Source organism: Dama dama, chromosome 11 (genome assembly GCF_033118175.1).
Source record: "Dama dama isolate Ldn47 chromosome 11, ASM3311817v1, whole genome shotgun sequence".
NCBI classification, from domain to species: domain Eukaryota; kingdom Metazoa; phylum Chordata; class Mammalia; order Artiodactyla; family Cervidae; genus Dama; species Dama dama.
This window is the reverse complement of record NC_083691.1, coordinates 91,591,063-91,733,337: the sequence shown is the minus strand read 5'-3', so window position 1 is coordinate 91,733,337 and position 142,275 is coordinate 91,591,063. Positions and strand designations below refer to the sequence as shown.

General features: G+C 46.1%; 6 protein-coding genes across 7 annotated transcripts; 3 read left to right on the top strand and 3 right to left on the bottom strand.

Annotated features, from left to right (window-relative positions):
• The first annotated feature begins 49,556 nt into the window (after positions 1–49,556).
• On the top strand, positions 49,557–51,408 carry EGR4 (early growth response 4). The gene is made up of 2 exons (XM_061156321.1): positions 49,557–49,692; positions 50,093–51,408. The coding sequence occupies exons 1-2, from the start codon at positions 49,557–49,559 to the stop codon at positions 51,406–51,408; spliced, it is 1,452 nt and encodes a 483-aa protein (XP_061012304.1).
• Positions 51,409–71,782: 20,374 nt separating this feature from the next.
• FBXO41 (F-box protein 41) lies at positions 71,783–81,756 on the top strand. The gene is made up of 12 exons (XM_061156320.1): positions 71,783–72,654; positions 74,064–74,289; positions 74,772–74,845; positions 75,106–75,464; positions 76,163–76,404; positions 76,639–76,754; positions 76,877–77,029; positions 77,209–77,304; positions 78,825–78,943; positions 79,100–79,258; positions 80,514–80,629; positions 80,755–81,756. The coding sequence occupies exons 1-12, from the start codon at positions 71,783–71,785 to the stop codon at positions 80,812–80,814; spliced, it is 2,592 nt and encodes an 863-aa protein (XP_061012303.1). The 3' UTR covers positions 80,815–81,756.
• Positions 81,757–86,221: 4,465 nt separating this feature from the next.
• On the bottom strand, positions 86,222–102,704 carry CCT7 (chaperonin containing TCP1 subunit 7). The gene is made up of 12 exons (XM_061155713.1): positions 102,547–102,704; positions 96,794–96,947; positions 96,064–96,170; positions 94,680–94,805; positions 93,804–93,856; positions 93,280–93,451; positions 90,580–90,744; positions 89,655–89,843; positions 88,829–88,926; positions 88,147–88,279; positions 87,461–87,667; positions 86,222–86,580 (listed from the first exon to the last, which is right to left on the bottom strand). The coding sequence occupies exons 1-12, from the start codon at positions 102,550–102,552 to the stop codon at positions 86,359–86,361; spliced, it is 1,632 nt and encodes a 543-aa protein (XP_061011696.1). The 5' UTR covers positions 102,553–102,704; the 3' UTR covers positions 86,222–86,358.
• A 937-nt stretch (positions 102,705–103,641) lies between these two features.
• Positions 103,642–107,698, top strand: PRADC1 (protease associated domain containing 1). The gene is made up of 5 exons (XM_061155715.1): positions 103,642–103,810; positions 105,673–105,773; positions 106,340–106,449; positions 106,753–106,920; positions 107,146–107,698. The coding sequence occupies exons 1-5, from the start codon at positions 103,744–103,746 to the stop codon at positions 107,264–107,266; spliced, it is 567 nt and encodes a 188-aa protein (XP_061011698.1). The 5' UTR covers positions 103,642–103,743; the 3' UTR covers positions 107,267–107,698.
• Positions 107,699–108,142: 444 nt separating this feature from the next.
• On the bottom strand, positions 108,143–119,887 carry SMYD5 (SMYD family member 5). Of its 2 annotated transcripts, XR_009694821.1 has the most exons (14): positions 119,771–119,887; positions 115,729–115,837; positions 114,849–114,988; positions 114,305–114,426; positions 113,855–113,924; positions 113,143–113,247; positions 112,333–112,395; positions 112,044–112,114; positions 111,613–111,719; positions 111,176–111,232; positions 110,327–110,421; positions 109,618–109,688; positions 109,110–109,521; positions 108,143–108,507 (listed from the first exon to the last, which is right to left on the bottom strand). XR_009694821.1 is itself a non-coding variant. In XM_061155714.1 (13 exons), the coding sequence occupies exons 1-13, from the start codon at positions 119,864–119,866 to the stop codon at positions 109,374–109,376; spliced, it is 1,254 nt and encodes a 417-aa protein (XP_061011697.1). In that variant the 5' UTR covers positions 119,867–119,887; the 3' UTR covers positions 108,143–109,373. The 2 variants fall into 2 exon arrangements, 1 of the variants encoding a protein (XP_061011697.1); XM_061155714.1 differs by having other exon boundaries at positions 108,143–109,521.
• A 2,043-nt stretch (positions 119,888–121,930) lies between these two features.
• Positions 121,931–127,962, bottom strand: NOTO (notochord homeobox). The gene is made up of 3 exons (XM_061156125.1): positions 127,545–127,962; positions 124,054–124,268; positions 121,931–122,089 (listed from the first exon to the last, which is right to left on the bottom strand). Exons 1-3 carry the CDS (start codon positions 127,960–127,962, stop codon positions 121,931–121,933), a joined length of 792 nt encoding a protein of 263 aa, XP_061012108.1.
• Between the last annotated feature and the right edge of the window lie 14,313 nt (positions 127,963–142,275).

The window sequence follows — 142,275 nt, the reverse complement described above, 5'->3', positions numbered from 1 at the left end:
CTTCCTTCTTCCCACCAGTATCCACTAGTTTGTTCTCTGTATCTATGAATCTGTTTCTTTTTGCTATTATATTCCTCATTTGTTTTATTTTTTAGATTACACATATAAATTATATACAATTTTTGTCTTTCTCTGTCTGACTTATTTCTCTTAGCATAATATCCTCCAAAAAAAAATGGTTTCACTTCAAATTATTGGTTGTAAATTTAGTGTGGGATCACAAATCTGTATTGCCTGGCAGTCCTACATTTCTCTACCGAGATGAGTGTACAAGAGAAGTCTGTTTTAAAGCTTCTTCCTATTTCTCCTCAAACCTCCAACACCCTTTCTACCCACTTTCTCAGTTGAAGCCTTTATGTCCAATGTCACTAGTCACAGTGACAGCCAGATAGGAAGAGTCGCTCTTTCCACCACAGGATCCACTGCCTTGTATCTATATCCATTCAGTCTTTTTCTCCTCTCACAGTGGATGGATTCCCAATCCTAAGTTCAATTCTTCCATTAAGCTTTGAATCCCATTGCCTTCTGCCTTAAGATCTTGTACCTGCAACCATGTCTATGTTCTCTTCTATCATTTATTTCTCCCTCAGTGAAGTCGCTCAGTCATGTCTGACTCTTTAGTATATTATTCCCATTGATTATAAGCATGTCATAGGATCATTCGTCACTAAAAAAACCCACCTTTGTCCATACATCTTCCTCCAACTGTTGTCCCATTTCTCTGTCTCTCTTCACAACAAAACTTCTCAATTTGCCTATACTCAACCATCCTGGCCCTTCATCCTCTATTCCCTTCTCATCTGTCTTATTTCATTCCCTCATTCTATTGAAACTGATTTTGTCAAGGTCACCAGTGTCATCCATACAGCCAAATGCAATGGTCACTTCTCTATACTCATTTTATTTACTCTCTTGGCAACACTGAACACACATAATTATTCCTTCTTTCTTGGTATCAGGATCCTACAGTCTCTTCATTTCTCTTTAACTTCTCTACTTTTTCTCTCTGCTTTGACTTCTCCTCCTCCTCCTCTGTCCAACAACCAAGTGCTGGTATATTCTAGTGATCAATCTGGATCCTCTTCTCCTTTTTCTCTCCACTTTCTCTGTAGAGAGCTCATTCAGTTTCATAACTTTAATGTTATCTTCTGATGGCTCCCCAAGTTATATTATGATTCTGGCTCTTCTTTAAGTTTCAAGTTTATATAGCTAATTGACTGTTTGACATCTCACTCTGATATCTAATAAGAAGCTAAAATTTAACATGGCTGAAACATAACCTTTAAGACATGACTATGTCTCCAGTCTTTCTTCCCAGTGCTTTCTGTTTCCCAAAATGTGCCACCATTCCCAGGGTATTAGCTTTCTATTGCTACATAACATATTACCACAAACTTGATGCCTTAAAAGAATACACATTTACAAAACAAAAACAAAAACTCTCCAGGAAGCAGGCATAGAGGGAACACACCTCAACATAATAAAGGCCATATATGACAAACCATATATGCCAAAGAATGCTAAAACTACCACACAATTGCACTCATATCATATGCTAGCAAAGTAATGCTCAAAATTCTCCAAGCCAGGCTTCAACAATACATGAACTGTGAACTGCCAGATGTTCAAGCTGGTTTTAGAAAAGGAAGAGGAACCAGAGATCAAATTGCCAACATTCCCTGGATCATCACAAAAGCAAGAGAGTTCCAGAAAAACATCTATTTCTGCTTTATTAACTATGCCAAAGCCTTTGACTGTGTGGATCACAATAAACTGTGGAAAATTCTGAAAGAGATGGGCATACCAGACCACCTGGTCTGCCTCTTGAGAAATCTATATGCAGGTCAGGAAGCAACAGGTAGAACTGGACATGGAATAACAGACTGGTTCCAAATAGGAAAAGGAGTATGTCAAGGCTGTATATTGTCACCCTGCTTATTTAACTTATATGCAGAGTACATCATGAGAAATGCTGGTCTGGATGAAGCACAAGCTGGAATCAAGATTGCTGGGAGAACTATCAATAACTTCAGATATGCAGATGATACCACCCTTATGGCAGAAGGTGAAGAAGAACTAAAGAACCTCTTGATGAAAGTGAAAGAGGAGAGTGAAAAGGTTGGACTAAAGCTCAACATTCAGAAAACAAAGATCATGGCATCTGGTCCCATCACTTCATGGCAAGTAGATGGGGAAACAGTGGCAGACTTTATTTATCTAGGCTCCAAAATCACTGCAGATGGTGACTGCAGCCATGAAATAAAAAGAAGCTTACTCCTTGGAAGAAAAGTTATGACCAACCTAGACAGCATATTAAAAAGCAGAGACATTACTTTGTCAACAAAGGTCCATCTAGTCAAGGCTATGGTTTTTCCAGTAGTCATGTATGGATGTGAGAGTTGGACTATAAAGTAAGCTAAGCACCGAAGATTTGATGCTTTTGAACTGTGGTGTTGGAGAAGACTCTTGAGAGTCCCTTAGACTGCAAAGAGGTCCAACCAGTCCATCCTAAAGGAAATCAGTCCTGAATGTTCACTGGAAGGACTGATGTTGAAGCTGAAACTCCAATATTTTGGCCACCTGATGTGAACAACTGACTCATTTGAAAAGACCCTGATGCTGGGAAAGATTGAAGGCAGGAGGAGAAGGGGTTGGCAGAGGATGAGATAGTTGGAGGGCATCACCAACTCAATGGACATGAGTTTGAGAAAACTCCAGGAGTTGGTGATGGACAGAGAGGCCTGGTGTGCTGCAGTTCATGGGGTCGCAAAGCGTTGGACACGACCTAGCGAGTGAACTGAACTGCTGACAAACCCACAGCTAACATCATATTCAACAGTGAAAACTGAAAGCATTTTGCCTAAGATCAGGAACAAGACAAAATGCCCACTCTCACCACTTTTATTTAATATAACTTTGGAAGTCCCAATCACAGCAACCAGAGAAAAAAAAGAAATAAAAGGAATCAAAACTGGAAAGGAAGAAGTAAAACTGTCACTGTTTGCAAATGATGTGATTCTACATGTAGAATATCCTAAAGGTGCTACCAGGAAATTATTAGAGCTTATCAATGAATTTGGTAAAGTTGCAGGATACAAAATGAACACTTAGAAATTTGTAGCCTTTCTATACATTAACAACAAAAAATCAGAAAGAAAAATCAAAAGAACAATCCTATTTGTCATCACATGAAAAACAAATACCTAGGAATAAACCTACATAAGGAGGCAAAAGACCTACACTCCAAAGACTATTGAACACTGATGAAAGAAACTGAAGACAACAAACAGATGGAAATATATACCATGTTCTTGTTTGGAAAATCTATATTGTTCAAATGACCATACTACACAAGACAATCTGCAGATTCAATGCAATCCCTATAGAAAACTAATGGCAATTTTTGCAAAACTAGAACAAATATTTTTAAAATATGCATGGAAGTACAAAACACCCCAAATGGCCAATCTTGAGAAAGAACAGATCTGGAGGAATTGTGTTCCCTGACTTCAGACTATACTACAAAACTACAGTAATCAAAATAGTGTGGTACTCGTGCAAAAGCAGACGCGTAGATCAGTGGAACAGAATAGAAAGCCCAGAAATAAATTTACCAAACGATGGTCAAATAACTTATGACAAAGGAGGTAACAATATAAAATGGAGAAAAGACAGTCTTTAATAAGTGACGCTGGGAAACTGGACAACTACTTGTAAAAGAATGAAAAAAGAACATTCTCTAACATTCATCATGTACAAAATAAACTCTGCATTCACCAGAGATCTAAATGTAAGAGTGGATACTATAAAACTTCTATAGGAAAACATAGGCAGAATGCTCTCTGACATAACTCACAGCAATGCTTTTAGGATCTGTGTCCCTAAATGTGTATTCACTTATTATTATTTGGCTGTGCTGGGTCTTAGTTGCAGCACAAAAGATTTTTGATCTCTGTTAAGGCATGTGGGATCTTTTAGTTGCAGCATGCAAGCCCTTTAGTTTCAGCATGTGGGATCTTGTTCCCTGACCAGGGACTGAACCTAGGCTGCTTTCATTGGGAGTGCAGTCTTTGCCACTGGACCACCAGGGAAGTTTCTGGATCTGTCTCCTAAAGCAAAGGAAACAAAAGCAAAAATGAACAAATGGGAACTAATTAAACTTAAATGCTTCTGTACATCAAAGGAAACCATCAACAAAGGAAAAGACAACGTACTGAGAAAATATTTGCAACTGATAAGACCAGTAAGAGATTAATATCCAACAAATATAAACATCTCGTATAACTCAACACCCAAAAAACAAACAACCCAATAAAAAAAAATGGGTAGAAGACCTAAACAGACATTTCTATAAAGAAGACATACAGATGTCCAACAAACACATGAAAAGATGTGTAACATAGCTCATTATTAGAGAAATGAAAATCAAAGCTACAATGAGGGAGGCTTCCCTGGTGGTTCAGTGGTGAAGAATCTGCCTGCCAATGCAGGAGACATGGGTTCAATCCCTGATCCAGGAAGATCCCACATGCAGTGGAGCAATTAAGCCCATGCGCCACAGCCACTGAGCTTGTGCTCTGGAGTCCTGGAGCCTCAGCTACTGAGTCCATGTGCTGCAGCTACTGAAACTCGTGCACCTTAGAGCCCATGATCTGCAACAAGAGAAGTCACCACAATGGAAGCCTGCACATCACAATTAGAGAGTAGCCCCACTCACCACAATTAGAGAAAAGCTCATGCAGCAATGAAGCCCCAGCACCGCCATAAATGAATCAAATTATATTTAAAAAAACTACAATGAGGTGTCATCTCACACCAATCAGAATGGCCATCATCAAAAAATCGACAAGCAATAAATGCTGAAGAGGATATGGAGAAAAGAGAACACTCTTGCACTGTTGATGGGAATGTAAACCTGGTACAGCCACTGTGGAGAACAGTATAGAGATTCCTTAAAAATCCAGGAGATAGTGAAAGACAGGGAAGCCTGTCATGCTGCAGTCCATGGGGTCGCAAAGAGTCAGACATGACTTAGTGACTGAACAACAACAACAAATGTAATTGCAAGTGTGATATTCCCATCATCTTTACCATATTATATTGGTTAGAAGTAAGTCACAGATCCTGCCTGCACTAAAGGGAGGTGATTACCGAAAGTGTGGACACCAGGAGGCAGAAATTATAGGAGCCACCTTGGCATCCGTTCACCGTATGGAGTGGGCTATAGCTATTCCTTTTTGTCTTCCTGATAGTCAACAGGTGTTAACTATTGATCAAATACACACACACAGAATCACACTTAGTTCCCCAAAACAAATACTGGTTTCTTGAAGATAGCACAGTCTAAATTTATATTGCAGAAGAAAAAGTTTTTCCTTGGAATCACATAAATTTAATGACAACCCCTACCTGAGAGTACTTGAAATTAGACAAAACACTGTGAATTCCTCTTATTCATCTTACTCCCTCAACCTTTCTTCATTCCCTTCAAATCACTAGTGTTCTGGGCCCAAGATCAGGGTTCATTATTAAACTATGTATCTTTTAATAACTACTGGTTAGCTACACAAAGAACTGTCTTTGGAATTGCCCTTTCTCTTAACCATCAGTCAAATTAAATTATTAGCCAAGGCCTATCTTTCCTCGACTCTCCAACAGTGAGAGAGAAAGGGTGTTTCCTCTTCTAATTACATAACCAATTCTCTCTTGATTGACAGTTTAAATAATTTTATTTATCTTTCTGAATCTGTATTCTGTTCTAAGTGTTTTTCCTATTTCAATCTATCTCAAACTGTTTCAGGAAGTAGGTAAACTGTAAAGAATTCAACTAAAAGTAAATACACATGTAGGTTCATAATTTCCCTGAGTCTTACATGCCCAGGCTGGGTAAGAACTGAATGAGGTTGTGAAGGGATTGATGGATAGTGAAAAATCAGTGGATTATGATCTCAGTACGGCTGAGAATTGCTGGGGGACTTCCCGGTGGTCCAGTGGTTCAGAATCTGCCTTCCAGTGTAGGGCATGTGAGTTCAGACTAAGACCCCGTATGCAGCGAGGCAACTAAACCGATGTGCCACAACTACAGAACCCGCGTGCTCTGGAGCTCTCGGGTCACAACAAAGACCCCACATTCCACAGCCAAGACCTGAAGCAGTCATAAATAAACAAATAAATATTTTTTAAAGAGAATTCCTGGGATGGATTCATGAAAGCAAGTACACTGGAAAGATAAGAGATAGTAGTCAAAGAAAGGGATGCCTGAAATCAAGATATTGGAGATGGACGGAAACCAATGGTGACAGATGTCTAAAATACTTGTTTTTGACCTGCCGTTGATTACTTTTATTGTACTTTCAGCAGAAGTTTCCCAAACTTTTGGTTTTACAGATTATCTTCATTTTGTTCTGGATTCTCTGGTGACTAAGGCAATCTTTATCTACGGTGAGCGCCTCTAAGGAAAGCATCTTCAGAGAAAATGTTTACAGGGGATCAGTTATAACCTTTCAGAGAGGGAGGAATTTGGATGCAAGCCTACTGGTCATATAGTCGCTTTTCTCCCATAGCACCATGCAACTTCCCACTTCCCACACACAAGCTCTGTAGTAGTGCTGGCACTGAAAATGCTTAGAACCATTATCCTGGTTTTATAGATACCCTTCGTTGGGTCCCTTTGACAAATGAGAAGAAAGCCAGGAGGAAAATTAGAGCTCTAATTATGGATTAACCTGCTGAGATAATGTTTGCCAGCACACTTTCCATGATTAAATCAATGGCACACCATGGAAAAGAGATATTTCTGTTCTTGCTCTTTGAAAACGACTTTTCAGTCAGCAAATTTCTGTCTCAACAGACCCTCTTTGAGTTTGGTAAAACTGCATCATGAGGAGTTCTTTTTATTTGAAAATTACTCAGTATAAGAGAGCATAAAAATAAACTTATGTTACTAATTGTAATCATGCTAATGAAATTTGCATCTCTTCAGCAGGTATAGGCACAGCAGATAACAGCCACTGGAACACAAGATTCTTCTTTCCAAAATCTACCCCTCTTACCACTGAACAATCACTCCCCTTCCTTCAGTTTCTGAGACCTCTATAGTCTGGGTTCACTTGCCCCATTACTTCTTGGGAATCAGTGGCTTATTTTCATAAAAATGCATTGATGTCCCTCATTTTTAAATATAAGTGATATATAAAAGCAACAAATCACCTAAAATTGCACACATTTGGTGCCTATCATTCTAGATACATTTCTATGAATATGTGTTTTATGGAGATATAATTCACAGGCCATAAAATTTATTTTTGTACACTTTGTACAAATCCAGCCAATTTTAGTATTTTCACAGAATTTTGCAATCAACACCACTAATTTTAGAGCATTTTCATCATCCCAAAACCCAATACTCATTAGCAGTCACTTCTCATTTTCCCCTATCCCCAGCCTCTGACAAACATTAATCTACTTTCTCTCTATAGATTTGCCTATTGTTGACGAAAATTCCATTAACTACCAAGTAAAGAAGAAAAAAGGAGGGCATTGCTGGTGATCCAGTGGTTAAGAATCTGCCTTTCAAAAGAAAAAAAAAAAAAAAAAGAATCTGCCTTTCAAAAAAAAAAAAGAAGAAGAAGAAGAATCTGCCTTGCAATGCAGAGTACACAGATTCAGTCCCTGGTCAGGGAACTAAGATCCCACATGCTTCGGAATAACTAAGCCTGCATGCCATAGCTACAGAAGCCCACACTCTGGAGCCTTTGCACCCCAACAAGAGAGTCCATGTGCTGCAATGAAAGGTCTCATGTGCTGCAACTAAGGCCCAACACAGCCAAATAAATAAATGCATTTTTTTAAAGAAGAGAAAAGAGAATTTTATTCAAGCCAAATTTAGAAATATAACCCAGAAAGCAGACTCTCAGAAAGCTTTGAGCACTGTTATGCCTGTTAGAAGTTGAAGGCATAGTCATGTGAGACAGGATCAAATTATATATCAAAATGACATACTGATACTTCACATAAAATTCACCAAGGATGCGTAGTCAAGCTAAGCACCTACAAAGTGAGCAGCAAGTCACAGCAACCCCCTACAGAGCTGGGAAAGAATGCTGTTCTTTTAGGAAGTTATATTGCTAGCATCAGAAGAGAGAAAAAAAATTGATATTTACTGTTAAGCAGACACTTCCATCTTTGAGGTGCCCTGGTTGGTTAATGTGTAATGCAGGCATACTGCACATTAGGGAGGGAGAAGGCCCCAACAAACACACAGAGATAATTTTGTTTATTTTTTCTTGTCCTATCTTAAAATATAAATTTTATTTCATCATTTCTCCCCTTTTGATCATTAATCTTTCAATAGAAAGCAAATCAAATATTTGGTGTCCCTGATGCCAGGGTGGCTGTTTACCTGGATCTATCATGTCCCTCTATGCCAGGTCTTAACAGCCTACTTCTTTCTTTTCTTTTAGGAGGTTAGTCTAGTAGAATGCTTGGCAAGGACTGACAGTCAATTCTAGGTTGTCCAATAGGATACAAATTTTATCCTGTATGCGCATTGTGCATGCTCATTATTTTATACAGAACTATAGAAATGATCAATAATTTCAAGTCATTCAGACACCATTATTTTAGTTGAATATACACTGAAGCAGAAGAGATTATTTTTCTATAAATGATATAGAACACAATCAAAATCGCCAACAACAATAACAAAATCAGAAGCCATGAATCCCCAGAACTGAGTCAAGATTTTATTTAGATTAGAAAAGGGGATCCTTCAATGCATAAATTTGTTTGATACGTGCATCATTAGATGGTTATATTAGAGGAGTCATCTGATATGAAAGTGCAACATTGTCTGAATTATAGCATAAGTTTCCCTCTGCAAAGTAGTTTTAAAAATCAGGAACCATTTGGTTTTACAAGATCACTTTCTCATCATAGAAGCTTCAGAAATAATGAGTACATATATTGAATGTCGTAAATAAACATGGAGGTATATGCTGATAAGGAAGCGTTTTATAGATTGTAGGAACATCCAAAAAGTCAGTGACAAGAATTATGAAGGGCTTATATTGGCCTTGTATTGACCAAGGAATTTGATAACAAATCCAACAATCAGCTAAATTGCTCCCAGTAGTTATATTTTGTGATATTGTTAGAATGAGTTTTCACTGAGGCAAAAACATAGATATAAATAAAACAGTAACTTTCAATTTTGATAGACAGACATTTGGGAAACACTATGTTTGAACTTGTAGGATGGGTCTTACAGGTCTGTTCTGACTCTTGGGTCAGCTGTCTCCTACTATCGTCATATTATCCTTGCTTGGTAATGCTTGGCTTAGTTGAAGCTAGGTGCTAGAAACAGGGGTCAAAGTGCATTCAAGTGGAGGAGTCTTTTTAAAATGAGAGATGTGAACCCATGGATTAATGTCTTTTAGTTGGGCTGTGCATGGATTAGCTAATATTATTCTGGACATATCAGATAAATGGAATCTTACAATACACGATCTTTTGTGATTGGTTTACTTTTACTTAGCGTAATGTTTTCAAGGCTCACCCATGTTGTAGCATGTATCAGTACTTCATTCCTTTTTATTGTCAAACAATATTCTAATGTATAGATATACCATATTCTGTTTACCCATTTATTCATTGATGGACATGTGGGCTATTTCAGCTTTTTAGCTATCCTGCATAGTGCTGCTACATTCATTTACAGGTTTTATGTGGATATATGCTTTCATTTTCCTTATGTAGAATCTACAAGTGGAGTTGCTGGGTCATGTGATAAGTCAATGCTTAATCTTTAAATGTGGTAAAATATACATAAACTGTACCATTTCAATCATTTTAAGGGTTCAAAGTTAACCTTGTATCACTTCATATAGAATATAGGAAACTTGCAGCTATATAGGTCCATTCCGAACCCCCTCACCACTGACCTACATGATATTGTTATCATACGCATAATACCTACACCCATGGAAAACCCCACCATAGAGGAGAAAGAGTGGTCAGCTATTTTTACATAGCTATTTATCATTTCTGTGGTTCTTCATTTCTAAAGAACCAAATTTCTCTCTGGTAACATTTCTTTCAACGTTTCTTTCACTGTCTTTTCCTCTGTCATCTCTATTCTGCTACTGAGCCCTTCCAGTGAGTTTCTCATTTCAGGGGTTGAAATGTTCTTTCTCATTTCAACATTTCTTTTAACACTTATTGTAAATAGGGCAATGAATTATCTTAGTTTCCCTTTGCCTGAAAATGGCTTTATTTCACCTTCCCTCCTATAGAACATTTTTATGGCTCTGTGATTCTGTTTTTTTTTCTGATGAAAAACCTGTGAACATATCATTATTCCCTGTGTGTAATGTTTTGTTTTCTCTAGCTAGTTTCAAAGACATTCCTTAATTTTTGTCTTTAAGCGATTTTATTAGGAAGATTCTTGGGATTTTCGTGGTGGTCCAGTTTCTAAACCGTTGCACTCCCAATGAAGGAGGCCCAGGTTTGTTGGATCCCTGGTCAGGAAACTAGATCCCACATGCTGCAATTGAGTTCTCATGCTGCAACTAAAGACCCTGCATAATGCAATGAAGGTGGAAAATAAAAGACTCAGGAAAATGTTTAAGAAAATAAAATTTAAAAAAAAAGTTTAAGTGTGGTTTTCTTTAAATCTATCCTGATTAGGGCTTGCTAAACTTCTTGAATTTGTAAATTTAAAGCTGTCACCACATTTAGGATATTTGGGACTGTTATTTCTTCAGATGTTCTTTACTGTACCAATCTTTTTTTCTTCTCCTTTTGAAACTCCAGTTACACATATATTATATCTTTTGATATTTTTTCACAGATTCCCTGAAGCTCTATTCATTTTTTTCAGTCTATGTACCAAGAACAATCTCTACTCTGATTGAATCATTTCTATTGATTTAGCTTTAATTTCACTGTCTTTTCCTCTGTCATCTGCTACTGAGCCCTTCCATTGAGTTTCTCATTTCAGGGGTTGCATTTTTCAGCTGTGCATCTTTCATTAGGTTCTTTTTTATGCTTTCTATTTTCTTTTCTATTTATTTCTTTCACTTAGAGTGTATTTTTCTTTACTTCAAGTTATAATAGTTAGATAATTGTTTTTATATATGCACATATACAGATTATTATAATTTTATTTTATATACTTATATATTTGTTGTAATAGCTTTTTAAAAATTTCTGACCGTCCAGGTTATCTTAGGGTTGGCATCTTTTGACTGTATTTTATCTCAAGAATTATTTATATTTCCTAATTCTTAATTATGGTGACGAACTTTGTACTGTATTTTTAAAATTTATTTAATTGGAGGGTAATTACTTTACAATATTGTGATGGCTTTTGGCATACATCAATATGAATTGGCCATAGGTATACACGTGTCCCCTCCATCCTGAACCCCCCTGCCTGTATTGTACCTTGAAAATGTGACTGTCATGTTAGACAGATTCTGGATTCTATTAAAGTCCTCTGAAGAATGCTCGTTTCTGTTTTAGCAGGCAGTCAGCCTTTCTGCCTCGCCTCCCGTGATAGAGGCTTAGAGCCTCTCAGTTCGGTTCTCTAAGCCTTTGTAACACTGCTTCGGCTCAGCAGCAACACAGAGATTCCTCTGAAAGTGGGTCAGGCGGCCCGAGTCCTGCTTTTGTCCCCCACGCTTTCGTCACCTTTGTTCGCGTTTGCTCTGCACAAGTGCTCTTCAGTGGTTGGATTCTCTGATATTTGATCATGTGGTTAAAACCTTGGCATCTGTCCACACATTCATAGCTCAGGGCTTGTGCTGAGACTTATGTGGGTTCGTACACAGAATTACTCGATTTCTTTCTTTGGGTCTCTCTCATGTAGGATTCTACTCCCCAGTCTCAGGCAGGTAGGGGCCCCTTTTCCTGTTTTTGTTTTTTTTGGCCCTAAACACTGGGTTTCTGTTCACGTTTTAGCCACAGGTACCTTTATACTTCCTAACCGGGGCTCAGCCACAGGCAAGGCCAGAAAGAAAAAGAGGGAAAACAAAGGGCAGCTTATCTCCATGGTGGCTGCCTCTCTAATTTTTTACTCTCCTCCACAATCTGCCTGCCTTTTCAATTAAAAATTTTTTTTTTTAATTTTCAGATAATGGTTTCAGGTAATGGTTTTTTGTGTTTTGTCTAGCAGGAGAGATGGGTTGTATATACCACCATGGTAAAATTCAAACCTGTCATGATGTTTTAAACTTTGAATACTGATGTAAAAGTTGTGTTTATTCAATTTAGATTCTAACATCACCACCTACCAGCTATAAGACCTTGGGAAAATTACTTGATTTATCTGAACCTGGTTTTTTTCCATTTGTAAAATGGGATTATATTGCCTGCTTTAGAGACTTGCTGTGAGGATTAATTGAAATGACATGTTTCGTGCTTGGCTTATGGTAGTTGCTCTGTAAATGTGAGATCCCTTCCCCTAGACTGGGATAGGAAATAGGTTCAACTCTCAAGCCAAATTTGTTTTTAAAAGAATTCTCAGGAACAATTGCTATGGATGGTAATATTTATTTCAAGGTCTTTAATAGTAGCTTATATATTTTAGTCATTGAATACAACAAAAACAAATACATACAATAATGTTAAAAGTACAATTTAAGATTGACGGTAAGATTTTTATCAAGTTTTTTTCAACTTTATTGAGGTATAATTGACAAATAAAAGTGTAAGGTATTTAAAGTGTATATCCAAGTTTTAATTGAACATTTCTGTTTCACATTGTTCATGGGGCTGTTCATATTTGGGGCAATATTTCCTGGATTGCAATGTAACAGAGCAATTGATTATGTGGTTCTAACCAGATACAAGTCATAAACAAGTAATGCTTTTGCAAAGCTAGCTATTTGCAAAACATTATCAAAAGATAAATTACATTATAACATTGTTCCAATTGTAATTATCAAACTATAATTGCTAAATGGGCAGACAGTGAAACAGCCATGCATTCAAAGACAAATGAGTGTAAGTAGCTGAAAACACTCTACCTTTACAACTGATCTGTAACATTCTGAACCTCAGATGCAGAATTAATAATTCCCATCAGTTCATGGCCATTATAATGCCTGTTCTAGGCAAAGTATTTTCTAATTTGTTCTTTTTTTAATGTTTATTCACCAAAGCCTATCTATCCCCAACCCCCATCCATATACACACATAGGCAAGTATTATAATAAGATTATAATATATCCTTCATACACAGAGAGAAATAAGTTACATATAACATATAAGGAAGTTGTGGTACATATACACAATGGAATACTACTCAGCTAGGAAAAAAAGAATGCATTTGAGTCAGTTCTAATGAAGAGGATGAAACTGGAGCCTTATTATACAGAGTGAAGTAAACTAGAAAGAGAAACACCAATACAGTATATTAACACATATATATGGAATTTAGAAAGACGGTAACAACGACCTTATATGCAAGACAGCAAAAGAGACACAGATGTAAAGAACAAATTTTGGACTGTGGGAGAAGGCAAGAGTGGAACAACATGAGAGAATAGCATTGAAACATGTATATTAACATATGTAAAATAGATGACCAGTGCAAATTCAATGCATCAAGCAGGGCATCCAGAGCTGGTGCTCTGGGACAACCCAGAGGGATGGGGTGAGGAGGAAGGTGGGAGGTGGGGTTCAGGATGGTGGGACACATGTACACTCATTGCTGATTCATGTCAATGTATGGCAAAAACCACCACAATATTGTAAAGTAATTAGCCTCCAATTAAAATAAATAAATAAATTTTTAAAATGTACATTGGATATAACATGCCTGTATAAAGTATGTATAACACAAATAAGTGTTTAACCTATACACATGTATAACATACATTTTGTATACATGTCTCACAAAACATACATTTTTGTTTTGTGTATTTTTTTATTGAAGAATAGTTGATTTACAATATCATGCTAGTTTTAGGTGATTCAGTTACATATATTTTTTCGGATTATTTTCCATTATCGATTATTATAAGCTATTGAATGTAGTTCTCTATGCAATACAGAAAATCTTTGTTGCTTATCTATTTTGTATAGTTTGTATCTGTTAATCCCATATTCCTAATTTTTTGAAATTTTAAAAATTATATGCTTTAGGTTTCATTCTATTTCTCATTTTTTAAAGAAACTATTTATTTATTTATTGGTCACACTGCATGGCATGTGGTATCTTAGTTCCCCAACCAGGGACTCAACCTCTGTCTCCTGCATCCCTGCATGGGAAGCACGGCATTGTAACCACTGGACCACCAAGTGGTTATTTCTCATGTCTTTGACTAACCCTAACCCTAACCCTAAACCCTAACCCTAACCCTAACCCTATCTCTCTATTTCTCATGTCTTTGACTTAGCACTCTAATATTAGTATATATTCGCATTGCTTGAGCACATTCAGTCTCTTTCTTCTACATGCTACATAGTCTTCCCTGGGGTATGTCCAGTACATTTTACTTATCCAACTCCCCAGAAATCAACCTTAGATTACCCCCAGATCCCTGCAAAGAGGATTGAAATTTCCAGATATGCTCCCTTCTTATGAGTCCATGTGAGAATTTTTTGTGATACACAGTTGACTCAACTGTAAAGAATCTGCCTGCCAATTCAGGAGACACAGGAGACGTGGGTTCGATCCCTGGTTTGGGAAGATCTCCTGGAGGAGGAAATGACAACCCACTCCAGTATTCTTGCTTGGAAAATTCCATGGACAGAGGTGCCTGGTGGGCTACAGTCCTTGGGGTCGCAAAGAGTTGGACACAGCTGAGCTCACACGCATGTACAGGATCACTAAACCCCAGATTATATTATTACTCTCTAGAATGTCCATATTAGCCTACACCAGGGGTCAGGAAACTAAAGTCCATGCTTCATATTCATCCAGTTCCTTAAAAAAAAAAGATACTGGAACACATCAATTCACTTATCTATCACTGTTTTTGTGCTACAGCTGCAGGATTGAGTAGCTAAGACATACACCATCTGGCCTGCAAAGACAAAAATATTTAGTACTATCTGTTCCTTTATAGAAAATAGTCTGTATGATATTGATTCTATGGAATTTTTTAAGGTTTACTTTGTGTCTAGTATATGGTAAATTTTTATAAATATTACACATATACTAAAAAAAAGTATATTCTGTTTAATGTAGAGTTTGATATACATTTAGCAGCTAGATATTAATGGTATTCAGATTTTCTACATCTCTGATAATTTTTTGCTTGATGATCTATCAACTTGTAGTTAAAATCACTGATGATAATTGATAATTTCTCTCAGTGTTTTGTTAGTTGTTATTTTAAATATTTCATATGTTTCTGCTATGTTCATGATGGCTATATGTCTTTGTCCTGTGGTTCTTTTTCCCAGTATATGATGATACTCTTTGTCTCTTATTATTATTTTTATCTAGGAATCTATTTCATCAGACACTAAGATTGCTACTAAGCTTTCTTTTTTTTTAATTATTTATTTAATTGAAGGATAATTGCTTTACAGTATTGTTCAACTTTTGTTTAGTTCTTTTAATGACATCTTTTTCTTTATTCATATTATTAAATAACCTCTTTTACTTTCTTTCAGCCCTCTTTTCTCCTCTATTTTCCCTCTCTCCTTGAAGATAATAACTTGATTTTCATTAATTATTTGCATTCACTGCAACTTTTTAAATGCTGTAAGACAAGAAAGAATCAAGAAAGCCTCAAGCAAAATAAACATGACATCTTATTCCAAGCCAGACTGCTGTTCAAATACGTAGGTAACAGATTCGAACACAAAGGAATTCTAAGAATTTCTATCAGTTCAAATGAAGGATTCTATGGGAGTGTAAACTTGGGTCTACCAAGAGATGATGAGCAACCTGCAACAAAAGATCTGGCAGAGAATATTGAATGTATATCACTGGGTGTGTGTGCCAATTCTGCAACCCTGCGAACTGCAGCCCACCAATCTCCTCTGTCCATGGGATTTTCCAAGCAAGAATATTGGAGTGGGTTTGTTGCTATTTCCTACCACAGGACATTTTCCCGATCCAGGGATCAAACCCGCATCTCCTGCATCTCCTGCATTGGCAGGCAGATTCTTTACCACTGAGCCACCGGGGAAGCCTGTGTGTCACCATAGACCAAGACAAAACACATGCAGTGAATATGGCTGAAGAAGAGATCAGAAATGACCTGGAAATGATCTAACTGACAAAAGTTCTATTGAGAAGGGTGTACAAAGGCAGGATGAGGTATAAATACGTTGCAGCATAAATGTGTTTTTTCATCTTTAATAGCTTGGGCTACAAAGCTACCAAATCAAGTGAGAGAAGTATATTAACAATAGAAAATTTAACTCTACAAAAATAAAACTATCAATTCACATTTAGGAGGGAGGAGAGGGGAGTAGAGGAAATGGGAAGTAGAAATATTCTAATTTCACCATTGCTCATAGTGTGGAATTAATACTCTATTTAGAAAAATAGAAAATTAAGATAGTTATATAAATATAAAAAAGACAAGAAATGAGAAATGCAGCAAGAATGTGGAATAAACAGAATCCTTGGGCCCTGTTGATGGGAATGTAAATTGCTATAAGCACTATGGAAAACAGTATGGAGATGAAGGCGCCTCAACAAATTAAAAGTAGAACTACTGTAATGATCCAGCAACTCCACTTCTGGGTATATATTTGAAGGAAATGAAATCACTATCTTGAAGAGATATCTGCACCCCAGTGTTCTATTGCAGCATTATTCACAATAGCAAGACATGGAAATAACCTAAGTGTCACTGATGAATGAACAGATAAAGAAATGTTATATACATATATAAAAAGTGATAATTATATGAGGTGATAAATTTGTTAACTAACTTTATTGTGGTAATCATTTTACAGTATATATGTGTGTCAAATCATCATGGTGTACACCTGAAACCTACACAATGTTATATATCAATAATATTTCAATAAAGTTAGGGGAATAAAGAATAAAACCAACCAACCAAACCAACCAATGGCAAGCGTGCAATAGAGTAACATAACCTGAGCAGACCAGTCAGTTAACTGTGGCAGATTGATTTTGTCGGGTCCCTGCCAGGGCAGTGTCCATACTAGAAGAGACATTTATTTTAAGAGACATAGACTTGTCTTTCTTACTTATCAAGCCTCTGCTACAAACACCATCCTTGAAATCACTGGATGCCTTATTCCTGGTCACGGTATTCTGCACAACATTGTTTCTAGCTAGCAAAGAAGGCAATAGGCTTAATCATACAGAAATTGGTGGTCTTATCATGTACTCATCACTCAGAAACATCTGAGCTTATAGAACAGTTAACTGACCAATTAAGACTCAGTTATTGAACCAGTCAGGGGAAAGGGGTGGGTGCCATACTTGCTCTGAACTAGTAACTAATACACAGGGCTTTCTCCTATGGACAGAATACATGGATCTGAGAGTCAAAGGCTTGAAAGTTGTAGTGTTACTCTTCAGTATCATATCTAAATGTTTGCTTCCTGTTCCTTCCATTTTTGGCTTTATTGGTTTAGAGGTCTTAGTACCCAAAGAATGAGTGTTACCACCATAAGACAAAACAAGGGTTCCACTGAACTGAAAGTCCAAACTCACCTGACAATTTTGTGCTCTTTATACACCTGGATTAACAGGACAAAAAGGAGGTTACTGTTTGGCTGCAGATTGCCAAAGAGAAATGTCATTATCAAAGAGAAATAGGAACACTGCCACAACACTGGGTGAGGGAAGAATATGTCTGCAACACTTGCTAACAATGGCATATGCTCTAATAAAATTCAGTGGAAGATTATAGCAAACTTATAGCAAACTCTGAGGGAAATACTCCTCAGAAATGGTGATTTGGGTCACCCCAAGAGTAAAAAATCTAGCTGGCTGAGATGCCCACTGAATGGGAACATGAAGTAGACATTATCAAATCATTATAGTGCTGGGTAACTTGCGCCCAGCTACAGAAATGAAGACACTAAGAGTCATCTTATTTTCCTCACATTATGCATGCATGCATGCATGCTCAGTTACTTCATTCATTTCTGACTCTTTGTGACTCCCTGGACTGTAGCCCGCCAGGCTCCTCTATCCATGGGATTCTCCAGTCAAGAATACTGGAGTGGGGTGCCATGCCCCTATCCAGCAAATTATGTATATGCATATGTAATTATGGAGAAGGCAATGGCAACCCACTCCAGTACTCTCGCCTGGAAAATCCCATGGACGGAGGAGCCTGGCAGGCTGCAGTCCATAGGGTCGCTAAGAGTCGGACATGACTGAGCGACTTCACTTTCACTTTTCCTTTCATGCATTGGAGAAGGAAATGGCAACCCACTCCAGTGTTCTTGCCTGGAGAATCCCAGGGGCGGGGGAGCCTGGTGGGCTGCCGTCTATGGGGTCGCACAGAGCCGGACACGACTGAAGCGACTTAGCAGCAGCAGCAGCATATGTAATTATATATATGTGAATAAATATCTATTTAGAGTTATACATCTTAATTTTCCTTGTATTTTTCTTCTACTATTTTTTATAAGGTGAATGCTTGTTATCTGATGCTGGGTAACAAACCACCTCAAAATTTAGTAATTTAGGGACTTCTCTGGAGGTCCAGTGGTTAAGACTCCATGCTTCCAATGCAGCATGGAGCATGGTCCCCTGATCAGAAAAACTAAGATCCACATGTCATGTGGCATGGCCAAAAGATAAAAAATAAAAAATTTTTAAATGTCAATGGCTTAAAACAACAGATTATTGCCTTTCACAGTTCTGTGACTTGACTGGATAGTTTTGGTTCATGTATTATGTGAGCTAAACTATATATTTTCAATAAATTTCTCTTTTAATTAAGTTGACTAGTCATTTCATTGTTTATAATCAAAGAACACCAACTGGAACAGAAATTGTTACCTGACAGCATGTTCCAAGCAAAAGGCCTTTGATGACATGTGGGGTATTTGGAGTTGATGATCAGACCAATATAAGGCAAAAGGTAGTGAGATTCCAATTAATACTTTGGGAGAGGAAAGTAGTAGCTCATGGAACTAGTGGAGAAGCAGAAAATTTCTATGGTAGCAGGTGCCGAGAATGCAGTCCAGAGCATGGGCACCTGAACAAATTGGTCCTAGTGGTGGCAATGACTCAACAATGTGGACTTTCCTTCACTAAATTTCATCTGATTTGGAGTAAAATCATTATGTTGAAAAGCTATCTGCACCTCCATGCTCATTGCAACACTAATTATAATAACGGAGACATGGAAGTAACCTAAGTGTCCATCAATGGATAAATGAATAAAGATATGCAAAACGGAAGATTACTCAGCCATAAAAAAGAAGAAATCCTGCCACATGCTACAACTTGAATGGACCTTGCAGGCAAAATGAGTCAGAAAGTCAGACAGAGAGAAGGACAAATACTGTACGATCTCACATATGTGAAATCTTAAAAGACTGAATTAGGAGTTCCCTGGTGGCCTAGTGGTTAGGATTCCAGGCTTTCACTCCTGCGGCCCGTGTTCAATCCCTGGCTGAAGAACTGAGATCCAAAAGCTGTGTGGTGCAGCCAAAAAAATTAATTTAAAATATAAAGCAATTAAAGAAACTGAATTCACATTTACAGAGGACAGACTTGATGGTTGCCAGAGGTGGGTGTAGCAGTGTGGGGTGAGCAAAATGGGTGAAGGTAGTTAAAAGGTATCAACTTGAGTTACAAGTCATGCAGACGTGATGCACACCATGGTGACCACAGCTAGCAACGCCATACTGGGTAGTTAAAAGTTGCTAAGAGAATAGGTCTTAAAAAGTTCTCATCACAGGAAAAAAAATTTGTAACTACGTGGGGTGACGGATGTTAACTAAACTGATTTAGATAATCATTTTGCAATATATACATGTATCAAACCATCATGTGGTACAACTAAAACAACATTGCATGTTAATTACATATCAATTTTTAAAAGATAGTTATTTAAAATTCAAGCTAAAAACTAGGATAAAAATGTCTAATTTCCAAATTATCAGAAGGAACAGACATTCAGACAACTGAGGAAAGCTGATTAAGATTGGTGGTTGTACTAGTGACAATGTCCTGGCTGTGATATTTCACTAGACTTGAAAACATTACCATTGAGGGAGATGGGGTCAGGGGTACATGAGATTTCTCTGGATTATTTCAAGTGTATGTGAATCTACTGCTGCTGCTGCTGCTAAGTCACTTCAGTCGTGTCTGACTCTGTGCGACCCCGTCCCTGGGATTCTCCAGGCAAGAACACTGGAGTGGGTTGCCATTTCCTTCTCCAATACATAAAAGTGAGAAGTGAAAGTGAAGTCGCTCAGTCATGTCTGACTCTTCGCGACCCATGGACTGCAGCCTACCAGGCTCCTCCATCCATGAGATTTTCCAGGCAAGGGTACTGGAGTGGGGTGCCATTGCCTTCTCTGTGTGAATCTACAGTTATCTCAATTGCAATGAAAAAGTACATATACCCCTTCCAGGATTTACATTCTATCTTCAAGACTGTACAAGTATATATGTGTATCCTTGTTATACTAAGGATAATATACTTGTTAATATAATGTTATTATATTATATTAATATAATATATAATACATATTGTTAATGTAATATACTTGTTATACTAAGGATGATGACATCACTAGGACTTAGCAAACAAAAGACCCCATCATATTTAGAGGCAGTGGGAGATTTAAAAATAATAGGAAATTTTTGTTCTACCACATTTGAGAGTTCTACAGAATAAGTCTTGAAATTTTGACTTTGGGGACCCTCCATTTACTGACGAGTTAAAGAAGTTGAGGAGGTAGCTGTAGGCTGAGAGCAAAATGTGTTCTCACATGGGTAGGATGGAAGTGTAGCCAGAGGAAGAATCTCACCAAAGCTTTAAAGTACTCAAGGCCATGTGAGACACGCACAAGAAGCACTGCTTTATCTGAAGTTAGAATTCTGAAGGAAAAATGCTGAAAAAATAGTGTTTTAGAAGGCATCAGTTTTTGGATTCATACCCAAATTCTGGAGATTATATACTTCCCCAGTTGCGGTAGTGAAGAAAAGGGGAACAAATATGTGTAGATCACCATATTCTTAATTTACTGCATACTTCTGTATTACTTCTTGAGTATTTGAAGATTGAACAATTACTTTCTCCTTTTCCCTTTCTTTAAAATACTAGTTATGGCAATTTCTTCCTCTTACTCATTTCTACCTCTCACTATTCTAAGTGGGTGTGTAGGCGGTAGTTAAATTTATCATTCATTTCCTAGGTCAGAGGATCCTGGAATTATGGTAGACTAGATGAGGAATGGGCATCACTTGGAAACTGTAGTGTCGAAGATTAACTAGCAGCTCTGAAAATGAAAACAGGAGAACACGGTGGTTAAGAACAATGGACTTGGGAACCACACAATTGGGTCTAAATACTCACTCTGCCATGCAATCTATGTGCCCTGTGAGGACCACATGTATGAAGTACTTGAAAAAAAAAAATACCTGACTCACAGTATGGGCTCAAGAAAAGAATTTAATAGTCCCATGCTTTCATCTAAATGGCACCCCACTCCAGTATTCTTGCCTGGAGAATCCCATGGACGGAGGAGCCTGGTGGGCTACAGTCCACAGGGTCTCAAAGAGTCAGACACAACTGAGCAACTTCATTTCACTTTCACTTTTCACTTTCATCTCAAGGTGCTGAACATGATTTTGTATTGGTTCCCAGGGAGTATTCTGTGTTATCCAATTAGTGGTATGGAATAAAGAGCTAAATATATTATTATTCTGCCCCAAAAATTCAAGGGTGTATTTGAAACATCGGTCTTCTTCTTAGGGATGAAGTTCAAGATAGAGAAACTTGTCTTTCATTTTGGATGGAATATACCAAAATATTCCAGATTTCTGCATACTCCGTCCAAGAATTTCTCTAAAGTAGAAGACTTCTGTATTTTCACAGGATTTATCTCTTTGCTTTGCTCTGTTCACACAAATTTTACAGAAATATCCAGTGTACTTGTGGCTTCTAGCTCTCCAGAGCCTTTAGTATGACACCATTCTTGCAAAGCAGCATGCTGTTCTTTGGGCTGGAAATGGAGCCAGGAACACTGCAGAGTTCGAGTCCCACTTGGTTGTGGGTTCTCCCAGACTCTGTTCCTGACTCATCAGCCACCTAACTTATCAGCCTCTGGTTTAATTGGTCTATTTGTAAGATGGAACAAGAGTGGCATAGAGAAGGGGGCCAAGAAAAATGGATAGAGAAAGAACTGAAGTGAGCAGAGAATTATACACATGGGATATCCAGCGGTGGCAAAGAATGACAAAAGTCTTGGATGACAGCTGTAGCACAAATAGAGTCCATCCTGTACTTAAATACCAGCGTTCCCAGCAGATTGAATCTGTTTTCATTCTGTTTTAAAAAGTGGCAGTGGGGGTGGGAGTGGTAAGGAACAACCAGACAGACTAAAAAAGAAACCATCTTTATTCCCTTTTTTTATGCAGCTTCTGGAAGCCACTCAAATGGTAAGACATCCCATTCCAAGGAAGAGAAATGCTTTTCATTACTTGGCAATCAATAAGCTGGATTGGCAATTTATTAGCATCTATTTCAACATCTAAGGCATCTCGTATAATGACAGAAGAGGCTAATCAACATTTATAGAGAAACATTTCAGAACTTAAATAAATTTGTGTTTCCTGTACAGAGCACTGACAATTTGGAGATGCAATGATGATTTTGAAATCGAGATTTAGGAATTCCTTTGAAATCGGTCCAGGCTTGTCAGTGCCTTTGAAAAGCATATGGCTAAAGGCAGCAATGATAATAAAAAAAACCCAAAGAGGCAGAGCTCAATCACTCAGTTGCTTCTTTCTCTCTTGCTGCCTTTGCTATCCATCCATTATGTGCTCTCCAGGCCACTGGCAGGAAATCTGTAAATGTCAATGTGAGGAGTTTCCGGTGCATTATTATAGCAGGCAACATTATTGTTTTTTTCTCCTTTAAAAAATATTTTGGCAAGATACCTGAGACTCTGGAGTGGGCCGCCAAATCTCAGTAGGATTCCAGATGGTTGAGATTCCGGCTCCTGATGCCCTGATGCCTCCCCCTCCCTCCTCTCTTAGATATTTTCATTTGTGTTCTCCTCAGGGATAAATATTTTTCTGTCAGCCCGCCTCAGTAGCGGTCATTACTGAACATTTCTGGATTAACCTTGAGGTGAATGAGCTTAATGATACATACTTGTGAAGTTTAGCCTTCTTATCACCCCTTTCCACTCTGCTCTTGCCCCTTTCAGCATCGTCCTCCCCTCCCTCTCCCACTGAGGTGTCCTGTGTAGACTTGACCTACTAATGCTCCCTCTTTCTGCCCTCATTTACCTGGCTAGTCCCTGATAGGTGCTCAGGCACTCACAGAACGGTGTGTGAGCTCCTCTGTGACCCTCTCCTGACCTCAGCAGTCAGGGTGATGGCCTTTCCCTGGGTTCCAGGAGCTCCCGTGTTGTCCTCTCTTGTAAGAACATGATGAAGCGCTCTATACAGAGATGTTAGTCAGAACTCAGCGCGACTCCAGGCTCTGCCTCTTGTCATCTGCGTGGCCTTGGGCAAGCTCTCAACCTCTTTAAACCTCAGCTCCCTCATCTGAAATCTGGCACTACTGAAATTACCTTAGTTAAGATTGCCATGAAGACTAAACAAGATAAAACATGACTTACACAGAGTAATTATTCCATGGACACTTAGCTATTGTCCTTGCTATTATTACACTTATTTCAAAAGTTGGGTGGGTGTCTGTTTCCCCTTCTGGATTGTAAGCTCCTTGAGAGCAGGTGTCATCTCTGATTCCCAATCTCTAACACAGTAGGTATTAATATATTCTGCTCAAAGGGTGTTTGTACATTTAAGTAGAGGCTATTGTGCTCTAAATTAAGTAGAGGCTATTGTGCTCTAGAAGTGTCATTTTTCCCAAAAAGGAGAAATTTCAGTTATATGTAAAACAAGGATATTTCTATTACTTTACTCATACATTCATTTTTGCCCATAAGGGAGGAAATAGAACATTATGAGTACTTCCTGAGGGAGGAGGAGTTGTCCAAAGCCTAGGGCACTCTTGAGTCTTGTGACCACTGGTGGGTAGACTCTCACCTGTATTTTGTAACAGGTGAGAGTCTAGGCTCAACTCTTTCTTCTACTCCCTACCTCAGGCTTGACTGTCCTTCTGGTCAACCATCCTGTTTTGCCTGCCTGGAACTGTAGGAGGAAGGGAAATGTGTAGGCTCTGCAGTCTCAATTACCTTCAGTTTAGAAAAGAGGGAATAGGAAGCTCTTCCCCAATTTTCAGAACTGCTGCTGCTAAGTCGCTTCAGTCGTGTCCGACTCTGTGCGACCCCATAGACAGCAGCCCACCAGGCTCCCCCGTCCCTGGGATTCTCCAAGCAAGAACACTAGAGTGGGTTGCCATTTCCTTCTCCAATGTTTATTCCAGGTGTCATCTACTTGTGCACTATTACACATGTGATGCTAAGTATATATGGAAGTGGTTCCCACTTCTATTAATAGCTGAATGAAGCCCAGGATGGATAAGAGACACATGCTATGACCTAAAATCCCACCCCAAATTGAAGTATAGGATATGTGGGATGGACCTCAGTGTCTTCACAAACATTTCCAGAGAACATGACCCATGCCAGGGACCATGGAAAGGATGGCAACACTAAACCAGACACTCGTGAGACATTCTGAGAGGATTCTTGAGATGGGTTGGAGCAGAGGAGTTTGACATGTTACTAGCTACCCTTCTGTTCAGACTGAATTACTTACCATGAGCCCATATGACTTCTACAGTAATAAAGAGGTGATTGAAAGAAAACAGAGGCATTAGCCTGGCTTGGCAGCAGTGAAGAGGAGCCAGGCAGGGAACCTACCTCCTCTTTCCTTCTTTGAGCTACACTTCAAGTCTCCTTCCTTCTATGATCTGCTTCCCCTCATTGAGCCCCTCACTGTATCTTCTCCCTAGAACCCTCTACATTTGTGAGTAAACATCCTTTGGTTGTAAGTCAGGTGACCTGAATTCTTACCCAGCTCTACCCCTAACTCACAATCCTTGGGACCTTGAGTCTTTAACTCTTTCAAAAGTCAATTTCTTATCTGGAAAGTAGATATAAACACATAGTTCTTAGGAGACTGTCAGGTCTTAGCCAGACAATATATTTATAAGCTCTTTCCAAAGTACACAGTGCTATAAACAATGTCCTCACATGTTTGGGAAGGTCTTGAAATACTTAGTCCAACCCCAAATCCCACTTGACCCAAAACTTATATAACCCAACCCCTAAGAGTGAAGAGGAAGGCAGAGCTAAAGAGTCAAAGACAGTGAAATCCCAAGCAGTAAGACTGGAATCTCAGACTAGGGGCTGGGAAAAACAGGTTTAGCCCCCAGTTTCTTCATGCTGTGACCCTAAGTCTCAAATCTTTAATTACACAGTTTAGAGTGAGAAGAAGTCTTGAAGTTTATTTATTCCTGCCACCTCAGTTTTTTTTTTGTTATGTGTGGGTTAATATTTTATTTCTTCCTTGTTGCTGGTAATGTTGTTGTACCACCTCATTTTATAGAGCTAGAAATTAAGCCCCAGAAGGTCTAGCAACCTCTCCTGGTTCTCAGTCCAGTGTTCACACCACACACACCTTTTTATAAAATGAGGCTTCCATTCTCAGCATCTGGGATCTGCTAAAATTGTGGTTCAAAGAAACTAAGTGAATTTCCCAGGGTTACAGATTTTGGTAGCTGTAGACTAGAAAGAGAAGTCTGATCTCATACTGCTTGGTCCAGAGGCAGTGCTCTTGTTCCCACTGGGATACAAATGGGAAATTGAAATTCTAGTCCCCACATCCCAGTAGAACCCCTCCCTACAGGGTGTTTACACTTTACAGAGACTCTTTTGCTAAAAGCCATGACTTTTGAGTAAGTCGTTTCTGTTGGGAGAATCCACTTGCATATAATGCCTTAATTTCCATTTCCCTTTCAGCCCTTCCTTAGCCCCACTGCCTAGCAAACAATGCAGAGGCAAAGCTTATGTGGTAGTGCTTCATTGAGAGGGACAAGCTCAGGGCAGCAATTTAGGAGACGCAAGAGACGTGTTTGATCCCGGGATTGGGAAGATCCCCTGGAGTTAAAAAATGGCAACCCACTCCAGTATACTGGTCTGGAAAATTCCATGGTCAAAGGAACCTGGCAGGCTACAGGCCATGAGGTTGCAAAGGGTAGGACACTTTGCAAGGGACTGAGCACAAACACACACAGAGATGTATATACCAATATATACACACAAATACGTACTTAGTTGTATAACAAATCACCCCCAAACTTAGCAGCTTGAAACAACAACAAAAATTTGTTATCTCACACAGTTTCCATGGGTCAGGAATTCAGTGGCATTTTACGTGGGTGGTTCTGGCTCAGGCGAAAGTCTCAGGGGGTTAAAGTCAAGATGCTGGCCTGAAAGCCTGACTGAGGCTGGAGGATCCATTTCCCTCTAGATTATCACCACTGATGTGACATGGCTTTAGGGACTCCCAGTCCATGTATGTCTCTGTTTCACATTCCAAATTCTACCAGGAGGTAGAATACAACCTGGACCAGGTCTCCTACTCTGGGCTAATCACCTACCTTGGGGAAGACTTAGAGAACACAGATCTGGTTGCTGGGTCACAGGGTTACGATTAGGGGGCTAGTTCTCAGACAAGGAGCAATTGTGGGCTGGGTACCACCTACAGCGCTCTTTACCATGCATAGCACCCATCATAAGCCATATGCACTAGCACACCAACTCAGCAGAGCTCTGGCTTGCAGAAAGCCAACCCAAACCCTTGCTCATGCTTATGATCTTCCTTATGTCACCCTGTTCTTATGTCCTGCAATGTCTTGACCAGAAAGAAAACAATCTTTTCTGTAGCCAGATATGATGACATCAAAAACCCAGAGAAGGGTGATAAACAAGTCCTTACTTTTTACTTAATACAGCCCTTGGGAATTCCCTGGAGGTCCAGTGGCTAGGACTCTGCACTCTCACTGCCAAGGGCCCAGGTTTGATCCCTGGTTGGGGAACTAAGATCCCATAAGCCAAAAAGGAAAACAAACAAACAAAAAATACAGCCCTTCAGTGCAGACTGAATAAGCCTTAGGTTGAAGTCCCAAGTCCCTCCTTTCCCTGACTCCCTCCCTCTTCTTTTTCTACTTCTCTGCTCCCACCTACCCCACCCCACCCCCATCCTCACCCATGGGCTTCAGGCTTAGATTCTACTCTGACAGAGTCCCTTGTGGTCAATGCCTTAGAAACTGCATTTTCTTGGTGGCAGATGGAACCTCCTTATAATACTTCAAGTCTAGATAACTTTAGGTCTTGCAGATTCTCCAGTGTAAAATGTCTACAAGACAAACAGGGCTTTATCCTGCTAATTCAAATCAACTCCCAGAATGCATTTTTTATTGAGGTATAGTTGACTGACAATAATATATTAGTTTCAGGTGACAGCATAAGGATTCACAATTTTCAGAGGTTATACTCCACTTACAGTTACAAAATATTGGCTGAATTCCCTGTGCTATGCAATATATCCTTGTATCTTGTTCATTTTAAATATAGTAGTCTGTACCTCTGAAGCCTCTGCACTCATCTTGCCCTTCTTCCCTTTCCTCTCCCCATTGCTAACCACTACTTTGTTTTCTGTATCCAAGAATTCACTTTTATTCCAAGAGACCCTCTCCCCAAGAAAGGATCTACAACATGTATCGTTCTTTTTATCCCCTCTTCAAGCCTGGCTGTGAAACATGATACAGACTCAGTGCTGGGAAGAGTGACTAATGGCCATATTTGTCACTCCACGCAGCAGCCTCTAAATTCTAAGTATGAGCCTAGATGGATACTGTCACTCATGTGCCCTGGCGGAGGCTGAGGGAAAAACACTAACCAGTACTGGAGAGGAGGCGGGCAGGGAGTGTGGGGTGGGGATCTCTTAGTCAGCGACCCTGGTCCTATCCTAGAAGGAAGAATTTCTAGAATATGACAAAAGAAGTTATATCCAAATTAGTGGGTGATAACTTCAAGATGAATAATATTTCAGCTATATTTGAACTCCTGTTAAACATAGAAAATTATGCTACAAGAAGTAGCATTTATTCTGAGCTTTTTTCTCTGCCAAGTGAGGCCATTTAAGGATATTTTAAAATGTTAAGACTGCCAAAGTAGAATTGCCCTATTGGTGGCAAGGAGAACAGATGAGAAAGTGACATAACAAGGCAGGTCCCTGACTCCAGCCTGATTTGAGTGTAGCACAGAAAGTCACCTTGAGTGAGGGAAGGTGAAGGCATGGGCCGGGGGACCACACAGTCAGATGTGGGTACTGTCCTGGGCCAAGTTTTGAGTGGTGAGTTTATGGGTGCTTGTTACATTATGAAAATTAACTAAATAAAAACAACTTTTAAAGGAGGATGAGGAATACACGTAACTCCATGGCTGATTCATGTCAATGTATGACAAAACCCACTGCAATGTTGTGAAGTAATTAGCCTCCAACTAATAAAAATAAATGAAAAAAAAAAAATAAAGGAGGATGAGGGATGGGGTGGAAGAGTCGCTAAGCCTTTAGCAACTCCATGTTCCTATCTTTTAAATGTTTTTTTTTTAAGTTTAGAAAATATTAGATTGATAAAAGAGTAAACATCTCTATAATCCTATTATGTGGTTGGTGTGAAAATTATAAACATTTCTCCCATCACGCCTCCAAATTCTGAAGGGGACCTCAGAGGGGTTGGGGCATATACATTTTCTGACTTAGAAAATGGCAATATAATAGATCTTCCACTTCATCACCTCCCTCAATCCACTTGATAAAAATATCCCTTTAAATATCTTCAAAAGTGTTTCCTCACAAATAACTGCCATGATGTGAGTCTCAGTGATGAGCAAAGGGAGGTGAATGGACCCAGATCCTGGAACTCTCACCACCTTGCTATTTAGGAATGACTAGGGAAGACTGGAACACCAGTTATTAAATGAATACCTGAATGTAAAGCAGGGTGCTTTCACTCCATTCAAGCAAAAAGTGATGGGCATTTGATGAGTGATGAGGAAACTGTGGGGCCAAGCATCACCTGCAGCCCTCTGGCAAGTCACCTGGTCAAACATGCATTGCGTCTCAGGTGTGCCAGGCCCAGGCTGGGTGCTGAAAGGGCTGCAAATGTGCATAAGGGGCAGTGCCTGCCCTCAAGGAGTTTGGAGTTTCATCTGGGAGGTAGGTGTCTACACAGATAGCTGTTTTATACAAAACCACAGAATTTGACCAGCAATTAAAAAAACAGCAGAGGGGGGTGGGGGGAGAATGATAAATGCACAGTGAGAAGGGGAAGGTCTAGTTTGGAAATTCGAGTCACCTTGTGTTGAAGCTTAGAGGAAAGGCAGGAGAGCCTCACTGAAGAAGTCCATGAGTGAAGGGCTTGGAGAAAGGAGACAGGGATGCCACATACATGAGGGCTTAGGAAGGGTGGGTGAGAAGCAGCCAGGACAAGAAGCATGAGGAAAGGCATTCTCTGAATCTGAATCACACTCCTGGGCTTTCCAGAAGGCCCAAGGGTCCCTAAGAAGGAGACTCTCTCTCTCTCTTTAGTTGCTAAGTCGTGTCCGACTCTTGCGACCCCATCAGCTGTAACCTGCCAGGCTCCTCTGTCCATGGGATTCTCCAGGCAAAAATACTGTACTGGGTTGCCATTTCCGTCTCCAGGTGATCTTCCCGACTAAGGAGTCGAACCCAGGGCTCCTGCATTGCAGGAAGATTCTTTACCGACTGAGGTATGAGGGAAGCCCAAAGAGTGAGACTCAGTTCAATACAGTTCAGTCACTCAGTTGTGTCAGACTCTTTGTGAACCCATGGACTGCAGCATGCCAGGACTCCCTGTCCATTGCCAATTCCCGAGTTTATGCAAACTCATGTCCATTGAGTCAGTGATGCCATCCAACCATCTCATCCCCTGTCATCCCCTTCTCCTCCTTCCTTCGATCTTTCCCAACATCGGGGTCTTTTCAAATGAGTCAGTTCTTCACATCAGGTGGCCAAGTATTGGAGTTTCAGCTTCAGCATCTGTCCTTCCAATAAATATTCAGGATTGATTTCCTTTAGGATGGACTGGTTGGATCTCCTTGCAGTCCAAGGGACTCTCTAGAGTCTTCTTCAACGCCACAGTTCAAAAGCATCAATTCTTCAGCACTCAGCCTTCTTTATAGTCCAACTCTCACATCCATATATGACTACTGGAAAAACCATAGCTTAGATCAGAGAGACCTTTGTTGGCAAAGTAATGTCTCTGCTTTTTAATATGCTGTCTAGGTTGGTCATAACTTTTCTTCCAAGGAGTAAGCGTCTTTTAATTTCATGGCTGCAGTCACCATCTGCAGTGATTTTGGAGCCCAAGAAAATAAAGTGTCTCACTGTTTCCCCATCTATTTGCTATGAAGTGATGAGACCAGATGCCATGATCTTAGTTTTCTGAATGTTGAGTTTTAAGCCAACTTGTTCACTCTCCTATTTCACTTTCATCAAGAGGCTCTTTAGCTCTTCTTCGTTTTCTGCCATAAGGGTGGTATCATCTGCATATCTGAAGTTATTGATATTCTCCCAGCAATCTTGATTCTAGCTTGTGCTTCATCCAGCCCAGCATTTCACATGATGTACTCTGCATATAAGTTAAATAAGCACGGTGACAGTATACAGCCTTGACATACTCCTTTCCCTATTTGGAACTAGTCTGTTGTTCCATGTCCAGTTCTACCTGTTGCTTCCTGACCTGCATACAGATTTCTCAAGAGGCAGGTCAAGTGGTCTGGTATTCCCATCTCTTGAAGAATTTTCCAGAGTTTGTTGTGGTCCACACAATCAAACACTTTGGCATAGTCAATAAAGCAGAAGTAGATATTTTTCTGGACTAGAGTGACTAACAAGGCCAAACTGAACGACAGGCCGGGCATAGATCCTGGGAAAGATGAAGGGCTGTATCTGCCCTGGGGCCCCCCACCTTGGAGGGGGCAGCTGTATCGACTCTGAGAAATGAGTTGACAAGTACTAGCATATAGTTGGGCCTCCCAGGTGGTGCTAGTGGTAAAGAACCCTCCTGCCAATGGAGGGGACTTAAGAGATGAGTGTTTGATCTCTGGGTTGAGAAGATTCTCTGGAGGAGGGCATGGCAACCCACTGCAGTATTCTTGGAGAATACCATAGACAGAGGAGGTCACACGGAATTGGACATGACTGAAGCGACTTAGCACGCACGCACACACAGCATATAGTTAGCCCTCACCAGTGTTGGCTAGGATGAGTCTCTAGGCATTCAGCCTCAGTGCCCCCCTCCCGCCCACCATCTCTTATCCTCACTGATTTTTTAAAAAATCCATTCCATTTAATCCAGGGCCAATTCATTCAATTAGTCAAAACCTGTAGTGAGCCCCACAGGTTGGGGCCCTGTCTCTCTACCTGTCTACTACCGCTTCTTGGTTCTTCGCCCGAGATGAGGCATGAAAGCACACCTCCAGCACAGACCCCACCCTGGTGGGGGGCGGGCAGCCGTTGGGAAGCCGGTGCCCTTGGCCACGGGGGGCCCTGTAGGAAAGCAGATGCAGGCAGGGGCCTCGTCTCCCCGTTTAACCCCACCACCACACCCAGCGTTCTTTAATTTTCTAAAATAAGGAGACAAAGTATTTTCAATCACATTGTCAATATTTCCTTCTTCTTCCCACCCGCCTTCCTACCTCCCCCAGCCCCTTCTACCAAGCCAACACCCAAATGAAGAGAGATGATACTCCTGCTGCTCGGAAGAAAGGTGAGCTTCTGATAACACAGGAGACAGGAGGCTCTGGAAGGCAGCGGGACTACAGGCAGCTGGCGAGTTTGGAGGCAGAGGTGCTGGCAGCAGGCATCCAGGGAGCTGCCAGGGAAGTGTGTCCAGGGTAGGCTGACGCAGCCTCTCGGGAAAGGAGCACCTCAAAACTCAGCAGTGTACCTGAAGCCTGCCATGCTCCTCTCACACCTCCACCTCACCCGGCTGCTGCGCTGCTTGGCCCTGCTTTGGAGGGCTCGCTGCTGGCACCCAGCAGCTGGGCGAATGCTGCTCACATGTGTTGGCTAAACAGCCCTGGAGGAAACATGGGTCCTACACAGGGACGGGGGCTTGGGGTTCAACAACAGGAATCCATTGTGGTGGAAATGATAGCAACCCAGTGGAGAGAAGGACGAAAGAGTCGAAGGAGATGGCACAGAAGCGCTGCCCAGGAATCGAATCAACTCAGACTCTCCCATTCGGAAATGACAGTGTGTTCCTTCTGACAATGACTGAATCTTCTTTTAATCACCACCATTAAAACCAAACAACTGTAAGGGCAATAGCAGATTAAATACAAGAAAGTAAGGAATCCACGTACTGGCAGCATGCTTCTATGAGGCCATACTGGCCTCCTGGGTTCTCACGACAACTACAGCCTAAGTCCAGGCTCTCTTTCTACCTTCACACGCACGGGGGAAACGGCCTCCACGAGAAGTGACTCAGGGGGACCCTGTTGCCTCCTTACCAGGAGGATGGCCCAGTGGTGATGGCCACAAAGACAGGGAAAGGCCTGGACAAGGCAGCAAAGTCCAAGGAAATTTGCCTTGGCAGAAGTCTGAAATTAGCACGGAGAAGAAATGAGAGAGACAGCAAGAGATTAGCCAAAAAGATGAGACCCCCAAAGCCATGTGGCAGCATTACTAGCAGCAGCCCTGAAGCTCACAGGGCCTTTGAAGAGGGATTCCTTCCATTTAGGGCCAGAACCCACCCTAAACTGGCCTTTAGTTACTTTTTTTCTTATTTTAACAGATATATTTGGTTTAATGCTTTTAGTTGCAGTGCTTTTGAACATGTTTTGTTGTCTTAATGTGGACCATTTTAATTTTTCTCTTTCTATTCTTATTCTTATTTTATCGCTTCTTTTTGAGTCTTCTAGTTCTACCTTCTCTCTGTTATTTTCCTCTACCTTCACACCTTAGGTATTAAACTTTATTCTCTAGAAAAATATTTGCTTCTATATTTAGCCTTTCTATTTAAAAAGTAATCTTGTAAAAATCTCCCCTTTTCTTTCCTTGTATATTTCTTTAAATGTTACTTGTTTAGTTATTTACAGACAATACTTTCTATAGAATTTAATTTTAGCCCAACTTTTTATTCTTAAGGTTTAAATAGAAAAGCAACCTTGTTATTAACTATATCAATTATGTTTCAGAACAGGAATGTGGCAGATTGTACTTCCTAAAAATGGCCACAATATTTCCATCCCACACGCTCTTCTAGAACTTTGCCACTCTTCCATCAAGAGGTGGTGTCTAAGTTCCCTCCCCTTGACCCTGAGTAGGTTGAACCTGAGTGGGTCTTTGTGACTGTCTCAACTACTAGAGTATGGCAGAAGTGATGCTCCAGGACTTCTGAAGGTAAGTGATAAAGATGATCACACACACACACACACACACACACAAACACACACTCATTCTTGAAGCCCAACCACTATGCTGTGAGGAGAGGCCCATGGGGATCAGAAGAAGCAACTTAGCTGCCAGCAGCACCAATTTGTTCTCTATAGAAGTGAGCCCTCCTCTGGAGAAGGGCTTGGCAACCCAATCTAGTATTCTTGCCTGGAGAATCCCATCCATGGACAGAGTAGCTTGGCGGGCTACAGTCCATGGGGTCCCACAGAGTCAGACACAACTGAAGTGACTTAGTGCTTAAAAAATGGATAGTCAGCCTTCAGTAGAGCCACTCTAAAGAGCTTTCCTTGCCAAATCCTGCCCAAAGCACATTTTGAGTAAAATAAACAACTGTTGCTGTTTTAAAAAACTAAGTTTTGAGTGGTTTGTCAGGTAGCACCAAGATAACTGAAACAAGGAAATAGAAATTACTTCATGTATTTTATTTATTTATTTTTACTTCAGGTATTTTAAAGAGGAAGAGGTTTATTAGAGGATACTGGGGACTTAAAAATCTTTGAAAGGACTGAAACGACTCTCAGAATGTAACATTATTGAGCTCAAAAACACACTACAGTAGATGTAATCCAAAGAATAGAAGTCCCTACTGGCCAACACAGTCACCTTTCCATATCGAAGAAGCCAGGGAGTGGAGCACTCTGGTTTGGCAGCAGAAAAAAAAAAAAAAAAATCAGAAGAGGCAGAAAGATGACTTCTGTCCCACACCTGTCTTCCAGATCTCACACAACGCAGCTACCTGGTATTACTTAATTTTCTTTCAAAATTCTAGCTGAAAAGAAGTCTGAGGACTGCGATGTTCAACTTCCCTGCCTCCACAATACAAGGAGGTCCTTAGAAGCTAGGTGACATAGTGAAGTGAAGTCGCTCAGTCGTGTCCGACTCTTTGTGACCCCGTGGACTGTAGCCTACCAGGCTCCTCCGTCCATGGGATTCTCCAGGCAAGAATACTGGAGTGGGTTACCATTTCCTTCTCCAGGGGCTCTTCCCAACCCAGGGATTGAACCCAGGTCTCCCACATTGGAGGCAGACGCTTTAACCTCTGAGCCACCAGGGAAGCCCTAAGGTGACATAGGGATGCAGCAAATCAACCGGAAGCAGTCACATCTGCCTTCTGCCCAGTTGATAACATCAACTTTTATCTTTTCAAACTGCTTTAATTTCATTTTCTTTTCCTTCTCTTCTCCATCTATTCTACCTTGTTTTTCATGCTCTGTTTTTATACTGTCTATGGAATAAATGGGTGTAATAACGATCGCACTGAGGAGATAGCACATTACAAGCAGGGGAGATCAAAACTTTCTGCACCCAGCTGCACCCACAGCACCCACCTGGCCTCTCCTAATAGACATCCAGCTGTGCCTGTCTTATGCCCTCCCCTCAGTTCCACTCTCCAAAGGTTAGTGCTGTTAACAATCTGAAGTATATCCACCCATTTTAAAAACTCACAAAAATGTAATGAACTCAAAATATATACCGTTTTGCAATTAGTTACAAGGCACCAGGTTGTGACGATGTACCGAAACACCTTTCTCACAGCGCATATCTCATCTTTAATAGTTTCCAGGTTTTTAATGGTGTGAACCACTGTCATCGTTTAGTCAGTCTTCTCTGAATGGATGTGCAGCTTGTTTCCAATGTTTTTCTATCACAGTCAATGCTGGAAGGAATCTTCATGCATTTATATGTTATGGGAAGTTTTGTCTGGAATAGATTTCTGTAAGTGTAGCTGTTGAGTCAAAGGGAATTCTTTTGTTTTTATGTTTAAAGTCATTTTACATGTTTAAAAATTCACACAAAGGGTTATATAAAGTGAAATGCAGAAATCCCTCCACAACACTTGCCCAGAGTTACACACTCTTAATAGGTTGACGTGTGCCCTTTAAGGTCTTCTTGTAGGAATATGCAAAGACACACACCAGAAACACATACACATAAACTGTTCTTCAAATATGAGATCATTTTATGTATATATTGATCTATGTTGCTTATAAATGTAACAATATTGTAAAAACTTAAATGTATAATAATGGGGCTTCCCTGGTGGCTCAGCAGTAAAAGAATGTATAAGAATAAGCATTATCATAAATAACTTTGTTTAGATACACCTCATTCTTTTTTTAATGCCAAAGCTGAACATTATTAACTTTTTAATCTTTTGCCTATCTGAAGGGTAAAAGCCTTCCTTTCTTACATCTCGTTGTTTTATTTGCGGTTATCTTATTAACGATGAGGTTGAAGATCTTTTTTCTCTTTATCATTTATACTGTTCCTTCTTTAAGTTGCCTGTCATATCCTCTGGCTAGTTTTCTACTGGATTGTCTTTTTAAATTTATTTGTAAGTATTAAGCCATGGCTATTAAATAGATAGATTTTTTTTTTTTCTTCAAGACTGTCATTTGTTTTAAATTTTATAAGGCTATTGTCAAGCAACATTTAAAATTTTCACATAGACGAACTTGCCAATTTTTTCTAATACGGCTTCCGAGTTTTATTTCATGCTTGCAAAGACCTTCCTCATGCCAAGATTATAAAAATATTCTTTCACACAGTTTTCTTTTGTTAATGTATAGTTTTAGGTTTGTTACATTTTTTAATACATCTGTAGTTTACTTTTTAAAATCTTATAAAGTATGTGTTCTATTGTTTCCTCTATAGGTCTACCCTGTTCTCTCAATGCCATTTATTCAATAATCTAATTTTTGCCTTTACACTGACATTTTTATAGTTTTATTTATTTATTCATTTTTGCTTGTGCTGCATCTTCATTGCTGCGTGTGGGCTTTCTCCAGTTGCCTTAAACAGTGGCTGCTCTTTGTTGTGGTGCTCTGGCTTCTCACTGGTGTGGCTTCTCCTAGGGAGCACAGACGCTGGGCACTCAGGCTTCAGGAGTTGCAGCACCCAAGCTCAGTAGTTGCTCCCCCTTCCCCGCATGTGGAATCTTCCGGGACCAGGGATTCAACCTGTGTCCCCTGCATTGGCAGGCGGATTCTTATCCACTGTGCCACAAGGGAAGTCCAGTTTCTTGATTATTCCACTGATTTATCTGGGTATCCCTTGCTCAAACACTACATTATTTTAATATGTTTTGATACTTAATAGAGTCTTAGTCATAATTTAATCAAAAAATCTCTTGCTTATTCTCTCATATTCTTCCATACTTCAGAATTAATTTGTTAAATTGCACCCCAATTCCTAAAATAATCCACACCTTATTGACATTATTTTTTTAATTCAGGGATACATTTCTCTACTACAACAATAATTCAATAATTCTATACTATTTACTCTAGATTTAGAATTTGTTCTGATATTTAGCAGCATTATCTACCCATCCTTATTCTTTTCAAAATGCATCTTAAGTTCTCTTAGTTCTTTGCATTTTCATAAATGCCTCATAATCATAATCATTTGCCAATAGTATTTTAATAATGTTAATATTTAGTTTGCTTTCACTATCAATGAATTTGGGGAAGTCTGTTACCTTAAAATTGCTTCATTTTCAATAAATGAGAGGTTGCCCTACTTAATTTAAACTTTGTAATATCTTTCAGTAAAATGTTATCAATTTCTTTATATTTTACTTTTTTGTCATATTTATACTTTGGTACTTCATATTTTTGTCTTTGGAAAATGACAGAATTTTTAAAATTCTGTTTTGTTTTCTTATCCTGTTGTATTTCATTTCTTAACTCATTTCTGATGTATAGAAAAATAGATTTTTATATGTTGACTTTGTATCAAGAAACTTTTGTAAAGTCTCATTTCTCATAATTCATCTGTTTATTGCCTTGGATTTTTCTGTACACAATCATGTCATCTTTGCATTTTTTATTGGAATTGCATTAAACTTACAGATTAATTTGGGGAGAAGTGACTATGGCAGCTATAAAGGTGTCCCCCTCAAGTTTTGCTTCAAGATCGGACTTGCTGACTAATGTTTTGACATGTTCCCAGGTTAAGTGAATTTCCCCACTCATTATTTACAGGGGCAAGGCACAATCACATACTTAAATGTATTTGCCTATGCTCAAATAAGAAAAGTCAAATTTTCATATTCTGAATAGAGTATAATAGATAATTCTAAGTTCTTGATTATAATTTTCATCTTTTAGCACCACATTTATGATGAGATCAGAATAGTCTTACTGAAAGAACTCGTTTTAAGTCTCAAAAGATCTTATTTTAAAAATTTGAGGGATGCTTACATGGTATAAAATGTGAGATTCTGCTTATTGAGTTCACTAAAAATAAAAGGAAATAATTAATTGGTTAAAAAATAAAAGAATGAACTTGCTGTTCAGTACAGATATTATGGAGCCCCCAGACGTTAAGATTCACCTCAGCTTCCAAGCCAAGGCCATGCTTTTTCAAGGAAGGCTCCCACCAATGACTGAGCACAGAGCGGGTATCAGGGAGCTGGCCACAACTTCCCAGAGCAAGATTCTCACAATGGGTGTTCTTCGCTCTGGAACTCATCACCAAGTTGACTGAAACCCTGTCAGGTATGCATTGCAAACTGATGCTCTCTGGCTTCTCTTTTCTCTCTCACTTATGTTGCTCCCCAGTGAACTCCATGGATTCCTGACCATCTCCACGTCTGCTTCATAGAGAACCCACTGACACTGACAGTTTGACACGTTTATAATATTGAGTCTTTCCATCTGAGAAAACATATGCCCCCACTTATTCTATTTTTTAATGTCCTTCAGGGAAATTTTATAGTTTTCCTCATAGTCATCTTACACATGCTTGAGTTTGTTACTAGGTTTTTACAAAGTTTCTTTTTTTGCTGAAGTAAATGAGATCTTTTATTCATAGCTTTTATTTGTGTATTTTAATGCTATATAGTAGAGCATAAGAGTTTATAACTGTTATATCTTTTCACTGTCATTCATTTCTAAATCATTTAACTTTTGGATTCCTCAAAACAAACAAACATAAAAGAAAACAACAACCAAAAAAAACTTCTTCTATCAGTAGGGGAATGGATAAACAAACTGTGGTATGTGGTATGTTCAAACAAAGGCATACTAGTCAGTAATTAACAAAAAAATGAATACACTATTGATACATGCAAAACATGTAGTAGATAACTCTGACATTGTGTTGAGCAAAAGAAGTCAGTATGCCCTGAATTATTCCATATATATGAAGTTCAAGAACGGGCAAAAACTGATCTATAGGGATAGAATTGAAAGAAGTAGTTACCCCGACTGGAGAGGGGCACAGGGAATTTTCTGGGGGATATAAATGTTCTGTATCTTGATTTGGGCATCAAGTCATCAAATTATACACTTAAGAGTTGCTCTTTTACGGTACATCTATGGCCCTGAGGATAGAATCCAGATGCTAAACATGCTTTAAAAGGTCCTCTATGATCCTGAGGCTGCCCACCCCTCCAGACTAACCCCTCTTCCCCATTTCCCAGCCTCTGTTACACCCTACCATCCAGCCATCGTGACCTTCCTTCAGTTCCCTGACACTTTCTCTCTCCTCCACTCCTCTTTCTTAACTCAGGCCTTTTCACATGCTATCCTTTTGCCTAGAATGTTCTCCCCACTCAACCTTTCCTTTTCTCTTTGATAACTTTTTACTGAAATTTCTGGTTTCAATTAGAATGTCCCTCCCTTGAGGAGGCCTCCCCCAAAATTTCTTGGCTAGATAACTATCTCCTGTCTCATTCTATGATACCAAACCACCCTGTTCTTCCCCCAGTTTCACATGCTTCACACATTTCTAATAATTTGTTGAAGTGTTGATAAGCTAAGTCCTCAATAAATATTTGGATGAATGAATAAATGAGTGAAGGAGAGCAAGGATTGGAAGAAAATAGATAGTCATAAAATTCAGGTTATGGTCTTCAGAGTGTACTACAAAGCTACAGTCATCAAAACAGTTATGATAATGACACAAAAACAGACACATTGATCAATAAAATAGGATAGCAAGTCCAGAAATAAACTCATGCACTTATATGAGACAAGTGCTTGGGCCTGGTGCACTGGGAAGACCCAGAGGGATCAGGTGGAGAGGGAGGTGGGAGGGGGGATCGGGATGGGGAATACATGTAAATCCATGGCTGATTCATGTCAATGTATGACAAAAACCACTACAATATTGTAAAGTAATTAGCCTCCAGCTAATAAAAATAAATGGAAAAAAAATAAACTCATGCACTTATAGTCAATTAATCTATGACAAAGGAGGAAAGACTATACAACAGAGAAAAGACAGTCTCTTCAATAAGTGGTGTGCCAGGAAAACTGGACAGCTACATGTAAAGTAATAAAGTTAGAGCAATCTCTAACAACATATACAAAAGTAAACTCAAGATGGATCACAGACCTAAATATAAAATCAGATACTATAAAACTTCTATAGAAATCCATAGGCAGAACACTTTTTGATGTAATTTACAGCAATTTGGGGAGGGGCGGAATCTGTCTCCTATAGTAATGGAAATAAAAATAAATAAACAAATAGGACCTAATTAAACTTAAAAGCTTTTACACAGCAAAGGAAATCATAAACAAAACAAAAAGATAACTTATGGATTGGGAGAAAATATTAAGATATTTGCAAACAATGCGACAGGTAAGGGATAAAGTTCCAAAATACACAAACAGCTCATATAGTTTAATATCAAAAAAACAAACAAAACAATCAAAAAACGCACAGAAAAGGGACTTCTGTGGCTGTCCAGTGGTTAAGACTCTGTACTTCCACTGTAGGGGGCACAGGTTCAATCCCATGTGTCACACAGCATGGCCAAAAAACAAAAAGAAATGGGCAGAAGACCTAAACAGACATTTCTCCAAAGAAGACATACAGATGGCCAATAGGCATCTGTATGAAAAGATTCTCAATATCACCAATTATTAGAGAAATACAAATTAAAACTACAATGAAGCATCACCTCACATCGATCAGAATAGCCATCATTAAAAAGTCCACAAACAATAAATGCTGGAAAGAGTGTGGAGGAAAGGGAGCCTTCCTACACTGTTGATGGGAATGTAAATTGATGCAGCTACCTATGGAGAACAGTATGGAGGTTCTTTAAACACTAAAAATAGTTACCATCTGATCCACCAATCCCACTCCTGGGCATGTATGGAGAAAAATCTAATTTGAAAAGATATACACACCCCAATGTTTATAGCAGCACTATTTACAACAGCCAAGACTGGAAGCAACCTACATGTGCACTGACAGATGAATTGATAAAGAATATGTGGTACACACATACCATGGAATATTATTCAGCCATAAAAATGAATGAAGTAATGCTATTTGTAGCAACATGGATGAAACTACAGATTTTCATACTCTAGTGAAATAAGTCAGACAGAAAAAGATAAATGTCATATGATATCACCTACATGTGGAATCTAAAAGTGACGCAAATGAACTTATTTACAAAACAGAAACAGACTCACAGACATAAAAAACAAACTAATAGTAACCAAGGGGATTGTAGGGGAGATAAATTCAGAGTTTGGGATTAACATATATACACTATAATATATAAAACACATAAGAAACAAGGACCCACTTACAGCAAAGGGAATTATATTCAGTATCTTATAATAACCTCTAGTGTAAAAGAATCTGAAAAAGAATATATGTGTGTATGTGAATCACTTTGCTGTATGCCTAAAACTATTCATAATACAATATTGTAAGTTAACTATACTTCAACTTTTTAAATTTTTTCAAAGTAAAAAGCCATGTGGAGCAGAAAAATAGGTTAGCTATGCAAGCCCTATTCAAATTCCTTACCCACAAAAATAATGTGATATAATAAAATAGATGATGTTTTATACTGAAAATAAAATTTAGGTCATGGTGACCAGTCTCACCCCCATATAAAGAGGTGCGCAGAAAACAGGGAACACATTTGGGGGTGGCAGGGGTTATCCACTGTTTCTTAAGCGGATATACTTCTCACATCATCTCTCATTGCTACAGTACTTGTGTTTCAGCTGCCTAATTTGTTCATTCTAGCTCTTAGTCCTCAGACTGTAGGTAGAGCAAATAACATACTACCATTTCACAGGTGAGGAGATGCAAGCACAGGAAGATTGGGAATTTGTTCAGGGTCACAGAACAAGCTAACAGCAGAGCTGGGTTGGAATCAGTTCCCCTGATTCCAGGCTGGAGGTCACTACTCCATTATGGGATTCCCTATGAGCCTGCAGTCCGTGTGGGCCTAGTCTGGCCTTTATGGGGAGTGGTATTTAGAAGTCCTGTTGATGTTCCATTCCCTAACTCCCTGTTTGAGGAGCCCACAACACACGATTGATAAAGCCGGTTCTGTTCTCGGCCCCTGCTTGCTGCTACCTGGGCAGGGGCCCCCAGGGGCTCCCCGTCATGCCCTGACTGAGGAAGGGTCCCTGCTGGAGTCTTCACACAGTACACTACATGCATCTGTGGGACTCACTGGTTGCCAAGCCAAGTATGGCTCCAGATTATTCTAGGAAACAAATACAGTGGTTTTCTGGATTTCAAGAATTACTAATTGGGGATTTTTATTTTGGGCAGCACTCCTTGGAGCTGGCAGACAGATGGAATCGGTGACTTGCTCCAGGAGCACTGGAGAACCTGCAGAGCCCAGTGCTTCCCAGCTTCTGCCCTCAGTGCCTGAGGTGGAGGCCTCTTGGGAGGTTCTCAGCTCCCACTGGCTTCCTTCTCCAGGAATGGCTCTTAAGACCCAAGTGCAAGCCTCGAGTGGCCTCATCAGCTGTACTACCCTGATCCTTAGCCGGATCATCATCTTAAGTAGGACAGCAGAAGTCTTTCCTAGGGTTTCCTACCTGGAATTGAGAATGAGAACCCATTCATCACAGAAGGTGGGCATGGAGAATACAGAATCTGCTAGTTGCCAAGTTTTCAGTCATAAGTGAGAGAAAATAGAAGGAGCTGAAACTATCTGAAAAACTCTTTGCCCCTGGTTCTACCAGCTCGTAACATCAGCTGTGTCTCTACTCCCTTGTAGGGTCATTGTTGGACACTCCCTTGGATTCTATGAACTGACAAATTCCTTTTTTGGTCTAAACTAATTCAGGTTGCACTTCTATCACTTGCAAGCAGAAACCCAGCTTAGTGGTGGACAGGGTTCAGGGACACAGAGGACTCCGGCCAGGTTGTAGATAAACTGCCTGAGTATTTTGGATCTCAGTGCATTGACCAGTCTAGTTCAAACCAGTTTAAGGAACAATATTACAGGATGGAGGAGGAGAGGTGATCCAAAAAAAAAAAAAAAAGAAAGAAAGAAAAAAATGAGATGAGCACAGGTGTGAGGAAGCAGGAGGAGGCCAGGGAGAAGAGAGGTATGCTGGGGAGGTTTACCAGGTTTCTTTCTGATTCCATTCCATTTCCAGAGTTCTAGGCCTCCCACTCTACTCTTGGCCTCTTTTTCACCTTCTCAGTTCATGACTTGAAAACCAATGCTCTGAACACCATTACCTAATCAAATAAAAGCACACATCAAGATCCAAGTCCACTACTGCTCACAAATGGAGAAACAGGCTTAGAGACAAAGGAGGTTGATTCCAAATTGCAGGGTGGGCAGCAGGATTGAGATGTCATTCTGTCCATCCCCCTGACTCTGACCCTCCTAGAACTCACCCTAGTCATACATCCTCTGTGATCAGCTCTGTACAATGCTGATTTTGCCCAAGGAGGAGTGTAGAATGGAAGACAAAAGAAAGAATAACCTCCCTCTCTCCTGTGAGCGAAGTTTAGAAGCTGCTTTGGGAGAATCTAAGAAGTTTTTCCTGAGTGGTTTCCAGCCACCTTGTTCTTTTCTCTACCTCCACCATGACTCAAACTAGAAAAAAAAAAATAAGGAGAGTTCAAAATCCCCTAGACCCCACACCAGTTCATGCAAGAACAAAATCCCCTAGACACTACACCAGTTCATGCAAGAACAGCCTCCTCTCCAGTGTCCGCTGCAGGAATGTAAGGAGCACAAGAAAGGCTCCCACTCAGAAGTCTCTGGATGAGGCATTAGGTCCCTAGATCACAGACGAGGAAATAATAAGGTCCTATGATAAGTTTCTTGTCCTTACTAATAATTTTACAATGTAAATTAAAATATCACGGGAATACCTTTTCCAGAAATGCGTACTGGTTGGCTCTCATATGCTGCTCTCTGGCCCCAAATTGGAACACTCATTTTAGAGGAAGGTTTGACAACACACACTGTAATTTTAAATATTCTACCTTTGACCTAGGAATTCTACTTTTTGGAATCTATTCTATGATTATACTGTAGGTTAGTCTTAACCTTGTAAACTTGAGTACGTTTCTTAACCTCCTCATGCTGCGATTTCCCCATTTATGAAGCAGAAATAGTTAATAGTACTTAACAAGTCATCGTGAAGATTTACATGTACTTGCGAGTACATGTAAAGCTCTCATTACCCAGTTAATAGTGCCCATAGTAAGTGGTACACAAATGTCGCCTAGCATATTGTATTGCTATTACCCCATCAGTACACCAAGTACACATAAAGGGCTGTGCATTGCCAGATTCTTTATAATAGTGAAAAAAGAAAACTATCAAGTTAAAAAATTAGATATATTGACATGATGGAATACTCTGGAGCAATTATAGGTTATAAGGTTATAGAAATATAAGGATATATTTATATATATATATACATATATATGGTTATAACCTATAAGACTTTAAGTTAGTCTGTACCATGATTAGGGAAAAACAAAAACTGTTCAATGTATAATGTCATACAAGAGTATGTATAGTACGATACCATTGGTATAAATAATGACAAGTACAACAATGCTACAGCTGAATAGATGGAAGAGAAGTGAATATGCATGAAGAAAACCTAAAGGAATCAACCTGAAACTTTTTAATTTTATATATCTTGGTATAGAATTGTATGTATCATTTTTCACATTATAAAATTTAATGTTTGTCTTTTTCCAATGAGCCTATGTTACTTTTGTGGTCATAAAAAAAAAAAAACAACCCAGTAATATTGAGAATCCAAACCATAAACCAACAACTGAACATGGTCAGGGAAGAGGAGGGGTACAAAGGACCCTGATGGTGGGTCACTTGCCTCAGGGACAGATACTGGACTCCTTCTGGCCTAGTGGCCAGTGAAGCATAGGGACACTGCAGGGTCTTGGGGAGGGGCGCTATGCACTGCAGAAATTGCAACTGGAAACAAACTTCATCTCTACTGCAGCCTCAATGGCCTTACTCTGTGTTAGTTGGGTATCTGGATCTTGCCTCTGCCCCTGCTTTTAAATAAACCCTCTAGGGAGAATAATGAGAGGCAGTGGAAGGGGAGATAGGAGAGAAGAAGAAAGGAAAGGGAGAGGGGCTAGAGGAGAGAAGAGAGGAAGAGAAACGCTGTGTGCCTGCATCTCCATGGCTCCAGGAAGTGGGACGTGGAGCTGCTCCTCGGCATTCTGTGCCAGGAGTCGCCATGGAGACTGAGCGCTGGCCTCTTCATGATTAATACTCTGAGGCAGCTGTCTTCTTGGAGTCTTTTAAAATATACAGTATTATTTGAACACAATGATATTTAGAGCAGAAAGATCAAGGTGGGGAGTGGGGGAGGAGACAGTAGCATTACCAGAATGATGGCAGGGTCTGGGCCCTTCCCAGAAGAGAGAAAAGGGAGGCTTACTTCTCTGATCCCTCTCCCTCCACCCTCCCTGGATCCAGAGCTTCCAATCTCACCCCCCGAGACATCGGCATCCGCATCTGAAGGGCCTGTGCAGCGCCTGGCACAGGGCTGTATTCAATGAACATTTGATGAATGAATTTGTTCATTCATTAATTCGTTCAGTAATTGTCTATTCAATGCTTGTCTAGAAAGCAAACTCTCCTTCCATCACCTTTTCCCACAAAAGCCAGAAATTTCCTCTCGCTTTGCCCACAGTCACAGATACATCCTCACCACCACCACCTTTCACACTGGCTCCCAAGAGCCTTGCATGCTGTCCTCCTCAGCATGTATCTGAGATGACCCACCGTGTTCCTAATGGCAGTCACTCCAGAGAATTCTTGCACGGATGGATACTAGCCAAATGGAGTTTGTACATTTGAAAAGCTAGAGGAAGATTCTCCACATACAGCCATTTTAATCTTTTTGTAAAATGAATGATCATTTCCTAAATTATCTGACAGAGTAGGCTAGTCTGGGCTTGACGGTCAGTCCCACGACGGAATAGAAGTGTGGCCTTGAGGGAGTTGTTTAACATTTTTAAGTGTGTTTCCTCCTCTGAAGTGGGTCTTCAATTCATTATTCCATAGAGCTTTTGTTCAGGGACTGAACCCCAGCCAAAAGTGAAAGTGCCAAATGCTAACCACTAGACCACCAGGGAATTCCTTATGATCTATTTTCAAGCTCTTAAAATTTGGGAGTAAGATGGGCTGAGTTGTGAAGGGCTACAAAATGCTCATTCCTCCTTTATATTCCCTCCTCCTCCTCAAAGAGCCAAATGTAGATGCAACTGCCCTGCAGAGGTCCCATGTGTGAGAGTATGGGGATGTGCATGCACCGAACATGAGGACGCAGGGGTGGGAATGTGGGCCAGCCCACACCCAGAACACAAGCTGTGTCCCCTGTCTCCTCTCCTAATCACTCTGCCTTCCCAGCTCTGCCTCCAGGCCTGGCCTCTAACACAAGGAAGTTGGACCTTTGTCTTAACACAGACTTAGCCCAACGGCCCTTGGCAAAGAGCAGCAATGGCCTGGGAACTTGCCAAAAGAGTAGGGGAATTATCCATGACTAAGAGGGAGGAGGAATGCTGTGGCAGAGGGAAGAACAGCAGAGGGACGGAGAACCTGGGGCTGGCCAATCTGGCCCGACGGGGCAACCTGGGGAGCCTTGGCCACCGGCCTAGTCAAACTTCCCCACTCCTCCTCCCTCCCAGGCAGCAAGATGCCAGCAAGGACTGGAGACATGTGTGCCCTGTGTGTCTGGTATGGGCTCACCTGGCTTTGGCAATGCATTTGGATTAGGATTCAAATCAGGGTCTGAAATAGAGTATAAAAGAAATGGTGGCCTGTGTGCCTAATCCGTACAGACAAGTGCTGAGTTTCTGCATTTCCTACATGGAAACACATGTGCTGCTAACACGACCTATGTCTATGGCATTTGTTAGGTCATTCTGGACATACGTGAATTCCAGGCACAAGAAAATGAATGCAAGCGTGTCAGCATGTGTTTTTTGGGTGATTATATGATGCCATATTCTGTGAACACACTTTAGCACTGTTGTGGAATGGGGATGGAGATATATCTCACAGTCCTTGTAGAATAAAAACCAAAATCTACCTTCTGATCCATAGTAGGCACTTAAGGAATGAATACTGAATGAACAAACATTGAGAAGTTAAATGAATGAATGTTTGCATAATGAACATAGGGTAAACGCATGAGCATTTGGAGGGTTTTGGGCATTCCTGGCAGCCTCACTTGAAAAAGGAGGCTGGGCAAGGGGGGCTTGGAGATATACTGCCAGTCATGCTATAGCCCATCACCCCTAAATGACTCCATTTCCATTCCTAAGGAAGACGGGATCCCAACCTGCCCTCCATACCATCTGGCACCCAGAGTCTCAAGAATTGATGCTCTTTGTAAAGAAAAACATACTTAATTTACTTACTTTCCTAATTTGGTCCAGAAAGGAGCTAAGTGAACTATAACACAAAATAAAATGAAAATTTTTAAAAGATGAGAAAATAAAACAAAGTGAAAACTATAGAAGAAGAGAGATGGGATCAGGAGGGCAGGCAGGCTTCTTTGCTGGAGTTAACTAGCCTTCTGTAGCCAAGAGCCACAGCCTCCTTAACACTAGGAAATATATTTTTTTAAGTTTTGCAGAAGAAGCCCAGTTATTCCAGGAACTGATTCCAGGCATGTACAGCCTATAAATTCTCTGTGTGCTCCTGGGAACAATATCCCTAGAGTAACAGTCATTTATACCAAGGCAGGAAAAAAAAAAAAAAGACTACTATAAAGGCATCTCAAACCTTGTGGGTGAGGGAAGAGGGACCAGGAATTGGCCCTACTTCTCTGGAGGACAACCGCCAGTTGTATCAAAATTTTACATACTCTTATTAGCAGATGGTGATTACAGCCATGAAATTAAAAGACACTTACTCCTTGGAAGGAAAGATATGACCAACCTAGATAGCATATTTAAAAGCAGAGACATTACTTTGCCAACAAAGGTCCATTTAGTCAAGGCTATGGTTTTTCCAGTGGTCATGTATGGATGTGAGAGTTGGATGGTGAAGAAAGCTGAGAGCCAAAGAATTGATGCTTCTGAACTGTGGTGTTGGAGAATACTCTTGAGAGTCCCTTGGACTGCAAGAAGATCCAACCAGTCCATCCTAAAGGAGATCAGTCCTGGGTGTTCATTGGAAGGACTGATGTTGAAGCTGAAACTCCAACACTTTGGCCACCTCATGTGAAGAGTTGACTCATTGGAAAAGACCCTAATGCTGGCAAGGATTGGGGGCAGGAGGAGAAGGGGACAACAGAGGATGAGATGGCTGGATGGCATCAATGACTCGATGGACATGGGTTTGGGTAGACTCCAGGAGTTGGTGATGGACAGGGAGGCCTGGCGTGCTGTGATTTATGGGTTTGCAAAGAGTCAGACACGACTGAGTGACTGAACTGAACTAGATCTAGAATTATACTCATTGCAATTTATCCCACAGATATATTCACATTTATACACTCAAAGACTACAACAACGATGGCAAGCAAAGGACTGGAAACTTTCTATATGTTAATGGATAAGGGACAAATTGATGGCCCTTGCTGTGGAGTACTATACAGCCTTACAAAAGAAGGATCAAGCTCTTTTATGTTAGGACATGAGTCAATCTCTCAGCTGTTACAAGTTGGGGAAAATGTTACTGCAAGACAGTGTGTATGCTTGCATATGCATAATTTTTTCTGAAAAAAAAAATTGGTGGGTAAAGAGAGACCTTTACTTTTCAATCTTGAATATACAATTTTGTGCTAATTGACTTTTTCTCTCAAGACATGACTCTTTTAAATTTAAATGTTATTTTTCTTAGCACAAACTAACCAAAAACAACAAAACTATTAAGAAAATGAAAAACACATAGACGTGAGCAAATACTGAATTACGGCAATAATCTCTACGGTTTATTGAGTGCCCCTGTGCCTAGAATTTCATATGCTCTAATCCAATAACTCTTCATAGCAAATTTATGAAGTGGATATGTGTATCTCCATTTCACAGGTGAGGAAACGACGTTTGGGGAGATGTAACGACACAGCTAGTAGTTGACAGAAAGAGGCTTCGAACCCAAATTATGGAATCCCTAAGTCCACGCGGTGTTTTTTAGCCGTCTTTCGGCGTCTGCCTCCAGGAGAGAAGAGCACTTTCTAGACGTCCGGAGCCACGCGGCGCAGCGTCCCATCCAGGGGTACCCGCGGTCCCGGCGCGCACGGGGCTCCACGCTTGGGGAGTGCGCGCGCACGCAGCGGCGCGGGCCCGGCGACGGCTGAGGCAACGACGTCACAGCCCGAGTTTTCCTTTTCGGGAGTCCCCGGCACACATCCTGTGTCCATGTTTGGGCATTTACGTCACGGCGGCAGGGCCGGGGCCTCCCGAAATGGCAGTGGCCCGGGGAGTCGGAAGCCCTGAGCCAGCGCCGCCGCTGCTATATAAGTGGGGGGGCCGCGGGTTGGGGGAGCCCGGTTGCGCTTTGGAGAGCCGAGGAACTGCCACCTCCCAGCGCGAGGGCGCCTCAGCCACCCCTTCCCAACCCTTTCCCAGAGGTGAGAGCCAGGAGTCCGAGCTTCTAGGTCTGTGAGGTGCCGGCGCCCTGACTGTCGGCTCTCCGCCATCCGCGCGCCCCCAAGCCCAGCGGGCGAGGCCCCGGGAGCCCCGCCGCCGCCGCAGCCGAGCCATGCTCCACCTTAGCGAGTTTTCCGGCCCCGACGCGCTCCTAGTAAAGTCTACCGAGGGCTGCTGCTCTGAACCCAGTACCGACCTGACCCGGCTGCCCGCCAGGGACCCATCCGCAGCCGCCGGCTATCCGGGAGGTAAGGAGCGAGGCCAGGGGTGCTCAGACGGCGGCGCACCGCGGGGACGCAAGGTGCCTGAGAACAGGCAGGGATGGGGACGCTCGAGCGGTAGGGGTAGGGGCGGAAGGAGATTCGGGGTCTTGTGGTGCGCACCCCCAGTCCCACCCACACCGGGCCTCCAGCGCCTCCGCAGGAACCTGTGCGTGTATCCAGGCGTCCTTTTGCTTTTGCACGTGTGTTTTGTGTGTGCATGTTTGTATGTATGTCTTGGGGCGTATGCCGGCTCCTGCTGATTCGGAATGTGCAAAAGGCACTTTGCGTGTGTCAGCGAGCACCGAGGGCTTCTTGGGTAGGGGCTGCGGGCTGTCCGAGGCTCCGGCTTTGATGTGCGCGGAGCTGATTCCTGCTCCCTCCTCAGCAGGTGATTTCTTGAGCTGGGCCTTGAGCAGCTGTGGCGCCGGGGAGTACTTAACCGACTCTTGCCTCCTGGAGGGGCCTGCGCCCACGCCTCCCCCTGGCCTCGGCTACAGTGGTAGCTTCTTCATCCAGGCAGTACCCGAACACCCGCACGACCCAGAAGCACTCTTCAACCTCATGTCGGGCATCCTAGGCCTGACACCTTTCTCCGGCTCTGAGGCGGCAGCATCCCGGTCTCCTCTGGACGCCTCTTTTTCCGCAGGCTCCGACGCCTTGCTGTCAGGTCCACCAGACCTTTTCTCCCCCGATCTGGGCGCTGCCGCTTTCCCAGAGGCGTTCTGGGAGGCCTCGCCCTCAGCGGGCGCCCCCTCACAGTGCCTGTATGAGACTCATCTCTCCCCACCCGACGTCAAGCCAGGCCTCCGGGCTCCTCCGGCTTCCCCTGCGCTGGACACTGCCTCGGCCTTCAAAGGTCCGTACTCTCCATGGGAGCTGCTCTCAGCCGGGGCTCCAGGGAGCTGTGGGTCACAGGGAGGCTACCAGGCCGCCCCGGAGGCCCGTTTCCCCTCGATGGGGGCCAAGATTGAAGACCTGCTGTCCATCAGCTGCCCCGCGGAGCTGCCGAGTGGCCCTGCCAGCAGACTCTACACCATGGGGACCTACGATGCTTTCCCGCTGGCCCCGGGTGACTTAGGAGAAGGAGCCGAGAGCCTCCCGGGGCTCCTGACCCCTCCTAGCGGGGAGGGAGGGAGTAGCGGCGAAGGCGGAGAGTTTCTAGATGGTACGCAGCCTGAGCTTTCCCCGCTGGGCCTTCGCAGCGCCGCGGCGGACTTCCCGAAACCTCTGGTGGCGGACATCCCCGCGAGCAGTGCCGTGCCTGAACCTTCTGGACCGCCGCCGGCCCCATTCCCCCCAGCCAAGGCGCGGCGCAAGGGCCGCCGGGGCGGCAAGTGCAGCGCACGCTGCTTCTGCCCTCGGCCGCATGCAAAGGCGTTTGCTTGCCCGGTGGAGAGCTGTGTGCGCAGTTTCGCGCGCTCCGACGAGCTCAACCGCCACCTGCGCATCCACACTGGCCACAAGCCCTTCCAGTGCCGCATCTGCCTCCGCAACTTCAGCCGCAGCGACCACCTTACCACACACGTGCGCACGCACACGGGCGAGAAGCCCTTTGCCTGCGACGTGTGCGGCCGCCGCTTCGCGCGCAGCGATGAGAAGAAACGGCACAGCAAGGTGCACCTCAAGCAGAAGGCGCGCGCCGAGGAGCGGCTCAAGGGCCTTGGCTTTTATTCGTTGGGCCTCTCCTTCGCAGCCCTGTGAGGGTGAAATGGGTTTGTAGATTGGGGCGCCGCAATCTGGCACGCAAGAGAAAACCTGCCCCCACCCTCCGCCCTCCTCCCCAGTCCTCTGCCCACTTTTTTTCGGCACGCCCTAGGGCGGGCCTCTGGTCCGGCTTCTAGTTCCCTTGAAGCGCCCGCCGCACACACCCTGTTCAGCACCAGCTCCACGGACAGCTCCCGTGGTCTAGCCGCTGTCTTTTGAGTCAGCAGCGCTTTGGAGGGAAGTTCTCTTGGGCCACCCCACTGAGCAGGCACTTACTTGGAACTTAAAACACTCTTTGTAACTGGCGCACGCCCCACGCCCCCTCCAAGACCCCCCAGAGACAGGCTGGGGTAGCGCCGAGCTGGTCTCGCGCAGAATTTTGTACAGCAATGTCGTTTTCAGCGGCCATTTGTTGTAACGTTTTGCTTTGGGGTTATTTCCTTTTTGTTGTTAATTTTTGTAAAGCAGACGCTACTGTCAAGCAGTTGACAGAACTGTTTATTTTTGCAATTAAAATTATTGTGCTAAAAGCTTATTGAATCTGCCAAGCTCCTGACCACCGCTCCCCCCCCCCCGCCCCCCGCCCCCCGCCCCATGAGGATATGTGCCAGAAAAGAAAGGAGATGTCATGCTCATGGAGTCATTACACACGTACTATCAGGCACTATGGCATGTGATAGGCGTTCAATAAATATGTACTGCATTAACGAATGAATTTAATCACAGCTGACCTAACGGTTCAAGGTGTTTCTGGAACTTGAGAGTCGTGGAGAGGCTTAGGCATTAAACATTGTGCGTATATTATCCTCCTTAGTCCTGGCAATCTTGAGTGCAGCATAAGGAAGCAAAGAATGTAACTTGCTGGGTAACCCAGACAGGGTCAAACTCAGATCTGTCTGGTTCCAAAGCCAATGCTTTTTTCCCAGCTCCAGCATGGCGGCGCCTCAGCTTAAAATCACTGTTTGGAAAGGCATCTTAGCAAGAGGTGAAATAGATTTGGCAACTAGAGGGAGCTCCAGGCAGTAGCTACAGCAGCAAAAGACTGCAGTATTTCAGTGCTGTTTGTGAACGCCCACAGTATTGGTTATCACAGCCAGTGCGCTTGCATCTGTATAAGAATGACATGCTGTCAGGGCCAGAAGGGACTTAGCATTCAGCTAGACCATTGATGAGAAGAGCCAAGCCCAGTAAGGAGAGGACGTTTGTCAGAGGCTCACAGTCACATTAGTTGCTTTTCCCATAGCAGTCCATTTACCACCTAGTCATGCAATGACTGCAGCCCCTTTTCCATAACTCTCCTTCCCGGTGAACATCTATAGCTTTGGGGGAAAGAGGCGGGTAGAAGCGGGGAGTGGAGCTAGGAGGATGGTGAGGAAAGTATGATCCTGTGATGGGGAAAGTAGGTAATAGGTGAATCTTGGCCCTCCCTTTACTCCCTAAGTTCCCAACTCAAAAGCTTTTACTTTTCCTGGCCATCTTGGGTAGATGCTAGAATATTAAAAGCCTGTTGTGCACCCCCATCTCTCCTCCCCGATAGCTCCTCTCTGCTAAGGAAAGGATAGAACCTGTCTTGAGCACTTCATTCTTTTCTCAGCTGAGCTATTCCTGAATTAAGAGAGTCCTACAGCCCTGAGATGTCAGATCAACCCAGCTTTTGATCCTTTGGCCACTTCATTCCTTCACAGATGTGCTCACCCTCCACCCCCACCCCCTCCCACTCCGGTTGACGAGAGAGAAAATTATCAAGTCAGTGAATTCTACCCATTTTCCTCCCAAGGTGCTAAGTACTTTCATGTGGTTGAGTGCCTTGTATCTAATAAACCAGTCTGTGGTAAAGGATTCACTGCTCCCTCCTCTAGGAGGGGTTTCCCTGGCTTAGACAGTAAAGAATCTACCTGCAGTACAGGAGACCCAAGGTTCAACCCTGGGTCAGGGAGATCCCCTGGAGGAGGGAATGGCTACCCATTCCAGTATTCTTGCCTGGAGAACTCCATGGACAGAGGAGCCTGGTGGGTTCGACAGAGTTGGACACGACTGAGCAACTAACAGTTCTAGGAGAGTCAGCACTTTCACAGAGCAGCCTGTACGGAGCAATGTTTAACCCTGCAGTGAGCCTCAAATGGTGGAGCACCAGACACTGTGATAGGGAAGTGGTAGATCCGTGGAGACATAAGATGATGATGACTCTCATTATCTTACTATTTAAGTGATCACACCTTTCACTTTTTAGGCATAGACCACCTGACTATACTTCCCATGGAGAGTAGGGTAAGAAAGAGCATAAAGACCCAGATTTCAAGCAACTGGTTTCAAACTACACAACCTGAACAAGTAAGAAGGGCAGAAAGTGAGTGGTGTCTAACCACCCCATCCCCGCCCCCTTCAGCAGCATTCCATCAAGTACTGTCAGCTCTATTGTGTCCCACCTTGTCCTCACACCCACCTACGCTTAAAATCACTGATAAGAAAAATGCACCCCAAAGAAGTGGCTTAGTAGTGGTGCTCGTACCAGGGCCCAGCCTGGGTTCTAGAACTCCCAGCTAAGAAGGCCCTGTTATTTATTCCTAAGAGAAACTGCTCCGTTTACTGGAACTTCCCGTAGGGATTTTGAGGGAAAAGAATGTTAGGCCAGAGATGGAAAGAATTAAGTGAAACACTCAGAAAATTGTCCCAAAGCAGGACCCAAACATAATCGGGGACAAATAGCTCATTTTCCTTATTCGCTCCTATTTTTAGTTTAGTCCTCAAAAACATGGGTGTTTTCCCAAACTTAGTTCTGAGACCCTTATTCCCCATTTCAACACTCTCCTTGGAGAGCACATTAATTCCTAGGCTTTCAGTTATCACCGCTACACAGAGGACTTCTAAGCCAGCCAGCCCTCATCTCTACTCCAGCTGAAGCCCATGACTCTGAATAATGAACATCTCCATATGGGGATGTTATATGGGGATGCTCACCACCATTTCAAACACAATCTGTCTAAAACCAAATCATCCTTTTGTATACCCAGTTTATGCTAATGGAGACCACCATTTGTATGGTTCTCAAAATCACCTAAGTAACTGTGGGATTCATTTTCTACCCCTCTCTCCCCCACATCCAGGCTGTCAACTCAGACTTCATGGATCTTAACTGAAGTTCAAAAGGGTCTTACACACTCTTAATTCATGGTACATTGCTTGCTTTTATGTATAATTTTTAGCTTGTGAGGTCATCTTAAGTGGAGATTTACCTGGTCAGTAGTATTTGGTAGCCTGGGTTGAGGGTATGTTTCTCCTGAGCAGTTTTGTGCTTGCTTCTGCCAGGCATTCCAGGAATATCAACTGATGAAGGCCAATCTTTATGTTAATTTCTTGGCTTAGGATTCTTATATTGTGCAGGTGTTGAGTTCAAACTCTAACTCAAGTAGTTACAGCTACTTGAGTTACAGCTTCTCAGAGGCAACTCCCCTTCTCTACCTAGGGCTCAGGTCAGGACAGACAAGCAATATGGGAAGGTCTTCCTTCTCCATACCTCCACAGCACATCTTGCGCTCTCATCTGTTGCTCTCAGCTCCCTTGTTGTGGTCCAAGTAGATTTTCTTCCCTTTCTTGCAAGGTCAGTTGAGCATTTCAGATGTCTTTTATGTTTTGTGACATAGTCCATGCATTCTTTAGCAGGAGGGACTTTGGTTTATTCCAGAATAGTGCTGAAAACTAAAGCCAGAAGATACAGATTCCTCTATTATAATATTTCCCCCATTTATCCTCTTTGTGCCTATTGCCAACACCCAAGTCCATGCCACCGCCTCCACATATACAAACACCTTGGCTATGACAATCACATAATAATTGGAAGGATCTTACAAAAACATCCTGACTGATCCCTCATTGTACAGAGTAGGAAATTGAGGTCCGAGAAGTTTGGGGATTTTCTTAAGAGCACACAGACGATGAGAGACTGAAGTGGACGTTACATCTGGGCTTTCCAGGTCTAAGACCAGTGCGTTTCCACATATCCATTTGTTTCACAACTATTACTGAGTGCCTACCATGTGTTGGGCCTGTGGTTACCAATTTTTTTCCTTTCCAGTGCACCTGAAGAATTTGACACACATACACATCAGTAACAAATCCTCACTCAAATCCTGGCTCTCATCTTGGAAAGACAGGGAAGAGTAGTAAGCATCTTGATGATGTGGGACATGGGGGCATGGGGGAGAGTTTGACAAAGCAACTGAGAGTGCTGTTTCCTCCCTCTTCACCCCAACCCCTGGCCTTATTTGAAACAAGCTTGTACTATACCAAACCACTTCTGTGGTCCCTCTGCCCCCATTCTCTCTCCTTCCATTTCACACTGCACAGCACTGTAATTTCCCTAAACTGTTTTTCATAGTGTTTTATTTCAAACTGACCACAGCTTGCACCTTCCTACAAAAAATACACTGCAGTTAAAGCCCTCCATATCTGATCCAAACTTATTGTCCATCCTCTTCCGTCATCTCCCCTCCACCCACGTGAATCCTCCCACCAAATCCTCCAACTACTAAGCTTCTTCAAGCGCAGAGACCTTGTCTGATTCACACGTGTGGCCACTGTATCACTAGGCCTTCTGCCCAGTACACCTTAAGTGCCTGATTATTGTGCTGATTGATTGGCCAAAACCAAAAAGGCCTAAAGGCCTAAAAGGAGAAGAGGAAAAGAGAAGGGGCCGAGGAAGGAAGGAAAGTGGTTGGAGAGCATGAAACTGGGAAGGATCAGGAGGGGGATGGGAAGAAGCAAGACTGAGGCCCTGAGCCAAGCCCAGGGGCCCCATGAGTAGGACATACTTCTGGCTGGTTTGTGCCTGTCCAGTTCTTCCGAGCCCATGATTCTCTGCCTCAGCTTTGGGTCCCCAGATGTGTCTGTTGTTATTCAGCTCTCTCTCTCCCTTTTGGTTTTTCTGGCCCACATGGAGTGGGATTCAGTGTAACATTTTTAGAACTGTGGTTCCCATAACAACCAAGCAGGAACTGTTGTCCATAAAATGTAGCCTGGGCACACATGCACATATACATATGCACGTGTGTGTACATGCACACCTGAATACACACTTATACAAGTACATGTATGCCTACTTACATACACACGTGCATTTACTCATATACACATTCATATGTACAAACACCCCCCCATGTACACATGCATACATTCACACATTCATGCACTCACTAACACACATGCATACATGTGCATATGCACAGATATACACTTGTATGCATATGCATGTATATACACATTGACAAAAACACATGTACATACACATGCATGCCCTAAATTGGTTTTACAGATTCAGAGGAAGCACAGGGTGAGAACAAACATCACTAGAACAAAAAAATACAGGAATATTTTTGGCAGTCTACAAAAGCAGGTGAATTTAGAGAATCTTCATTTTGGCAGCAGAAGGCTCAATGGGCTTAATACAGCCAAGGGGTGTCAGGGGGGCACTATATTCAAGCACAGACCTTAGAACTTAGTGACTTGAATTCAGATCTTGACTATTCCCTTTTTTGAGCTCTGAACTCTAGCTTCCCAATCTGTAAAGTGGGTACAATAATAATACCTACTCAATAGGTCTGACATTTGAGTAATATATACAAAAATGATGTGTAATGCCCAGCATTTGGGTGGGCTTCCCTGGTAGCTCAGTGGTAAAGAACCCACCTGCAAAGCAGGAAATGCAGGAGACTCACATTCAATTATTGGGTTGGGAAGATCCCCTGGAGGAGGACATGGCAACCCACTCCAGTATTCTTGCTTGGAGAATCCCATGGACAGAGGCTCCTGGCAGGCCACAGTCCTTAGGGTCACAAAGAGTCAGACACGACTGAAGCGACCGAGCATGCAGCATTTGGTTAATAGCTGTTATAACAAGTCTTAAGAGAAGCGATTTCTTATTTGCTCAATCTAAGAAGACTTTCTCAAGGAGGAAAGAAATTCAGGAGCTAGGGGAAGGAAAAGAAGATGTGGGGGAGGAGGGGAGTTTGAACTGACTGGCCTGGGTCCTTGTTAAATTTGCCTTTCTTGAGAAGCTACCTGACAGCTCTACAAATTATCCTGTTGCTGTTTAGTTGGTTCTTTGGTGTCCAACTCTTTGTGACCCCATGGACTATAGCCTGCCAGGCTCCTCTGTCCATGGGATTTCCCAGAACATTGGAAATCTGGTTTCCAGTATTCAGATTATATAAGAATGGGTTTCCTGTATTCCAGTATATAAAAATACTGGAATGGGTTGTCACTTCCTTCTCCAGGGGACCTTCCTCACCCAGAGACTGAACCTGCATCTACTGCATTACTGACAGATTCTTTGCCACTGGGCCATCAGGAAAGCCCACAAACTATCCTTCCAGATACTAAATGCCCAATGACCCTGCCTTAGCAGGAATAGGATGGGGTGAAGGAGAGTCCCCATCAGCGTCATTTACTGGAGAATCCTGGGGCTGTGGGGGATTTCTGTTCTGCTGCTGCCAGATAACCCCTCATGGTCTTGGCCCTCAACCTTGCCCAAGCCAGTTTCTTTGCCTGTGTGCAAGCACTACCCCTAGTCTGGAATGCCTTCTTCTTTTTCTCATCCAAAGCTCAGTTCATCTCATCCCTGGGCTTAGTAGCCCAAACACCCTATCCGATTTTACCCACTGCAGTTCTATAAACTTCTTCCAAGCTTGGACAGTCAGATTGTTCCTGCTTCATCAGCTGGATGGGCCTCAAGTCAAGGGTGGGCCCTCTAGGTACTCAAGTTCCGTAGAGCCAGACTTCTCCCCTAACCAAGTTTGAGATGGGAGTGGGTGGGAAGGAACCAGCGGTCTCCTGTCCCTTTCTTCCCCCTCCAGGTCCCGACTAGGATTTGTGACGGGGGACATGTGCTCCTAGACGGCACCCTCAAGGGCAAGATTGGGTCCCGGGACCTGGTGGAGTCTGGCCGAAGAACTCCTAGTTCCTCTGGGTCGCTGGGGATGCCCAGAGGGGATGGGCCAGACAGTCTCCTCGAAGGCTGTGACCCGAAGTCGCTGAGTGCACACCCCAGGCGCGCATCCCTGGCGGCTGCGTAGGGCCGGTGGCGCAGATCTTAGTAGCGCAGCGCGCCGGCCCTCTCCCAGACCCACAGAATTCCGCACCCCAGGGTTTGCCCCGGGTGGGAGCAGGCCCAAACCCGACTGGTAGGGTTAGGGCGGAGAGGTTCGAATTAAAGGTGGGCAGCAGAAGTCACAACCGGAGGTGCCTGGGGCAGGGGGAGTGCACTGGGCGGTGCCGCGATCTGGGAAGACAGGGACCCAGGAGGAGCTCGGCCGGAGAGGCCCCAGCACCCCCAGGGCGGCGGCGCGGACCCCTCCCCCACCGAAGCCACCTTCCGCGGAAAACGTGGGGTCCCGGCGCAGCCGCTTCTGGCGGCATCTGCCGCTCCCCAGCTCGCAGGAGAGCCCGCCCCGGAGGAGGGGCCGGCTCTGCCCCACCTCCTCGCCGCCTCCCTACCCCTTCCTTTCCTTTCCTCCGGCCGCGCGCCCCCTCCTCCCTCCTCCATCCTTCCCCCACCCTGTTTGTGTGCCCCTCCCGCTGCGACTGGCTGGGAGGCTTGGCCGCCCCCGCCCCGATAGGGAGGCGGGGGCGCCAGCCGCGGCGGCCACCCGAGGCTGCGGAGGGGAGCGAGATCCGAGGCCCCGAGGCGGCCCTGCATCTGGCCCGGGCACGCGGGGGCTGCCTCTGCACCCCCAGCCGAGGGCCGCGGGGCCTGGCCTCGTCGCGGGGTGGAGGAGGTAAGGGCGAGTCGCGGGCGCGCTGCGGGACCGCTCCTAGAGAGAAGGCAGGGAGGACCCCAGTCGCTGCCTCCTCCCCTTGCTTCTCCCCCACAGCCCTCTGGAGGCCCGGGAGGCTCCCGGACCGCGGGGGATTGGAGCAGGCCAGAGGCAAAGAAGGGGTTAATATAAGGACTTAAAATCAGAACGATTCGAGACCAGGCTTCCCATCCCCCCTCTCGCCATTCGTTCCTCAAGCCAGGTTGGGGGGCGGGGCGGGCTCCAAACCCCACTGGGACTTTGGACCTTGGAGAGCAGGGACCCGAGGGAGGGAGGAGAAAGAGCGCCCTCAAACCCCAGCCCTTTCCACCTGCTTCTGCAAAGGGGTGGGGGAGGGGGTTGGTGTTGAGGCCTGGCTGGGCACCTGTGCGGGTGTCTGAGGGTGGGAGGGTTTGTGTGCACGTGTGATGGTCTAGAGGTGTGCATGCGTGTGCACGCATGTTTCCTCACATCCTGGTGCTTCTGCCGGTGACTGTGCCCACAGAGATCTGGATATGTGTGCCCCACTGCATTGCTTTGCATGTCAGTGTGTGCCACGGTGCCTGTAAGCGCTCGCCACCCTCTGCCTGTGACCAGGAGTGGGGCCTGCTCTCTCCTTAGTTGAGTCTGCAGTGAGGGACCCAGGTGGTTTTCTGGGTATGGGAACCCGGTGCTGGAGCCATGTGTGTGTGACCTTGGGAGGTGTGTGCATGCTTGCAGGAGCCTGAGAGTGAGGGGGAGCTTAGAACGGAAAAGGCAGTGTCAGAGCGACCAAGAAGCAGAGGACTGGATGCAGTGACCCCCGTGGGTCTCTTCCAGGTGACAGTGGCTACTCAGAGGGACAGATGTTGGGCCACAGCCCCAGGTGGAGACAGCCAGAGCCTCTGTGTTCTTGGGGGATTCAGGGGGCAGTCCTTTATTCTCCAGCCACAGGGACACCTCCAGTTACCTCCCCCTCCTCCACCTGCTGGCAGATGGCTCCTGGAAGCACTGAGCTTGGGGTATCATGTCTTTGGCCTGTAATGCCATCTACTAATATCCAAGTCTTCCTTCCTCATTTCTGTAATTTCCACCTTCTATGCTTTCCTGCATGTGGATTTTATATGGAAAGAGGGAGAAAGAGCTTTTGGGTCTAGAAAGCAACATAGGAGGAAGAAAAGATGCCAGGGGCTTGGTGGAGAGTTGGGGGCAAAGGGGGATGACCATCAAAACCAAACTCTTTGAAATTCTCAATTTTACCTGATTTGAATTTATAAGAGAAAAAGACAAACAGAGGGAGTTTGGCGATATCCACATATTTCTAGATTTAGGGGATATTTGTTCTTGGAATAATTGTAGTGGGAAAGGGGATCATGACTGTGGAAAGGTAACTGCCATCTTGCCTTTGAATTCTGTGGACTTTCCTATCTCTCTGGTAGCCCACCACACCCTTTTTCCTTCATTCGACATAAACATATTGAGTGCTACTATGGGCCAACCTATAAATATTATAGTATTGGTATGACATGCCACTCCCAACAAGAAGGAACACAGTATTGAAACTAAGAGCGTGGTTTTGAAGTCAGTCAAACAGTGCTGGGTTCAATTCCTAGCTTGTCACTGTTTCAGTTATTCTCTGGTGTGTAACAAACCTCCCCGGTATACAGGGGCTTAAAATAATACTGATTTATGATTTATTATGGCCTGTGGGCCGGCTGTGACTATGGGTTCACCTGGCTCTTCTCAGGTGCATACAGTTGAGAGACTGGCTGGAAAGGTGGCCTTTCATCCTACAGTGCCTCTCTACACACGGCATCTAATCACCCAGTAGTCAAGCCCAAGTTTTCTACATGACAGCTGGGTCCCCAGGGGAAGTTATTCCAAGAGGATAAACTCTAAGCAACTGCTTATCAAACCTTGCTTCCATCAGGCTTGATTAACGTCCCACCAGCCAAAGTCACATAGCCTAGCTCTGAGTCAGTGTGGGAGAGGACCACGTAAGGGCAAGGATGCTGGGAGGCATGGCTCATTGGGTGCCACCAAAGCAGCAGTTTGTAACAGTCACTTACTAGTCTTGGACACATGGTCTGGATGTTCTGAGCCTCAATTTCCTCATCTTAAAATGATGATGCTATGTTCTTGGCAGGACTGTCTTGAGCACTAAATGAGAACCATGCTATCTCACCAGAATAATTCGTAGGTAAATGTTCACTGTTTTGATTGTTAGACTGCAAGCACTTTGACAGTGTTACTGTCTTAGTCATCTTGCCTTGAGTCCTCAGTGCCTGGCATGGGCCTTCTACTTGACATCTTTTTGTTGGGTGGATAAAATAGAATGAAGCAGACAAGTTCTAAACCTTGGAGCTCTGCTAGAGCCACGGTGTCGAGAAGACACATCAAGGTCTGACCTCCCAGCGGTGACTTGCAGAGCCAGGGAAGAATATGTTACACAAGCGGATTCCTGGGTTGATTTAGATTGTAACCAGATTCACCCATTCCATGATGAAGAGTGGTGGAAATCACTTTGGTTATGTAAATCAATCTGTTCATCCTCCATTATTCATTGTGATTCCTCCAAGAATATACTCATGTCTGCTCTGTTTGTGGAAGGTGTGAGGATGAGTCAGTTGTATTGCCCCTGCCCTCCAAGTGTATGTGAAGAATAGGATCAGCTGTGTGAACAAGTCCATGACCATCCAGTATGTGATGTTACCAGGTGTTCACACCTGTTTACCATGTGTGAAGAGCTATGGAGAGCAGCGATTCATGTTATGACGTGACTTGAACTGGAGGAGTGGGTGGAAGGCTTCATGGAAAGAGTAGCATCTGAGCTGAGCCTGCAGAATTCACCAGTTCGTGGAGGGGGTCCTGGAAAGAGGGACCAGCAGGAGCCAAGACACAAGCATATAATGTCACATGGCGCTTCTCAGTGAAGCTAAGCCCCACAGGGCTCACTGGGCATCAGCTGGGGCTGGCAAGCTGAGTGGTGGTCAGATTCCAGCCGGCTCTGAGGGCCGGCCAGGCAGGGTAGACTGTACCTCTCAGAAGATGGCCTGCCGTCAGAGATGTCTTTATTAGAAGAAGAATGACATGACTGCATCTCTTCTTGAGAAACCATGAGAATTCAAAGCTGGAGGAGTTAGAGACTCCAGTTAGAAACGGTATCAGCATCCAGACAGAGGGGGATAGGAGATCTGGGGCCTTGGCTGAAGGAAGAGCAACAAATAGAGGTAAATATTTAGAAGATAGTATTGACAAAGGTCAGCAACTGACGAGATCTGAGGGGGACTCTTGAGAATTCAAGGAGGCCTTGGGGTTGCACACAGGGTGCTGAGTAGACAATGAGCATGTTGGTCAAGATGGGAAACAGGAGGAAGAAGCAGGTTTCAGGGTGAGTACTGTGGTATGAGTTCACTATTAGCCATATTAAGCACTCAGCTGCCTACACTAAAATATCATCCATTTCATCCTCTCTGCTTTCTGCTGCTTCTTAGAAGCAGTTTAAAAATAAATAAATAAAAGAATTGCTATAAATTACAGGTCTGAGGCATGGATAACTCCAGGCTAGCGGAAGTGATGGTATAGATTAAAATTAGGTTATCTCTAAGAAGCATTTAAATATGTTCAGGTGTTTTTTGTCTTTAGTACAGTCTGTCATTCTCCCATGCAGCCTCCTCCCCTTCACAGCTGGGCTTTCTGCATCCACTCACTGTCTACTCACATCCTCACTTCACCCCCTCCTCAGCCCACAGCAGCCAGGCTCATCCAAGTGGCCCTCTCTGAAGTCACCAGTGGACCTTTCCCACCTCTGCTCTGACCTGAGTGGTCAACTCCTGTTGTTTCCAGTTTTCTATACTCCTTCCATCCATGACATCCCCTCCTCGCTAAGGTTCCCTGCCAGAATTCCCATTTCTGCTGTTGGTTTTTAGGAACTTCTCGGCTCTTCTCCGTCCTCTGCCTCTCTGAGGATCCACCTTTTCCTCTCTGCTCTCCTCTCTCTGTACCCTCTCCCTGGTCCTGTTCATCCACTTTTGTTTTTAAGCTTCAATTGCCAAAACTATATTTTCAGCTCTATATTGAAAACTATGTATCAGATATTTCTAAGGCCCACTGGAACCGCAAACTCATGAAATCTATAACCAAACTCACTCTACCCCGCAAACCTGCCCTCACTCATTTCCCCTCTTTACTGAACCTCATCCCCATCGATGTAGATCCTCAAACCCCAAACCTGAGCCTGACCTTTGACTCCCACCTTTCATACCCACCACAGTCATTCTGTCATCAAGCCTTCTAAATTGCTCCCAGATCCAGCCTTCTCCCAATCTACACCCCTGCTGCCTTGGCTAATGGTTTCTATGTTGTGTTCCTACAGCCTTCTTCCTGACCCTGGCCCCCTGTAGGCCATTCTCTCAACTACATCTAATTAAGTCTTCGCCTTCCCTTTGGGCTTCCCAGCTGGCCCAGCGGTAAAGAATCTGCCTGACAGTAGAGGAGATGCTGGAGACACAGCTTCAATCCCTGGGTCGGGAGGATCCTCTGGAGGAGGAAATGGCAACCCACTCCAGTATTCTTGCCTGGAAAATCCCACAGACAGAAGAGAGACTAGGAGGCTACAGTCCATGGGATCGCAGAGTTGGACGCAACTGAGCGTGCACACATGCCTTCCCTTTATTCCATAAACATTTCTGGAGCGCTAGTGGGCACTGTTGTTCAGTGCTGGGAAAATAGCAGTGATCGAGAAAGATAATGTCTCTACTCTTATGGAGCTTACATTTTCCTCCCAGAGGTTCCCCAACCCCCAAGTTCCTCAAGCTTAGTGTAGAGGACCTTCTACTTCTTCTGTGCCGGTCTCCTATATAGCCTTTATCTCATGACTGCACCATCCAATGCTTTAGTCTGTCCCAGATCACAGGCTGCTTGAAGGCAAGGATTGGATCTTGTAGGTTTGTGTGTCCTCAACATCCCCAGAGTAGCACCTGGTATGGTTCATGGTAGGTACTCAGTAAATGGATGTTGAATAAATTCATGTTGGAATGGTGTTTAGGAGAGAATTCTAGGTTAGAAATACAGATTTATATGAGTATTAGTTAAGACTTTTGATTGCAAGTGACAGAAATCTAACCCAACCCAAATTATTTTAAGCAAAAAAGGATATGTACTAATGCATATAACTGGAAAAAAGAGGGATGAGTGGGTCTTGGGCATAACTGTACACAGGTTCTCAAAAATGGGTGAGGACTCTCTCTAACTCTTGACTCGACTTCCCTCTGAGTGTTGCCACATTTTTTTCCCCACCATACATGAGTTTTCTCCTTGTGATGGGTGGGAGTTGCACAAGGCCACAGACAGCTTCATCATCCTTAGCTTGTGATCCCAGAAAGACTTTAGTCTTTCATATAAGACTAAAGGAGGTCTCTTTAGTCTTTCATATAAATTCCCAGAGAAGGGTTCAGCGGGCTCAGCCTGAGGAATCATTATGACCAAGATCAGGTACTATGATTCGTCAGCCCTGGGACCACCTTACTAGGGTTGGCAGCCCTGTCAGAACCCCAACATGGAGTAGGAAGGGGAAACTCATCGAAAAGAAAGATGAGATGTTGCTATTAACAGAAGATGAAGAAGACTTGCTAAGCAGATAAAAATAATACTGTTCACTGCAGGAACTCTCAGTGACCACGTGGTAGTGGAAGCCATGACAATGCAAGATTATCAGTGTTTCTGGCAGAGTCAACATGTGAAAATGTGACAGTAGACAAGAGCCAAAGAAGACACACATTTTGAGATGGTTGGTCTTATTTGAGGAGATGAAACTCACACACTGGAAAGCCATTTAAAAAATTTTTAAAAAGCTAATACCTCTGATTGAGTCTTCTACTCAAAGAGAACCTTGGGCTGGGCTTAAAAGTAGACTTGAGATAGACATTTGAGATGGGGGAAGGAGATAACAGGTCCTAAGGATGGTGAAGAGACAGGGCCAGGCTGAAAAAGGAGGCAGGTCTTAGGTCTGCAGAGGTTGCTGGTTTGGGGAGACAAGAATACAAAGTGAAGTGAAGTGAAGTGACTTAGTCGTGTCCCACTCTTTGGGACCCCGTGGACGGTAGCCTACCAGGCTCCTCCATCCATGGGATTCTCCAGGCAAGAATACTGGAGTGGGTTGCCATTTCCTTCTCCAGGGGATCTTCCCTACCCAAGGATCGAACCCAGCTCTCCCGCATTGGAGGCAGACGCTTTAACCTCTGAGCCACCTGGGAAGCCCAAAGTGAAGTGAAGTGAAGTCACTCAGTCGTGTCTGGCTCTTCGCGACCCTGTGAACTGTAGCCTACCAGGCTCGTCTGTCCCTGGGATTCTCCAGGCAAGAATACTAAGGAAATTCTCTAATGGTTCTGTCCAGGTGATCACAATATAGGATTGTGATGGAATTTGAATGGACCACATTTCTGTTTTGCTCTTTTCTCCCCTCCTCCCTCCATCATCTTGCTTGTGTTCAGGCAAAGCTTCATGCTTATGCTGAGGAGGTGGGTAAATCTAGGCAGAAATATTCCTAAGAATGATTTTTAGTCATTTCTCAGCTCCAGGAGACGGAGGGAAACTGTGGGGTGGGCGGGCCTCAGGTGAAGACCCTGGATTCCAGAGACCCCATTCTTCCTCTAGCTTGCATCTCCACACTCAGACCTGTGCCCCCAGGATTACACCTTCCCCTGATCTTCAAGAAGCCTGGCTAGCAAGGTGCTGTGTAGGCGAGATTCCCCCACAGGAAGGAACTTAGCTGGGACAGACAGGCAAACACGGGTGCTCAGACACTGGACAGAATGTGCTTGAAGAATAACCCTGTTCCTGAGCAGCTGTGTGTGTGTGTGAACCACATTCTCCTTATAATATATCCCTCATCACTTTGCCAACTTCTGCAGTTTTACCTATAACCATTAGTCTAGTCAGGTTTTTAAAATTTCTTCCTGAGTCAATTTTGATCATTTATATTTTCCTAGAAAAGCAGTCAGTTAATCCAGATTTTCATAAATTTGGGCCAGGAGTTGTACCTGGTAGCATTTCAGTAACTTTAAAAAATCTTCTCTGTGTCAGTGGTTATATCCTTCTTTTGCCACAGCACTTATTTCCTTTTGCTTTCTCTGTGAATAGATTTGCCAGAGGAATATTTACTTTGTTGGTCTTTTCAGTTGGTAATCTTTTGGATTACCTCTCAAGGCTACTTTTTTGAGTTTTAATAGACATAAAAAGACGATAATATTGTGATAATAAGTGACTAATATTTAGTTTTTAAAACAAATGTTAAGTTGTCTTATACATACTAAGGTACTTTTAGATGAAATAATACAATAACTTGGACTTGCTCAAAATTATCCAGTGGTGGAGGTGGAGGAGGTGTGAAGTCAGAGAACAGTGTACAGATGAACAAAACTGGCCATGAGCTGATAATTTCTGAAGCTAGATGATGAGTACATAAGAGTTATCATCATATTCTCTTTCTTTTGGGATATGTGTGAAAATGTCCATAACAAAAAGTTTTTTAATCCCTGTCTCACTATGCATATCAAAAATTTCTAGATGGATGAAAACGCCTTTGTATGAAAGGAAACCACAGACCCTGAAGTATTTGTTTGCTACCAGTCATTGTGTTTATAATATTATGGTTGTTTGTTCAAAGCCCTTAATTTTAAAAATGTTCTGAACTTAAAAATAGACCAGGGGCTTCCCTGGTGGCTCAGATGGTAAAGAATCTGCCTGCAATGCAGGAGACCCGGCTTTGATTCCTGGGTCAGGAAGATCCCCTGGAGAAGGGAATGGCTATCCACAAAAGATTCTTGCCTGGAGAATTCCATGGATGGAGGAGGATGGCAGGCTACAGTCCATGGGGTTGCAAAGAGTCGGACATGACTGAGTGACTGAAAAAAAAAAGGGAGACCACAAATTACTAAAAGGAAACATAATATAACTATTTATATAATCCTTAGGTAGGGATGGACTTCCTAAGAATGACAACAAAATGAGAAATCCTAAAGATTTTACTGATGCAAACTTTAAAGCTTTAGCATGTCAATAAAGATTATAAACAAAAGTAAAAGCCAATCAACACAAGGAAAAAATATTTGCAGTTTATAAATGACAAAAGATCAATATTATAAAAAGCCTTTACAAATCAATAAGCAAAGATGAACCTTCAGTACAAAAATGAGCAAAGTAGTACCCAGTCAAGTCACCAAAGAGATATAAATGACTGATAAATTGTGGAAAAAATGTCCAGCCATTAGTAACCCAAAAAATGCAAGTGAAACAGCCAGGCCATTTTTCAAATTGGCAAGACTACATCAAAGCCAAAGCATGAAGCTGTGGAATTTGGCTGCAGTTGACAGACGATGGGCACCATTGAAAGATCATGAACAGGAGTTATCTCATATCAGAGGCATCTGGTGGTACCTCATATAGGATGCTAGAGAGCTGTGAGACCGAAGACTGGACTTTGGGCACTTCCAGGGGTGGGGGGAGCATGAAGCAGAAGAGAACAGTTGTGTTGAGAGCATTCAAAGGAAAAATCAGCCAGTCCTGATGGTTAACAGGGAGCAGAATTGAGATGGCCAGGGCTGCGAGTGGCACTGTTGAGGGAAAGAAAAAAGGATGCTGGGGAGTGTGTCAGGGGAAGTCCAGGGTTTGTCTTTTGACACTGTGGGTCATTGTGTTATTCTAGAGCCTCATTCCTGGCAACCAATTCAGATTATTTGATCTACAAAAAAATCTTTGCTGCCTCATGCAATTGACAAGTCCTGGGTTAAAGTTTTCGGCACATCTGGCTCTGTGGCTCAGGGGAGTCATAAGGAGTCTTTTTCTTTACCTGGCCCAAAGAGAGGGCAGAAAGGGCCACCGGCAGCTCCAGCCTCACATCCTGCCAGTTTGGCACAGATCCTGGAAGGGCTGTATTGGCCTGGCCTAGGAAACGTGCCCAGGACCAAGTGACAGCTGTGACTGATGAAAAGGCCAAGGTCATATGAGCTCCCCTGGAAAAGCTCATGGAGCCTGGCGGTGAGGTCAGCCAAACAACATTGACTCAGAGGGGGAATAGTTCTCCAAGGGAAAACTGAGGTGTGTACCTACCAAGGGGGGACTGGAGTTGAGCAGCAACACCAACAAATGTCCATTCCCTTCCACCTCTGTCCAAGATCTAAACAGATCCCCCTTCTCATATAATTTAAAATTTTCCTGTTTTATCGTACTGCAATTAGCCCTCACAAAACTTAAAACACACTTGTCCCATCTCTGGAAGGAGACGCTCCAAGTTCCCCCCCACTTACTATGGCCAGCCCCAATGCAAGTCTTGTCTCTTATGGTATTGAGCTAGCCCCTCCTGGTCTTTCCATTTATGGCCAAACTATAACAATGGAGGAAAAGTCGGATAGCTGAAAGAGCAAAACCCTTCCTGTTGAAGCGGGGAGGTGAGGGAGAACACTGCGGGGTCACAGGTCCATAGCCCGGACCACAAGCTTGACCAGTCAGTGTGGACAAGGTGCCCTGGCCCACCTAGCAGCCGCTCTGGTTCTGCTGTCTTGAGAGCCTGCGTTATCCTTCATGCTTTGTGGCCACGTGCACAAGGGGCTTTGAGGGGTCACCTCCCATTGGTACAAATTTGGGGGCGGGAAAACTTCAGGGGTTGAGTAATCCTTGGCCTTTGTTTTCCAGGTTTGTGGGGCTTTCCTGGCAATACAATCCCTTTAATCATTAGAAAGCTCTCCGTCAGTCTGCATTCAGCCATCCCCAGAGCTATTAACCAAACCAGAGACCTCATTGAAAGTTATAATTCTTGAATCAAGTCCCTGGTGATGGTGTTGGGGGAGGAGGAGGAGTTGTCTCTTAGCAACAGATCTTGGTGCTCTGCCTGTCCCAGGAGCCCATGGTTCTGTGGTTCTAGTAGGGCTCTGCTGCAGGACAATGAAACTCCCTAGTCGGTGGTGAGAGGCAGAGCTCTCTGCCCCTTCTCCCTCAAGCTGCAGCCCCCTGGAAGCCTGCTTGTAATGGAAGCCACGGTGGCCTCTGTTGAGCTGGGAGGAGTTCAAGAGGGCCTGAGGAGTCAAGAGCCTGTGAGGCTCCAGGTTTGTCTCCCTCTGTGTTTCCAGCCTGTCTGTCTTTGCTTGAGCTGACTTTAGCTAGCAGCAAGAACTGGCTCTTAATTATCTGACTCTCAGCCCTATTGAATTACTGGCCTCAGGCAGAAAGGGCCTCTCTGGGCATAGCAGCATTTTCTTCCTTTCTGCTTTCAGATGAGCCCCTTCCAGCCAAAGTATCTCTTGTTGGACATTTTTCTACAGGTCCCCTAAAGTTCTAGCTCACCTCTAGAGGCAGTGGGAGAGTTTAGTTGGCTGCTTTGCTGCTGTGTAGCAGACAGGCGAAGTGGTACTATCCTGTTTAGTTCAGCTAATTCCTTCTTTCAAAAAAATTTGATTTCTGAATCTAATTTGAGTTTGGACCTTTTCCTGGTACAGGTAACACAGACTGGCTAAAGCAGAAAAAGAAATTGACTGGCTCACCTAACTGAACAGACCAGGACCTCAAACTGTGTGAGGAATCGCTCTTTCTCCGGTTCAGCCCTACCTCTCTGTCTTGGCTTCATTGCCAGGTTCCTCCCAAAGGAGACAAAGATGGCCCTCACAGCTTGGCCCGCCCCTGCACTTAGAAAGCTCAGCCCAAAGAGGATGCTTTCCCCAGTAATGCCAGAGAAGTCCTGGAGAAATGACTCATTGACTCAAGTTAGGTGATCTGTGCCCATCTCAGGACTCTGACTGGCCAGGCCTATATCACATTCTGACCCCTGGGGGAACCACCGACTCCCACTCAGAATACATGGACTGAGAAAGTGGGGAAGAAAGGATGGTTCCCCAATGTCCAGGCAGGGCGCTGTTGCCAGGAGGAGGACTGGGTGCTGGGCTGGCATAGAGAACAGGCATCCATCCATACACCCAGGTGTAAAGCCAGAAGGCAAATGGAACTTAAGAGTAGGTCAGGATGGCGAGGTGGAGCTGACAGTAAGGCTTAAAGATATGAGTGAACCAGACTGTGGGAGTGAACTAGATAGAGGCAAAGAGGGCATGAAGGCATACCTCCCATCAGAAGACAGGACGATTAGGAAGACAGCTAGAAGAAAAGGTTAGAGAACCCAAACAGGACAGCTTCACGGCAGCCTGCCCACATGGAGCGGTCAGTGGTATCATCCAAGGGACCAAGTAGGTGAAGACCTTTGATGACAACTACATTGTCTGATTAGCAGATGGCCTGTGACTTGAAACGGCACAGTGACAGCCGAGGTGACTGAAGGCCAGTTACAGGGTAGAGAGCCCACGAGGCAGGGGAAGGGTGATTGGAAGCCAGAGACGAGGCAGGATGGACAGCAGGAGCTGAGGGTGCCCAGGAGTGGGATGCCAGGAAGGGTGGTGACTTGTGCCAGAAGGAACCTGAAGACAAATATCATGGCCCTTGGAGGAAAGGGCAGAGCAGGGATGAGAGACAGTGCGACAGAAGCAGTGACATATACACATTAATATCATCAAGTGAGGTGATTTCTTGGTCACTGCAGCATGGTACCAGTAGTCCACCTGGTTTGATGAGTGTGGTTGCAAGACATGGAAATAAGCATTTTTTTTTTTTTGAGATATAACATACATACAGCTGGTACATATAGTACACTAAACTTAAGTGTACGTATGTATAAACTGTGTAACTTTATGTATATACCTGTAGAGCCACCACTTATAACAAGATAAAGAACATTTTCAGCATCACATAAACTTACCTCCTGCCCCTTTCTAGTCCAGATGGGCCCCAGAGGTAACCTCTATTCTGACTTCTGTCCTGATCCGTTTAGTCTGTTCTCCATGTGTATGGAATCCAACAGTATGCACTCTAGTCTGGCTTCTGTCATGCAGCATGATATTAAATGGATTCATCCATGTTCCATGTACCAACAGTTCCTTCTTATTGCTGGGTAACATCTCATTATGATGGAGAAGGAAATGGCAACCCACTCCAGTATTCTTGCCTGGAGAATCCCATGGACGGAGGAGACTGGTAGGCTACAGTCCATGGGGTCGCAAAGAATCTGACACGACTGAGCGACCGCACTTTCCCTTTCTTTTATCCCATTATGAATATAACACGATTTATCCATTCTACTAGTGATGGGCACTTCGGTTATGTCCAGGTTGTTCCCATTTTAAATAAAACTACTGCCTCCCCCCGCCCCCTTAGAGAATTCTCATTCTTTCTCACTCTCACACATGCACAGTCCTCACGGAGATACTGGAACAGGCCAGTCTCCTCTGGGAGGTCTGGCCATTGGTCTCCCCTTGCCCCTCTCTTGTGGGCACGTGTTTTCTGGGGAAGTCAGTTTCGTCAAGGGTGGGGGGATACGGGTTGGAGGTGGATAGGGCTACCACCCTCCTAAGGCTTGCTCCCCTCTCTTCTAGCCTCCTTGCCCCTGGCTGCCAGCGCCCTGAGCCTGCCTGACCCCTCAGGGGGGCTCGCCCGCGTCCCCCCATGAGCGCGCCGGGCTGACCTCCAGGGCGGCCGCGGTGGAGCCCGGGCGCCACGGGGGCAGCGGGGCCATGGCCTCGCTGGACCTGCCCTACCGCTGCCCGCGCTGCGGGGAGCACAAGCGCTTCCGGAGCCTGTCGTCGCTGCGCGCGCACCTGGAGTACAGCCACACGTACGAGACCCTCTACATTCTCTCCAAGACCAACAGCATCTGCGACGGCGCCGCAGCGGCCTTCCCGCTGGCGCCCGAGCCCGCCGCCCTGCTGGCCGTGCCGGGCGCCCGGCGCGAGGTCTTCGAGAGCACGTCCTTTCAGGGCAAGGAGCAGGCGGTCGGGCCGTCGCCCGCGGCGCCACACCTGCTGCACCACCATCACCACCACGCGCCCCTCGCCCACTTTCCCGGCGACCTGGTGCCGGCCGGCCTGCCTTGCGAGGAGCTGGCGGAGCCGGGCCTCGTGCCCGCCGCGCGCTACGCGCTCCGCGAGATCGAGATCCCGCTGGGGGAGCTGTTCGCCCGCAAGTCCGTGGCCTCCTCGGCGTGCTCGACACCGCCGCCCGGGCCCGGCCCCGGCCCCTGCCCCGGGCCTGCGTCCGCCTCGCCCGCGTCTCCCTCGCCCGCCGACGTGGCTTACGAAGAGGGCCTGGCGCGCCTCAAGATCCGGGCGCTGGAGAAGCTGGAGGTGGACCGACGGCTGGAGCGGCTGAGCGAGGAGGTGGAGCAGAAGATCGCGGGCCAGGTGGGCCGGCTGCAGGCCGAGCTGGAGCGAAAGGCGGCGGAGCTGGAGACTGCGCGGCAGGAGAGCGCGCGGCTGGGGCGGGAGAAGGAGGAGCTGGAGGAGCGCGCCTCCGAGCTCTCGCGCCAGGTGGACGTGAGTGTGGAGCTGCTGGCCTCGCTCAAGCAGGACCTGGTGCACAAAGAGCAGGAGCTGAGCCGCAAGCAGCAGTGAGTGGCCCAAGGGGCCCCCTGGGTGGGTGTGTCCGCGAAAGGACCAGGGTCGGTGATGGCATCACTGTGTTCCCGCCACCATCGTGAGTGTGGCTGTGTGTGCGGCCGAATTACACGGGCCCTGTGGCCACTGGCATGTAATGGTGGTGCGCGTGGGGCCAAGAGTGGCGTGAAGGTGTGTGTTTAGGACTCTGAGACCATGACAGTGTGGCCGCGTTCGTGTGTGTGAGTCTTTCTTTTCCTTCTCTTTCCTCCTTCACAAGGCTGTTTCCTGATTGTGACACCAGACTCTTCTGCCAACCCAAAGACAAGGCTCAATTCTCTATTTTCCCTTTGCTCTTCTCAGGTTTTTTCCTATCTATTGTATCATTCTTTTCTCTCCTCAGAGAAAAACTTGAAAATATTGTTTCTACTTGTCTTCGATTTCTTTCCCCACTTGAACCCAATCTGATCAGGTGTCCACCTCCATCATTATCCTCCGTGTCATCAATGACCTTCATGTTACGAAGACCAAGTCATCATCTTACTTGGCCCCTTGGCAGCCATTTGACACAGCTGATCCTTGAAACATATCTTTTAACTTGGCTTCTAACCCAAGGTGTGCTTAGAGTGTGCTCCTGGAATTTCCATCTCTTTCTGTTGGCCTCCTCTCAGCCTTTGCTGGGCTTATCCTCATTCCTCTGGTCTTGAAATGTAGACTTATGAAGTACATAGATGTCATCTGTCCCCATGGTGATAAACCCCATGGGGGCAGGGATTTTTTTCTGCTTTGTTCGCTGCTGTAGCCCCACACCTAGAACGGTGCCTGGTGCCTAGAAGGTGCCCATACATGTTGAATGGATGCATGAATGACTATGAACATGTGAGAGTAAATACTCACATGTCTCTTTTAAGTATGTTGTGTGTCTGTGCAGCTCCTGGAGGTTGGTGCAACTATAAGTGTGCTTTTCTGCATCTGAGAACATTTCTGAAAATGTGTATGTGTGTGTGTTTGAATGTGTTGGTAGGACTGTGCCTCAGCCTGTGCGTGCCTGTGGATGAACGCTATATGAATTTGTGTACATGAGTGTGTGGGGCTGGCTACTGGGCTGTGTGGACTGTGTGTGCCCCTGATTGGGCTTCTGGAGGGAGGAGGTGGCTGTGTGTGACTGAACATGCCTGTGAGCACTTCTCTGGTGTCTGTTTATGTGCTTGGGTCTGGGTTGGTGGGGTGTGAACGTATGCATTTCTCTATGCGCTGTTGTGTGGGCAGTGTTCCTGGGTGTGTTCTGCATGTACCCATGTGACCATGAGCAGACACTGTGGCCAGCTTTGCCCTCGTCTCTTCCTACTCTTCAGGGTCTCCTCCAGTGGGTGGGTGGGCAGCCAAGCCAGGGCACTGGGGTAAGAGACTGCTCTGGGCCCAGGGAGGTGGTGCAGATCGACCAGTTCCTGAAGGAGACGGCGGCACGGGAGGCCAGTGCCAAGCTGCGGCTGCAGCAGTTCATCGAGGAGCTCCTCGAGCGGGCCGACCGGGCCGAGCGGCAGCTGCAGGTCATCAGCAGCAGCTGTGGCAGCACGCCCAGTGCCAGCCTGGGCCGCGGAGGTGGGGGAGCTGGTGCGGGGCCCAGCACTCGGGCCCCAGGCAGGACGGTGAGTGCCCACCTGCCTTCCCTCCTTTGCCTGCACACCTGACCCCTACCACCTTGCCTCATGCATGCCTGAATCCCCCTCTGATACTCCGTGCTTCCTTCTTTGGCTCTTCCCCATGAGCAGACTGTAGGCCTGAAGTAGGGGTCCGGGAATAGGGGAGCCCCTCCCTGAGGCTGTAGTGAGATACCCCCCAGCAACCCCAGGCCTCAGGCAGGGGCTCACCTCTGCCCGTCTCTGCAAATGAGAGCCCAGGAGCCACAAGCCGGGGTCTGGGGTGCGTGGTGGGCACCGGGAGGGGGCTGGTGAGCCAGCTTCTCTGGGCTGTCTGTCTGTCTGCTTGTCCATCTCTCCCAACTGTTTTTCTTTTTCTCTCTCTTCTCCCCCATCTCTGATCTCCATCTTGTACCCTGTTTCTCCCACTGCTTCTCATCCTCTGGCCCCCTCTGCCTCCTGCCTTTCCTTCCCTCTCTGGGGGCCCACAGCGAGAACACCACGCAGGCCCGGCCATGCCTAGCACGTATGCAGTGTCCCGGCATGGCTCCTCTCCCAGCACAGGGTAAGCCACGGGCCTGGCCCGTCCCCGCACAGCCCACCCTCGCCTAGAAAGATCCACTGGTCTGCTGGCCCTTCTGGGGCTTGGCTTCTCCCCCTCCCCTCATCCTCCTTGGGTCACCTCTGTCTGCCTTTCCACACTCAGAGGGGACTCTTGGACAGTAGGGTGGGTGGATTGCCCTTGGCCAGTGGTAGGTGGCCTGGAGCGTTTGGGCAGGCCTAGGACCCCTTGCTCCTCACAGTCTGGTCCACCCCCCACCCCAGGGCCTCCAGTCGCATCCCAGCTGCATCTCAGAGCTCAGGTTGCTATGACAGTGACAGTCTGGAGCTGCCCCGGCCAGAAGAGGGGGCCCCCGAGGACAGCGGCCCCGGGGGCTTGGGCACGCGGGTCCAGGCTGCCAACGGCGGCTCGGAGCGGGCCCAGCCCCCTCGCAGCTCTGGACTGCGGCGCCAGGCCATCCAGAACTGGCAACGCAGACCCCGTCGACACAGCACGGAAGGGGAGGAAGGTGACGTCTCCGACGTGGGCTCCCGAACCACCGAGTCAGAGGCTGAGGGCCCCTCGGATATCCCCCGCCCTGGGCCTGCCATGGCTGGGCCGGTGAGCAGCTGCCGGCTCTCTGGTGAGTCCTGAGGGGGTGGGTTCTGAGAGGCCGGGTTTTCCGTGGTGCTGACTGCTCTCAGGGGACACAGGGGAGGCAGTAAATCTCCTGGGCTCCTGCACCGCCTCTCCCCTTGCTCCAGACTTCCCACATGTACAGGGTCCTGCAGGCTTAGGGCAGGAGCTGCTGGGACACGGGGATCCGTTCCCGTGACATTCGTAGGAGAGGAGTTGAGAGTTCAAAGTGAAGCCAGGAGTCAATGGGGCAAGCCCTCTCCCGTATCCATACAAGGCCACATGCGTATGTGGGTGGGTCCGGGGCTGAAAGTTCAGGTCAGGGTGCATGGCTGTGCCTGGTGACTGCTTTGGGCAACTTCTCACCTGCATTCTGTTCACAGATGCACGGTTTCTATCCAAACCCTTTCCTTCCTCCAGTCTTGACTCAGTTGCCTCCTCTAGGGGATGACTTTGGACTGTGTGATGATATATGACCTCAAAAAGAAAGTTCACTTCAGGAAGGGCCACCTTTTTCTAATTTGCAAAATTAGGGAGGGGGATAAGGCAGAGGAGCGGGAAGCAGAGACCCTTTGTCCCTCCTTGCCAGTTTCTGGTCCCCCAGCATGGTTCTGTCAAGCGCATTCCTCCTGCAGTTCCTGCCCTACCCCAGCTCCCCGCCTATATAACCCCCCCACTGACCTCTGACCCTGTGGTATTGTGCAGCCCGCCCAGAGGGAGGCAGTGGGCGGGGTCGGCGAGCTGAGAGGGGCAGCCCCTCCCGCTCCAATGAGGTCATCAGCCCGGAGATCCTCAAGATGCGAGCAGCCCTGTTCTGCATCTTCACCTATCTGGACACACGCACTCTGCTACACGCTGCCGAGGTCTGCCGGGACTGGCGCTTCGTGGCCCGCCACCCCGCCGTCTGGACCCGGGTGCTGCTCGAGAATGCCCGCGTCTGTTCCAAGGTGCCTGTCCCTCTCTGCCATCCTGCTCTCCCAGTCACCCTTGCTGTGACCCCATCTTTTCCCTGGCAAAGTCTAGCCCTGCAAGGGCTGGTAAGGTGGTAACCCTTACCACACCCCAGCTTCAACCTGGCTCCCCGAAATGTTCTCCTGAGGCCTCCCATCCTGGGGCTGGTCCATCTCCCGCCAACCAGACTCACATCCTATTATACCCAGATATCTCCTCTCTCCCTGCAGTTCCTGGCAATGCTGGCTCAGTGGTGCACCCAAGCCCACTCGCTGACACTGCAGAACCTGAAGCCCCGGCAGCGGGGCAAGAAGGAGAGCAAAGAGGAGTATGCCCGGAGTACCCGGTGAGGCCATGGGGTGGGGCTGGGGGGACCGCTCCTGGACTGCAGACCCAGAGTGATGTCAGGGTGCTTCCCGGAGGAGGACCTGGCTGCAGACGGTGCCCTGACTTCTTGGCCATCCCCAGGGGCTGCTTGGAGGCAGGCCTGGAGTCTCTGCTGAAGGCAGCGGGGGGAAATCTGTTGATCCTGCGCATCTCCCACTGCCCCAACATCCTCACTGACCGTTCGCTGTGGCTGGCTAGCTGCTACTGCCGTGCCCTGCAGGCTGTCACCTACAGGTGGGTCCCCACTGCTGGAAGCAAGGCCTTGGCCCGAGGGATCCCTGGGCTCTGCATACGCATACCTTTTCCCCCTCCCCGCAGGGCTCTGGGGCTAAGGGACCCAAGAGCTCTGCAGCCCAAAGGAAAGGAGCAGAGGCCTCCAGAGTGGGTGGCCCCAGCTTTTGTCTTTTCAACAGAAGCGCCACAGACCCAGTGGGCCATGAGGTCATCTGGGCCCTGGGCGCAGGCTGCAGAGAGATCGTCTCCCTCCAGGTGGCGCCACTTCACCCCTGGTAAGCAGAGGCAGTGGTGGGGATGGGCAGGGTGGTGAGTGGGGCTGAGGACCCAGCAGACCTGGGCCCATTCCATGTGCTGTTTGGGATGACAGATTCACATTCATCAGTCTGTCTTTAGGCTTCAGAATCAGACGTGGGGTCATGGCCTGGCTTGCGGGCAGTGTGACTTTGGGCTACCCAGTCGTGCCTTAGTTTCTCAACTGCAGAGTGAAAGTGGTATCAAGCATCTGTGGATCTCGTTAAGCCTGTAGCTGGCTCAGATGAGATGTGTGCCTAAAGGCTGCAGAGCCCACAGCGAGTGTTCAGAAACGCTGGCCTGAAATAGCCAGCTTTGTTTGACACAAGAAAGGCAGTTAGGGAGGTCAGTGTATAATCCACAAGAGAGCTAGTTTTCAGAGAGTCCAGGGTGTGAGATCATTCATCGCTCTACTTGGAATTCTCAAACCACCAGGCTTTTTCACTCCCTGTGTGTGCCCTGCAAGACTCTGTCTTCATGACACCGCCTCCGGGGTCCCCAGTATCCCATCACTAACACTCGAATTTGTCACTGCTCCCCTGTCTCCATTCCTCTTGCACCTTGTCCTAGCCCCTATCTAGTCAATTTTACAATAATTTCTCTATGTGTCAGTCTACACCAGACTCATGTTTCTTGGGGCAGAGGGTGTGAATGTCCATTTCTGTGTCCCTGGTACAGAGCACGTGGCAGCCGCTGGGGATTGTTAAGTGATGAAGTAGGTTTGCTGTGAGTGGTGGGCAGGGCCCAACAAGCAGTGAATGTGGAAAGGAAGGCTGGGCCAAGGTCAGGTCTTGCCTAAGAGATTTAGATTTTTGCATTTATCTAGAAAGCACTGGGAAGCCATTGGGGGATTATAGATCTTAACAAATGGGATTGCATCAGACTGGTAGCATCCTTTGTCTTCCCCTACACTGCGTACCTCTTGGAGGCAGGGTCCATGTCTATATGTCACCACTGTGTCCCCAGTGAGTGAGTGAAAGGCACTCAGTCATGTCTGACTCTTTGTGACCCCATGGACGGACTGTACAGTCCATGGAATTGTCCAGGCCAGAATACTGGAGTGGGTAGCCGTTCTCTTCTCCAGGGGATCTCCCCAACCCAGGGATCGAACCCAGGTCTCCCTCACTGCAGGTGAATTCTGGCCCAGCTGTTGTTCTTGGTCATGGCAGAACTTGAGAAGCATTTTGTTGAATGACCGACTGAGAGAATGTGGGAGTGAGTGCAGCCACTGGGTGAACTGGCAGGGAGACGAGCTGCATGATCAGATGAATGCTGATTGTGGTCTGAGTGTGGGTTGGAGGGTTGTTGAGGAATCAGAATCTGCAGGTCTTGGCAGGAAGTGAAGGAGGAGGAGTCAGGGAAGATCCCAGGTTTCTGACTTGAACAGTTGGGTGGTTGGTGGGGCCCTCGCCCTGTGGGGCAGGTCCTGACCGAGGAGCGGACTTAGGATGGCATGCAGCCAGGGGCTCCCTGACGACCCTCCCTCCACCCCATTCTCCAGCCAGCAGCCCATGCGATTCAGTAACCGCTGCCTACAGATGATCGGTCGCTGTTGGCCCCACCTCCGGGCTCTGGGGGTCGGGGGCGCCGGCTGTGGGGTGCAGGGCCTGGCATCGCTCGGTGAGTCTCTCCGTGGGGCTGGCGTAGGGGGTGATGGGAAGCAGGCATGGGTGCAACAGTGAAATCATAGCGGGGCTTGGCCTATGGTGTGAGTGGTGGCAGGAAGTGACCTGGGTGTTTGTCAGCAGGCCCTCCCCTCTCCTTCCCTCTTCCTAGCAAGAAACTGCATGCGGCTGCAGGTGCTGGAGTTGGACCATGTGTCGGAGATCACCCAGGAGGTGGCGGCTGAGGTCTGCCGGGAAGGCCTGAAGGGCCTGGAGATGCTGGTGCTCACAGCCACCCCCGTAACCCCCAAGGCCCTGCTGCATTTCAACAGTGAGTGATGGGGAACATAGGTGGGGTACCACTGTTGCCTCTTACCATGTCTTGTCAGCAAGTAGCATAGCCAACTCCCTCTTGCTCCTGGTCAGCAAACACCAACACTGGGGTCAGGTTGACCGGGGTTCTAGCCCTGGCTTTGCCACCGGTGCCTTCTGAGGCCAGGGTGGCATTGAAGGCCTGCCAGCATCTGACCCGAATGGTTCAGTTCAGCCAAATGGGCATGTGTTGCCCTGTGCTCCGAGATATGGGCTGTTCAGCGTCATCTGCCATCTGCCCCCACGTGAGCCTCCAGCCGAGGGCCAGGGCTGAACAGATGGGTTCTGGAACTTACTGACCTACGTGTCCATTCTGTCTTTACCGCTTATTAGCTGTGTGACTTTGGGCAAGTTACTGTACTTCTCTTGAGTCTGTATCCCCATCTTTAAAGCTGAATGCTAAGCTGAATGGGCAGGAAGATTAATGAGATAATGTGTGTGAGCCCCCCAGGACAATTCTCAGGGTGAAGCCTTCAGCACGCCTCTGCTGGCCCCTACCTCCCTCTAGCCCCCACTCCCTCCCTGTGATTCCTCCACCTTTATTAAGGATGCAGGTGCCCAGCTTGAGCTGCACACACCCAAGTGAGTCCCTCATGGGGGACCATTTTGCCCCTGGCAGGACCCCATATCCTGAGCACTGCAGGTTCCTTGACTTTCTTATCATCGCCAGGATCCTCTTCTTCCCTCCCCTTCAATCTCATGGCCCTGCCCCGGGCTGACCGTCAGAACTAACTGCTTGGCCTCCAAAATCTTAACCTCTAGAATCCTTTCAGCCTCCTGACCTTCTTGCTCCTCCTCCCCTGACTTCATGGCAACATCCAATCCCTTAAGCTCTCTGCTCCCCGCCTCTGCTCCTCCAGTGCTCTGGCTGGCCGAGACCCAGCAGCTGTGCCTCAGCTACTCTGCTCCTGTAGTTCATCTCCGCATGCCCAGACCATAGCACAACGGTCCCCTCTGCCAGCGAAGTTGCTGGAACCCCTTCACAGCTGGCTATCATCCGCTCGTCCTCCCAGAGTCCACCACAACCTGTGCTCTGGGACCTCACCCTCTTTCTCTCCTTGCCCAGGGGAGCCCGGGGCAGCATGGATCTGCTCCCAGCGCCTAGCACACGGTTGTCTCTCAGAGTGTTCTGATTTCATTAATTGGTAAGAGGAGAGAAGACAGGCCTCTTGCCCAGGTCAGACGTGGGCCCCACCTTACTCACCTTTTCCTAGGCATCTGCCGGAACCTCAAGTCCATTGTGGTTCAGATTGGGATTGCCGATTATTTCAAAGAGCCCAGCAGTCCTGAGGCCCAGAAGCTGTTTGAGGACATGGTAACAAAGCTCCAGGTGAGCAGCTGGCTCTGATCAAGAACCCCCAGGGCACCCCGCGGCTGGGACTGGTGACCTGGGTGTTTGAAGGGAGGGCTCCGCCTGCCTGCCCCAAGGGGAACTTACTCAGGTTTGGTCCGCAGGCCCTACGGCGGAGGCCCGGCTTCTCTAAGATCCTGCACATCAAGGTGGAAGGCTGCTAACCCGGGTTGGGGGCGGCAGGGTCCCTGCCAGCCCCACACCAGCCACGCTCTTTGGACCTCCAGAAGGACCCTGATCTGGACTAGACTTTTGGAGGCGTGGTGTTATCCCTGGTTTCTGGGAGAGGGGTTGTCAGTCTCCTGTCCTCCTGCTGGGACGGTGGAACGCAAGCCTGACCCTGAGCGCTGCCTCTCCAGGGCAGGGGCTTGGACGGCTGGCCCCCGACCCCCACCCCACCCCATCTGGAGCAGCCCTCTAGGCACGGCCAGCGAAGAGCTGAGTCTCCGCCAGCACTTGGTGTCACCGCCCTGAGGATCTGCAATAACCACCAGGGGCTCCTTGGCTGCTCAGGCTGTTGGGGCAGGCCTCCCCTTTGTGAGGCCCAGCCTCCTGGTCGGGAGCCTCTGTCAGGCCCCAGACCAGAGGGGTTGCTCCAACAGACAGCTCAGACTTGGCCAAGAGGCCCTTCTCTTCCCCCTGCCCAGTCCCAGCTCTCTGTGGGGCATCCCCTTCGGGCAGCCTGCCAGGGCTCTGGGTCCATATTCTCCAGGGATAACCCTAGAGGTCTTGGGGATGTGGTCAGCTGAAAGTGGGAAGTAGGGGGGTTCAGTGAGGTAGTGGCGTGGGCTTTGAAGGGCAAGACATCTATCCAGAACTTCTCCCCAAGACATCCAGGCCACGCCTCCCAAGGGTGGATATTGCCAGGGCAAGAACACTTCCGAGTTTTTACCGCTGTAGAGAAGACAAGACTCCTCCCAGCCACCACATATCCCGTGACACCAGAACTAAATTCTGAGCTACCAGGTACCTGTTTCTGTACCTTCCACCGACCCCGAGCCTCTGGAGGGGGCCAGGTCCCAGCTCTGGGAAATGCTGTCAGCAGTGGGAAGCGGTGCCCGTCCTCAAGGAGTATACTTCTAATCTGGGTGCTTGGACAGGAATCTGATGGCCTTTGGGTCCCCAAGGTTATGTGAGAGGAAATCACTTGGCTGCCATCTGCTGGGCCCTGGAGGAGGCTGTAAGGGGGTGGTTTAGTTTGCTTCCTTGTCCGGTTACCTTGCTGGAAGATGTGGCCTTGGTGGGGAGCCACAACTTTGGGGCCCAGAGGGAGGAGCCCCAACATTGGACTTGTCCCCCCTCTTCAGTCTCCACTGACCCATGGACTGAGGGCTGTGTTGGGGGGTCTTCTGCCTGGGGCAGTGCTGGGACCTGAACCAGGATCACTGGCTTAGAGTGCAAATGGGGGCTGTCACTGACCCTTGCACGGTTTCCAAAGGGTCAGGTCCTGGCACTATGGCTCTAAAGACTCAGGTCTCCCAAGTTCCTCCTCTTAGCCCTCCCACAGTGGCACAAAGGCCATGGGTCCTGCCAACCTCCATTTGGAAAGTTCTTTCAAACAGTAATCTGGACCCATCTTAGGGTTTCCTTCTCTCTTGCTATAAGATAGGCTTTCAGCCCTAAACATTAGGGCACTGGTTCTGGCTGGGGCTGGGCTCCTCTAGTTTCCCAGTCCTTTCCGGGAACCCAACTTTTCTGCCGCAACCTGGCATCAGGACATCAAGACCCACTCTGGGTTTCCCTGCAACAAGGCCTCCAGAGCTGGGACCCTCACAGGCTCAGAAGCGTATCCAGCTCTCCTGGCTCCCCACACAGCTGTGTCTTGCTCTTTTTGTTGTTGATTTTCTTCCCGTGACTTGTTCTGGCCCTACATCTTGAAGACTCCAAATACCAAGGGTGGCATGTCAGTATCTCCATCTAGTCCTGCACGAAGCCTTGGCTGTGTGGCATCCCCACCCCAGAGCAACTGGTTCTGTTGGCTCTAACCTCCCAGTTCTGTCCCCAGGAGTCATGAAGGAGAAGCACAACTTTCCTCTGTTCTGGGGCTGGAAGGGAGGTGGAGGTCCCCTTGGCCTGGCTGCCCTGGGTGTGTCTGTTCTGCTTTACCAGCGGCACCCTTCATAGCCCCTGCTGCTTGTGACCCCAGGACCAAAGGTACTGCCCTCCCTCTGTCTCCTGGACAAAGCACAAAGGGATGCCTTGCTTGGCCTGAGCCTGTCCTACTGAGGGACTTTTTCTGTCCCAGGAAGCCTCCATCCCTGAATACAAGGCTTTGGGCAACCTCCCTGGGAAGATGCCCAGTGGAATGGCTGCCATTAGTTCTGGGCAAGGTGAGGCTGCACGGGCAGCGAGCTCGAGTGAGAAAGATGGTGCTGAAAGGCCTGGTGATTGTTAAGTTCCTTCTGATCAGCCGCGCTGAGCATCACCAGCACTGGGGGCAGCAGGGTGAACAGGACCCCCCTCACCTGTTGGTGGGAAGTTTTTCCTCTCCACGAGCTGGCTGTTTCCAGAAACCCACCGAGTCCCCCATCCTTTGTTTTCCAGCTGAGTGTGGGTGGATGCACAGTGCATAGGTCCAAGTCCCTGCCCAGATGGGTCACAGTGTGTCCCACTGCACACCCAGGACTGATAGGCTTGTGTGCCCTAGCCTGGATGTCTGCCCTGAGACTGCTGGGTGTGTGGGCTTCCACCTGTCCTCACCAGCTTGGTGGTAGTTTTGCCTCTCCTCAGGGGGATGAGCCCTTAGTGGGGGGCACCTCATCTTTCACTCACCCAAAGGGGAGCCCTCTTTCATATCTCACAGCTGATGAGATGCAAAACAGGACTATCTGGGAGACCAAACCAAGGCAGGCCCTGCTCCAGTGGACCCAGCCGGTGTAGAGGCCCCATGGGTGATGGCCACTTGGTGTCCTTACCACCTCCCTGCCAGCCCAGCACCTGGTAGACTTGCGGCGTTTGTCTTGAGTACATCATGCTTTATTCAGGCTGCCTCCCCACAGCACTGGCAGGGAACAAAGGAGATGATGTACCTGGATCCCTGAGGGAGAGAAAGCGGGCCGCCCGGAACCATGGCTTTTACTGGCCAGACCACCTCGGGACCAAGGCAGAGTGGAGTTTGAGCCAGTCCTTCAGTTGCTGGGGTGGGGCGGGGGGAGGGAAGGCGGCCTCCTTCCCAAGTCCTGCTGCTGAGAGGCCTTGACTCCATGCTTTGTCTCTGGGTTCTGCATGTCCCCCTGCTCCTGGTCTCTAGTCCTCTGGGCTGTGGGTGGGGAGCCACCCATGCCTAGTCCTCTTGGGTGCTAAGCCGATCTTTCCAGAGTGACTATTGGTGCCAAAGACCCAATTCCGGGTGGGCTTGGGGTGAAAACAAGCTGGGGATCGGGTATAGGGCCCAAGCACCCAAAGGAGTTAACTCATGCTTTAGGATCTGTCCCAGCCCATCAGTCCCTGAGGAGTGGAACTGCCCTCCCCCAGGGGCCTGGCACTTCTCCCTACTCCTGGTGGCTCTGCTCTCTCACCCAGCCTTTTCCCAGGCCCCATTTCTGTATATACTGCTGTGTAACGTGTGTATGTGTGTGTGTGTATTTATTCCTGGACAAGTGTGTTCATCTGCAGCCTTGCCTGAGGATAAGGTTTAGTTAGGATTGGATGAAGATCAGAATAGCAGGGCCAACTAAGGCAACCAGCTCCTAGTCTGACCCCAACCCCTTGGGACCCTGGCCAGTCCCAAGACTGCCCCGACAATCAGGCAGGCTTCCCCGCTGCGAGTCCAAGTCTCGCCTGCCGCTGCTGGCAGGGGCCCAGGCCTCAGCTCTGCCCTGGCCAGGGCCTAGCGCTCAGGGTCAGGCTCGCCCTGTGGCTGGCGCCAGTAGGCCTGGCTCGCATAACCCTGCTGGCGGGGACCTCCACAGCTGGCCCCCATGCCATGCCCCCCCGAACAGCCAGGTGCAGTGGGCCTGAGCTGAGGGGAGCTTTCCTCACCCCAAACACATCAGGCAGAGGGGTGCACAGCAACTTTTGGTTTTGTTTCTGAAGTGGTGCCTGTACCTCCAGCCCCCAGGGGGCCTCCCCTGGCCCCACTTTTCTGCCCCACCCAGGCACCACCATCCCAGCACTTTGCTCCACATCGCCCATAGATGCCCTTTGCCGAATGTACCCGAGCGTATTAAAAGGACTCCAATGGGCATCTGAATTTGTGGCTTTGTATCCAATAAAAGATGGTGAAACTGGAATAGTATCTGCCTCAGGAAAGTAAATGGTAGGTGGCCACATTTGCCAGTCTGTCACCAAACCTTCCTGTAGCTGAAATGCACTGAGTTAGCAAGGAGGTGGATGATCTGAATGGCATCAGTGAGGCCAACTGAAGTATTATGAAGACCTGTCTCAGGACAGTAGACATCGCTGGAGGAAGGCCATGTGGGTCACTGCCCCCGCCAGAGCTTTCAGCATCTGCAGGAAAAGAGCCTTGAGGTCATTTCTGACCCTCAGCCAGGAGAAGCCATCTTTGAGGGCAAGCCCAGCACGAACAGCAGGAACAGCACGCACCTGCTCATCCCCTCATTGGCTTGGTCACCAGAGGGCTCCGGCCAGCCAATCCAATTTGGCCTGATGGAGACCAAGTTTCCCATCATGGTCTGGCTCAACATCCCATTTTACAAAATGGGGTTGCCCCCACTGATTTGATTCCTCAGGTCTTAAAATGAAAATCAGAAAAAAGAACAGGTGCTTAGGCTTAAAACTGTGTGGCTCTAACATCAAACAAGTAGCTGAACACATCCCCACAACTCTGAGTCAGCGATTATCATTATCATACAGGTGGGACAACTAGAAAAAATTTACTTGAAGAAGGGATGCCAAACTCCAATGTGTGGACCTGCCACCACCTCATTCTACTTTTGAGTTCATCAAACTCCAAGTGGTTGAAACTCAGATTCAGGGAGCAGAAGCTTCCTATTAATTAGTTAACTGCAAGCCAACTCTCAGGACTAGCATAAATGAGGAGGCAGTTAGAATGCTGATTTTATCTGTGCCGGCCATTTTCAACTTTCACTGGTGAGAAGAAAGCAGAAGGGACCCCCGAGGACCATTAGTGGCTGAACTCAGACCAGGTGGCTCCTTCAGTCACCTCCTCAATGGACGCCCTTCTAAGAAGTCACAAGAGTTTAGAAACATTCCTTTAAGAGACCTTAACCTCAAGATCTTAAATAAGAGAGATTAAGGGACTGAGCCAAAAGAATACAGAAGTAAAAGAGATAGACAAGATAATGTAATGCATTTAACAGAAACCCAGAGAAACCCTAGGAGCAGTGCCGGGCAAGGCCAGGGCTAAGTAAGATGACGTCAGAAAAAAAGGAAAAAAGAAGGAAGCAACTCCATATCTTCCAGCTGCTTCTAAGACTGAGAAAGCAACCAAAGCAAAACTTCCAGACAGGAGCCACTCAAGTGGAGCGCCTCCCCTGGCCGAGTTCTCTTTTCTACCTGCTGGATGAGTACATGTAAAGCTACAATTCTGAGCCACAGTCAAGACATTTATGAGTAAAATTCCTGCACCCAAATAATGTGCGAAATGGATTCTAAGTCTTTGAAGTTTTATTAAATAACCTCCAGTGAGAATAGAGTGGGCCAAATACTACCCGTTCCTTGTAATATTTGACCAAGACAGAGTAAGCACAGCCTGCCGGCCACTCGTGTGAGGGCTGGGGAACCTCTCAGTGAAGGCGGCCACGACCTCGGCCCCGGCCAGCAGCTGGGGGAGCATCCACTGTCGAGCGAGGGTTCTTGATGGTTTCATCTACAGACACGATAAGGCACGCAGCCTCGGAGGCCGCAGTCAGGGCATTGATCCGCACCATTGCTGGCTCCCACACAAAGGCCTCAAAATTGTCAGCAATGTCTTCATTGTTGATGTCCACCCCGTACCACATGCCACCCTGAAAAAGTAGAAAAAGAGGGAAAATGATATGAACTGCTCTCAGATTTCTTCCTGCACATCCTCTCAATGACTTAGATTGTGAGGCATCCTCAGGCTCTCTGAACCCACTGGCATCTCCCTAAGGAAAATGGCATTCCAACAGGAACCTGGAAGCCTCTTCCCATCCCTGCCCTCCACCACCCCTCCAGACCTGAGAGAAGCACTGACCAAGGCCTCTCCCAGGCAAGCTGCTGGGTTTTAGGAAGGCCCTATTCTCACCCTCAGGTCATCTGAGGACTGTATGTCAAACCATGTTTTTCAAGAGGATGATTTTCAGCCCCCATTTTACAGATAAGGAAACTGACACACAAGAGAAAGTGACTCGCTTAAAGTTCTAACACAAGTCAGAAGCAAGGTCACTCACTGGGTGCTGCTGTCACCATACTGAGCATTTAGCAAACATCTCTAAATGAGTACTTGCTGAACAGCAGAGGAGCAAACTAAATTCTCAAGAGACACATGCTCTACAAGGAGGCAGGACAGCCATGGCTGGACTCCTGTCAGCAGGGCCCTCAAGTGCTGGAGGAACACACGAGGAACCCACTAAACACGGTAGGTAGTGCATGCCTCCAGGCAGGAGGCTACCGTGTCTCTTTGTTCCCTCAGCGCACTAAAAGGAGTGATCCGACTCTTGCAAGAGGCACTGAAGAAACCCCGGAACAACTAGTCCTGACACCATGTCTCTCCTTCTGCCCTCAGAGGAGGCAGGCAGTTGGTGCTGGGTTTGGTTTCAGCACCATCCGCTGGGCTGACCACACAGAGCCTGAGGAAGCACAGCACACGCTAAGAATCCAGCCCATCCACCCAGTCCCTGGACTCAAAGGAAAGGAACAACCCACCTGGGCGTGCCGAGCCCGTAGCTTGTTGAGGATGTTTGTGGCATCAAAGCCAGCATTGTCACAGAGCTGGCGTGGGATAATTTCCAAGGCCTTGGCATAGGCCCCGATCAGTAGCTGCTGCTTTCCTGGAATGGTTCTTGAGTAATCTCGTAGGTACTTGGAGAGCTCCATCTCGATGGCACCACCGCCAGCCACCACTGAATCATTCTGCAAAGACCAGACTCACCTCTAAATTCAAGGAGCCCTCTGTCTAAGCTCCAGCCATGGCCAAATTGGGCCACTCAGTCAACAGGCCCTCTAGCCTACAAACAGAGTTGGTTCCTCATTCCCGCCCCCAGTCCAAGCCCCGGGAAGCCTGGACATGGACCACGTCTAGCACATCCCCACTTCAATCTGGTGAACCATGTGGTTTCTGACCATCTTCAAGGTCACCTACACCTTGAGGGCACTGGCACAATCCCTGCGATGGCTGACTCCATCAGCTCCACAGTTGCTCACAAGAACAAGTCTTAGTTAAGGTAGCATGACTTATTTTGAGAGACTGAGGATGTTTATGATCCATGAGACAATCAGGGCCCACATGGAAGGACAGGATATACAGGAAAGGGATCACCACGCAAATCCAGGGTCGCATCAGCTCAAGAGGCAGAGTGGGCTGTGCAGGCTGGAAGCCCCCAGTCCAGTACCTTGATGGCCCTCCTGACAATCATGATGGCGTCGTGCAGGGACCGCTCTGTCTCCTCCATAAATTGCTCCGCACCACCACGGAGGATGATAGTGCATGTCTTGGCCTTGGGGCAGCCAGTGAAGAAATTGTACCTACACCCAGGATCAAATTGTATTTGTGAACTCCTTTCTGCTGCCAACCCACAGTGTTCGGACCTCACCAAGTCCTCCCAACATTCAACAGCCGCTCTTCTGTCCCTCACTGAAATTCTCCAAGTCCACCCTTAAAGGCAACGTGTTCTTGGGCTGTGCCACAGGGGCATAAAAGATTGTGGAGTCAGACTGTAGACCCGATTTGACCTTCTTCCTGAAACACTTTATATAACTGAGCACTGATACACCCCAAGAGATTAAGACCTCAGAAGAGAGTAGCACATGTTACTGTAGCCCGCCAGGATCCTCTGTCCGTGGAATTCTCCACGCAAGAATATTGGAGTGGGTTGCCATTTCTTCCTCCAGGGCATTCTCCCCACCCAAGGACCGAACTCGCTTTTCTTCATTTCCTGCAATGGCAGGTAGGCTCTTTACCTCTAGCGCCACCTGGGAGACCTGTTATATATACACCACAAACCATAGATGGCAGAAGGCCATCCGGCAAGTCTTGTAGGCTAAGCGAACAGGGAACCCAGACCCACTACTCACCTCTCGCCTCCAATCTGAGTCTCTTCAAAGACCTGGCAGTGGCCCAGAACATCTGATGACAGCGCATTCACACTGGTCTGGATGGAGCCTCCACAAGCCTGAGGAACGCAAGACAAGATCATCTAGCAGTGACAAATCACATGAGGTGGGAAGCAAGCATCCTGCTACTTAGTTTTAAAGCCAATTCCCATGTTAGACTGCCACGATGCCCCAGATACACTGGATGACCCACTCTCACCCTTGACCTCAAGGCTCCCTCTGGAAGAGGAGAAAACAAAACAGAATGAAGAAACATGAAGGGCAAACAAGCCCAGTTAAAAAGAGATGCTTTACCCAATACACTCTTTCCTAAACTAGGGTGCTTTGAGCCCAGTAACTGAAGTCATGATCAGTGCTTTAAAACTTAAAGCACCTTGGCAAGATGCTTAAGACGAAAGGGAGGAGGGACTTCCCTAGCAGTCCAGTGGTTAAGACTCCATGCTTCCAGGGCAGGGGTGCAGAGTCTATCCCTGGTAGGGGAACTAAGATTCCACAGGTCCAAGGTGCGGCAAAAAGAGAGGAAACCTGGCCTGCAGCATCAAGCCTGGAGCTTAGCCAGCTAATCATAGCACTACTGCTAGGTTCCCTCACAAATCCACTTTCCTGACTTGTTTGGTTAGATTAACTCTTATATAGTAAGTATGCACACACTGGAACTGAAGTGTTCACGGCAAAAAGAGTTAAGAAGACAAGTCCAGGTTCATATACCACTCCAGTACACTAGGGGTAAGTGAAAACCCCTCTGGGGCCAGAAAGACCTAAAAGCAGCCTGTGACAGTTTGGTTACCATCATTGTCCTCTTCAGGTCCTCCTCTGGCACGCGACCAGCACAGAACATGTCCCTGTCAGCAAAGTACTGGGTGGCCACATCCCCGATGGGGAGTTTGGACAAGACGACTTTGGCTCCGGAATGATGGATCTTCTCTAACTTGTCATAAAGAATGTTCCACTCAGCATCAACAATTGCCTGATAATCCTGAAGAGACCCAGAAAATATTGATTTATTAGGGAATTAACAAAGGGTAAACAGAAGAGACTCCCCTCAGTTCAAATAAACAAGGACCCTATAAGGTAACTTAGGAACCATCTAAAACTTTCAAACACAAAAGCAGAAAGTAATCTGAGCACTGGGAGCTACTCCAGAGCTGGTATTTGCTAAGATGTGAGGCAGTTTGGCCAGCTAAGTTCTAGCTCCTCTGAGGCACTGCACCCATAGAGTTCCCAATGACAAGACCTTTCCTTCAAAGGCCATTCTGTGTTGGGGATGCATTTTCCAAGAATAGTTGCTTACTGCTGGGTGACAATGCTACCTCCAGAGAGACAGACTTGGTGATACCAATGTTGGGAGCAGAGCGGTCCCAGCAGCACGGGACACAGTCTAGAAGGGCAGAGCGCACATCTGCCCAAAAAAGAGGAATCAAAATACACGGCTCATTTTATAGCTGAAAGGCTCCCGCAAGCCCCTTCCCCAGGGCCAAAGGATAGTATTTCTGTAGGTTTGCCCTATCCAAACCTCCTCCGGGCCAGGTCAGAGAGGGCAGAGTGAGAAGAGTGGGCCCAGTATTTACACACCAACACGTAGGGGCACAGGAGGAGAAAGGAGCCCATAAGGTGCCTGAGAAACAGAGCTAGCCCAAGATGACCACGAAGGCCCACGGCTTTGGCGCAAAATGCTGCCCGTTTTCATGCCGCTGCCAGCTGGGAGGACCTACCTCAACTGTGTGGACTCTGATTTCCGCATTATCTTTCTCAGCTTTCAGCTCGAGCTCAACATTTAAAAGGGCAATCATTGGATTATGGTACTTTTTGGGTTGCATTTCAAACCCAGCATAAGAGAAAGTCTTCTTGAATGCAACACCAGCAACAAGCTGGGATTCCTGTTTAAAAAAATCAGACAATTCAACAGTTCAGTACTGGTATGAAATAAAATCAATTAGTGGTGTGCTGGATTAATGCATGTCCATTTCTGTGAAACTGAAAGGGTTAATTATGGTTTTAATTCCACTACTGTAACAAAGTTTTTCCATCATCCTAAATGCTAGGAAAAACATGAATACTTATTTTGGTTGTCCCTTCAGGATAAGGAAAACCACTTAGCTTGCAGAGACTAAGCATGGGAAAGGCCTGTCTGGGCTCTCCTTTAAGAATGACCTTCAAAGCACACGTGCCAAGGGATGCACTGTCGGAGGTTCCAACTCTACACCTCCCAATCTTCACTGCACATACGTACACATATCCCTCCTACCTGTACTGCACGTGAGCGCACACATACCTGTGTGCTGTAGCCTAGATGCTTCCCCTCTTTAGGAAATGAAAACAAGAAGTCCTAACAGTCAGAAATTTCCTGCAGTTCTCAAGTGATCACTGTGGCTTCTCCCATCGTGATCCCTCACAATGTGAACTACTGCACCACTCATTCTAAAACGGAGCTTGCTGTGTGGTAGATTTAACATAAGGGCCTAACAGAAAGCACACGGCAGGTGGGAGTGACTGTAACACTATGAGACGGCAGGCTCAACCTGAGATCTCTTACTGAATGACCTAGTCATTTCCTCCCACTCCATAAAGAAGGGTGTATTCAGGAAGTGAAGTCAGAAATAAAAAGACAGATAGCGTATGATATAATTTACATGTAGAATCTAAAATACAACACAAATGAACCTATCTATGAAACAGAAACACTCACAGACAAAGTGAACAGACTTGTGGTTGCCATGAGGGTGGAGGGCTGGAGGAGAAATGGGTTAGGAGTTTGGGGTTACCATGCAAACTATTACACAGAATGAGTAAACAAGGTCCTACTATATAGCACAAGCAACTATAGTCAATATTCAGTGATAAATCATAATTGAAAGGAGTATGAAAAAGAACTAGGTATGCATAACAATCACTTTGCTGAACAGGAGAAATTAACACAATACTGTAAATCAACTAAATGTCAACAAAATAATTTTAAAAACTGTATTCTGTTCGATGATCTATGTGTTTTCTGATAGTACTAATCTACAATTTTGGTCTATAATTCATAGTACTGTAGCCTATCAGGGAACAGATTCCTACATCATTCAAATCCATAGCCTCCTAAAGGGGGTGATGCCTGAGCTGAATGAAGATGGATGTGCTGAAATTAGTCAAACAGAAAACGAAAGAGATGTTCCCAACAGGCAGAGGCAGTATGGTGCAATCAGGGGATGAAAAGCCATTAGCAGTTGCTGGAATACAAAATAAGAGGGTAGCAGGGAGAAAAGAGAGGGCAGGGACAAGTTTAGGAGAATCTTAAAGGCTCCGCTAAGGCCTGACTCTTATCTTATGGGCAATGCAGAACTCCAAACGGCTTTATACACAGAGTGTAAATTGAGGAACCTCACCCTGCAGCAAAAAAAAGAATGCAAGATTGGAGGAAGGGTGCATTACCAGGACAAAGGACCAGTAAAAGAGACAGACTGAACGTGTATGTGGCTTGGAGCCCCTGGCTTTCTCACCAGTTAAAAATTACAGTTCTGATCCCTAGTTTAGTGAATGCCAATTTAATCTCAAGGGTTTCTGGAACAGAAGATGGAACACTGAGATCAAAGCAGTGTGTAAAGACAATGTCAGCAAGCCATGTCGTAGAGAATGGGCTGAAACACGATCATTTGGGGGCCGAAGGCATGGGAATGGCTCAGATGACTTTCAGATTCTTTACAGCTTTATTACATAAGGGGAATCTCATTCCACTCATGTGCCATGACAGAAGAAGAGGAGGGAGATGAACAGAATGAAAATGCAATTGTATTGTGCAAATACAGTAGACACTAGTCACTATTTTAATTTAAATAAGTGAAAAAAAAATGTTGTTAAATAAACAAAAGCCAGTTGCAGGACACTATGTATTACAAGTGAGCATTCGTTTCAGAAAACAATAACTTATAGACGCACAGTCTGGAAGAACACATACACAGTTAATAGTGGTTTCTGGGGCAGGAGTGGTGTAGGAGACATTTCTTTTCTCCTTTAGGACTGTCTATAGTTTGACTTCTGTATTATCTGTTCAAGATAAATGAATAAAAGAAGGGAGAGCCTGCCTGTACCACTTGGAGAAGAATGGACTGAAAAGTACTTATATTTATTGAGCGGGTTTTAGACAATTTATCAGAGCTAGCCCTGTCCCCTCCGATATTAACACTGAGGTTCTGAAAATCAGCCAGTTCATCCTTCCATTCTGCTGACAAGTAATACAAGTCTGTGAAGGTTACAAAATGCACCTACAGGAGACAGCTTATAGCCACAGTATGAGGAACACAGCTTCAATCTGGCTTCCAGCCCAAGTGAGTTCTCTCTATTCCTCTAATATGTGCTGTCCTCCTACACCAAGCTGCCTAAAGGGTCAATGTAAAAGCAAGAGCCTCCTACGGAGGCCTCAGCAGGCTTACCTCTAGGGCTCCACCTTGCACCTTCTTGATTCCAATCATTTTAAGCTGCAGCAAATCATCAAGCATCATCACTGCGTCCACCACCATCTTAGCGAAGAAGGCTTTCTGCTGGGAGATCAGCTTGGAGCTCAGAGCAGTCATGGCACATTTCTCAAGCAGCTTCCTCTGCTCCCTGGGACACAAGGGTGGGACCTGCATCAGGCCTTGAAAGCCCCTCTTATCAGACTGTATTGCAATGTGGAGATGGTTTCTATCCTGGCCTCTAAATTCAGCCCTCAACACTTTGTCTTCTGAATCTTTAGGGCAGATTACCAGTGACAGATGGTGATTGCAGTCAAAGACCTCATGAGTGACAGCTTTTAAACTACAGTCTACAGCCTCTGTTGTACAACACGGATTGGGGCACAGCAAGGGGTTTAGCAAGAGCCAAACAGGCCCAGTCCATGCAAGGTATTCCAGCACACTTCTGCATCCAATCTGGCCATGGGAAGTCAAGGTTCTGACAAAGTTCACTGCAAACTTACACTTTATCTTCCTTCTTCACAGTCACCGCGATCTCTTTGATCTTGTTAACTGCCTGCCAAGAACAGAAATTGGGTGAGTCTCTCACGTTAAAAACAAACTGGAAAAGTGGATCCCAATCTCTCTGTTTACTCCCAAATCTTAAGTATTTCCCCTCAACAGCTGAAATAACATTTCTAAGTCTTATAGCTGCCCAGAAAAATATAAATCTCTAGTTTAGAAAAACGCCCAAAATTAGAAATGTAGAGCAGGCATACAACAGCACCAGTGATAGAGAGTAGGCATAGAATAGCACTCGTGACAACTTTTAGTACTTTACATATGAACTATGTTATGTAATATATGATACACATATTTGTATATTAAACATTGTCTCTTTTCAAAGCCATCTTTTTCAAAAGATATCCTTTCATACTTACCTTTCACATATAATTTCATTTTAATGTCACCACCCCGAAACAGAGACAGTAAAGAAAGTAAGGGGAAGAGGAACTGACGTACCTCAAGTTAAAGAATGAAAGTCAAAGGTCAATAAAAGCAATGTCTCAAGATGTGCTATGAAATACTTGATAAAAACAAAACAGCTTTCACTTACTGATAGCCTGTGATTTGTCTACATCATAGTCTGTCAGGAAACTTGAAGCTTAAAAAGACTAAGTAATACACCTAGTCAGTAGCTACTGAATGATAGAACTGAGATTTCTATGGAGTAGAATTCAGAAAATATTCAAGAAGTGTTGTCCCCAGACCCTCCACAACCCAATATAGACTGTACCCTAAGAGAAACAAAAAAGGTGCACAAACGGCCCAGATTCACTGTACCCTAAGAGAAACAAAAAAGGTGCACAAACGGCCCAGGTTCACTAGCACTCCCATACCAGCTGTGTGGCGGTGCGGAAAGCTCGGATGATGATCTGCGGGTGCAAACCTTCCTCCACGTAGGGTTTCACCTGTTTCAGAAATTCTGCAGCCAGCAGGGTCACTGAGGTGGTGCCATCACCGACCTGGAACAGGATGATAGGAAACTCACATCCACTCATGTTTAGGAATAAAACTCCCTAACTCTGTTTTCTAGGCAATTTATCCATTTAAATTGGGGTGTTGCTGGGTAGATATTCATCCCATCAAATGGTCACAAAACTAATTCCCCAGCCAGGCCCATTCTCCAAAGAGGGTTGATCTGGACAAATTTCCCCAGAATATGAAATCATATACATAAATTAACCAAGAACTTATTTACTATGGACAAGGTACTATGATCAGTAACACAGTATACATGCTTATAATATTACAATGCTAATATGTCACAAATAACAAATAATGGTAGCAAAAGGTATGAGATAAATGGGAACAAATTCTACAAGGGTTCACAAAACAAACCTCTAAGGATCAAAGTCTTTTGTATTTTAAACATTATTTGGAATAAGCAGATTACGAGCCTGTTTTTCTTAATGGCAATTTTCAATAATGGGATCTAAACTTTATTTTTAATAAAGAAGAAAAAAAATAAGAGCTTTTTTCCCCCTCTGCTTCCCCTTTTCTTTGAGAAAAGAGTTTTTTTAGAAAACTGGTTAACCTCTGATATAGAAGAAATTCACTTTTAACTCATTTATGTTTCTCTGGAATGTAAGAGATTTTAAGGAGAAAAAAAGTTACTGTGGCAAAGGGTTTAAGCTGTCAATTTCCTAGAGAGAAACGTATTCCTTTGATGAAAATTGCCATACTGTTTTCCAGGTTACAGGGTCCTAATAGACCTTTTAATATAACTTCGGGATGTTATCTGTAACACTCTGAAATGCAAGCTTGTCTCTCTCAATATTTATTATCAAGACTCCAGTGTTAGAAATGATTTTTAAAAAGGCAAAGACAAGTTAATGTCACTGACAGGAACATAAAACAGCAAATTTTATGCTATGTGTGTTTTACTACTATAAATTTTTTTTTTTAAGAAAGAAAAAAGTGAACTGGAAACAATCTCCAACTCCATCTTATAAGGCAACCAACAGATGAGAGGTTAAATTATTTACTGAGCAACTCATATGAATGATAGCACACAGGCCTGGTCCTGAGATCTGAGCCACACACAGTAGAACAGAAGGAATTTTAAAGGGCTATTATTTCCATCTACTTAGTTTTACAAACCTGTATTTGTGAAATTATGGTTTTAGATATAAAATCAAAATGCTTAAAGAAAGAAGAGCAAAGGAACAAATAGGCATGTGTTTCAATCTCCACTGAAACACATGGACTTGATTTTCCTACCTCAGCATCTTGGGATTTTGCAATGTCCACTAAAGTCTTCGCTGCAGGATGGACAACATCAAGGAGTTTCAGAATTGTGGCCCCATCATTAGAAATTGTTGCTTTGCCTTTCAAGGGACAAACACAAAGTAAAAATGTAAAGATCTTTTCTTAAATTCTGACTTCGAGCTGGACATATACACTTTATTGGGACAGGACAGAGGGTCTCATGGTGGGAATGAACTGATCTTTTCATAGATTTAGCTCTAGGCACAAAGGGCCACCTAAAATCACATATTTCCAAAAACCATGAACTCTTCATTTTCCTTGAATAGTAAACCTCTACTGGATGTAGAAAACATTTTAAAAAATAAGAATGAATAATCATTTAGATATTCTTAACAGTTGATACCCTCGTATTTCACTTGTAAATTAATACACTAAAACAAAATGCGGAATTTGTCTCAGCAACATGATACAATAGGAGTGACCACAGGCAACTTAGGAAGGTTCTATTTCATTTTTCTAGGCCAAATCTCTCTATAAGGCAAGATTCCTGAACCTGGCTTCTCCCATATATTCCCAAGAGGCTCAGCATTCAGAACAATGTAGGAAAAGAAGCAGCTTCATAGTAAGCAATCCTTCAGAGATCTTAAAAGCAGAGGAATTTCTGTTGCCAATCTCTGCTGGCCCCAAACACTTTAGAGGACCCTCCTCTTCTCCATACTGGTCTGAGAAACTCTGTACTTACCTCGGCCATCCACAATGAGCTTGTCCATACCACGGGGGCCCAGGGTAGTTCTGACAGCCTCAGCAATCACCTGGCAGGCACTAATGTTACTTACAAGCTGGGGGATGCCTTGGGAGCTATCAGTCCCCTCTTTCAACAGGATAACTGGTGTGGGCTAGAGAAGAAAGAGCAATTCACTTAAAAAAAAAAAAAAAATCTGGAGGCCCCTTTAAACCACATTCGCCCAATGTCCATCCACTACATCTATTCCTTTAACAGCCCTACCCCCAGAAATGGCATACTCTGCAGGTGTACCAGAAAATGGTTTGAGAAGCACTGATTTGGTCAAAAAGAACAAATCAAATAATGTATTCTTCAGTGCCCAGTTGAAAAAGCATAGCCCTTTCAACTTCTGACCCTATTTCCTGGGTTGAGGAATCAGGCCATGGCACAGGAGGAAGCAGGCCATACTCAGCGCTCACCCTCCAGAAAACATTCAATTAACTGCATGAGAGCTTAATCGCAGAGAAGTAGAAGGGGCACTGATGCAAAAAGAGATGCCAAGAGCTTCAGACGTTGTCCCAGAGATGCCGAGGCAGGCAGTGTCACCAGTGATGCTAGCTGGAGTGGGAAATGGCCAGGCAGATAAACAAACGGCACATCTGTCCTGTCTCACAAAGTGACAACTCTCATCTGTACCTCAGTCTTTCCATCTCTCATGCTGGTTCCATAAAGCTTTTGTGATCAATCTCCAACCAGATACCCTAAACAAGTTCTTCTCTATTTTGCATTGTTCTCCACAACAGTCACTGTTCTCTTATGACTGATTTTATGTATGTAAAACAGATAAGTGTAAACACTGTTTCAAAACTTTTGTTATGTTAATTATGTGTGTGCAATTAGCCTATGCTGTTATTTAGTCCCAAAGTTGGGTCTGACCCTCTGCAACCCTATGCTTTGAAATTTATTTCTTACTGTGGATTGCAATATAAAGTTTGACAGTCACTGCCCATGTCCACCCCTGGGGATATTTCAGGTGTTCGAGCAGGGTAGACATAGAAAAGCATCAGGCTGTCTCAGTCCAACAAAAAGAGCCAGGAATTCACAAACTAGTAAGTCAAACAACTCATGAGGCTGACTCCACATTAACTGAACAATTTCTTTAAAAATTTGACTTCTTTGGTCACTGTAGCTGGAGGGTAGTGAGTAAGCAAAAGACTGGAATGAAGTTGAAGAAGCAGACAGGAATCAAATCACTACTCATTTGCAGACTATGGTAAGGAGTTTATAGATTTTATTCCTACAAAGAAGGGAAGCCCTGGAAAAGCTTTTAGCAGAGTAACGGCATAGTCCAATTTACACTGGGGGAAGAAAACAACAACAACAAAAAAATGATAAGAGGCAAGATATAATGAGCAACTGCATAAAAATAGGCGAGAAAGATGCACAACAAACTCGAATAAGTAAGAAAGTGGTAGTAAAGAAAGTTTTCAAACTTGGGTATTTTGTTTTGTTTCAACTTTTCCTAACAAACATATCATACGTTACTCAGTGGCTTCTCTGTACTCTCAGAATTCCTTCGGGTCTCTTGCAAGGAAAAATGGGTCCCCCAAAGGGACCCCCTTCTCCCAGACCTGCTAAATCATTCCTCAGGGCAGCCTCAAGTCATCTCTGGTCCAACCCTGCCCCAACAGAGATTTACACTACCAATCAAAAACCAACTTGAGTCTTAATCCCTTCCTAGTCCATTCAACAGAGTCTTTCACCCCCACCAAGTCTAACTTATCCAATGTTTTTATAAACTTTTTCTCACTTCTAACTCCAAATTATACCCCACCTATAGGAGCCACACTGCCACGTTCTACCAAAACCACTTTCTTACCACTAGGCCAGCAATTCCTCAGAGCTGCCGTTCTTCTCAACAGTAGTTAACGTGGGCACTGGGAACAGGGGATCCCATAACTCTCTCTGCTCTTTCTCAAGCATAATGTTTATATTGCCATCCATCTTAAAGTACAAGCTTCACAAAGGTAAGGACTACATAATTTCAATGTGTAGACTGCCTAGATTTGGCCACATATAAAGCAATATACAGAAGCTTTTGGTGCTGAAAATTCCAATTACATTATCAGTTGAACCTTGAACAGCATGGTTTGAACTGTGTGAGTCCACTTATGCCTGAATTTTTTTCAGCAGTAAGTACTATAATACTACACCGTCTGAGGTTGGTTGAATCCTCAGATACAGAGAAATCCAGACATGGAGGGCTGACTAAATCATATGCAAACTTTTGACTTAGCAGAGTGTGGTCCCCTAACTCCCGGAGTTATTCAAGGGCCAAATACACTTGAAAGTGCTTTATACACATCATAAAGTAAGGTGGCAATCTGTTCTTATTTTTGGAAAAGCATCGGCAGCATGGTGACACTAAATTCACTGAGACTTCCTAAGTACAAGCAAGAAGGGCTTGGAAGCAGCTGACCACGTTGTCCCAAGCTCCTGTGCTTTCTGGGCCCTACAGAACCGGCAGGCTGGGTACAGAGATCCCCCAGGGAGGGAAAGGTGGCGGGGCTGGACGAGACAAGCAGGTCAGTCAGGATGGTGCCTCTTCTGTCAGTTCTCCGAGGGCAAGCCCAGCTCGTGTCCTTAAGTGACTTTCCAACCGCACTGTTACTCAAGTGAAGAAACAACAGCAGAATCCAACAATCTGCCAAGGGTATCTATCATGAAAGGCTTGCTAATTTCAGCTTAATGGCCTTTATTCTACTTAAAAACTTTTAATAAGCATTATTTAGCTTGATGCTCTATGAAACAACAGGTATTCATACGCTAAGGCATGCAGTGCTGAACACAAAGGCAAGAACATATCAATACCTTCTGTGTGGTTGTACCAAAGTCACAGGACTGAGCTTTTTGAGGAACCCTCTTACCTCTTTTTCAATCACAGAAGACTTCCAGAGTATCAGGTACCAATTCAATACCAGGTACCAAATAACAGCAAGAAGAGTTCTTGGTGACTTAAGTTTCACACACAAAAAGGAGAGCTACCAAAAGTCAATAAGCAAGGAAACAGAGCAGGTGTCAGCTCAGGAAAAAGCCGAGGTGGTGGTCTGGGGCCTCTCGGTGAAGGGTTTTATCACAAGTTAGAAGAATTTTAGGGGCCGGAAATATAATACCACACTCAAAGTCACACATCTATTAAGCTATCAAACACAGGCATTCAGGGTGGCTCCAGAGCCCTTCCTCTCAAGTGTTCCACTATGCTGCCACTGCAGGAGGCAAAGATGACGTCAGGGGATAGGCAACACTGAAGCCAGACTGAAAAAGGCAGTACTGGGTGCATGAAAGGCAGAGAGGGTATCCAGATTAACACCAGGTCCCTACTCTCTCGGTACAAGCAGGATTCTCAGGGCCTTTGGTAGCATGAACATCTGATAGCTGTCAGTTTGACATATGACTAGGTCAGGCAGAAGCTGAGGAAGCAGGAAAAGAACAGAGAACTGAGTTGGAGGGAGAAAAATGAACAAGTGAACTGCCAAGTGCCCATGGAGCACAGGTCAGGGTTTCACCTCAAACACGTAAAAGCTGGCCCTGTTCAACATCAGCTCAGGGGACACCACCGAGGTCGTTTGGGACCCATGGAGGGTACCTGTAGCTCTGAGTTAGAGAAAGGGATGCCACAGAAGGGGAGAGGGGAGGAGGGCTACAGACGGCCTCCAGGATTCACCTGCTTCTCTAAAGAAAAGGAGACAAGAGAATTAGGTGGACAACTAGAAAAGCCATTTAATGTCACATCTGGAAGGGCAGATAGGGTCAGAGGCTGGGTCTTCTCACCTCTGATGCATCATCTCCAGTGCCCTGCCCATTCTCCTGGTTGAGAGTTGCACCTCAGAAGCTATACTAGGGGCCTAGTACATTCAGTAGGTACTAAAAGTTCAAACTATCACCCAGTAGTGCTCATTTCACATGCTAGCAAGGTACTAATGCTCAAAATCCTTCAAGCTAGGCTTCAACAGTACATGAACCAAGAACTTCCAAACGTACAAGTTGGATTTTGAAAAGGCAGAGGAACCAGAGATCAAATTGCCAACATCTGCTGGATCACAGAACAAGGGAATTCCAGAAAAACATCTATTTCTGATTCACTGACTATGCTAATGCCTTTGACTGTGTGGATCACAACAAACTGTGGAAAAATGTTAAAGAGATGAGTATACTAGACCACCTTAACTGCCTCCTGAGAAACCTGTATGAGGTCAAGAAGCAACAGTTAAGAATCAGACATGGAACAACTGACTAATTCAAACTGGGAAAGGAGTATGTCAAGGCTGTATACTGTCACCTTGCTTATTTAACTTATATCCAGAGTACATCATGCAAAATTCCTGGCTGAAGCTCAAGCTGGAATCATGATTAGTGGGAGAAATAGCAATAACTTCAGATATGCAGATGACACCACCCTAATGGCAGAAAGCAACTAAAAAGGCTCTTGATGAAGGTGCAAGAGGAAAGTGAAAAAGCTGGATTAAAACTTAACATTCAAAAAACGAAGATCATGGCATCCAGTCCCATCACTTAATGGCAAATAGATGGGGAAACAGTGACAGACTTTATTCTCTTGGGCTCCAAAATCACTGCGGATGGTGGCTGCAGCCATGAAATTAAAAGACCCTTGTTCCTTGGAAGAAAAGCTATGACAAATCTAGACAGCATATTAAAAAGCACAGACATCACTTCGCCGACAAAGGTCTGTATAGTCAAAGCTATGGTTTTTCCAGTAGTCATGTACAGATCTGAGAGTTGGACCATAAAGGCGGCAGAGTGCTGGAGAATTGGTGTTTTCGAACTGTGGTGCTGGTGAAGACTCTTGAGAGTCCCTTGGACTGCAAGGAGATCAAATCACTCAATCCTAAAGGAAATGAGCCCTGAATATTCATTGGAAGGACTGATGCTGGAGCTGAAGCTCCAATATTTTGGCCACCTGATGCGATGAACTGCCTCATTGGATAAGACTGTGATTCTGGGAAAGATTGAGGGCAGGAGGAGAAGGGGACGACAGAGGATGAGATGCTTGGATGGCATCATCGACTCGGTGGACATGAGTTTGAGCAAGTCCGGGAGTTGGTGATGGACAGGGAAGCCTGGCGTGCTGCAGTCCATGGGGTCGCAAAAAGTCAGACAGGACTGAGCGACTGAACAACAAAATGCGTTTAGTTAATGAATGAAGGGATGACGAGCGGAGTACGGGCAGAAGGATCTGTTTTCAATTATGCAGCAGCAAGGGGGCAGGGAGCGGGGCAATGAGAGACCAGAGCCGAGACCTTGGGCTCCGTCCCCATGCTGCCTCTGCCGGTTCTAGGAAGAACCCTCCTTCACACACGCATTTTTCAAGACAGGCAAAGCTTCCAAGTCTGGCCCTGGACCACGTATGCACGCTCAACCCGCAGTCATTTGCCCCAGGTCATGATTATGGGGGGCTCCGAAAACCGTGTGACCGACGCAGGTTCAAGGCCCCGAAGCACCCTGGGATTTGTAGTCCCCAGTCGGCCCGACCGGAGCCTCCTCTTGAGCCCCACAAAACCGTCGCTGAGAGCAGCTGCTCCGGGCCGGGCCCAACAGGCGGTAGCAGGCCGGGGTCCCTCACAGACAGAGGGTCGGGGCGAGAACCGAGTCAATAAGCAGGAGAAGGTTCTACGAGACTGGCCTAGGCTAGGCAGCGCCAGCTACCGACCAGATGGCAGCGGATGGGGCCGGATGACCGAGATGCGACTCACCATCATCTTGTAAGCTTATCCAGTAGCCGGCTACTCCTCTTCTCCGCGCCCGGGACGCCCAGCAACCCCACAATGCTCCGCGCCAGAGAAATCCCCAGAAGCTTCACAAAGCCGCTGGACCGGGAGAGGAAGGGGTGGGCCACTTCCGCCACTCTATGGTTCGCTACCACAGAGTCGGCGTGGCTAGAAGGGTCAGAGGCTGGGCCTCGGCGAGAGCTAAGAGAATCGTTGGTAAAGGAAGGTTCGCCGGTTTTCCATGGTGCCATTATTTTTGAGCATGTAGAATCCTTGCTTGGTCGCGTCAGCCACTAACTCTAATTCCATTCCCCCTATCTCCCAAGACCAAGGGATGCAATAAACGCATATATTTATTGACTGCTTACTGAGAGGCTTTAACTAAGCATTTGACGTGAGTGAGCTCGTTGTTGAACACTATCGTTTTGGTAGTACCACGATCACGCCCACTTTACAGATGAGGGAACTGAGGCTGAGAGGTTAGGTATCCAAAATCACACGTGGGCACCTGGCCCGAATGCTCGTTTTCTGGTTTGGCACTGTCAGAGCTTCCTCGAGGGTCGGGTACATCAGGCCACATCCCCAGAGCCTACTGACTACCAGCGCGCAAACGCCAGTGGAACTAGGCAGAGGATGAGCAGAGCAGGGGTCGCCCGACACCACCTGGGCGCTAGGAGAATGCCTTCCCAAGGAGAGGATGGGAAAAAGGAAAGCACAGCTAGAAGATAAATCGTTGCCTTGCGATGCGGCCGCGGTGAGGATTCGGCCGAGAACGCACGAGCTGACTAGCCAAGACTTTTCGGGGCTGAGGCGAGTCCTGCGGGTCTTCCATTCTCAGTTCCCGCGGCCTCCCCGGCCCGCTCTCTGCCAGAAAGGTCCTGCAGAGTCTAACCCAAAATGAGAAATGCTGGGGCGGGGGCCGGCAGTTAAGAGTTTAGACCAATCAGCCCTCGGCCTCACTTCTCTCGACCAATAGGAAGTGGGCTAGGGCGTAGGGGCGGAAAATGTGGCTACATAAGCAGGCCTCAGAGCCAATAAGTCCTAGGCCTCATTCCGGTCAGCCAACCGACGGCGTGAGCGGGTCCGGGGGCGGGAGGCCAGAGCAGCTGTCAGGCCGAAGTCCGGCTAGGTACGCGCGGCGGGGTGGCTGGAAGAAGCGCGGCGCCCGGCCGGGCCCTGGAGATGGTCCCCGGCGCCGCGGGCTGGTGGTGTCTCGTGCTCTGGCTCCCCGCGTGCGTCGCGGCCCACGGTGAGCAGCAACGGGCGGGGCTACGCTTCAGGGCGGGGCTGGCGGACCAGCTTGAGCGCGTCCTGGGTCGGGGGCCCCGGGTCACCTTGGGGACCCCGCGAATTCGGAGCAAGGCAGGTCCAGACACTGGCACCTGGAGTGGGTGGGTAGTGGTCCCCAGGGAGATTAACTGGGGGCGGCCTGAGGCTGGGCTGTGAGTCCCCAGCTACCCACGTCAAAGGAAGGTTCCCCCTACCCCCACTAGCGCCGACTTAGGTGGCTGAGGGGGGCGAAGAGCAAGGAACACCTAGGGGTACTACAAGCTGGAATTATGTGAGCACTCACATACATAAATGGGACCACACATGCCTATACGTAGGCTTGACACGCACTTAGCACATACGTACACACCAAACCTGTTTGCACCTACACGAGAACATAAACATACTCCCATATACATACGTGAGCACATGTGTATATCTACACTTAATTTACCAGATCAGAGGATACAAAGGCTAGGCAAAGATGTGTAGGGAAGAGGGGAATTTTAGTGCTAATCCAGGAAGGCCTCCTGGGAGTGTATTTCTATTTGATGGGAAGCCTCCACTCCCAGGACAAAAGGCTGTATGTGTAGCCCAGTAGCAAACCAGTGGACCTCTACCTGGTGGCTGATTAGGACGTAGAAAAGGACAGCTAAAGCCACAGTCGATCCCAGCCCTTACACACAGTAGTGACTTGTGGCAGAAGCTTCCACCCTTTCACATTAGTCAATCTCTCTAGGCTAAGGAAACCAGCGACTTCAGTTCAGGTAAAACATTACACTTTGGTACTAAAGAGATCCACATCCCAGAAAAATCTAGTTGTTCTGGCAATTCCCTGCTGGAAATAGTTGTTCATTCACTCAACAACCTTTTAGAGCACCAATTATAGTCTAGCCACTATGTTAGATAATGTGGATACAGTATTGAATGAAATTACAAACTTAAGTCCTTGTTCTAGTGCAGGAGATAGACAACAAACAAAAATAATTCCAAATTATGTTAAAAGTGTCATTGGAGACAAAGTACATTTTTGAAGGGGCATAAAGGGAGGGCAGTCACAAGGCAGGTTTCTCTGAGAAAGTGATCTGATGGATGAATAGGAGTGAGCCCTATAAAGAGACAGAGGTGTGGTATGGTGAGGGAACTTGCGAGAAGACCTGGAGATGTGAAGAAACTGGAGGCCAGTGTAGTTAGAACATAGGAAGGGAAGAGACGAGGTTGGGGTAGCCAATGGCCAGATCAAGCAGGGCCTTGCAGACTAGAGTTTAGGTTTTAAGTGCAAAAGAAAGTCCTTGAAGGGTATTGAAGCTCTGGCAGTGGTGACATGATCATATCTGCTTTAAGACATTTTAAGGAAATTCCTGGCAGTTGTAAGGGGAATGGACCTTAGGGAGCAAGAATGGAGGCTAAGATAGACCAGTTAAAAAGCTGCATCAGCTAGGACAAGAAATGGTAGTGACTGGACGAGGGGGAAATGGCAGTGGAACCAGATTTTTTTTTTTTACAACAGCTACCACATCTACCACCTTGAAACTCTCAAGTCTGCCTCAGAACAAAGATGAATTAACCCTCAGAGAGGTAACACTGGAACTCTGTCTCCCTGGCTCACCTGTGTAAGCAGCAACAGCTGTAAATCTCTGGGGTCACTAACTCTGTCTGCATCAGTTCTATCCTCCCCAGGGCAGAGACCATCTATCCTACCTACTTCAAGGACACAGTTGGCGGAAGCTGGGTCTCTGGGCCCAGACCACAGCCAGCCTAGTTGAAGGCATACGGTCCATGATCTGAACCTGAACCAGCTTTTCCCCTGGAGGCGTCTCACCTGTACCTTTTACCTTTCAGGCTTACGCATCCATGATTATTTGTACTTTCAAGTGCTGAGTCCTGGGGACATTCGATACATCTTTACAGCCACGCCTGCCAAGGACTTTGGTGGTATCTTTGTAAGTTCAGGGAGGCCCCCTCATCTCTGATGCTGTCTCCACATTTCCCCCTACTAAGTTGAGGTGACCTTCATCAATTCAATCAATACCTGAGTGCTGGGACAGAGAAGGGGACAGAATCCAGCTCTGTCTTCCAGGGGCTACAGAGCCAGGAAGGAAGGGCTTCTGGCTGTTCCTCTGGGTATAATACAGACCTGGGCATCACAGAGGGAAAAACTGTCTTCTTAGGGACATGAAGTAGTTAAAAAAAAAAGCCAAAGGCTCTGCTAGCTCCACTACTGAACTATTAATGTGTGACTCTGGGTCCATAGCAACTTCCCTGTGTCTGTGACAGGGAGGGTGGAAAACATAAATAAATAAAATAAGGATTTGATAAAAAAAAAAAAAAGACAAAAAGGGAGGGTGGGATAGGACAACCAGACAACTGTGAGAATTGAGTCAAAGTGTTCAAGCATCCAGCATACAGAAATCACGCATTTCCTTCAAATTTTTGAGGAGCTGACAGGATGGAATGATCAGCTCGGTCCTAACCCCTCCCCACACTTTCACCTGTTTAAATCTTTCAGCACACAAGGTATGAGCAGATTCACCTTGTCCCTGCGGAACCTTCAGAGGCCTGCGGGGAACTCAGCAACGGTTTCTTCATCCAGGACCAGATCGCGCTGGTGGAGAGGGGGTAAGGCGCAGACAGGCACAGGCGCCAGGGGAGGGTCTGAGATCAGTGTTGGTGGTGATACTTTGTTTTTTTTTTTTTTTGGTGGTGATACTTTGAAATAACTGTTTTTAAATAATTCATCTTTTTAAGAGTCTTTAAGAAATGTCTTAAAATTATCCAAGCCTTTGGCCATTTACTTGTGAGCCTCTATTAAAAAAACAGTCCTCCACGGTCAGTCCTTCTTTCACCCTCCTGGGTTGGTGGTCTGGGGCGGGAATAGCTAGGACCCTGCCTTTTCTTTGGTCTCATCATCACCTCTTCCAGGGGCTGCTCCTTCCTCTCCAAGACCCGGGTGGTGCAGGAGCACGGCGGGCGGGCAGTGATTATCTCTGACAACGCGGTTGACAATGACAGCTTCTACGTGGAGATGATCCAGGACAGTACCCAGCGCACAGCTGACATCCCTGCCCTCTTCCTGCTCGGCCGAGATGGGTGAGGGGTCCTTGTCTCTGGCTGTATTAGCACCAAGCTGGGTGCCACAACTCGGGGAGGTCAAGGGCAATTACTAGTCCCTACCCATAAGCCTCATCTTGGGGTGCCCTGGTTGGAGGGCCAAAAAAATCCTCAGGCTCTGGAACTCCCAGAGTAATGGGGACAGTGGGGCATGATGGGGTGCCAAGAAAGTGACCATCACCACCTCTCTTCATGCCCTCCCAGCTACATGATCCGCCGCTCCCTGGAACAGCATGGGCTGCCTTGGGCCATCATTTCCATCCCAGTCAATGTCACCAGCATCCCCACCTTTGAGCTGCTGCAACCGCCCTGGACCTTCTGGTAGAAGAGTTGGTCCCACATTGCAGCCATAAGCAACTCTGGGCTGGGAAGGGAAAATCCAGGAATTCTGCTGTTCAGGATTTGGGGATAGCATTTGGGAACTGGTGGAGCTAGGGAGAGGAAAAGGGCTTGGGCCTTGGCTCAGCTAAAGGAAGCCACACCACTGGCCTTTCCTCCCCTGGGCTCCTAAGGTATCTCATGCTATGGGAAGAGGCAAGAGCCAGGCCCCGGGGCTGGTGGGCTAGGGTCTGAAACTAAAGGGACCAACAGCAGGTGGTTTGAGAGCCATCTGAGACCTGTCACACCCCACCTGGCTCCAAGCCTTCCCACCCAGTCTTTCACGGCAATTGCTGGAATGGTATAAGGAGCTGGTGTTTGAGGACTTAATAAACCCTCAGTGACTTTTTAGCAATAAAGCCTCTCATCAGGGTTGCAACTGTGTCCTAGAGTAAAGCTCACTGGGGTGGGGGCACTTGGTCCCAGGCTCTTGTTCTGAAGGGAGGAAACTGAGGCCGAGAGAGGGTACAAGGCTTGCCCAGAGTCCTTCAGGACCAGTGCTCAGACTGCTAATCCTGGATCCCAACAGCCTCCTGCTCAAGAACTCAGGAAGTGGTGGTTCAGCCCCCGAGGAAAAGCCTCCTCATTCTGAAGCCTGGTCCTGGGGATCCACACTGGACCTCAGAGGAGCCCTGCTCTTAGACCTGAGAAACATTTGCACAGCAGATACAGACGAGACGAGGGATGAATCCAAACTAGGGAGCTGGAGCTCCCGTCTCCTGCCGTCACCTGCTCTATTCTGTGCATGCTGGCACCATCCACGTGACTGTTGCCTGCTTGAGGCAGCTTATCAAGCCATCCTCCACAAAGCATTCCTGTAAAGGCCTGTCACCATTCATGTTTTATTGATAACACTGGGCAGGTGGGGAGGAGGGGGTGCTGGCTGCTCTGAAGGATTAAGAACCCAATAGGCTAGTCAGACAGATTCCACCTGCTCACGATCCAGGAAAGGGCCCGTGGGGCGGCACCTGGCCTCCCTGGGATCCCTCAGCAGGGGCATGCGGCAGGCCCCTCAGGGAAGGTGGGCAGAAAAGAATTGCGGGTGACAGGTTACAATTTCGACAGCTTCCAACCCAAGAGCAAGGGGTAGTGCTAATCTGGGGAGGAGGAGGACAGTCAGGGCTAATCTTGAGTATCCAGCCCAGCTCTTCTAGGTTTCTGGAAGACTTGTGTTCCTCTGTGGAGATCCTAAAGATGGAGATTACGACCAGGAGAGCCCCTCACTGATGAAAGTTCTAGAAGACTCTAGAACATCCCCAATTAGGGAGCAGAGGCCTTTCACCCCCCAGGTCTCAGCCATGCTGCTGGAGTCCTAAATGGAGGTGGGTAAGAGGAGGGGTGGTAATCCCCCCTCGCAAGGGAGGCAGAGACCTCTTCCATACCCTGTGAGGCTAGCCACTGTACCAGGGCCTAGAGGCAAGGCACAAGTACAGAGATTCTGGGGGAGGGGTTAATCTCTACTTCCCTGATGTCTAACAGTGGGGTGGGGAGGGGGGAATCCCCATGGTTCACTGTTCCCCACAGAGAGCCTAAGAGAAGGTGCAGTGGGCCCCACTCCGGGCTTCCCAGCTATGCCAGTGGTCAGGCTACAACAGTGGGAGGCAGGGAAGACGGCAAGGGCATCTTGGCCCCTCTCTTCTTCAATGGAGCCAGGCTGTTCTCGGGTTGCCACTGTTACTGTCCCCCTCCCCCCATACTGAGTTGAGAGGGCTAAAGCCTCAAGCAGATGAATAAGTGGGGCCATGGGGAAGAAACACTGTTGGGCCCTGACCTTGGTTCCAGCCACTTACATCCGAACCTCAGGGGGAAGCCAGTTCTGAGAGGCTCAGTGACAGCGCAGAGCCGGAGCCACTCAGCAGCAGCGTCCAGGGCATGAGGTCCGGCAGTGGAGAGAGGGCCTAGGGTCCAGCCTGTCTTACCCTCTGGCAGAAAGAGTGCTGAAATGGGGGGAAAGCAGGCAACAGGTGTGGGGTGTTCCTTCCAAGCCTCTGCTCTGGGGCAAGGCCCCCTCTTCTGCAGGGTCTGGGGTAGGAGCGCTTCCGAGCAGGGTGACATCACACATCAGTCATCTCATCCCCCAGCTCGGCATCTTCCGGCTCGCCTTCCTCCTCCTCTTCCTCCTCCTCCTCCTCAGAGGTCATGTTGGGCTCATCGGCCTCTGCCAGACATTTAGGGCAGGAACAGACGAACAGATAGTTCTCCCTGCAGAGGGCGAGGGGGGATGAGGGTGAGGGCACAGCCAGGCAGCCGCCGGAGGGGAGGCCCCAGGGCCCCGCTGCCCCCCGCAGCCCCCGGCACCTGAGGATCTTGTGGCGGCTGTGGCGGCTGCGCTCCCGCTGACAGCAGTCTAAGTAGCTGATGCAGATCTCCTAAGGGGCACGAGAGGCGGGCGGGTGGTCTTCCTAACGGGTGGGGTTCGGGCCTCCCCAGCCTCTGCCCTGTGTCCTCAGGAGCCTGGGCTGCCCTTCAGCGAGAGGGCAGGCCGCCCCAATCCACCCCTTGTGCTCAGAGCAGGGAGGGCACTATGAGGCTTTAACAGTCTGAACTGGGGGCTATGGCTGGGCCTCAGGCCATGGCCAAGGTCTGTCTGTGGCTGGGGCAGAGGTTATCTTGCTGTGAAGCTACTTGCCCTGAAAGAAGTTTCAAGCAGACTCTGTGTACTGCTCTAAGAGCCAGGACCCCAAATCACACTAGCAACCCACAGTCCCAGCCACATAGGGCCATTTCCTGTTTCCTTAGAAGCTGCAGATTCCTTGATCAAAAAGTAGCTGGAGACAAGAACTCAGGCACACAGTGCTCTCTTAAACACTGCTGAGGCTTTCTGGAGTTATTTTTTGAAGTGAGGTGGGGTCAGAGCACACTCACAGGCAAGCCTAAGGTCCTGCAGCGTGTGGGGATTCAAACCAACAGCCTCAACCTGGGGCTGGAGCCACTGCTGCTCCTGATTCCTGGGGAGAACTTGCCAGGCCTCCTGCCCACCCACCCCCACAGCTACTTGCCCCCTCACCTCTCCTGGCTTAATATCCTCCAGGGCGGTGACATGCAAAAGGAAGTTGTTTTCTGGGAAGGAGGTCTCTGCATTGGGGACACAGCTGTGGTTGCCTGGGTCATGAGAGGCAGATAATGAGGATTGTTGACTAAGAAAAATAACAGCCTTAACTGTGCAGGCCCTGTCTTTCCTTGTTCTCTGATCCCTGCTAGGGCTGTGCAGGTACTGGGGCCCCGGTGTCCTGTCTCCCTGTCCAGTGCTCCTGAAGACGACAGGCCCAGATGCACTCCCACATCACTGCCCTGCGCCACCTGCCATGCCTGGCCCCGCTCGTCTCCTCACTGGTCCCCCTGATCCTCAGCTGTTCCCAGTGTCTCACCAAGGGAGGGACAGGGCCGTGAAAGGGATGCCCGTGCCTGAAACTTAATCCAGGCCTATCTGTTACTGGTAACAGCTGGAGCCTAGTTTGGAAAAGGTAGTGTCCCCAGAGCCTGGGAGGAAAGGTTTGCGGTGAGGAGAGCAGGGGGTGGGAGGCCAGGATCTGGAAGACAACAGTCCGAATTGGCTCTGTCCCTCCATCAGGTGCTGATGAGACTGCCTTCCAGCCTGAGCTCCTCCTGGGTTCTTAGGACACCCAGGGTTCCCTCTGGAAGAATCAGAGCTCTGTGCCCTGCCTGAGCACCGGGCCTAGTGCATTGGAAAGCAGGAGCAGTCCAATAAATGAATGAAAAAGTGATATGGAAGACAAAGGGGAAACCCTCAAGCTCAGCCCTAATCCCACTCCCAGACTCAACTCTACCAGCCCAGAAGGGATCAAGAGAGGTGAACTGCAGCGTGAGGCTGCGCCTTCTCAATGCCGGGACTCACAGCAGCTCTGCAGCATAAAGAGGCCAGATCCTTCACAGTTAAGAAACTCGCCGGTTGCTGTAAGAGAGTAGTGTGCAGATGGTATTACATCCATTTCATAGGTAGGACAGGGAAACTAGGCTTCTAAGGACAGGCATGGCTCCACTGTCTTGCCACCCAGTCACTGCCATTTACCTGACAATGCTTCTCTGGAGCACAAGCTTGCTTTTCTATACGTGATACCAACTTACGATCCGGCCCTCCCCACCCCCGCGTGAGGCCTCTGCATGGACCGCAGGGCCATTTCTCAGGTATGCCCTGCAGACAGGCATGAAGCTTCACACAGGGATTACCTTCCCCAACTGTGAACCCAGAGCTCCCTGGGGGAAGACTGTGTCCATCGACCGACTGATGGGGGCTTCCAAAGTCGGGTGAGGCCAAGGCTCCATCTCACCAACCTGCCTCGATGTCCTTGTACAGCTGGTCAATGAAGGCATCCAGCTGCTCACGGTCCTGAGGCTTCAGCTCCAGAGCATCACAGGCATGGACCCACTGGCTCAGGGAGCTGGGGGTCCCGGCAGCCGTGGTTGGAGGACAAAGGCCCAGGTCACAGGGCTCTCCACCTCCAAGCAAGTTAAGTCCATTTCCTTCTCCCAAGACGGGGTGGGGGTGGGGGTCTGGGTGGGTAGGTGTGTCCTTTCCCAACAGACTAAGTGTTCCCGAGAAAGACTAGGTCTGTCTGACCCTCGCCCCTGAGTTTAGTCCAGCATTCTGGCCAGAGTCACACCCTGCCCCGCCCTAGTCTTGAAAGGAGCTTGGCTCCTTTTCTCAATCTCCCACCCCAGCCCTGAGGGACAAGTCCAAGAGCTCTGGAACATTCTCTCCTAACCTGGTCCCAATTCCTTGGCCATTGGTCCCAACAAGAGCAAAGAGAGACCGGAATCCATCCGGAGTGAACCACTGTGGGGAGAAAGAAGAAGGGCACTCAGTGGGCAGCCACCTGCTCTTCTTCCTGATACAACTCTCTGTTGAGGAGGTTTGCTGCAAGTCAGTCCCATCCCAACTCTGCAAGACCAGGTCTGCTCTCACTTAGCTGTCCCAGGCGGAGACGCTGCCCTGGTTGCTCCCGGAGAGCTGGAGTGACTGGGAGGCCACTGCTCCCGCCTTCCTGCACTCACCTGGCTGAGTGCTTCTTCATAAAGCGCCTCTGTGAAGAGTCTCCGCAGTAGCTCCAGCTGACCCTGGTTTAGGGAAGGCAGGGAGAGACTTGCAGCCCTGGGGTTTCCCCTTAGCACCCGGGCAGGGCCCAGAAGACCATGTAAGGGAAGGAAAAGGGTGAGCTCTAAAGACTGAGCTTTCCCTGGGGGCAAAGGGAAGCCATGGAGTCCTGATCTCCAAAGAGCCTTGGCAGTCTGCTGGCCTCTTCCAACCCAAGGATAACAAACCCCAAATTTCTATTTTCTAGCACTTATACCAGCACCACCCTCCAGAGCAGCTTGACGCTCCCCTCCTTTCCCCGATTCAGTGCAGGAAGGCCTGCCCCACACCTGCCATCACCTTCAGGCAGCTCCTGCACAGAAGTCTGCTCTCCTCGGGGAAAATGTGTAACTCTTTGATCTGGAGCGAGTGCTCAGTACATGGGCAACAGAAGTCTGTTTCACCTCGCTTCCTAACCTGCAGACCGCCCCCAACCCTCCATTTTTCATTACACTTGATTTGCCCATTGCTATCTGATCATGGGGTCCTGCCTCCCATATCAGGGCACCCAGCCCCTCCATCCTTGGTCATCACCCCCCTTTCCAATTTTAAGTCCACATTAGGCTATGAAATTAAACAGCAGCACAAATCAAGTCTCTGAATAGAGTTTTGGACCCAGGTGCGAACTTCTTCCCGTGACTGGGAAGGGAGCAAGTGTGAAGCTTCCTCCAGGTAGCCATAGACAGCCCAGGCTATTGGCAGGGGTGGGAGGGTCATGGGGGGAGACCAACCTTGAATTTGTCCCCTAGGAGTTTATGGACAATTTCCTCCTCCTCATTAGCAGTTTTATTACAGAACTGGGAGAAGAGCCTGATCCAACGATCCTTATCCTTAGCCTGTAGTGAACAAATATACTTCAAAGTCAGGTTCATAATGCCCATGCATACAGGTGCACAGATGGACTCATGGACACACTCTTCTTTACTGTCGCTCCCGCCCTTGTGGGAAGAGTAGGCTGTCATTCCAAAGCCCCGGCCCTCAGAGAAACACCATCACACATTAGCTTCTAGGTAGACTTTTCCTCCCAACCCTGCCCACACCCAACCATCTCCCCACCTGCTGCCAAGCTAGCCAATTCATGACACTTGGGAAAAGAGAATGAGGCTGAGGAGCAACAATATTAAAAAAGGGGTCAGAGTAGCTTCTCTTGCTTTGCCTAGAGATAAAATCCTGAAAAGGTGATGCTTATAAATCTAATGCATGAACTGCTGCTGCACAGGAAGTCATCTCATAGATCAAAGACCACAGGCAAGATAAGCCTCCCCCCCCCTCCGCCAGATTTATGGTTAGCTACTCCTAAGGTTTATACAATAAGCAGCTCTTCTTTGAGAGGCCCAGAAGGAACTCTGTATCCAAGCCAGAGTCTTAAAGTGAGAAGGAAACTGAGGCCAAAGGTTGAATGAGGCCAGAGTTGGCTTCCTTCGGAAGATCAGGTGGGCTCACCTGTTTCACTGTGGCCACCATCCGGGCCATCAACATGATGCTTGCAGTCTCAGGGGGGTAGTGAACACTCCTAGGGAGAAAGAAAAAGGTTTGGCCTAGAAATTCCCTTCCCAGTAGCTGAATTCAGGGAAGCCTGGTCTGACTGCTACAGAGAATCCTTCCTACCAATCCCATTCATAACTGAAGAGGGAAAGCTATTGACAAGGACATAGGCAGGACTTTATATCTCTATGCGCTTAATGGGGCTCTTTCTGGGAGTGTGTAAAATGCTGAGGATGGTGGGACTGGCAGCTCAGATTTAAGGCAGAGGTGAAATGACCTCTGTTTAGCCCTAAGAATGGAGGAAAAATCCAGAGAGTGGTAACTTAAGAAAGATGGCTACATCTGCTGAGCGGGGAAGACAAGCAAGGAGGAAAGGATAAAGGAGAGAAGAGAGGAAACGCCACCTACCTCCAGGCCTCCTGCAGCTTATTGAGAGGATGCGCGGGGTCATCCTGGGAGGGGCCTGGGCACAGGATCTGATGGTATTGCTCAGCTGCGGCCAGTCGACATTCTGCACTGCAGTACGTCACCTGGCGGGGGAGGTGGAGGTCAGCACCCGAGGATCCGGCCTGGGGTGAGGCACAGGCACCTGTGTGGCCTCACCACCTCTAACTTCACTCCTCCCACAAACGGCCCCCGAGCAGCAGTCAGCGGTGTTACGGTCTCATGAGACGAGGAGGCACTCAGTGCTCCGCGGGCACGTGAGGGGGCACCTGCCCCAGGCTTTAAAACCTGGGAAGAAGAGACTGCTTCTCAGGGACAGGGAGGGGCCCTGCCAGGCTCCGAGGAAGAGGGCAAGCTCCCAACAAGCCTGCTTTCTGGACAGTGGGACTGGAACAGGTTGGACGAAACTGGAATAGTGACCCAGCCTTTTCAATGTCTTTCCCACCACTGGGGCTCTGAAGGGCCTGTGTCCCCAGAGGGGACTTCAGCTCCGCCCAGGGCTGCTTACCCGGCAGTGGGGGCAGTTCTGGTGCAGGTCTGTGCGCACAGTGCACAGCTCGGGGTGCGGCAGAACCTGGCCTGGCTTCCCAGTCAGTCTCTGCGCGTTTTCCTCTGCCTTCTCCAGTGCCCGAAGACAGTGGTCACAGGCTGGGGGAGAGAGCCAGACATGACATGTGTCTCAGAGCAGGGGCTGCATTTGTCCTTTCACAGCAATAGCCACAGGGCTAGGACAGCACCTGGCTCACAGCAGATGTTTTAAGGGGTGAGTAAATGAATGACTATGTTAAAGAATGGAATGAATGAATCAATTTCACATGCATTCAAATATAGATACCTTCTTCCCTCTCTGGAGTCCCCACCCCTCCTAGCAGACTCTCTCTGCTTCTCCATGGGACTTAGTCTATGGGGCTCTCCACCCCTTCCCCCAGACTGGGCTTTCCCCACATTCTGGAGCTGACTGACCCTCCTTTCACAGATTTTTCTCTAGCCCAAGGAAAGGGTGAAAAAAGCAAGTGGCTGGCAAAGCTAAGAGCATCCTGTTTGTTTCTGACCCCTAATGCAGCCTTTTTTGAACAGGGGGCATGTGGTCTCTTCTTGGTAGGGGGCTCCACTTTGGCACAGAGCCCTTCATGATGACGCTGAGTTCCACCTGAGTGACAGGCCTCCTCCAGGGTACCCTTTGGAAGAGCTTCTTTGCTACAGGATCACAGACCCAGACAGCCTGAGATTAGACAGAGGCATGGTTCTCAGGCACAGTTCTCCAAGAGAAGATGCGCTTTCCCTCCCGACACCGGGAGTCCCAGAGACTGTCAGGGATACACGTGTTCTCCTCCAGGCCCCAAGGCTGCTGGGCCCAGCAGCCCTCAGAGTGGGCGAGATGAGCTCACCTCGGTAGCGATAAAGTGCATTCCAGAGAAACTGCGCAGCTACCAAGGGCCGTTCTACGAATATGGTCTCCCCCTTCCGGATCAGCTGTGTGGCAAACAGCCCCTTTCCCTAAAAGGGCAGAGAAGGAACAGGATGGCCATAAGAAGAGACAGAGGACAGAGCTTCAAGGGCTCCTCACCTCCACGTGCTTCCCACTCGGCAGAGGCCTCTGCCTCAGGAGGGTCAGTCATGGAGCGCTGTCAGCCCCCTTCATAATCACCTCCTCCGGAAATGCAGTTCTGCCCTACATTCAGTAGCACTTCTTCCAGCCTGTCCAGGGCAGAGGGCCTGGGATGGGAAGATAGCCACCATGTCAACCATGTTGGACTACAAAGAGGAGCCTTTTTAGCTTGGCCAGAGGTTCACAGCAGGCTGGAGCTTCCAGTACTAGGAAGTGGTACAGGGCTGCCTTCTGAGTCACCCACATGCCCCTCCAGGATCCTGGTCATGATGTTGCCCCTCAGGGTTGCAGAGAAATCCTACACTGTGGGAGGGGGAGGCCTAGTTTGCAGGAGAATGTGTCCTACTTCCCTGGTCAGCTCGGTACTCACAGTACCTAGCACAGTACCTGGTGCCCAACAAGTTCTCAGGCGGTACACTGAAAGGAATGACTAATCCTAGCACCAGTCCTAAGCCTAGCTTGCTGTGAAACATTGAGCCAACTGCCTTTTTCCATCTGTTTACCATGTGAAAAGCGAGTATTAATAGCTACCAGGTAGTTTCCAGGATGTAATGATATAGCACAGGTGAAGGAATCCCATGCACGCCATACTACTCAAAATGAGGTGATGGACTGGCAGCATGGGGATCGCCTGGGAGATGGCAGAAACACACAATCTCAGGCCCCACCCCAGACCTGCCACATCAGAACCTGCACTTTAACAAGATGCCCAGGTGATTCACATGCACGTTAATGAGAAGTCCTGGTCTAAGGCACTGCAGACACCACGTATGGGATGAAAGATGAGAAAACAACTGTTGAATTGTCATCTCTCAAATGTGCTTCCCCGATGGCTCAGACAGTGAAGTGTCTGCTTACAATGTGGGAGACCCGGGTTTGATCCTTGGGTTGGGAAGATCCTCTGGAGAAGGAAATGGCAACCCACTCCAGTACTCTTGCCTGGAAAATCCCATGGACGGAGGAGCATGGCAGGCCACAGTCCATGGAGTCGCAAAGAGTTGGACACGACTGAGTGACCTGACTTCACTTCAAATGTGCAAAGGGACTCAGGAGACAGTTTTAGAACCCAGGCAGTTATTGGCCCAGCTGGGCATTTTTGCCCACTCTACACTTAGAGGACTCGTGCCCCTGCCAACTGCCCCAGTAGTGCCAGTGAACTGTCACAAAAAGGGAGAGAAAGAAAATAACTGAGCCAGCAGTGACATGTCCTGTCATGTGGCCTCCTGGGTAGCTCCCCGTTTCCTTCGAACACTGGCACTTTGGCTAGGCAGGGGCACCTCCCCGAATGAGAGCAGCAGGATGTGTAGACCTGGACAGGCCCATGAGCCACAAATCTCAACCCTGGGAATAACTCTGGGAGCTCTACCTGGGACAGCTGGAACAAAACCGTTGACAAAGCCATGGATGCAGCCTGGGTGTCTTTCTAGCAGCCCACCTCCATGCTGAGTAACCCCCGGGACCCCAACCTAGCAAAATGAAAATCTGGCCTTCCTCTGTGGGACGCAAAGATATTATGAACAGGGACCCACATTACTTCTGACAGTCATCAATCTTGATATTGGATAAGCACTGATCTCTTTCTCCCTCTTTCTGGAGGACCAAATGGAGGAAATATTTAGTAATCAATGCAAAGGGAAGAATCAGAGCTGTTCCTCTATGAAACTACTCATCCCCAAAACATATGAAGTGTTTCAAGAAAAAAAATAGCTCTAATTCATGTTACCAATAAGTCTGGAGAGAAATGAACCTGAACCTGAATGTAAAGGGTACAAACTATGCAAAGTTATTTGCAATTTGAAAAGTAAGCTTTTTTTTTTTTTTTTTAAAGATTGTACAATAAAAATTTAAGACTCTAGTAAATAAATTCTTTATTATTTTCTAGAAAGATATCAATTGCCAAAAGTGAATTCAACAGGAAGGAAGCCAAGACAGACCACCAGGCAACACCAGCACCTTCCTGATGTGCACCAGGACAGCATCTTGGCTGACATTTATCATATTTGATTAGGTTTCTGTTCTGACCGGTCATAACCCTGGCATAGCAATTGACAAAAGTTTGAAAATCATTCTTGCCAATATCCATAGAGGCAACACAGAAAGTGGTCAAAAACCAACCCCACACGAGGCCCCCAGTCTATGTGGTTTCATAAATCAGCTCTCTCGAACCAAGTAAGTAACTCTTATGCTATTTAAACTCTTCAGTAACAGAGGGGAAAAAATGGGAAGTTTCTCTATTTTCCAAAACAAAAAGCCAAGTATAACTCTGATGTGGTAACCTGAGGAAGATACCATAAAGGAAAAAGAAAGATCACAAACCAATCCCACTTGATGAATACAGATGCAAAAAGGATAAGCCATCTTGTCACCAAGTCTGGGTACATGATTCTTCTGCAGCAGCACATAAGCTGCAGGCATAGAGAGGGAAGCCAGCTCCTTCTTCCAGAGCTGGGGTTTGGATGGAAGGCTAGAACTGGACAACTGGGCAAGGAGAGTGGCTGAAGTGATGTAAGAGGGAAGAACTTAAAAAAAGAAAAAAAAAAGGAGGGGTTCAGAGACGTGAGCAAAGTGAAAGTAAAGGTGAATATCTCTGCTTGCCAGGAGTGATGGAACTGAAACATCATCGAACTGTGAGCCAATGAGAGCACTGCAGGCCTTGGGGTGGAGATGGTGTTGTGGGCAGTGAGGAGCCCAAGGACACAGCGGAGCTGATTTACCACCTTAAGAGAGGAATGCTCCAGATGCCTCTGGAGTGGAAAGAGGACAATGGAAGGTTAGGTTGGGGAACTGTGTGAATATCATGCTGCTGAGAGCAGGAGCCAGATGACTAGAAGGATGACATCCAGGGCAAGGAGCAAGGATACACACTACTACTACAAATGACAAATTATTCAACCTCATTAGTAAAGAAATACAAATGAGAACAAAGCAGTATCATTTTGCACATATCAACTAATAAAGATAACCAAGAAAGAAAATACTTGGTGCTGGTGAGAATAAAAGGATGTGTGCACAGACACTGAGATTCACCATCTTTGACCTCAGGGATGGAAAACAAGATACAATGTAAGGATCCAGAAATGAACGGTTGTTGAGTGAACAGTGGTCCTCCCATGAAAGACTATTACTCAACTCTTAAAAATTAATACCTAAAAGTAGGATTACTGATATTGAAATATATACTGCTGCATCAGAAAGCAGCCTAAAAATGTAACTTTAATATGCACATATTTGCACAAATACAAGATTATGAGTGTTTTACTTTTCCTTTCCTTACATGCACTTTCGAATTTTTTCTACACTGAACTTTAAAACACGACAGTAAAACACAAAATGTCATCCTTTTGATTTAAACCCTTCAATGTTACCACGGGCTTCGGTCCAAATTCCTTAGCACTCCAAGACCCTTTGTGAAGTGTCCTGGCCTCTCTCCTCAACCCCCCCACCCAAATCTCACTCAGAAAGTTTCTTGATGGCCCACGCTTTTTAGTACCGCAGCTCCCTTCACGTCCCGCCCAACAGCTCCCAGGATCCAGCAGCAATATCCCCCGGCCTGGCGCTCCCCAGCCCAGCTGGTAGAAAGGCCCGGTTCCATGGGAGGAGGGGGCGCGCACGAAGACTCCGTGGGCCCCAGCCCACCGCGTGATCGCCCTGAAAGCCTGCACGCGGGGACCGACACGGAGACCCCGGGCCGCGCCAGCCGGGGCCGGACAGCAGTGTCCGAGCGGCAGAGGAGCCTCTAAGCTGCAGGCATGGGGTCCCGCGGGGCTGTCTCCAAGGCCGGGCTGGGTGGGGGACCTCGGCACGGCTCGCCGCGGCCTCACCTTGGCGCTGCTCACGAAGCGGACTTCCACTGCGACCCGGGCCGGGCCCGCCACGCCCACGCAGAAGGAGAACACGTCGCACATGGAGGCCGCCATCTTGGGCGTACCTCCGCCTTCTGACCCTTGACCCAGCCTCGACCCGGGAGGCCCCGCCCCCCGGAGGCCCCGCCCCCAGCGTGCGTGTCCGTGAGGCCAAGCGGGTTTGCGCACGAGCTTTTGTGTAGGTCGAGTGGTTAGTTGACTGGGTGTGGCTGGGCCTGCCTTTGTGCTTTTACATCTGTGCGATTTTGCCTCTATTTTTGTGGCCAGTACCAGAGTGTGCGTGTGTCGTTTTGATGTGTGTATCTGTGTCTGAATTCGAGTTTGTGTCTGTTGTCTCTGCCTCCCAGTGGCCTGTCTTATCAGTCGCTCTTTGGACTCAGCCTAAAGGGAAGAGCTAGCTGACCACTCTTAGCCATCCTACAAAGTCCAGCGCAAGATTTCCTATTTCCCCAGGCACTCTGGCATGGGGCAGACAGTCCTATGAAAGATCAAGCTGGAAGTGTGTCTTCCTCAGATGCTTCAGGGGCATAGGGGTCTTGTCGCCTGGAGGGTGCTGGAGGGTCTCAGGACCATGAAGCTGTATACAGAAGTGAGTCTGCATATGCAGATTCTCCTGACTATGGGAGAGGGATCTAGTCTCTTGCTCAGGACTGACCCCCGTCTCTCATTTTGTTCCCTCCTCCTCCAATGGATCCTGTGCTACTTGACAGAAGACCTGTGTCTACATCTGCTGTGGTCTCATGGTGACATTTAGCAGTTGGATAGAGCTGGGTATCTGCTGAATAGGCATCTGCTGACTGGTGATTTTTTATAAAAACGGGAGCCAACGTTTCCTGGAAGAGGCACATGCAGCTCTGTTCCTTTAATAGAGTTGACTGGATCCAGCATTAGGAAGGATTTCCTGGAGGACAGGAACAGAAGGTTCTTGAAACTGGACCCTGGCCTCCCCCCTCCCTCCAGCTGCAGCCTGGTATCCTCGAAACGATGGTCCACTGCCTCAGGGACAGATGATTTTCTGAGGACGCCTGCTCCCTAACTTTCCTCCCTCCCTCAAGAACTCTGAAGAGCAGCGTAGACCGTGCCCCCTGTCACCACCAGGTGTCAGGGCACACCTCCTTCCACCAGCTCATCTTGATACCCAGAAGTCATCCTGTATTCTAAGGGGATACCCTCAACAGAGGCCAGCCAGGAAATGTGAAGTGCTAGAGAAATTAGCTTTGGAAATGTTGGTGGCAGGCTTCACAAGGGGAGGCTATAACATACACTTATTGGAGAGAAACTGAGTGGTTCCCGGGAAGGAATGGAAGCCATGAGAACTGGCTGTGAAGGGTTTGGGGAAGTAATACAGCAGAGTTTATGACAAAATGCCAGTTTTGGCAAAGGCACAGTTAAATCTCTCTACCCAATATAAAGATGGCTAGAGGGTCAAGTCGAGTAGCTAGAGGGAAAAAGATGGTGTTCAGGGTAGCATGTCTGCTCCAAGGAGGCAGCTGGGCCTGAGTTCCTTCTATGAGTGGTTAACAGTTCAGACAAAACTAAAAAACTTCAGGAAATTCTGTGAGAGTAAGTGGGCTAAATGGTCTACCTGTCATTCTTTGCTCTCAATCCCACCGTTTCCAATGGGGAAGAGTTTTCAATGCCCAGATACTGATTCAAGGAGGCCCTCTCCTCTACAGCCAGGTCAGGCAAAGATTAATCTCTGGAGAGGCTGGGGCTGAGGTGTTACTCCCACAGGTGAAGGGCACCCATAAGCCTTAGCAGTTACTGCATTCTTAGTGCTGAACCTGGCACACTCTTAAGTGTTTTACAGACATCATCTCAGCCCTGGAAGGTCAAAGTTTTCTACATAACCCATTCTACAGGTGGGGGAAAAAAACCTCAGAAATTCAGTAACTTGGCCAAGGACATAGCTGAAGGCCAAAGTCTGTACCTGTGACCATTTGCATTATTACAACCCCCAGGGGTCGATACAGAAAAAAAGGGCTCCTGCTTTACAGTTCAGATTTTCCTGGTGCCCTTTGACCTGAGAAGCTCTTCATTAAGAAATGAAACAACGAGGTTCAATGGGTGCTTCCAGGAAGAACTAGCCCAGCCTGGACTGAGCCTTTGTTGCAGTCCTCAGCTGTCCATTCCTGACTCGGTGTCTTCTCTCTGGATGCTGGTGTCGGAGCTGCTGGAGGGCTCGTCTGAGGAGGCAGCCATGGCAGATGCAGCTGGCAGTTTTAGCCTTTGCTGCTTCTGATATTTGACCCTTCGGTTTTGGAACCAGACTCTCACCTATAATTGAGGCAGTGAGAAGAGATCAGAATGTGACTAACAGTTCCCACCGCATCCCCCATTCCCACAGTGCCCACTCCTCTCTGAAAATTTACTTTTCATTCTAAGGGAAGCACACCCTTCCCTCTAATTCCAGTACCACTCATTCACCCAAGTATTTACTGAGCTCCTGATCTGAACTCTGGAGAAGGAAATGGCAACCCACTCCGGTATTCTTGCCCGAAAAAATCCCATGAACAGAGGAGCCTGGCGGGCTACAGTCCATGGGATTGCAACGAGTCGGACACGATTGAGCACTTGTGTACTGGCTTCACTTTAAACATCCACGTCTGAGGCAGTGCTGGCCCTTCCCAGGTGATGGTGATAATGGTGAAGTACTAGCTCCGCCCTCATGGAGCTCACAGTCTAGTGGAGGGAGACTAAAAACAAACATGGAAACAAATATATAAACACAAATGAGGGTACAAATAGGAGTTTGAGCCTCCCTGAAGAACCTGCACTTAAGCTGAGGCTCAGAGGATGAGAGGCTTGCCTGCTGGGGACAGAGAAAAGCAAGCCAGGGCAGGGGAATCAAGTTTGGAGTGTCTGAGGATCAGAAAGGAGGAAAGCATGGCAGACACATCTGAGAAAGGGGAAAGCAAAGGAGGAGGAAGTGGAAGAGGTCAGGGGGGACCAGATCACCCAAAACTGTGAAGGCCATGGATTAGAAGTTTTTTAGTGGGATGTGACATAGTCCTATTTACATCAAGTACACTGCACATCTGGCAGCGGGTGAAGAATGGATATAAGCAGATTTGAGGAGATAGCTGGGGAGACTATTGCAGTGATCCAGCAATAGCTGGGGCTGCATACTCCCTTCCCTGTATCATGAGAAGAACAGTCCCATTTGAAACTGGGGGCAGTGGAGAAAAATGAAGTGATTCCAGTTGTATTTCAGAGGTAGAGGTGAAAAGCCTGGCTGATGGATTGGAATTGGGAGAGAAAAAGGAATCTAAGATGACTGAGTATTTGAGCAGCTGGGAGGACAATGATGCCATGTGTGGGGAAAGGGAGAGATTGGAGGGGGGGTGGAATCAAGAATTGAGGTTTTGACTTGTTAAGTTTGAAATGGCTACCCGCAAGACACCCAAGTGGAGGCCCCGGGAAGGTGGTTAGATGCACAAGTCAGAAAAGAGGGGTGGGCTGAAGATACAAATTAGGGAGACACTGGCTTAAAAATGGTATTTAAAACCCATGGGGATAGATTAAATCATCTAGGGAGGAAAATTTGAGGCCACAAAGAGAAGAGTTCCCTACAAAGGGAACCGAGAAGAAGGGACTAGAGAGCTGGGAGAAAAACCAAGAGAATGTGGTGTCTGGAAGCCAAGAGAACTGTGGGTTTCAAAACAGAAGGAGTGGTTGATTGTACTGAGTGGTGGGGTAAGATGAGGGAAGAAAGCATATGGTGCCTTTGGCAGCATGGAGGTCATTAGAGACCTTGATGAGAAGTTTCAGTGAAATGGCAGAATGAAAGAATTCACACTGCAGTGAATTAAGGAGTAGATGGGAGGTGAGGACATGGAGAGAACATAGCCAGTTCTTGAGAAATTTGCCTGTGCAAAGAGCAGAGATAATTCAGTAGCCAGAGGGGAACATAGAGTCAAGAGAATGTTTATTATTTTTAATATTTAGTCTCTTGAATACCAACTTAATTTCACTGTCAGTTTCTTATTTAGCATGGAAACATTATATTATAAAGTTCTAGATTAACACCAAGTGTTGTTTCCATAATATGAGTTCAAATAGGACTATTTTTCTCATCATATAGAGAAGGGAGTGTGCCAGTGGTTAGGGCCCGTATGCGCTATCAGCCTGGCACAGAGAAAGAGGCCCATGAATTCCTCCCAGCCCCGACTCAGGGTTTTCTGAGAGAGTAGACCTGTCCCTGGGTGCAGCCCGAGCCCCACAGGAGTCCCTGCTCTCACCTGGTTCTCTGTGAGGTTGAGCTGGGCTGCCAGCTGGGATCTCTTCTTCCCCACTATATTGTGCTGTTTTGCAAACACTTTCTCCAGTTCTTCCAGCTGCTCCAAGCTAAACATGGTTCGAATCCTCTTTTGGGATCTCTCAGTGTCCTGAAGGTCCTGAGCATGGGCCCAGTCTTGGGGATCCCAGAGGCCTAGGCAGTGAACTAGCTCCAAGCCTGCAGAGCAATTAGCAGGAGGAAAGGTTAGCTGTAACCCCCTACCCTCTCATCTCTCATCAGGAGAGAGAACAAACTCACAGCTTCACTGGCCTGTCTTAACCTTGGCCAGGTAACAACAGAGCAAGAAGGCAGGGTGGGAGGAGACTGCGCAGAAATAAAACAAATGAAAAAGAAGGACATGGAACTCTGCTGAATGTTATGTGGCAGCCTGGATGGGAGGGGAGTTTGGGGGAGAATGGATATACATGTTTATGTACGGCTGAATCCCTTCGCTGTTCACCTGAAACTATCACAACATTGTTAACTGGCTATACCCCAATATAAAATTTTAAAAAAAAAATTTTTTTAAGACGGGACAGTGTTGTGAGATCGCTTTGACCTTCATTATTCAAGTTAGGGGCATATTCTCTGGCCCTAAGAGGAGCTGCCAAACCTCCATCTCTCCTTTCCTTGGCTACTTCAGGAAAACCCTATGAGATGAGCTGAGAAGGGACCCCCTTTTGAACAAAGAGTGAAGGTTCATCTTTTTTGTTCATTCAAATTTTTGAATGTGTACTATGATTCAGGCATGGTTCCAGGACAAAACAGAGAATCCCTAACAGAAAAAAAAAAAAAAAAAAAAGAAGTTAAATAAGTAAAATATTGAGTATGTCAGAAAGTGATTAGTGCTAGTAAGAAGAATAAAGCAGGGAGGGACAGGGTAAGTGTGTGTGGCGGGGGGGTGGGGGGGGGGGTGGGGGGTAGGTGGAAGAGTTTGTATTAATATCTTTAGAAAGGGTAGCCACCTCACTAAGGTGACGCTTGAATAGGGCCTCTATGTACAGCTTGTATCCTGCACACAGGTACCCAGCTGAGAGGGTAAGTGGAGTCTGGAATTCTGCCTGCTCTTTGCAAGCCTGTTCTCCCTCCCTGACAAGGTGTTGTGTTTGCATGAAGTTAGGAGGTGCCCTTTTCTAACGCACATAAGGGTGCTATTCAGCTCATAGAGCTGTGGGCCAGCGGACATGCAGATTGGTCTACCAGGGGCAGTATCTGACTCATAACTCCAGAGGAGTGAGGAAGTAAGCCACTGGGCTAGCTTGGAGGGAAGTGTTCCAGACAGAGTTCTGGCAGTGCAGTGCTAAGACTCCTCAGCTCCCACTAACCTTGGGGAGGGGCTCCAGGGCTAGCAGACAAAACTGCCCCAGTGAAGGGAGTGAGGGCTGGCTGCCTAAGACCCCTGCCACTGGGCCCAACTGGCTTACATAAGCATTAATAGCAAAATATAAGAAATCATCAATGGAGCCAGATTTAAAATATGGTGTATTCTTGCAATGGACCATTTTGTGGCCTACAGAAGCTCTGTGTGGACTTATAAGGAAAAATCTCTGATACATGGTCAAGTAAAAAGAGTAAGGTGCAGAGCAGTGTGTCTAGTATGGGGGCGGGGGTTAGAAGAATGCATGTGTGTGTGTATATATATATATATATATATGCATGTATTTTCACAACTACACATGTGTGTGAGCCCAGACAGTAAAGAATCTGCCTGCAATGCAGAGACTCAGGTTCAATCCCTGGGTAGGGAAGATCCCCTGGAGGAGGGCATGACAGCCCACTCCAGTATTCTTGCCTGGAGAATTCCATGGACAGAGGAGCCTGGCAGGCTACAGTCCATGGGGTCACAAAGAGTCAGACACGACTAAGTGTCTAAAACACACAGACACACACACACACACACACACACACACACGTGTCCAAGTATTAAACTGTATAAAATACACTGGAAGAATAAAGAAACTGGTATCTGGCTGCCTGTGGGGTGGGGAGAACCAGGTGGCTAAGGGAAAGGAATGGTAAACTCTTCTCCATACTATAACTTTGTAGTTAACATTTTGAAGTTTGATCTGTGTAGATGTAATACCCATGCAAAAACCAGCGAGGTACTTCCCTGGTGATCCAGTAGCTAAGACTTGGTGTTCCCAGTGCAGGGGGCCTGGGTTCAATCTCTGGTCAAGGAACTAGATTCCATGCTGAAACTAAAATATCCCACATGCTTCAACTAAGACCCAGCACAGCCAAATCAATATATATATATATATAGGTTACAGTAATACAGAGTAGAAAGTTACAATTCAGACCTCAGGTGTGTAGGGACGTTAGAAAAAGGTGGCTTGGAGTGAGGGCTATGGCTCTCATGAAACTGAAAGTGTTAATCGCTCAGTCATGTCCAGCTCTTTGCAACCCTATGGTCTGTAACCCACCAGGCTCCTCTGTCCATGGAATTCTCCAGGCAAGAATATTGCAGTGTGCTGCCATGCCCTTCTCCAGGGGATTTTCCCAATTCAGGGATCAAACTGGCATCTCACAATCAGATTCTTTGCCATCTGAGCCACCAGAGGTGGCTCTCATTATGTGGCAAGAATTTGGATAGTGCTTGGGAGACCAGAGTTTCTCTCCCACATGGGTGGGAGGAATGTCCAGCTGGAGGGAGGTGAGGAGACACAGGGTGGGAGGGACCCAAGAAAGACTGTCTTACCAGGATCTTGGTTTGGGTTGATAAGGCTTGTACTAAATTTGCTCCTGCTTTCCCTCATGGGAGCCATGGGGATGCATGAACCAGATAGCCAAAAATGGCAAAACCTCATGTAGGTGGATGTTAATGCTAGAGGAGAAAATTACCCCAATGGTTAAAGTCTCATGGGAATTTAAGTGACTGGGCTCCAGGGCCCAGAGCCCCAAGGAACCATTCTAAGAGCTGAAGGAACCTGGCTCAGAGCAGTAAAGTGGGGAAGCTAAGCTCACACAGAGGTGAGCAGTGGAGGCTGTAACCCGGTCGGCTAACACCCAACAGCTCCTCGCTCTCGCTGAAGGGTACCAGTAGCAGCTGCTTCTCTGGCTGAGTTGGCCGCGCTGGGGAAATGCCTGCTCCCCCAAGCGCTGTGCAAAGCAGGTGCGGCCGGGAGCAAGGGCCTCCCCCACTCCAGGGGGGGCCGGGCTGCCTGCAGCCCTGCGCTGATCCTGGTTGTCCGAGCCCCTCTCGGGCCTGCCCTCACCTTCCTCTCTGCACACGTACCCGCCCCCCCCCCCCCCCCCCCGCGACACACAACTTCTCCCACCTCAGCGGCGGGCCAGATGGTCTCCCACCCGGTCTGGGTCCCTCTCTCCGCCCGGTATCACCTGCAGGGGCAAGGGTCATACACTTGACATCCACTCCAACCACGGGTGGCTCTCAAATTCGGGGACTTCTCCTCTATCCTGTGCCCACCGTGGCGGCCGTCCGCTCCCTCCTACCTGTGACGTTGAGACCCTGGAGGCCGCAAAAGTGGGAGGTGAGGGGCCGCAGCGCAGGGGGCAGAGGGCACGGCTGGTGCAGCCCCGCGCTCAGGCCGGCGGGCAGCCACGTCGGTGGGCACGCCCCGGGCAGAGCCTGGGCGGGAGGCCTGGCGGGCACGTTCCAGAGGTCCCCGTGGGCGCCAGCAGAGACTGGCAGCGGGGAGGCGGTGGGCGCGCAGGGGTCAGGTCTGGCCAGGATGGCCTCAACGGAAAAGGAGGACTCGAGGCGTCCGGGCGCGCGGGGTGGGCTTGGATTTGCAGAGCCGCGCGGCAGCGCTGGGGACGCGGGCCCGGGAGAGCGGCTGGAGCGCGGGGGCTGGACCCCGGAGCCCGAAAAAGGGAGCGGCCGGCAGCCCCGCGGCCCGGGGCTGGGCATGGCGCGGCCCTTGCTCGGAAGGGCCCAAGGAGGGGAGCTGGGGCCTCTGGGCTGTGTGGGCAGCGCGGGAGGCGCGGGAGGACACCTGCTTTAAATAAGGGAGCGAGCCTTGTCGGCCAGGAACAGTCACAGCTGTCTCCCGCGGCTCTTAAATTGGACAGGGCGGGGCCGGGCTGGCCGGGCCTTCCCTTCCCATCGCCCCGGTGGGCGCCGCCTCCCGCGGGCAGGACCCCCCGACGTTCCAAAGCCCCGGGCACCTTAGCGCCCTTCCTCCTTCCTCCTAAAAAATATCCCCATCCTGTGCAGTCGGGCAAAGGACCCTGAACTCCCTGTAGCTTGCTGGTGATCCCAGGCGAGCCACCCTGCAGTGCCGCGACTTTAGGTTTTGGCTCATCCGCTCGCTCTCTTCGAAAGCCCTGGCCACATTCACCTATGACTGTGCAAGCCCTTAAATAAAAAAATTTTAAAAATTAAAAATGGAAATATCTTGTTTAAACACTGAAAAATAAATTTCCCCCCTTTTCCTGCCTGGAGACACCGCTGTAGTTATCCATTTCTTTTGTGTCTCTCCAGGGACTTTCTGCACTCACGCATTACTTAAGCCCCACTGGAAAAATCTTTCCGGTATCCAAAAAAAACGGAAGGGTAATAAATACGAATTTATTGCAAATGCATGGGAGTTGGTGTCCTACAAAACCTGCCTTATATAAGGTGTAAGGCAGGCATTTGCATCTCCCTTTTAGAGTTGGATAATCGGTATTTACTGATGTCCTTGGGCAAGTTGCAAGTTACTGTTTCAATGTCTTCGTCTGTAAAATAGATAGTAATAGTAGGTACCTCGTAGTCACATAAGAGTTAATGCACATAACCCATTTAGGATTGGCCAATGAGCACTATGCAGTGATTGCGGTACTGGAAGGAATTCCTGCCTTCCAGGTCCCTGTAGTATTATGCCTCCTCAAATCAGTGCCTAACATTGAAACCACTCTAGCGGGTCGAGGTGCAGTTCAGTGGCATTGTCCATAGGCGTCAGCTCTCTGGAACACCAAAATGCCGTCTGCTCTGCTAAATAAGGGCTGGAGGAAACCTTGCTGGGTTCCTGTCCCTCCCCACTTCCCACTTCAGCAAATACTGGCCCTGCCTCCTGAACAACACCCCCAGCCCACCCCCACCCCAGGCAGTCTGCAACATGAGATTGTGGGGAAAAACGAAGAACAGGTGTCCCATCTGTCCCCAGGTCTAGGTCTACTGTGTTGTGGCCAGAGAAGGCAGGGTCAGAAATGAGGGTACAGCAATCAGAGCCCCAGGGAAGGGGCCTGGGTGGGAAGGACTCTCTCTTCCAGTGAGGTCAGATCCACCAGGAGTGGGAAAGTTCTGGACCCCATGACTTTCAAATCTTACATATACTATTTCATTTCTCAACGTGTTTCTTTCTTTAAAAAAAAAAAAAAATTGACTGCACTGGGTCTAGTTACCTGACAAGGGATGGAACTCCTGTTTCCGGCATTCGAGCTCCAGTCTGAGCCACTGGACCATCAGGGAAGTCCCCCTCAATGTGTTTCTTTTTGAGGAGCTTTTCCTCCAAGAGGTAGAGTCTGAGTTGACAATGTCTACCCCCAGGACCACCCAGACTGCAGTGCTAAAGTACCAAAAGTGGGCCTTAGGAGGAGGGATACAGACACTGCTTTTTTTCGGCCTACAATGATAGCGACTTAGGTGGCTGGGGAACAGTGGAGCAAGATGATGGAAAATGTGGATTTTGGAGTTGGACAAACCTGGCCTCAAATCCCAACTTCGTCACCGAACTGTAACTTCAGATAAGTGTTCTATTCACTCTAAGCCTCATTTTCTTATAAAATGGGAATGATCTCTTAATTGAGAAAATAATACTTACCTAATGAGCTTCTTACAAGAGTTGAATGAGTTTGAGTTTTTAGCTACATGATTGCTATTGTGGGGAGGAGAGAAGCTATTTACAAAAACAGCATGCACCCTAGAATCAGGTGGAGTTGACAAAGAACAAGAAAAAACTTGTAAAATAGAAGATGTATGAAATCTTTGTTAAGTCTGTACTGATTTTTAGGTAAAAAGTGTGGTTACTATGTCTTTAGGTCTGGGTTTTCCATACAAAATTCACTGTATTTCAGTACATTGTTATCTGTTTTCTACTGTTTGACTTATTTCTCTTCAAACTGTAAGTTCATGAGTATATAGATATTAATATCCCTAGTTTACATATGAGTAAATAGAGCAAGAGAGCTTAACAGACTGCCTAGGTTCAAATCCCCTATCTATGTGACCTTTAGAAAAATGTATTTTAATTTACATTTATTTCCCTGAAAACTCTTTAGGCTGAGCTTTTGGATATCAGCCATTTGGATATCCCCTTTTGTGTGAAGCCCCTGTCCCAATGGTTTCCTTATGTTTCCACTGGGCTACTATCTTTTTCTTATTAATTTCTAAGAGTAGTTAGAGATAGATACTTTGAGATTAAGACTTTTATTACAATATATATAGATGCAAATATTAATATCTTCTTCCACTCTGTGGCCTGCCTTCTCATTCTTTTAATATTTTCTTTCGATGAACAAGATAACTAATTGTAATAAAGCTTAACAATCTGCTTTTGTGTCCTTCAAGAGAAACCTTTTTGCCTATCTGAAGCCATGAAGATATTCTTTTGTGATTATTGATAGGTATGCCCTTATTGCCATTTTAATTGTTTCCTGGTTGTTTTGTAGGTTTTTTGTTGTTCCTTTTTCTTTTGCTCTCATCCCTTTTGATTTGATGACTATCTTTAGTGTTATATTTGAATTTCTTTCCTTTTGTGTGAGTCATAAGTGAGTTCCCTTGTATGTAACTAATGCTTTTCTCTTGCTGCTTTTAAATATCTTTATATTTATAGCTAATTATATTTATGTCTAAATATAATTAAGTATCCTTCATTTTTGCTATTTTAATTGCAGCATGTCTTGGTGTGGACTTCTTCGGGTTCATCTTATTTGGAACTCTGTGATTTTTGGACCTGCATGTGTTTCTTTTCCCAGGTTAGAGAAGTTTTCACTTATCAATTCTTCGAGTAAGTTCTTTGCCCCTGTTTTCTATCTCTTCTCTTTCTGGGCATCTGGAATGTGAATGTTAGCATGTTTGATATTGTTCCAGAAGTCTCTTAAACTGTCCTCATTAAAAAAATTATTATAGTTCTAGTGGTCAGAAGTAAAAACTGGATCTCTTAGGACTAATTCAAAATGTTGACAGGGTTGTCTTCCCTCTGGAATCTCCAAGGGAAGAATCTGTTTCCTTGCTAGTCATTTCTTATTCAATCTGTTCTCTTGCTTTTCTCAAGCTTCTAGAGGCTGCTAGTATGTCTTTGTTCTTAGCTAGCCTCTTTCTCCTTCAAGTGCAGGAGCATAACATCTTTACATCTCCCTCCCTTTTTCTGACATTCTTGCTTGCTTTCTTTTTTTGGCTGTGCTGGATCTTCATTGCTGTGTGGGCTTTTCTCTAGTTGTGGAGAGCGGTGGTTACCCTCTAGTTGTGGTGCACAGACTTCTCATTGCAGTGGCTTCTCTCATTGCAGATTATGGGCTCTAGGGCACCCGGCCTTCAGTAGTTGCGGCTTGTGGGCTCTAGAGCACAGGCTCATTAGTTGTGGCATGTGGCCTTAGTTGCCCCACCGCATGTAGGACCTTCCTGGACCAGGGATGGAACCTGTGACTCCTGCATTGGCCTGTGGATTCTTTACTAGGGAAGCCCTTGCTTTCTTCTTATAAGGACCCTTGTGATTACACTGGATCCATCCAAATAATCCAGAATTATCCCCTCCAACTCAAAATTCTTAGCTTGATGACCTATAACAATTTCACTTCAGTAATTATCTTCAAATCTCTTTCATCCTTCTTTATAAATTTCTGATGCCTTATTAAACTTCCCATGGTTCATCTACTATTTTCCTCAGTTTTTTGAGCATCTTTTATGATCAGTACCTTGAACTCTTTATTGGGTAGATTGCTTATCTGGAGATAAGTAGACTTCACTTAGTTCTTCTTCTGGAGTTTTGTGTGGCTTCTTTGTTTGCAACATATTCTTCTATCTCCTCATTTTACTACTTCTCCATGTTTATTTCTATGTGTTAGGTAGGTTGGTTACATTTCCTGATCTTGGAGAAGTGATCTTATGCAGGTGACATCCTATGGGGCCCAGTAATACACTCCCCTCTGTCAGGGTGCCTCCTAAGCAGGCTTCATGGCCTTTTCTGTTGTGGTGAGGCTGACTACTATGGACATGCTTATAAGCAGGGTTGGCCCCCAGACCAATTGGCTGCCAGGTCCTACCTTGTGTGGTGGTTGCTGCCCACTGGTAGGTGGAACCAGGTCCTGGGGTGCCTGGCTGTGGGGGCTGGGAAGGCTGGTGCTGAGCCATTTGTCAGGCAGGGCTGGGTCCTCGCATGTCTGGCTGCTCAGCCCTGGGGGTCTTGGGACTGGTTCTGACCTGCTGGTTGGTGGATAAGGTCCTAGCATTATAAACTAGAGGGGGATTCCAAAATTGTACTTTGTAGCCCCAGTGTCCTGGTAGAATGAACTCCCCCAAATGGCTGCCCCTAAGGGACTACCAGTTGCTTCCTGCTTCTCTGGGAGGTTTTCCCAGGATCAGAAAGTAGGTCTGACCCAAGCTCATACAAATTATTGCCACTGTGTTGGATCTCAGAATACATAATATTTTGGTGTGCCCTCTAAGAACAGAGTCTCTGTTTTCTACTGTTCCTGGCTCTCTCATATGCAAGCCTTCAAAGCCAGATGTTCTGGGGCTCATCTTCTTGTACAGAACCCCCAGCCTGGAGGCCTCAATGTTGGGCTCAGACCCCTCACTTCTTGGGAAGAACCTCTACAATTGTGATTATCCTTCTGTTTTGGCATTTCCTATCCAGAGATGGGGGTCTTGACCATACCAGGTCTCTGCCCCTCCTACCTGTCTGTGGGTCCTCCTTTATATCTTTATATCTTTGGTGGTTTAGTCGCTAAGTTGTGTCCGGCTCTTGCGACCCCATGGACTGTAGCCTGCCAGGCTCCTCTGTCCGTGGGATTCTCCAGGCAAGAATACTGGAATGGGTTACCATTTCCTTCTCCAGGTTTTATATCTTTAGTTGTAGAAAAATCTTTTCTGCTGGTCTTCAGGTTGTCCTCATAGATAGTTGCTCTGTAAGTAGTTGTAAATTTTGTGTGCTGGTGACAGGAAGTGAGCTCAGGGTCTTCCTATTCCACCATTTTGGCCATATCTCTTCAGTGAAAGGAAATTCGGCAATATGGGTGAAATTTGAGGACATCATGCTAAGTGAAGTAAGCCTATCACAATAAAACAGATACTGCATGATTCCACTTACATAAGGTAGAGTAGTCAAAATCATAAAGACAAAAAATACAATGGTGGTTGCTAGGGACTAGGTGGAGGGGACTACAGGAAATTATTATTTAGTGGGTATAGAGTTTCAGTATACAAGATGAAAAGAATTATGGGGATGGATGGTTGTGATGGTTATAGAACAAAGTAAATGTGCTTAATACTACTAAATGCACGCTTCCAGTTGGTTAAGATGGTAAGTCTTTGCATATTTTATCACAATTTTTTAAGAAATGGGAAAAAAAACAATGAGGTAGTCTCTTTAAAGTACTGAGAGATGTTAACTGTCTACATAAAATTTATATCCATTGCAACTATCATTCAAGAGAGAGGCAAAAATGAAAACATTTCAGACACACAGAGGCCAAGAAAGTTTGCAACCCAAAGGCCATTCCTTATGAAACCTATTTAAAGAGTAGTTTAGCAATGAAAAAAACCCCAGAGGTACAGGTATAAGAAAAATATAGAAGTTGATGAATTAGCAACTGTTTATTGTTAAAAAGAATCTTTTTTAATTAAAAAAGCTAAAGCTTCACACAGCAAAATAAGATTGAATGCATTATGCAATGGGCCTCTTAATGTCATTGACATGTTCAGGAGAAAAATGTAAGATACTGACTAATTTTACATATTAGTAGACAAAAATAATAGTTAAGAATGTATATTAACTACTTAAGGGAAAAGACTCAAAGAATAGAAATGCAATGCATATCTTCCAAACCAGTAAAGAGTTTTTAAAAGGGGGCAGGATGTATATGGAAAATTTTATCAGTTCTCTAGAAGGTAGGAAAGGTGTCAAACAGAAATTTTAAAAACAATGATAAACAGAAAATAAAAAAAAAAAAAGCAGAAAAAAGTCCAAATAGAGAAGCAGTCACATTGCAACATAAAAGACAGAACCCTTAGCCTATGCTTAAGTGAGATGAGTGTTTATTCCAGAACAGGAGAAAAGGCCAGTATAGCTTTCCTAACTTCTTAAGATGTTTTTGTGAAGAGCTAAAAAGAGAAAGAGAGAGAATATTGTTCCCAGAATCTGTTTGAAGAATTTACTAGAAAAAAAAATTTTTTTAGACAACTAAAGTGGTGGGACAGAAATTAGCATTAATCATAATGGCACGAATCATCAGTGGCCTCTAACATCACAATCAGAAAAACAACTAGAAATTATGTGCCTACTGGTGAAGGTATGCAACTTTATGTATGAAGTTTTCTTGTCAAAAAAAAACGTCAAACATGAATCTGATCAAGTCTTTAGATCTAAATGCCAATTCACAGAACATATAGTGACCAGATAGAGTAGGCAATGACACCCCACTCCAGTACTCTTGCCTGGAAAATCCAATGGATGGAGGAGCCTGGTAGGCTGCAGTCCATGGGGTCTCTAAGAGTCTGACACGACTGAGCAACTTCACTTTCATGCACTGGAGAAGGAAATGGCAACCCACTCCAGTGTTCTTGCCTAGAGAATCCCAGGGACGGGGGGGCCTGGTGGGCTGCCGTCTGTGGGGTCGCACAGAGTAGGACTTAGCAGCAGCATATAAAACAATGGTACAGTTGAGAAAACCAATAAAATCCAAAAGGGTTCTTTGAAAAAGAAAATAGAATAAACAAAACACTATCAAAATTGATCAAGAGTAAAAAGAGAAAAGACAAAATAAGAATTATTGGAAATGATGGCAGAACAAAGCTAGAAACAGAGATCATCTTATTGTTAGGGATTATCATGAATTGTCAATACATTTGAAACCTTATATAAAACAGATAATTTTCCAGAAATACATAAATTGTTAAAATTGACTTTGGAAAAAATAGTAAACAATATGCCACTAACTGTTCAATTGGTAATCAAAATTTTACAAATCATTTTTCCTTTCAACCTCCCAAATCCAGTCCCAATAGTTTAAGAAATCCTGGTTTTATACTGTTTCACAGTTGAAAAAAGGGCAAACTACCCAAATCATTTTTGAGGCTAGCATAACCTTGATGTCCAAACCAGAAAATAATATACTGTGAAACAAAAAATTTTAAACCAATTATTCTTATGATCCTAAGGTGCTGAATTGTTAAATAAAATGTTGGCAAATCAAATTTGGCAGTTTATATAAAATAATAATCATGATCAAGTAGGGTTTGTCCTGGGAGTGTAAGAAAACATCATAAAGTCTATTAAGGTATACACCATATTTATAAAATAAAGAAAAAAAATGTGATACTTTAAATAGATGCAGAAGAATATTTAAAAACATTCTACAATCATTTAAAAAATGACATTTTTAGTAAACTTCAGGGTGAAAAGGTAGATACCAAAGTAGTATTCTACAAAACTAGATTGAAAAAAATATAATGATCTTAATAGACACAGAAAAAAATTTTATAAAATTCAACACTCATTCATTTAAAAATTATGCACTTTACTGAACTAAAGGATGGTCATTAAAAACCCACAGCAAGAATTATATTTAAAAATGAGACTTCAAAAGCAGCCCTAATTAAAGTCAAGAATAAGACATGTATATCCAATGTTGTAGTGTCTGTTCATCATTTTTGTTGTTGCTCAGTTGCTCAGTCATGTCTTACTCCTTGCAGCCCCATGGATGGCAGCACGCTAGGTTTCCCTGTCCTTCAACATCTCCCAGAGCTTGCTCAAACTCATGTCTGTTGAGTCGGTGATGCCATCCAACCATCTCATCCTCTGTCATCCCCTTCTCCTCATGCTTTCAATCTTTCTCAACGTCAGGGTCTTTTCTGATGAGTCAATTTTTTGCATCAGGTGGCCAAAGTATTGGAGCTTCAGCTTCAACATCAGTCCTTCCAATGAATATTCAGGACTGATCTCCTTTAGGATGGACTGGTTGGATCTCCTTGCAGTCCAAGGGACTCTCAAGAGTCTTCTCCAACACCACAGTTCAAAAGCATCTATTCTTCGGTGTTCAGCCTTCTTTATAGTCCAACTCTCACATCCATACATGACTACTGGAAAAACCATAGCTTTGATAATATGGACCTTTGTTATGGAAAAAGAAAAAGGGAGATTTCTTTTTTTAAAAAGGCATAGTTTTATGACCTCAGGATAAGGAGTAATTCCTTAAATACAAGAAACACAATAAATTTTTAAAACATTCAAACGTAGAACTCTGTACAATAAAAGACACCATAAACAAAGATAAAAAGACAAATCACAAAATGAGAGAAGATATTTACAACCCACAGAGCTAACAGGATTTGATTAGAAAATCTAATCCACTAAGGGTGGTGTGGAATAAAGCATTTATTACGAAAATTTGATCTTATATAACTATAGGAACTAGTTAAACAGTTCATGGACAGATATTGCTTCTGCATCTGGTACTGAGACTTCAATAGGGTAGGCAGTGAGGAATGAAAAGTGGACATGAAGTGGAGAGGAATGGAATAACTGGAACCTTCGAGGAAGATCTGAAACTCACAAAAAGAAACTGAAACTCACTTCTTTCACTACCTTGAAGCCTCCAACTTCGTGATGTAAGAGATCGATACCTGAATCTGGTGTTTTTCATCTCAGAGCTAAAATTGTACTTAGCTCAGGAGTTGAAGAGGCTGAAGAAGGAGATCCAATGAGACCTAAAACCTGCAGGCTCAGCGCCTGCCTTACACCAGTAAAGCGAACCAACAGGTCCACAGCACTATACCTGAGCTGTAATAACACCTGACCGTACGGCTACCTTCCAAGTATAAACTTAGCTACTTCACTTCTACCTTTCATGGAAATTTCTCCTGTGGCCAATCCTAGCTTAGAACCATAGAGGAAAGGAAATTCTAGGAAGTATGATTCCAGCTTAGCTAAGGTGACCAAGTACAAAGCCATCATTGTCCAGGCTTTGTCAACTTGGCATCCATAAATACTTGTTTTCACCAGACTTAACTTTCAAATAAAGGTTGAAAGCAAATGACAGCAAAACTGTGTTTCTGCTTAACTTGATATACCTATTTCTGTACAATGAAAATATGTCATATCAATTGGGTATCCATATGGAAAATGTTCATTTCTAACTCTCCCCTGACAAAAGAGGATATAAAGTCTACAGGTTCATAGTTTTCGTAGTTTGGTGATGTTCACTTCTCTTCTAGCTAAGTCACAGTACCCATTACATCCTATAACAATAAATGTTAAAAATTTATTTATACAGTAGAGGAATTAGAGGGGAAGGAAAATTTTGGTTAAAACACAAAAACATTTACATTGAAATAAGAAGAAAAATTTTGTCCTTATTTCTGCAACAGGTTGTGTTGTTTTAGCTGGTATTTATAAGTACTCTTCCATTCCCCATTTAATATTCCCTGCCTGATGGGGTGACTTTGTTTCCGGTATGTGCCAATAGCACTCCTTCTTGTATTAGTTTGTAGTAGTTTTGCTATGGGTTTTAAAAGATGCTCCCCATCCCCCACCCTTAATTGTCAGGATCAACCACCCCAGGCAATACAATAACCTTCTTTGCCTGTTGATTCACTGGCAAGAGGAGCCCAAAGTAGCCAGGGCCAGTCTCAATTTACAGTTCAGTGGAACCACTTCTGTGTCTCCTGAGAAAATATTTCTCTTTGGGGAACTAATACTCTAAATAGCAGAGCCCAAAGTTTCAGAGACAGAAAACAATAATTCTGCTAGAGAAATTCTGTGTGTTATATCATCTCTATGCTCAGCTTCCTGACCCATGAATCCTTGCTTTGGGAGAAAGAACACCATATGTCAGTTGCTCATTTAGAGCATACCCTGCATCCTGAAGGGCATTACCCAAGCCCTCAAGGTGTTGCCACCCAGCTGGCACCATAACTGAGTCTTCAAAAAACTATTCTACTGTACTCTCAGGCCAAGTCACTTTAGACTGATGGGGAACATGACAAGACTAGTGGATTCCATGACCCTGAGCCCATTGCTGGTCTTCATTTGCTATAAAAGAAATTCTTTGGCCAGAAGTAATATTATGTGGAATGCCATGACATGTGGGTAAGGCATCCTTTATGTTCATAGATGGTGGTTTTGGCAGAAGCATTGTGGGCAGGAAAGGGAATATCCATGTCACAGTTACTGAATATTCCAGTGAGAACAAAGCCCTGTTCCTTCCTATGTAAACAACCGGCCACCAGGTGGCTGACTGATTTCCACACTGGGAACTCGGTGTTGGCTTCTACTCTTGGCAGGTTGGGCACGCAACAGTGGCTGTAGCCAGACTGGTGTTGGTGAATGAGAATCCATTACTAAGCCCATACATGACCTCCATCCCTCCCACTATGGCCACATTTTTTCATGAGTCCATTACAGTAACTATACCTACTTTGTCTTTGGTAATTAAGTACCATCACTTGGTCCCTGATAATGTGAGATTCCATCATCTCTACTGCATTTGGGGAGCCAGATCAATGTTGTAAATCCCTGCATCATTTTTGGCCAACAGAGAATAGCCACCATAGAGCTCTTCAAGGATATCAGAGCTCTCCTATGAATGTGTTTTTCACAGATTTGATGAAAGGAGTGTTTTCTGGACTTTCTGGAGCACGTTTTTAGGTGGTAGGTAAATAGGTCTTATATGATAAATCTACTGTAGCATTCCAATCTTCCTTAACCTTTGAATATTTTCTTCTACTGTATACCAAAGAAGTGTTGACCTTCTAACTTCTAGATTTCAATCAACCAACTGAGCAAATGTTTGGAAACACTCAAGCTCTCATGTTGAATCAGAAATCTCTACATTAGTAAATAAATATAGCCTAATCTGACTTTATATTCCTTCTATCCTGATTCTGCACCTTAAGGATCCATATCTATACATTTCCCTAGGTTTCTGTTGATGTAAATTGGCAAAGTCAGGCAATTATTTTGGTGTTTATCACAACTTCTCAAGGATCATGCTTTGTATTTCACCCTTTAAAGTCTGTTTGGAATTGAGCCTGTTAAGCAGTGGAGGTAGATCCTGAGAAAAATCAAGACCACTACTTCAGGGAATGCCATTATAGGCCCCACAGGCAAGGAAGATTCCTTACTGGGGTGGAAGGGTCATTGCCACTGAAAAAAGAGGTTCAGCAGAACTTAGGCACTCAAGGTCCCCAGGTTCACTGGAATCTGTCAATACATGTCTCCATCCTAACTTTCATGGTCCCACTCCTTCACAATCAACTTCCTAATTTTAACAGAAGAGGCTTATGAGGCTTATACAAGCCTCTTAGCCTCCTCCATCAGAGGGTAGACAGAAGAAGCAAAAAAACCCCAAGTCCTGTAGTGACTAAAACAAAAACCACATTACAGAAAGTTTATCAGCATGAAAAAGCACAAAGTTATGTCCCAGATGAAGGGACAATATAAAACCCCAGAAAAACAACCAAATGAAGTGGAGATAGGCAACCTTCCAGAAAAATGATTCAGGATAATGATAGTGAAGATAATTCAGGGTCTCAGAAAAAGAATGGAGGCAAAGATTGAGAAGAAGCAAGAAATGTTTACCAAAGACATACAAGAACTAAAGGACAAACAAGCAGAGATGAATAATACACTAGAAGGAATCAATAGCAGAATAACTAAGGCAGAAGAACAGATAAGTGACCTGGAGGACAGAATGGTGGAAATCACTGTTGCAGAGCAGAATATAGAAAAAAAGAATGAAAAGAAATGAAGACAGCCTAAGAAACCTCTAGGACAACATTAAATGCACAAACATTTGCATCGTAGGGGTCATAAAAGGAGAAGAGAGCGAGAAAGGACCTGAGAGAATATTTGAAGAGGTAATAGCTGAAAACTTCCCCAACATGGAAAAGATATAGTCAACCATGTCCAGGAAGTGTAGAGTCCCAGGCAGGATAAACCCAAGGAGGAACACACCAAGACACAGAGCAATCGCACTGATGAAAATTAAAGACACAGATAAAATATTAAAAACAACAAGGAGACTAGTAGCAAATAAAAATATCTGCTCACTTTAAAAAATAAAAAAATAAAAACAACAAGGAAAAAATGACAAATAATATACAAGGGAATTCCTATAAGGTTATCAGTTCATTTCTCAACGGAAACTCTACAAGCCAGAAGGGAATGGCATGATATGTTTAAAGTGATGAAAGGGAAGAACTTAATTGCAAATACTCTACCCAGCAAGACTCTCATTCACAGAGAGAAATCAAAGGTTTTCCAGACAAGCAAAAGTTAAGAGAATTCAGCACCACCAAATCAGCTTTACAACAAATGCTAAAGGAACTTCTCTAGGCAGGAAACAAGAGAAGGAAAAGACCTACACAAAATAAACCCAAAACAATTAAAATGATAATAGGATCATACATATTGATAATTACCTTAAATGTAAATGGATTAAATGCACCAACCAAAAGACATAAACTGGCTAGGTGGATGAAAACATGTACATGTATGCACTTCCACTTACCATATCACCCTACTTAACCCCCTAGATTGTATGTTATTATTTTATATTGTTAGGCTAATCATGTTTCCATTATGGCTTGCAATTGTAATTATCTTTTATTTTTTGTCTGGCTGTTGATTGTGAAAACTGATAAATGTCTTCTACTATTGTGATTATGTAACTATTATTCACTTAATACCATTCTATCTTGATTGGTCAATAGAAAATAATAGAATTCTATATCACTAAAACTATCATTTAATAGAAGAACCGATAATCACTTTTTAAAATTCAGATACATATCAGAATTATCTAAGAACTTTTTTTTTGAAACATACAAATGTCCAGATATTGCTTTCTTTTTCCAAAGCTGCAGATGTGTTTTTAATGAGTAACCATGTTTAAAAATAAGTGGACTAAAAAAAAAAAAAAAAATAAGTGGACTATAAGACGATCTTCTACTTTTATCTAGCTTGTTTCACTTTTCTATTTCATATTCAGTGCTCCTATTTCACTTAGTTTATGTTTTCCAATTTCTCTATCTCTTTTTTGTTCTTGTTCTTTCTCAAGCCTTTATCAAGCATAGTAGAAAAACTTATGTATACATATATATAAAAATAGTGTGCATAATATCAGATCAGTTCAGTCGCTCAGTCATGTCCAACTCTTTGCGATTCCACGGACTGCAGCATGCCAGGCTTCCCTGTCCATCACCAACTCCTAGAGCTTATTCAAACTCATGTCCATCGAGTCCATGATGCCATCCAACCATCTCATCCTCTGTCGTCCCCTTCTCCTCTTGCCTTCAATCTTTCCCAGCATCAAGGTCTTAACCAAGGAGTCAGTTTTTCGCATCAGGTGGCCAAAGTATTGGAGCTTCAGCTTCAGCATCAGTCCTTCCAATGAATATTCAGGACTGATCTCCTTTAGGATGGACTGGTTGGATCTCCTTGCAGTCCAAGGGACTCTCAAGAGTCTTCTCCAACACTACAGTTCAAAAGTATCAATACTCAGCTTTCTTTAAGGCACAACTCTCGCATCCATACATGACTATTGGAAAAAACATGGTTTTGAGTAGACAGACCTTTGCCGGCAAAGTAATGTCTCTGCTTTTTAATATGCTGTCTAGATTTGTCATAACTTTTCTTCCAAGGAGCAACTGTCTTTTAATTTCATGGCTGTAGTCACAACCTGAAGTGATTTTGGAGCCCAAGAAAATAAGGTCTGTCACTGTTTCCAATGTTTCCCCATCTATTTGGCATGAAGTGATGGGACTGGATGCCATGATCTTAGTTTTTTGAATGTTGAATCTTCAATTCAGTTCAGTTTAGTCACTCAGTTGTGTCTGACTCTTTGCGACCCCATAGACCGCAGCACGCCAGGACTCCCTGTCCATCACCAACTCCTGGAGTTTACCCAAACTCATGTCCATTGAGTCGGTGATGCTATCCAACCATCTCATCCTCTGTCATCTCTTCTCCTCTTGCCTTCAATCTTTCCCAGCATCAGGGTCTTTTCAAACGAGTCAGCTCTT

Coding starts and splice junctions, on each gene's coding strand:
- FBXO41 (XM_061156320.1), top strand. CDS start 71,783: ATGGCCTCGCTGGACCTGCCCTACCGCTGCCCGCGCTGCGGGGAGCAC. Junction 74,846..75,105: donor GGCTCCTCTCCCAGCACAGG/GTAAGCCACGGG, acceptor CCCCCACCCCAG/GGCCTCCAGTCGCATCCCAG. Junction 76,755..76,876: donor GAGTATGCCCGGAGTACCCG/GTGAGGCCATGG, acceptor GGCCATCCCCAG/GGGCTGCTTGGAGGCAGGCC.
- PRADC1 (XM_061155715.1), top strand. CDS start 103,744: ATGGTCCCCGGCGCCGCGGGCTGGTGGTGTCTCGTGCTCTGGCTCCCC. Junction 105,774..106,339: donor AGGACTTTGGTGGTATCTTT/GTAAGTTCAGGG, acceptor TAAATCTTTCAG/CACACAAGGTATGAGCAGAT. Junction 106,921..107,145: donor TTCCTGCTCGGCCGAGATGG/GTGAGGGGTCCT, acceptor ATGCCCTCCCAG/CTACATGATCCGCCGCTCCC.
- EGR4 (XM_061156321.1), top strand. CDS start 49,557: ATGCTCCACCTTAGCGAGTTTTCCGGCCCCGACGCGCTCCTAGTAAAG. Junction 49,693..50,092: donor AGCCGCCGGCTATCCGGGAG/GTAAGGAGCGAG, acceptor CTCCCTCCTCAG/CAGGTGATTTCTTGAGCTGG.
- CCT7 (XM_061155713.1), bottom strand. Junction 89,844..90,579: donor TCAGAGTCCACACAGTTGAG/GTAGGTCCTCCC, acceptor GGGTCTCTTCAG/GATTATCAGGCAATTGTTGA. Junction 88,280..88,828: donor ACTCAGATTGGAGGCGAGAG/GTGAGTAGTGGG, acceptor TCCTGGGTGTAG/GTACAATTTCTTCACTGGCT.
- NOTO (XM_061156125.1), bottom strand. CDS start 127,962: ATGCCCAGCCCCGGGCCGCGGGGCTGCCGGCCGCTCCCTTTTTCGGGC. Junction 124,269..127,544: donor CCAGGGTCTCAACGTCACAG/GTAGGAGGGAGC, acceptor ATTGCTCTGCAG/GCTTGGAGCTAGTTCACTGC. Junction 122,090..124,053: donor TCAACCTCACAGAGAACCAG/GTGAGAGCAGGG, acceptor CCTCAATTATAG/GTGAGAGTCTGGTTCCAAAA.
- SMYD5 (XM_061155714.1), bottom strand. CDS start 119,866: ATGGCGGCCTCCATGTGCGACGTGTTCTCCTTCTGCGTGGGCGTGGCG. Junction 114,989..115,728: donor TGCACTTTATCGCTACCGAG/GTGAGCTCATCT, acceptor TCTCTCCCCCAG/CCTGTGACCACTGTCTTCGG. Junction 112,396..113,142: donor TCCTAGGGGACAAATTCAAG/GTTGGTCTCCCC, acceptor TCCCTAAACCAG/GGTCAGCTGGAGCTACTGCG.